Source organism: Conger conger, chromosome 2 (assembly GCF_963514075.1).
Source record: "Conger conger chromosome 2, fConCon1.1, whole genome shotgun sequence".
Classification (NCBI taxonomy): Eukaryota; Metazoa; Chordata; class Actinopteri; order Anguilliformes; family Congridae; genus Conger; species Conger conger.
In genome coordinates, this window is record NC_083761.1 from 62,255,452 (window position 1) to 62,399,630 (window position 144,179).

The following is a 144,179-nucleotide window of genomic DNA, read 5'->3' on the forward strand; positions in this document are numbered from 1 at the left end:
ATGTGCAGAGATTATTCCCTAGCCACATATTTAAAGCACAATGATGCTGTGAACAAATACTCTGAGGAGCCTTGCAAGCAATGAGCAGCTTGTCTATAAGCTCTCAATTCCTTCATTTTTCAATTATTCAGCCTAATTGAGTCTTAAGAATGCAAAATGACCATTCCTGGCAGTATTCCTTCAGGAACAGGGATATCCCATCCTGTCTCCAGTTCAGTTTGGGAGATTCTGTGGGCTGGTTTCACAGACATGGATTAAGCTAGACCTAGACTAAATTCGATTTTGAATGAAAACTCTACAGACACATGTACTGTATTGTGCACTGTCAATATAAATACATATAGGTGAACAGTATGGTATAAATATGCAATTTGAAGTTTCATCTAAACCTGTAGCTTCTGTTGACCTAAATTCAACCAATATTTAATGTACAAATAAATGCAAATACTGTATTTGGGAATGCATTCCTTACCATTAATACTACAACCTGTATCAATCTGTACAGAAAATCTCTGTTATGATGTAAACTTTAACTGAATCAAAGTCATAGTCTATTGAGTCATGATGACTGATGAAGTACTAAATTGTGATCTCCCCATATTAGCACCCGTCACCCGTAATGCACAACACTTTTTGCCATTTAGTTTTATTGCACTTTTAACATGTTGCAAACAAATTCCACAGAAACAATGCTCAAAAGAAAAAGAAGCCTATTGCTGCAGAAATACAGCTTATTTTGTTCTCAAAGTATTTATAGTTATTTACATTGTACTATGAAAACTGAAGGAGAGATATTAAGTAGTCTCTTGGCCGCCATTTCCAGGAGAGGATGGACTACATCCCATGCCCTCGTTACCTCTTTGTCGTTTTTGATTCTAGGTAAAGAAAAACATTTTTAAATGTTCTGTTTTGATAGTGAACCCAAACATTCAAGTATTTCTATCATATAATTGCACAGGCACTGGGTTTACTCAAATATTCATTCTCTGATGTAATTATAATATTTACTCTAGCATTGCACTCTGCTGTCTGACAGTAAATACATTTACACCCTATCTTTCAGATCAATAAGAGATAAACATCTGGACATACCATAAAACAGAAACATTAATACAGGAAAACAAAAAACAAAAAACAAAAAAACTAAAGTAATTTCCCTCTGGAATCTAAATTGATTCAGACTTCAATAAATAATATAATTTCAGAAAGAAAAGCTATGATATGAAACACAAGCATGTTAATAAATGCGTACCTTGAAATGGTTTCTTTTGAAATGGATGAGAATATTATTATCCGAGAATGATGCAACATATCAGTGTATGTATGGATTGCTATGCCTTTGTAAACAATGGTTGGGAAACATACATACATGGAACCATTGCATGGGTCTGGCACCTGATATTGTACATGGAAATAAGAAGCCAAGCAAACAGTCATTGTTTAACACTGAACTTCCAGTGAATATTGTGTACCTCTATTATCAGACACAATCTGGAGGACAAAAGTCTGGAGGAAATTAAACTCTCACTTAGTTGAGTTTGTAACAGCACAGTCTAATTAATACTTAGAAGGAATGCTTGTAAACTGGACATCACAAAAGAGTGCCTTTCCTTTCCATCAAGTACCTTGACTAAATAGCGACTCTGTAGTAGAGCATTTAACATGATGGTATTTACAATCCAGGTGATGCTATCGCACAATTCAAACAGGCAGTCCGTGTATCCTCATAGGGCCATTGGAAATACTGTATTGCCTTCATTCAGGCCTTGTTATTCAGGATTTTCACAAAATATTGAGACAAACTTGCACACATCCACACGATTTCTCTAAACAGTGCTGATTTTCAGTCAATTTCTGCTGGTTTACTGTATACCTACTCACATAAGGAGAAACAAGGGAGGGTCAGGCACAATTCAACACATACTACAAATGGTGAGGGATGCGCACATCATAGATTTTCTTTGATTTCTAAAGTTGGCTTAATTTTGAAACACCTTACATTTGAATTTAAACATTTCATTTAAAATTGGTTTTAACCAGCCTCAGGTTGTGCTTCCCACGTTTGAAGCAATACCATAACAGTTTATAACAATTTATTAAGTTTATATGCCGAAATGTGACATATGGGTATGATTGGTTTAAAGCTCAGTTCAGAGCTGATAACATTGTAAAAGCATGTGACTATTGAGTCCACACAAGAGTCCATATTAGGGTTCTGCACAGACTTCACAGAAACATATGCATAAGCTGAGCCTTGCCCTTGGCTTTTGAGAATCAGTTTTCCCCATGAATAATCATATTGAACAGATAGAAATAAATGCTAAATTTATGCTATATGAGGACAATATAACAGTAAAGTAACTAATAGTCAATGGCAGCGAGCTATTATTCACTGAGTACTAACCAATAGTAGTTAACTGGACAAGAAACCTGACAGAAAATTGCATCACCTACATCATAAGCTATGGCCACAGAGATACATAACAACATTTGTGACCTGATTGATAGCCACTAGATTAAGTTTTTAATAAACTAGTGGTACAATGCTATACACGAGGGAGACATTTCTTCACAAGTGTCTGCTTTTAATGAAATGCACACCACAGGGGTAGTGCTGCTAGTAATGGCCGTCTTCACACAGCTGACATCCCCTCATATCCTTCCATCTCTCTCAGCAGGGAGTCCACATAATGATACTACACTGGCCATGCCTATTTCTGCATGGAAATGCACAACAGTGAATTGCCATCATCCTTCACACCCTTTTTATATCACATTGGGTTCAAATATCTCTTAAATTCTCTCTCTCACTGTGCTCAATGGGCAACGGTGGAAAAGCCTTCCACACTTACGTCCAACAGGGCGGAGGCTACAGCTGAGACAACATGTGCAGAACCCTAATAGAGCTTGTACATCTCTGTTTGTCATGACCAGATACGTTTTGACCATATCAAAACACCAAACGACCCATAACAGCATTTTACACCCTGTATTTTTTTGTGAACACTTTAAGTGCACTTGAAGAACTTAACTAACCATCTATAAAGCATGCACTGGCTAGCACTTTAGTGAATTTGAATAAAGCGCTGCTAAGTGGTTGGAAATGTTACTCAGGCTGGAAATATTTATATATATAGTCTGACACTGAATGAAAATAGTACACAATATTGCCTCACTGAAAGGCACCTAGGGTTGTTCCATGAGAACATAAAAGCTGAGGAAAAGGTTTTGGTTGAATTTACCAAAATATGAAAATGCCACATTAGGACCTTTGAGATGTTTAATACATCAAACTACTTTTGCTTTCAAATACTTTGATTTGAATTTATATTTCACCAGAATGTTTTATGATGGAAAAAAAATAAAATAAGCAGAGGCACGATTCCTATCTGTTATATAAACTACTGACAGATGAACTTCAAAGGTTACTTAAAAGCTTCATGAATAGTTAATGAACTTAAATCTGCGGTACAAACTTTTTTACGCATAACAAATCTCTTTTGTATGTCATTTTGGCTAAAAGCCTCTGCCCAATCAATAAATTATAAAACTGTGAATTGAAGGAGATAGTAAAGAATATGAAGACTGTAATGTTCTTCTTTCAGAATAAAGGGTAAAATATTTCTGGGAATTGCTTGGGCCACTGGTTAAAAATATATGAGTTACAGGATGTACATAGTTTTGTAACTAGCAGTTAAGAGAACATCAAAACACCTTCACTGATACAAAGGGAAAAATTTAAATTCATTTGAATATTGTTTTTAGGTGTGCTAGTTTTACATACATGTCTATAGTCATCTAATGTACCACAAATTTTAATAGTTTTTTGATTTCTTTTTCTATTCACTTCTTTTTGGGATGAGACAGGGGATGAGGCACATTTAATGACACTTGTGTAAACATAATACAACTAGTTTTGTTCATATTGGGTGTTTTTCAATAATTTCCGTCAAAACACATGAAAGAATAAAGTGTATATCTCATTTCAAAAGTGCCACTGATGAGTTGGAGTCAATCATTTCAGGGAAAGCTGCTTCTTAGTTTTTTGTATAAAACATGACCCTCTGGAATACGAAATGATGAATTTTTAAAATTATTTTTCATGCAGAAACCAGGAAGCAATGTCACAAAGAATGAAAAAAGTTCTGTGATTTCGAGTCAAACACAAATATGACCCATTTCTGCCATTATACACACTATGCCGATACGATTAATTTGTTTCTTTGTATTGCTTTGTCACATAAAATATTTACTTTGCTTCTCATTTATTTAAGATCTTGAGATTTAATGCTGCATGTTAACCTAACTATATAATTACTACTTCATATATGAGAGCAATAATAAACACTAACTCTTGTTGACATTTTGTGGTTATTTAAAAACAAAAATGTTGATTTTATTTGAAAATCTGGATAATACATATTGTGTAGTCGAAGATATGAGGGTATACTGTAGTTGACTAGGAATGTTCTATGTGGGTCATGGGCATGTTCAATAGTTTCAGGTTTTAAGCTCCCTGTCTCATTAAATAGCAAATATTGTTTGTTCTAAGTGGGTAATTTGAAACAAAGTTAGCAGTAGGACATATAGGTATAAAGAAACAACTGCCTTTCCAGTCTCTGCAGTATATACAGTATGAAGGCAGTGCCACCTCTCCCCTTTGCCTCTGTACTCTGAACACCTGGACAAAGATCTATCAGCCTAACCAGTTTTGTTATCAGTATAAAGAAATTGATAAAATTGGTGACTTCTCAAATAAAATAAATATGCAACGCAATAAATAACTTCAGGGCAACTGATGTTGACAGGCTAAATGATTTTGGAGTAAACCGGCACTCCAAAACCTGAAACAAACAAACAAAAAAAATTATAAAACAAGACAAAAATCAAACCAAATTGACAATAGAAAAGAAATTAGTTCCTCTTTCTCCTATGTACCATATAAGCAATAAAACCTTTTTTTATTTATTAAGACCATATCTATCACCTCATTTATGCATGCTTATATATCTGCACGTATGATCACAGCATATAAACACGCCTACACAGGTGATAGCGGGGTAAAGGAGTCTTGGAATTCACTGAATTCAAAAAGTAGCATAAATAAGAGCGTCTCTTGCAAGACTTGTTGAGCAGGCGGGAGGGTCCCTCTCCGGTTCGGGCCTACTACCTCCTGCTGGGGGCGGTGTGAGTGCTGTCCTCGGCCAGGTCGCCCTCCACCACATTGGCGTAGCCCTCCTTCTCGATGCAGTCGGACAGCACCTGCAGGACCAGACGCAGGCGGCGGTCCAGGGCCTCCAGGTGAGGCGGGATGAGGACGGGTGTGAGCCGGTCCTTCAGCAGCGACTCCGCCATCAGAGCGCTCAGCTTGTACTCCTCCTTGGCCAACAGCTGGAGTCTCAGGTGGGTGGACTTCTTCACTCTGTGGATGAGGAATGGTCAGCGCACAGTGGACTTTGAATGTGCATGTATGACGCCGCCCCCCGGTTTCAATTAATATTTTGTCTTCAGTACAGATTGTTGTTGAAAGTTTGTACTGTAACTTCCAAACCACCTGCGCTTAATATCTTCTAACTATATCTGATTCTTAAAATATCTAGCACCTAAAATGCACATAACTGCTGCATAGACCCTGTAAGACCAAGACCACCAGATATATCCTAATGACTTCATTTTCAGTTATAATTACATACAAACAACAGACAACAAGTGGAAAAAACACTTTTCAGAAAACCATTTATGAAACACTGAAATATTTGCCATCTGGATATACAGTGGTGTGAAAAAGTGTTTGCCCCCTTCCTGATTTCTTATTTTTTTGCATGTTTGTCACACTTAAATGTTTCAGATCATCAAAAAATTTTCAATATTAGTCAAAGACAACACAAGTAAACACAAAATGCAGTTTTTAAATGAAGGTTTTTGTTATTAAGGGAGAAAAAAAATCCGAACCTACATGGCCCTGTGTGGAAAAGTGATTGCCCCCCCTGTTAAAACACAACTTAACTGTGGTTTATCAAACCTGAGTTCAATTTCTCTAGCCACACCCAGGCCTGATTACTGCCACAACTGCTCTCAATCAAGAAATCACTTAAATAGGACCTGCCTGACAAAGTGAAGTAGACCAAATGATCCTCAAAAGCTAGACATCATGCCGAGATCTAAAGAAATGAACAAACAAATGAAAAAGAAAGTAATTGAGATCTATCAGTCTGGAAAAGGTTATAAAGCCATTTCTAAAGCTTTGGGACTCCAGCGAACCACAGTGAGAGCCATTATCCACAAATGGCGAAAACATGGAACAGTGGTGAACCTTCCCAGGAGTGGCCGGCCAACCAAAATTACCCCAAGAGCGCAGCAACGACTCATCCAAGAGGTCACAAAAGACCCCACAACAACATCCAAAGAACTGCAGGCCTCACTTGCCTCAGTTAAGGTCAGTGTTCATGACTCCACTATAAGAAAGAGACTGGGCAAAAATGGCCTGCATGGCATAGTTCCAAGACGAAAACCACTGCTGAGCAAAAAGAACATTAAGGCTCGTCTCAATTTTGCCAGAAAACATCTTGACTTTTGGGAAAATACTCTGTGGTCTGACGAACTTTTTGGAAGGTGTGTGTCCCATTACATCTGGCGTAAAAGTAACACCGCATTTCAGAAAAAGAACATCATACCAACAGTAAAATATGGTGGTGGTAGTGTGATGGTCTGGGGCTGTTTTGCTGCTTCAGGACCTGGAAGATAAATGGAACCATGAATTCTGCTGTCTACCAAAAAATTCTGAAGGAGAATGTCTGGCCATCTGTTCGTGACCTCAAGCTGAAACAAACTTGGGTTCTGCAGCAGGACAATGATCCAAAACACACCAGCAAGTCCACCTCTGAATGGCTGAAGAAAAACAAAATGAAGACTTTGGAGTGGCCTAGTCAAAGTCCTGACCTGAATCCTATGCTGTGACATGACCTTAAAAAGGCGGTTCATGCTCGAAAACCCTCCAATGTGGCTGAATTACAACAATTCTGCAAAGATGAGTGGGCCCAAATTCCTCCACAGCGCTGTAAGAGACTCATTGCAAGTTATCGCAAACGCTTGATTGCAGTTGTTGCTGCTAAGGGTGGCCCAACCAGTTATTAGGTTTAGGGGGCAATCACTTTTTCACACAGGGCCATGTAGGTTTGGATTTTTTTTAAATAATAAAAACCTTCATTTTCAAAACTGCATTTTGTGTTTACTTGTGTTGTCTTTGACTAATATTAAAATTTGTTTGATGATCTGAAACATTTAAGTGTGACAAACATGCAAAAAAATAAGAAATCAGGAAGGGGGCAAACATTTTTTCACACCACTGTATTAAATTGTGAAATATACTAAAGTAATCTTTTGTTTTTTTCTATAGATGTGAAAAAGATGTGATTATTTTCTAGAGAAAATGAGAATGAAGGACTGACTTACCGGCAACATTGGCTTAAAGGCACAAGAATTGAGAGCTCATCATGTGAATGCTTTCCAAACCTGAAATGGTTAAAGGGGAAATCATGTCATTGTACACATTGTACAATATTGACAACTGAATTATTCATTGTTTCTGCAGTTGAGGCTGAGGCATTAATTACATGGAAGTACCGATCTTCCCCAAGACCTCTACCATATGTTCCATACTTGGACCCATGTGCCACCACCTTGCTCCTTTCATATGAGCTAAACTCTGACAGGGACAGTGACAATGCAAATATATGAGGTGGGGCTGATACTGCCTCCACTGGTAGTAATGTGATACTGCATGATGTGTGGGATATTATGGGGAAAAAATGTATTTTGTTTGGTGCTCACCAAACAAAAAATTAAAAGAAATGTGCGGGAGCACTAAACACTGCATCCCCAGCAGACTATCGTCCCAGCAAGGAAATAACCAAATACCTCACACACAAAAAGTAGCTATCGTAACTAAGTTATCTCTAGTGAGCAGACCACGACAAGTGAAAAAGCAGGGACGTTCCTTTTTCACAAAAGGTCTTTTTGTGTCTTTAAAAGAAAAGTAGTGCCGGGTTCTCTTTCAAAGGTCTAATTTAAGGCGCTGGATATGTAAACACTTCCTCACCCTCTGCCATTATCCAGATGGATGATGAAGGTCTCATTTCCAAACTTCTCAAATGTCTCGTAATGATGACGATCCATATTTCCTGTAAGGGGGGAAAAAACTCAGATGTAGGTATAGGTTTTAAACCTAAGCTCAGGAAGTCACACTGAAATGATGAGGTATGTAACCATATATCTGAGATCGACCTGTGATTCTAGGGACATTACAGCAAAAGAAAAAACTATATTTCATAAAGTGTTGCTTCTCACTGCGGTCTAGTTGCCAGAGAAATCACTAGCTGCACATTCTATCACTTCCTGACCAATTAAAAGACCAACCGGAATGAGCATACAGGACAGTGTTATCTGAGTATCTCACCCATCAGGAAGTCGAAAATGGTCATATCCATGATGTCCAGCAGACGTGAGCCACTGTCATAGGGCGGAGTCTGCTTGACCTCTTCACAGTAATCGGGGTCAACTTCCCACCTGTCGACAGACACAGGAAACACAAAGGTCAGATTGGAAATAAAAGGAATGGATACTTCAATAGTAGCCAAAATCAAATCACAGAAGGCGAAATTAGGGTTACTTAAAAATTCCCCTTCAGCCTTTTTTCTGCAGCTACTCCAGTATGGATATGCTTGAGTTCTCAATGCCATTTATACTGTGTCGTCATAACAGCAGCCGTCCTGTGGCAGATGGAGGATGAGCCACTTGATAATGCAGCTCATAGACGGGTCGGCCCTGTGGCTCAGAGTGGCTCTGTCTGCACACGCTGTCATCGCCTCAAAGCCCCATAATTCCCTCTCCTGCCTGGTCGGGGAGGGGATTACAGCACACAGAGTTCTGAGGGCGGCAGCAGTATCTTCTCAGATCAGACCGGGCCCAGAGAAACAGGAGGCATAAGGGAGCCAGACATATTTGGGATGTGAATTTATTATTCTCAGAGGCACCTCATAAATCATAAATTATTTTCCGCTTCTCACTCCTGCCTTGGGTCTTGCAGCTCCTGGTCATCCTGGTCACGTATGTGGAAAAAGCTCAGGGAATTACTCTAACTCGAAAGCTTATGCCAGCAAATCAGGATTGGTTTATTTCTATTTTCTTCTGGTTCATAGTTTTTTACTGGTCTGAGATGAAACTGCCATTTATGTAATTTGGCCACAGACTTATGTATTTGCATTTTGGTTGCTTCAATAAATATGAATAGGAATAAAAATATAAATGAGATGAGAACAAATTGAAAGAGGAAAGAACAAGGAGAGGAGGTACCAGATGAAATGGATGAGTGGTTGGAGAAGCATAAAAAAAAGAATAAAGTAGAGCTCATTTTGGGGGTTATTTAAGACTTAGACAGTTATTGTCAATGGCAGCAATTGATGTCCGATTTTAGCTGCTGTGATCCAATCACATGACGCACATGAGCACACAAATTTCCAGCTATTTATTTTGTCAACTGTAGCACGGAGCTAAAAGCAGCTTCCTGCTGGTCTTCTAGGACATAAATGAATAAATGAGTCATAGAGTGGTTTTCCTTATCAAATAAAAACACACAAAGGCGAGGGAAGGACACAGGCCCTACATAAGCCATGCTATTTAACCACAAAGAGCAGCAATAGCAGAGAACATTTGTTTGATAGCCACTGAGCTCCAAGCTCCAACTGTGCACTGCTAGCTTTTCTGGGGCCCTTTCAACTTTTCATTTCTCTCTAATAACCACAGTTCAACTGACATTGGAACTGTGACAAGTTTAGTCCGGTGAAAAGAAAGCCAGGGTCTCTGCTCAGCATTTTCACAGTTCTTCAGCATGGATCCAGTACTCTCAGTGGACATAACTTTACCCAGACAAATGTTTTATTGCATCTTAAAATGATTCAGCCAGCTGTGCTACAGTATAGAGTCCTTACTCTGCTTTCTTGCGCTTGTGGTAAGAGCGTCGCCAAGGGTTCCTCCAGGTCTTGCGCTTGGCCAGGGCCAGGTCTGGGAGAAAGGCTGCCAGGGAGCCTTCGATCTGATCCGGCTTCCCACACAGAGCGTGCTCTGTGGAGCAATAGTAAGAGCACTCCCCATAGAAGCAGATATTGTTGGCTGTATGAGGGATAAGGTGAAATATGAGCTGCAAGGTTCCTCATAACATTCACAATCAGCTAACTTCACACACCCCAATCCTGTTCATCTTGCCCCAATAAAACAAAACCAAACTAATAAATGAACATGGCTTTCCACGACCGTGCTGCTTATATTTTAAGCCTTAGGTTTGCCTTTCCATCCTTACAGCTGCACACAGCCGTATATCTAAAGTAGGGGCCTTATATCTGCATGCCTTCAGCGAGCGCTGAAATGCACTAAAGGGAGTTATCCGTGTCGGCCTTGTCAAAACAGATCTGGTTCTTTCCATTACCACCGCTCCCACCGCTATTATAATTCATGCAGCTGACATCTGAGTAAAGACCCCTCCCAAAACCATTTGGCGATTTTTATTATTTGTGCCACGGAGGAGCGTTTAACACTAAGCCTGACATTTCAATTATTCAGCACGCACCACCAGCCCAGCGACTCCGCCAGAGCTTTAGCGCCTCCAACCCACAGCTATGATATAGGAAGCTAGCCCCCGAGTCGCTAAGGTTGGCACCTGGGGAGACGAAAAATGTTCTCCACAGCTTCTTGTCCCGAGTCACGTCCCGGATCTCCTTCGTCATGTTGACCAGCCTCCCAGCCACCGGAGGGACTCGCCGAAAATCCAGGATTCTGTGGAAACACAGGCTCACGTCGTTGGTATTTCAGAAGAAGCACTTACAGCACCGGGCCATGATAGATTGAGCATTGTGCCCACAGCAGTCTGCCAGGCCTTGACTCTATTCCAGCATTCTCAGAACAGTGCCAAAGATAAGGTCAGGGTTCTAGTGGTTTCCCTATGCTAAGTGTTAAAGTACAGAGATTGACTTCAAATCCCCAGATTAGTGTTGAGGAGCACCCTGACATGCAGGCTTCACATTTCCCACATCACTCATGTTTCCCAGCTGGCATGGCTGCCAGTTCTCACTGGTTCTGCTCCCAATTTCATCACCGCCAGAAAAGCGCTTGCACGTCTGTGCAAACAGAGTTTTCTTACTTTAAATAATACGGAAACCCCAAATCTCTAACAATTTCCTTCCCACATGCCTCCCGTGTGTGCTATTAGGAAAGAGAGTGGGAACTGGGCCAGGATACCAGGGCTTAAATGACTGGAGTGTCCCTTTATTTATAGAACTCTCTCATTAGGCATGTAATGATAAAATTGCATACTGCACTAGGGTTGGACAGGGACTGCAGTGACATTAAATCCAGGCCTATCCACCAATTACAAATGATAAAGGAACTGCTCGTGGGTTTTCCCCTCTTAGATGGCTCTTCTCTTGATGTTGGTTCATGAGAAGACATGTTATAAACTAAATGCGTTTTATTTTTAAGAGGGTAAGCTTAGTAAATGGCATTTTAATTTAATGAAGCCCATACAGTGACATCATTTTACAAAAAGAGGGTTGTGTTTATCCTCATTGAGTGTAACCAAATAAAAAAACAAACAAAAAAAGCATTCACCCTGTAGTTATACATAATAAGCCTGCTTTCCCTGACCTTTTTTGCCTCAACAGTTCTAGTCTTTCTGTTTTTCGTACACCCTGTGCCTGGATCATATGTATTTTAATATATATTGAAAATACATTTTCATTCCTCTTAAACTATTTTATAAACTAGATTATAAAGCATCCCTGTAGAATGGCAGTAGAATGAGGATGTAATGTAATCATTTAAAGTGACCACGAGAGGGAGCTCTGACCAAAGCAACAATGCTGTGCATGGCCAGCTTGTGTTTAAATCAAAAGCTGCAATGCTAGACTTTTATTTTACAATCTGTCATGAAAATAATTTCACACTTAAGTGCAGCAAGAAGTGGCAGACTAGAGACGGTGTTTTCACTGCACAGACACACAGTTCTGACATTGGGTGTCACACACTTGTCACTGACTCATGCTCTAAGTATGAAAAACCCTAATTATTCAGAACCCAAACAATTCTGAAAAAAGAAAGCGGAAATCAAGCTTATTAATAGGGAATTTTACCGCACTACTTTCAACAGTCCCGTGGACGCAGGGCACCTACGTTTGTCCCTGAAACCATATACTGTACTGCACACGTTCTGTCCTGCAGACCGGAGTGTATATATAATTCATGAATTTATGATATCGCACTGACCTCGCCCCTCTGAGCTTAAAACAGCTAGCAGGGGAGGAGCAGGCCTCTGCATCGCCACGGCGATTGCTGCCATAGCCGTCCGCTGTGCGTGCCGTCCGCCCCTTTCGTGCATGTGTCGCCATCCCACCCCTGTATTCCCACAGAATGCCTCCTTTAAAGATTAATCCTGGAAACTACCGAAAGAGATGCAGCCAAGGGCCGGGTCGAAAACTCCCGGGACAACAAATTGCTAAGTCATGTTGATGCCGATGACAAAGAGGCACTGTGCAGAGCCCGTTCCCAGTCAGTTATAACGAGGCTCTCCGGGGTGGTGTTTGGAGGTTAGGGGCAGCAGAGTGGAAAAGTGTAAAAAAGCACTGGCTCCGCTTCCCCATTCATCACTCTCTTTCTCCCCCCTGCTCCCACGTCTTCTCTTTGTTTAATTTGCCGGGAAACCGCCGTTCTAAAAGTGTTTCCCTTTTAATCCAATCACATAATTAATGGTGTGCTGAGTATTGTTAAAACGCCAGGATTACTGCGGCCTCGGCAGGACCTGGAGGCCTTTGCATACCCAGTGATGGGGATTTAATTTATAACAGAAATAAAACCTGTTCTTTTGGGTAACCCAGGCCGTTTTATATTTAGAAACACTGCGGGCCTCGCATGCTTTTGGTTTCCTCTCTCTTCCCACACACATGCCGGCTTCACCGCGGACTGGGTATTTCACAGCGCCAGATGTGCAGCTGAGCAGGAGGGATGTGTAGGCCTATGGAGATATGTAGTGTAGGCCTCTGTACAATGATACTGTGCCTATGGAGATATGTAGTGTAGGCCTCTGTACACTGATACTGTGCCTATGGATATGTGTTCTGTAGGCCTCTGTACACTGATACTGTGCCTATGGATATGTGTTCTGTAGGCCTCTGTACACTGATACTGTGCCTATGGAGATATGTAGTGTAGGCCTCTGTACACTGATACTGTGCCTATGGAGATATGTAGTGTAGGCCTCTGTACACTGATACTGTGCCTATGGAAATATGTAGTGTAGGCCTCTGTACACTGATACTGTGCCTATGGAGATATGTAGTGTAGGCCTCTGTACACTGATACTGTGCCTATGGAGATATGTAATGTAGGCCTCTGTACACTGAGACAGCTCCTGTGGAAATGTGTACTATAGGCCTCTGTACAATGATACTGTGCCTATGGAGATATGTAGTGTAGGCCTCTGTACACTGAGACAGCCCCTATGGAGACGTGTACTATAGGCCTCTGTACAATGATACTGTGCCTATGGAGATGAATTCTGTAGGCCTCTGTACACTGAGACAGCCCCTATGGAGATGTGTTCTGTAGGCCTCTGTACACTGATACTGTGCCTATGGAGCCATGTAGTGTAGGCCTCTGTACATCCAGACTGCCTCTAAGGAGATGTGCTCTGCTGCACGCATTTCAGTTGTCTGCTCCAAGTCCAGAGAGGGCCAGCTATGACACTCCATAGATTTCTGAGGTACTGAAAAAAGTGATGCAATCTTCACAGAATTACTGATAGGGACTGTGAGATAATGATAGTTGCGGACGTGTACAGACTGCACTAACAGGCCTCGGTTATGAAACCATCACTTTTTCAAGACAGTTTTATCTGTAGCAAAGAAGTCCACCGCACAAATCTCAACCATCTCGGTATCACACACTTTCCAGCCACTACCTTGTGGGGACGTTATAACTGTGGAATTGGGTGCTGTCAAGCATAAGGTTGTAATTTGTGAGAAATGGGTGCATAAAAGCTTGAATGTGTGGGAAAGCACAGTTTGAGTTGTACAACAGTTCAAGTTGTACTAGGTGTTTTTATGCTTATATAAGATTAGGGATCTTGTTGTCTCCTCAATTCAGATTTCAGTCCAGACTTATCTACTTCTCAAAGGCACCGAGGGAGATAATTAAGCACTTGATACAATTACATTTTATCAAAACCTAATAATGATCTTTTTAATTCAGCAAATTCCAGATTTTGGCAAAGGCTTGAGCTCTGGAGCTCTGGAAAGTGACGATAGCATGGGGTTGGAGCACAGAGAGTCTTCAGTCACCGCTGAGTGTGCAGCTGACAGCAGGGAGACATCGCTCACTCACAATGCTCCGCTGTCGCCGTGTCCTTGTGATTAGCATCTTTCATGACGCCTCTTTTAAAACAAACTATCGGTGCCACAGACGGAGACACACACAGCAGCCCGCCTAGCCTTTCGGCTGGCATTTAAAGGTTCGGGTGCGGTATTTACCTATCCAGATGAAAGGCTGCGATTTCTGCGTTGTGCCTCTCGAAATCGGAGAAGTAGAAGAAGTCCGGCGGTGTCTCCTGCTCCCTGGTTTGCCTGGAAGACACAATGAAGCCACCAGTTAACGTTAATCCCTCTGATGAATGTAGTGCCATAGCTTGTTGCTTCAGAAAGCATAACTGAGCTGTGAAAGTGTACAGCAGGTTGTGGAGGGAGACTGATGATGTGTTAGAACAGCATCCAGGCCCTGTTTCTGCAGGGCTTTGATCCTACACGGATGTCTGCAGCACACTGTCATTTTCACTTGCAGCTCCTGTGGGAACACAGTCTTTCTAAGGAGAAAATAATCTTTTTTGACTTTTAGACTTTTTAAAAGTCAAATACTTGTAAGTATGCTATTTTGCTGGGGTACTACAGGAACTGTGGATCGACCCATCAGAGTCGATCATGTTCGTTCTTTGATGATTGAATCATCCTGCAGCATCAATCCAAATGGGAACTCCATCACACCTCAACCCTCAGGCCAGCAACAGTAGGGCACATTTTCACATACCAATTTGAATTCACCTGCAATAAAGATGATGGATCATTTCCAAGACCCCTGCATCACCCTGTGGTGTCCTCTAAGTTAATTACAGAGTTTAAGCACGCACATGGTTTGCTAAAACACGGAAAGGGGGGGATGTACTACAGAAATATCTCAGCTGAAAGTAATTTTGTTAGGCCAGTACGATGCCCTCCTGATCAAATTAAACCAATGTTTAACTTGGTGGAGATCCTGGGTCGTAGGAGGTGTGTTTGAATGAGAGATGAGGTTGAACTCGAATACCAAATAACTAGTCATTTTGCCGGTTCATAACCATACAGCTCTGCAGCCAGCCCCAGTCCTGCTCAAAAGCAGACAGTCTGACTGACTGACTAAACGATCTCTCCTTCCCCACCGTATTCCATGCACTTTGGTGTGAAACTGGGTACAGCACTTTACCCAGGGCGATGCATTTGTGCTGTTTGAACTTTTAACTACACATTCTTGTATATGGTCCAGAGACCCTGAGTTTAGACCTTGCTGCCCCCCCTCTGAGATATATTGGTGTCAGAAGTGATACAGTGCCTGTGTGTGTCTCTCTGAGGAGACATGGTGTGCGCACACTCTGCTGCTAACATGGAGCGGTGTAGCACACACGTCTGCGCCCAGTGACGCCATGATGCAGGTTCTCTACTGCCGCGCTAAGAGTTCTGGACCTTTACGGAAAGTGGAATCGATCACCCCTGCTGTGTGGGAAACTTACATTCAATCCTTACCGGCTCCCTGATGGGAGAGCTATAATAAACTACAAATGAACCAAATGACACTGGAAAGTAAAGCCAATACCGGAGAAAAGCTAATGACCGACGGCATAAGTTATTCTCGTCAATTTGGCTGTTCCTCTGCTCGTACAACGTATTATAATATTATGGAAATATATGCAATACAAAATACCATTTGTGATGTTCAAATGAGTAGAAAATGATGTATTTCATGATTGATGCTTTCAGTGATATTTTTTTAGCTGGGATTTAGCTGTGGAAAAGTGTCAGGAGCCGGCTGTTTCTCACTACACTGGGTGCACAGCACTTTGTGGCTGATGGCAGACACCTCCGTCGGTCGTACAGAGGTGGTAGACTGCGCTGTCTGCTTGTTCCTGTGCAGACATCCCGAGGCACAGCTTTTCTGAATGAGCTACAGAGGAAGTATGCGTGAAATGGCTGGAGCACGCACTGCAGTCACATAGGCGTTTCCCGAGTGCCTTTCTGCCCATATGACAGATGACAAATCCATAATCCATAATTACTACACATTTCCATATAACCCATAATTTGGCTTCGGGTCTGGAGCTGTACATCAGTAGTGGCGCAGTGTGTCCCAGATGGCGCGAGGGGAGAACAGTATGCCGAAAATCTCCCAGCCATTTCCGAGTTGTGGCAGAAAGCTAATTAGCCCCAGATTTATCTTTGTGTTTTCTGTTTGCGAAAGCGCTCATTTCGCGCAGTCTGCATGATAAAAATGTCCCTTTATTTTATTCTGCGAAGGGAGGGCGGAGTTCTGCTTCTATTCTGATTCTATTTGCTGTTATCATTTTATCAGCTTATCACATGATCTAAGATGAGGTTAGAGGAAGGCGGCGGAGCTAGCCAGGGCTAAAATGGAAACAGATTCTAATCTTGGCAGTGTGAAGTGTTCAGCCCTGTCTTCAGCTGTTGTTCCTCCCACCCACGGCTGTGAAATGGACACATGCACCAATCATTAAAGACTCTGCATGGCATCCGGCAGCAAGCCACTTTACTCAGCCTCCTCCCGACCGCTCTCCCTCCCAGCCCCAAGGAGCACTCAGCCTCTCCTTCCTGCTAGCCCTGCTACAGGGGACTGCCATAGCTGCGATACATTAGCACATTCTCACACAACCTGACTTTACATTCACCACGATTGTTACCGTCCATGCAATTTCCTGCATTATAAGATTGTCTATGGGTTTATTATCGCAAGGAAGGGAATAAAAACGATATAGCTCCGGCTTTTCAGACAATACAATGAACTCACTGAACATCAGAAAATCATATAATACATCCATCAGCAGGACAGATCTGTGCTTGCACAGTCTCTGTGCTCTTCATTTCCAGCACAATACAATTCAATGCATGAAATATCAAGGACAAATGCTGTAACCTTTATAATGCAAATATTCAGGATTTTAAAGCAGTTGACAAATCTTAGTAGCAGGGACCCTGTAGTTTTGGGAGTCGATTCTTCAGTAGGTCTCCTGATCGACCACAGCACCCATTACCTTCTTAAACTGCTCTCTTATTTTCTTTATCATTTTTGGTGCCCAAGGCGGGGCTGCCTATATCCAAACCCCATCCTAATTTGCCATGTCCAATTATCTGTGAATGGAGCCGCGTACATGCGCGGACCCCACCGCCAAATCAGTACCTCGGTACATGAGAGCACTTGAGGTCTCTACTACATACTGTCATGCCGCAGACTACAGCTAAGCTCGCAGAGGGGAGTTGGAGGAAGACCTATAGGAGGCTTTGATTTGCAGTGCCTGGGCACCATAATGGACCAGTGGGGGCCAATAGGGAATGAAGAAATGAAACCCGTACATACCCTGGCTGACACAATCACCAATTCCCCTGTGGCTCTGTGGACCTGCCGACCACAGTCAGCACTGGCATGATCCGAGGCCGTTAGGTTAAACAGCTCATTTACAGCTACACTAATAGATGTGTAGACGTTGTTAATTCATGGCCAACGCAGTTTACACCTTGTTCTGTCAGGTTAGGTGACTGCTGCCTGACACACTGGCTGAAACAAAATGGCTGCACGAATACATTAAGGACTAGAAGATTTCATCTGTCTGTCGTGAAAATAGATCACGCGCTGTGAAGCTGAAAATGAAACGGGGGAGTACAACACCCCTAACATATGCAATCCATAGGAGACCTCCTCCCTTCAATATACAGTATAATAGGTGTTAGGTCCTCTGCTGACACAGAGCTCCAAGCACTCTCATTTGTTGTTCAGTCTGTCACTCTTCCTCCTTGCCATGTTTTCTGGTATTGCAAAATTGCTCCATCAAAGCCATTTACTTCGTCTTCTATCTGCTTAACTCGCGCGAGGACCGGAGGAATACACTGACCCATTTTGATTACTGCTGTTTTCGCTCCAGTCACCGTGACCCTGCCTGCAATTTCCTGTCTGGGAGGGAATAGCGGTGGGCTCTGCCTCTCTGGCAGGTCAGATGTGACAGTCCATTGTGCGGCAGGGCTCTGAGTACGCCGCGCTAATGCGCTTTTGTCAATGAATAAGGGCTGAGCAGCTAGAGCGGGTAATTACTGTGATATACATCTGATTCAAATGGCAATAAAGCCATCAGAAACATGGTATTACGGGCTGGCTGGCTGCAGGGCCAGGGAGAGTGTGATGATGACAGTCAGCACCCGGGGTACAGAAGCTAGTCCCCTGCCGCACTCTGGGGAGGGCCTGAAAGCTCAAACTGAGGCGATAACAACACTTTCTGGGGCGTGATTACTTGGCTTTTTATGGCGCAAATATATTCGGAATATCAAATTCAAAATCGCATCCTCGGGTTGTAAATGTCAAAGAACGAATGGGACTATCTCTGGGTTAGTCAGCCAAGGGGAACGAGAAAAAGTGAAACGGGCAAAAGCAAACGTAGCGACTGCATGCGGTGAGAATTAGCATTTGGCGGCTGACAGCGAGTGCAGTGCAGGGGGCTGCCCTGCCGCCGCTATTGGGCACTGGCTGAATGATCATTGCACTTGACACTCACTGGAGGCTGTTTCAATGGCATGTCTAGAAAGCAGCCATTTCAGCGTGACCACAGAGATAAGACTCGAGTCCCTCATGCAGGAAAACTGTGCTGACTTCGCTGTTTGCATGACCCTCCGTACAGGCTAAATGCATTGTTTACATTCGCCTGTCAGACAGCTTCTTGGCACTCGCCACAGATTTGAGGGCCACCAATAGCGAGCTGCTCGTATGCCTGGTCTCCGCTGATATGGGAGCTTTTACTGGGAGCACGTATGCCACAGGGGGATTACCAGGGCAGGTCTATCAATTTCGCCGCTGATCTCCCAGTCCTGAAGTAATGACAGAACAAAGGCTCGTTGAGAATGCGGGGTTTAGTGTGATTTGGTTCGTAGCGTACTTCCACAGACGCAGAGATAAGACAGTGTGTACAACAACACCATAATACAGGACCCCCTTCCCCCCCTCCCCCATAGTCAGATTAGTTTTAAGGACCAAGTCCACAGCTCAGAGATCATTTGTCACAGCCACAAAGCATGGCAGCCAAGCTTGTTTTTGTTCTCTGGGAGAGCTTAGCATAATGATTCTTCAGTCCCTTCAGCCACAATGAGGCGCTGTTGAGCCACAAGTAATTCTTCTCTCTGCACCGAGGTTCATTTCCCCATAAAAAAAGGAATCGCATTTTAATATCGGAAAAAAAAAACTGATCATTATTCTAAATTTGCTGGTGTGAAAAAAATGTTTACCCTTGCGACCAAGTGGGTAAAGTAACCACAGAGCAGAAGCAAAATGAGCATGCTGTCAGACTCTCAGCTTCATGCTCTCCTTAAAATAGAGCAGAACACCGCTATTTACAGCCTTTCATCACAGAAAGAGGCAGTCTCTGCACTTGCTTAGTGATTCTGACTCTGCTCATTGTTATTTTATCAGTTTATCAAATGATCTCTGTTCTATGCAATGCTCTACTATGAGGTCAAAAGTTGATACGGAATTGTATACTGTAGCTGCGGGTCTTTTCTCTCTCTCTCTCTCTCTCTCTCTCTCTCTCTCTCTCTCTCTCTCTCTCTCTCTCCTCTCTCTCCCTCCCTCTCCCTCTCTCTCTCTCTCTCTCTGTCTTCTTCTGGAACAGCTTTCCGCCCTTCCATTAAAGTCTCATGGCATTCAGTAAACAGGAAGGGCCCTTAGGGTAAAGCACGCTGGCTCACCTCGCGCACTCACGTGCCAGCCCAGATGATCATTATTTAGTGCTCTGTCTCAGAGGCATGGCGAGGGCTGTCTGCTGGCAAGGCTCGGGCAGGAGAAGAGGGATGACACCGGCCTTGAATCTTTCGCTGGAGCTTTTGTTTATGTGAGGAAGTGCAGACTGATGCTCAGCGATGCAGTAAAAATTCCATCCGAGGACTCTGTTTCCCAGCTTGCAGTTTTCAGGCATTTTTACAGCTCTCAGACACACATGCTGGCAGGTCCAGGTGTGAGGGAGTGCATCTGCACGGCGGTGAGAGAGCCCTAATGGTTGCAAGGTGACCCCCCCACCAACTCTCACATAACACACACATACGCACACACTATAACACACACACACAGACACACACACGCACAGAAATGCACACACACACACTAACACACAGACACAGAAACGCACACACACACGCAAACATACACACATGCACATGCACACACAGACACACACACAGACATAGATACATGCACACACACACAAGCATACGCACACATGCACGCACACACATGCACGCACAAACACACACATGCACACACATGCAAAAGACACACACATCCACACGTGCACACACACATACACATACACACACACAGACACACAGGCGCACACACACATGCTCACACACATGCAGACACGAAGACACACACAGACACGTTCACACACACACGCACACACCCGCATGCACACACATATGCACACACACACGCAGACACGTAAACACACACATGCACACACACAGGCACGCAGACACACAGACACACACACACACACACGCAGACACACAGGCACACTCCACCCTCTCTCCCCTAACATGGGGAGGAGCTCCCAGGCCAGCTGTTTCCCTTCAGTCCAGCTCCAGTATGAAAAATGAGTTGCTGCTGATATGGAGAGTACAGCAGCTGACTGCCAGGGGAGCTCTACCTATTGACTGTGTTCTCTCACAGCACATTCCTGCTTTGTTCCCTGTATGACACACACTTTCCAAAATGTCCTCACTTTAATAAAGTCTCGGGAATACGGTGCCATTTCCCAGGTAGAACGGCAGATACAGTTAACGTGCAGCATAAATGCTCACAGGAAGCCAGGAACAAACAGGGCCTGCGGCTCCGTTTTTCCCTGCCTAATTTGGTTAGATTTCACTGGCAAACAGACGTTAAAATATTTGATCTTTGATTTGTTTTGATATTAACAGAAATACAGAAATTGGAACAGAATAACACCACAGTGCATACAGCACATGAAAAGAACAATACTGAAGTGAATTCATTCTAGCCACACAATAAAGGCATTAAACCATCTACGTTCTATAATGCTCACAGAAAAACAGGAATGGCATTTGTGAGCGTGTACACCATTCTGTCATTCATACATTTCATCCTTTCACAGGGAATTGTACACTAAAAATATCATGAATGGTTTCATTTAGTAAGGTCTCTGTTGCATTATAACCCTGTGTGCAACATTTGAAGGTAAGTGTATTTTTAAAGCTGCAGTATTTTTAAAGCTCACTGCACATAATACTCAAAAACACTGGACATATTTAGCTATGCAGTGTGACTGCCACAGCAAGCCCCTTGAGATTCTCGTGTAAAATCAATGTTCTATTAAGAATCTATCTGCAAGATTAGAAGGTTAAACAAGTTACAGATAAAAATAAATTACTTCCCGGCATACAAAACTACATTTGTCATATGCAAAATGACTCACAAATTGAACCTGCCTGAATCTTATCACATTGTGAACATACCTGTAGCACTTGAGTTATGCCAATCATAGACTGAAAAAAATTACTTCCCTTTACATCTGATATGCGGTACATTCTCTACACCGTATACCACATGGACATCAATTATTCTGATAAAGCATACTCATATCAAAATAACTGCCATATTAGCAAATTCTCTGTAAAACGTGATGGTTATATGAACAACAGGTAAGAAAACCAGCCTTCAAACAAAAGAATGTAACTACTGTATAGTATTCACCCTACAGAATGTGGCCAATCCAGGAGGTGAGACATGCAAAAAAAACTAAAGGAAGATAATATTCTCAGGGGTTTGTTGGCCATGGTGGTCTCCTGAGAAGCTTTGTTTTCACATGACATTAAGAGCATTAATCAATGGAATCAATGGAACATGCAACCTCATTTCAATGTTCTAGTCTCTCCTGTCCATAAGCTGTATACAAATGTATGACATACTTCTCTAAAACACACTTGTGGCTCCAGCCACAAGTCAGAAATATGCTGATCCTCACTGTATACTTATAATTTGCCTCATTTCTAAAGTGTCATGTATAATACATCAACTACAACAAAGAGAACATACAGACTGCCACCCAAAACCCCAAAACAACGATGCCTTCATAGATTTAGGCTGCAGTTCAGACGAAACGGCAAGACTCCAAATGTTCAGATATGTCTTGTATTATAAATGTGACTACAGATGAAATACAAGATGTGTTGCCTTTACCCAGTATTCTCCAATTTGTAAGACACCTCCTTTCAAATGGTAGGTTTCACATACAGACTTTGGTTTTGAGACATGAAATATAAATCAATATACACAACATTTTCTGAGGGTGAGATTGAGCATACAAAACCATGATTTTTGAGAAAAAGGTTCCCACTAAACTCCAGAAGGATAAAACCAAACTTCTTCCACCTTGGTGATGGCTGTGACATTGCATTGTTTGTGATACAGACAAGGAAAAAGAGTCAGAAAATGGGTATACAGTTCTGTGAACATTTTATCTGGATTTGGACTTTGTGTTGTGCATCAGAGCTAAAATGTTGCTATTTTCCTGTCTATCTCAGAGCGTGCGGTGTGTGTACTGCTAGTATCGCTATCATTGACTATGGCAGATATCACAGGCGCACTAGAGGCATGGCTTTCAAGCTGTCATTGGAAAGTAGAGGAGAGACAGCACACCTGTGGTGACACGCAGTACAAATCTACGAGTCCCTTATGACCGAGACCCGCACCGAAGACTTTCAGACCGATAAGCCGACAGGCCAAGATATCTGATACGATACAGCTCCCCCCACACGCCCTGTAATGGCATGTTGTAAATATTCCAGCATGATAAACAGATAAAGCCCTCATAAAGAGGAATGCATCATTGATACATAATCCACATTCGCAGCCTCGTGTGACAGGCTTCTGGATCTGACGCCTAGCCAGGGTTCAGGCACCAACGCTGCAGGCGCAAGGGAACTGTACAGTCTCCGATGAGAGAAATGATAACGCGGATATCTCCCCCCCCACACTCTTGCCCACACTCATTCCTGGCCTGTATTCTTCCACGGTGTGCCAGCATTACAATCTTCAATTTTGTTGAAACAAATGTTTTGTAAAGTCCCATGCATACAGAAGGGATTAGTTATTTTACGAATGAGAGCTGGTAAAGAAAACATTGTGGCAAACATTAATATGCAAGTATCAAATGAGTGACCATGCAGTATCGGACTGGTGCTCAGAAAACACAGCACATTACATCAGCTTTACATCAGAATCAGACTCTGGTGTTCAGAATAAAATATATTTCCATAGAGCAGACACTCAAAGACATTTTGAATATTAGAATATTAGTATTAATATTACAAGGCTTCTCAAAAAGGAAGAGTCCTGCTAATCAGAGGAATGTCAGACATACCAGTAACTAATTATTGAATTAACCTGAACAAAAAAAGTTTCATGTTTTTCTTCATTCTGAGATTTTCTCAGTATTTATGTTTCCAAAATTCTATTCAATAAAACCACCAGGAAACTATTTGGCTTCAGCGCGTGTTATTAGACAGTTAAAAAAATCTATTATTGGACACAAAGCTAGAGAATATGATTCAATATTTCCAGCACTGGCTACTATGTATGCTCTTTTAGGGGAAATGAGTCAAATGGGTCTTGAGGCTAATTTCCATTGCTATCATAATATTAATTTATATGCCTTCTTCCAACAGAATGTATACATTTTTTGCTTTGTACACCTGCCTTAACCTCAATCATAAACATAGAGCTGGGAAAAAGCATAAGTGGAACACATTTCAGCACAACAGGCATACATTTACTAATGATTGTCATCCTGTCAAGGTGTGTGTTGGCTCCTTCATAGACAGTGTATCATTTGACCCAATGGACCATCCAAATCTGAACATGCTTCCCATTCCAATAAACTAGAGATGTTTGTGCATGTCTGTTATGTGTAGGTAATTAGGCATAAACTGCATGTCAAATGGACAAGCCTCTTACTGAAATATGTGGAATATGGATTACAGCCTATATAGCCAGAGTTCAAAAGCATTTTGCATCCAAGATTACAATTTACAGTGATACAGTGTACATGGTTTCACCTGGTCTGGCCTAACCATGTACACAGTGACATGCATATGATTCTACAGACTAATAAGACTAATTTTGATGAATGACAATGAAGACACAACTGTTCATAATGCCTGTACTTTATTGCTTTATAAAAGAACTGTAATCACTTGCTCATAATTGGAATTGACCGAATTACCCAGTAATTATATAGCAGAGTAAAGATAAGTGCTGTCATTGTCATTTTTAATTAGAATTGACCCAGGGTCTGATGAGGAAAATAGCGCATTGATTCCCGCCCAGACCTTTGCTGTCGCTGACATTGCCTATCGTTGGCTCTGCTGACTAATGGCGAGGCGCAGTCCTTGCCCGCCTTTGCTTCAGCTCAGGTTTTATTCAGTCAGCCTTCTCGTCTCCAGCCTCTGATAGGGTGGGGAGTGTGGGGGTTTGGGGATGGGCATGAGAGGGGTTTTTACATTTGGCAGAGACTGTCTGCATTGAGGGTGGCCTATCCTTTATCGCCACCCTTTCCGCCTCCGATACCTTTTTTGATGTTAAAATGTATAACCGTGGTTTAATTCCTGAATAGTTCTATCAGCAAATCTAATGTCTGGTGTAGATGGCGGGTAATTCAATGGGTGTAGCTTTCTGAGAAGAAAAAAAACAAAGCACTGATTAATCTCAGCTTGTGTGTGTATTTGATATTTTTTCCGCAGGATAGCATCTGTCTCCAATATAACCCTGATTACTTTCTTTTATATTACCCCAAACTCCAATTTAACATGATCTACCATGCTATAACATGATCCTCTGTTTTGTTAGATTTTTGCTGAATCGCTCTGCATCTCTGATACACAACCTTTTAAAAAATCTGCAGTGAATGCGCTTCACTGTACACAAAAGGCAGCTTCTCTCAGACGTCCCCAGCTCTTTGTGTTAAGATGTGCTTTCTATTATGCGCTCTTAATGGACTTGCCTTTCAATTTCAGTCGAAATCCCCGGGCTCTCTGCAGCCTACGAGGTACTCCTCTGTGTGTGCCTTTAATCATATGGAGTACATTTCTCCGAACTCCAACACAATAGCATGCTTTATGACATCCTGTTACTATTTTGGTCTTTGTAACTTCAGCTTTATAGTAAATATCTCCTGCCTGTAATGAAAACATGCATGTAAAAACGAAGCAGCCTTGTACTGCTTTTGCTGCTTAAAGCCACGGCATCAAAGTGGAGAGGCTTTCTCACAACACCATTTCATAAACATGAAGCTTTAGCCTCCCTTTGCACTGGGTCAACATTAAAGTTGTAAGAGAATAAAACATTTGAATCAGCTTACTGGATGACATTTATCTCCTTCAGCAGAGAGCGTGTGAACAAAGTGCTATCAAACCACGGTAGCTAGCATAAACAGCAGAACTGAAATGCTTTCGCCAGTAGAAAGTCTGAGTTCCACAGGAGGGATATTAGAATGACAATGAGAAATGTATTGATTTTGATGTATTGGTTTTTCCTAAAATTGTGTAAGAATACTATTAACCCTTATATAACTACTCCAGTGTTGTGTCCCAGAAGATTTAGATTTGAGTTGTGTGGTACAAGGTGGGTACCATGAAGGGGAATATCAAACTGTAAAGAAGGTCTGTACAATAGAGTAGTATTCTCTATCAAGCCTTCTATATCAATTACTAAACTGCACTGCACAAAAAATAATGACACAAAATTAGAATGAAAGAGGCGATGCCAACATCATAATGCTTGCATTATTCATACACTGTATAACAGATGTGATACTTTTTTCATATTAAATATATCATCCAATTAAACAGCACCTTTGAGCTAAATGTTACCTTACACCTCCAAGGTTTTGTCTACAAGGTACTATTGTGAAACTTGCAGGAGCAAACTTTGTTTCTGGGATTGAAATTGAATATCATCTGATGTACAGCACCCCCAGTACTTTACAAAGTGCTTCTGCTCCTCATTCTCATCCATCACTTAAAGTTCAATAAACACTTTAATTTCTGTTTTCTACAACAGCAGCATTACAAATAAAAAATGCTATCGTTATTATGCACATTCTAACAAACTGCACAGAATATAAAATAATCAAAATTAAGACTGACCCAGGGCATATAAAATAATCCAAATGAAGACTGACCTAGGGCATATAAAATAGTCCAAATGAAGACTGACCCAGGGAATATAAAATAATCCAAATGAAGACTGACCTCTTCCAAAAACAATGCCCTCCATGACCTGCAATTCCTAGTAAATAATTCTGAATGGTCCATTTCCATTTGATGCTGAGTGAATGTATTAAAATTCAATTTTTCAACCTGCCTCCCTCCCTGGTAATAAACCAGATACTGTCTGATTTGGGAAAACAAAGCAGGAGGACTTCTCAGCTAACATTGTGCTAAAGGAGATGAGTTTACATCTTGTGCACAGGCCTCTACATAATTTATACCCCTCTCCTACCCATAAAATGGATTTCTTAGAAGGCATTAACGGGAATGTCTGGCGTTTTATCTCTCCCGGTTGGTCACCAGCCAGTGTGTGTGGTGCTGCAATCTGCGGCGATCGAGAGGTGAGATTTTTCTATTGAAATGAACAACGGATTGGGGACTACAGATCTCCACTTCAGCACTAAGCAGTTATTATTTCATAAAATTGGAAAATAACAAAGGCTTGCCAGTTAAATATATTAACATAAATGTTTCACATTTAAGCGTACATAGTTTGAGGCAAGTGTCAAGTCTGTCTCTATTCGGAATTTAAATTATATTTAAATATTCTAATTTGAATGTTAGTCCAACTGACTGAATCTGGACTGAGAAGTTGCATGTGCAGAATTGTCTTGCATTCTTGAATTATTATTGTAAAGAACGAGCACTTTCCTGATACGGCCCATGATTTTATCCGCTGATAATTAAGGGACATTATAAGTTCTGGGGATATAAAATAAGGCAATTGTTGACAGAAATGTGGATTTCTCCACATAAGAAAGGGGAAGACTGGAGCAAGCCTCCCTGTGCCTCGCTGCTGAGACTAAATGATGTTGGATACATCTAAAAAGCAGCTGGAGACCATTCCTGGATCAATCAGCCAGGAAGCAGCCAAGCGTGCAAGATCTGCTAGGTGCGCCTTGTTCTTTTCTGAAGATGCAGGGGATTATTCTCTTTGGCATCCAGAAAGGTTTTCAATTCGTATCAAGGCCAGTGAGTATCCCTCACTTTGCTGCATCTCTCCTTGGTCTTAATGGAACAGCCTGAGCCTCTCATAAAAAAAGCATAATTTCTTTCGTTTGAGAAATGTTGTCCTGCAGAAAAAGTAGCCATGTACTGCAGGACTTCAGAGCCTGGCTATTACAGGAAGCCAGATAATGGTGACACAGTCAGAATGTCAAAATGCCAGGGGCAGTCCATTCCTTCATATTACAAAGCTTCTTCACACAGCTTAATGGATAGACCCAAAGCAATACTACGCAGAGGAACAGAGGCTAAATTAATCTTCGTATGAGAAGCCAAGCCAGTCAGAAGCCTTGCTGATCCCTGTGTGTGCCTTGAGGCTTGAGTACAAAGGAGATGGGGGAGAATGGCGGTTAAGTGGCATATTTGGCATCACAAAACAAAGAACGAAAGTAAAAATGCTGGCCTTTTGAAATAATGTAAAGCTCTCAGAGGGGCAAAGCTTATGGAACTATACAGCGCTGATCGTTACACTAAAGAGAGCGAGTCAAAACACTTTCAGCTTCCTACCTCTGATAGGGATTGGGGGCACTCTCCCTTGTCTTTCTACCATCTCAAATCAATGGGTATATATTAAGTGCTCATCCTAGCATGGCCTGCATATTGAGCGGCATGGACCACAGGCCCTGTGTGCATTGAGGAGAAAGCGAGAATGTGTCACAGAAGTGCAGGACTTGCAAAAGGTTCTCCTGTGAACCTATAATGCAGCCACCGTGGGGCCCTGGAAAGAAATGAGGATGGTACCAGAGGGCTGCTTTGTGCTTTCATCTTCCTGGCATCTGAAGTTAAAAAGGGAAATGTCAGAGGAAACACTCTCACACTAATGCTTTCTTTCTAAGACTGTTTTGATAAGCAGAACCAAGCTTCTGGGTGTGCCCTATCATTTCGTGAATACAGGATCAATGCTTTTCAGAATGGTTTAGTACTGCAGCATTGAGGCTGTCACACAGAAGTGCTGCCTTGGCCACCTTTTCTGCCAACAACGTAGTCACACTTAACACAAGTGGAATACGTTGTGAGCATATCTCATTGGTTTTGGATGTCATATTCCAGTGAGCTGTAGATTGGAGGAAGGTGGCAGCTTGGACTTGATATACCTTGTGGAAGCTAGGAGTAAAAGGAAAGATAAGGTCTGGTAACTGGGGAAGTTTTAAGGTTTTACATGACACTGCTCTATTTCTTAAACATGCAGATGAGGTAGTGACTGACTGTACTTCTGATTTTCTAGGTCATCTATTCACAGACAGGGAAACTTTGGGAATTCTGCATGACAACCAAATTAACATACAGTACAGTATAGCTCAGCTATAGTGAAGAATTGAGCTTAGCAGCTGAGGTAGTGAGTCACCACTGCAAAGGTGCAGCAGAGGAAAAATAATTTAGAGCCACCAATTAATTCAATGGTAGACAAAATGTATTTGAAAAGAAAAGCTCATTGATGCTGTCACTGGAACAGTTTTAATTCCAAACATTTTTCAGAACAAGAAAAACCTTGCTGAACTAACAATGAACAAAACACTCAATTCTTTGACTTCCCTGGATAAAGACTTTGCGTTATTTTGCCAAAATGCTTGCTCATGCAATACAAGTCAAAACATCTGTAAAATGTCAGAGGAGGCCTATCCGTTTGCAAAAATACACGAAGTCATACTCTTATTTTTCTGTGGGATTCCAAAGTGCTGATGTTTCCTTTGATCAACCTCCACATCTCTCTATACTACAGTTTGATTCATATCTTCCTGAGAAGCCCCTCGAGGTTTGGTAATGCTGAATGCAGGCAAGTATGGAGCCCCATCTGCCCTCAGCTGAAGCCTGAGCATGTGTTTCCAGCTTCTGCCTGTGCCTGCTGTCCAGCCAGCCCCCCTGACATGAGCAATCTCTCTGTGACCTTCTCCAAAACAAGAGGCTACTTAGCCATCCTGCATCTGTCCCTGGCTAAACAAAATCCCGTAAAATCTTAGAAACCACACAAAGTCTTTGTAGCTTTTATTTTTGGCTACAATTGTTGTACTGCATGAATAAAAATATCTATATGTATAATATATAAAGCCATTGTGATGTGTGTGCAATTACCATTTTCTTAATTAAATCAGCACAAGTCTCTTATGAATTCCATTAACCTGAGACAAAAAAATGTAAGTTAATTTAGCAGTGCTGTGTTTAAAGGGATTATCTATACTGTAAGTCTCCCTGTCACTTCTTATACTGTTGGTACTTTGGTTCAGGCAGATACTGTTCCTTGCAGAGTCACGTCTTAATATTACATCACACTGGTTTCCCAAAACACACATACATACGCATATGCATATATTTACTAAGGGTTGCAAGGTATCTAATTTCTCACACATTCTCATACTAAAAGCCAAAACAATAACATATTCGAAAGTGTATTATAGTGGCTAATCATGTTTTTTTAAGGCCTGAAGCTGTACTAGGTTTTTTACTTATCAAATGTGTTTTTTGTGGTTTCTAAACACACTTAGGAAAAACTGATGTGCAAACTGCTTCCAGTACCACTTGCAAAAAACTGTGACTTAACCCTGTTGAGTCTGTGTTCTGTGCATCAAACAGATTGCTGTATGGAATTTAAGATGTCAGTAGCCATTTACATAATACTTACATAATGTGACTTATCCTTAATGTGGATAAAGGCAGTGACTGGATGCGTGTTGTAACCACATGCAGCTCAGATGTATGGAGGTAAATCAGCTTATGTCTCCACAATTTGTGTAAGATGTACCACACTTTAAGGGCCACAACTTTATTGAGGAGAATGTTAAGTTGCATAAGGAAATGTAAAACTGAACTTCCCCTATATCCTATAGGCCCTCAGAGGATAGATGGACAGACTTCCCTCTAAGAGGATACTCACCTCCCCGTATACCCCAAGCTCAGCTAGTCACAAAACAGACAATGCAGAGCATAAAGTCAGCAGCAGTGCATAATTCCAACAGAGACTTGTCTGTTTGAATATATATGAGCCCAGAGAAAATGGGGGAGAAAATACTCTGGGATCAAATTTCTTGTACCCTAACTGAAAAACACCTGACCTATTCATAGAATACCCACCACAGTCCTGGTTGAATGAAGGCTGGGGACTGGAAGTGGTCTATTATAATTGGAAAACAATGATTTTTCCTGTTTTCTTCTGCTGAAGTTACAATATGGACATGAGAATAATCAAAGCGGCAATTACCGCCCTTGGGTGGTCTTTTAGTCAACTTACAAAAGGAGGCCGCCTCTTTGATGTCATGATATCTCTCTCATTTGTGTCATTAAAAACTTGGTGAAAATGGGAAACATGCCCATCATTTAGTCTAGTCATCTGTATGTTAAATTACTACTTTCAGGGCCTTTTTTTGATAATAAGACTGGACTAGAATGAGATTAAATAGAAACATCCAGTGAGCAGCAGTTCTGCAGGCAAAATGTGTTGTCAATGAGCGAGGTTAGATGAGAAGGGCCAGACTGGTCAAAGCTGGCAGGAAGGTGATAGTAAGGCAAATAAGTCTTTTATAGATGATCTTTTAAAACTTTGATACATTTTGTCTATAATAAAATATATTATATAATCCCTACAAAATGCAATATGTAAAGGCTGAGCTTTCAGCTCAGATAAAGCAACAGTCACTGTGGTACATCAATGAATGCATACTCAAAACTACCACATTCTAAAGTTATTACACATAATGTCAGCACTTTGTGCTCAATGAACACTGGAAATGAAATATAATTAATTATAGTCGGAATTAAATATAATTTATTCACCCATTAAATGCAGCTTGATGAAGGATTGCATGCATAAATAATAGAGCAAAAAAAATAAAGACACAGAATGAATACTGTGAATTTCCAAAAGTTACTGCGAAAGTACTGTTTGGACTGTTTATGCACTTCCCCAGTTAGCTACATATAGTACATATCACTCCAATTCCTAATTTAACAGTCTGTTCATTTTTACCACTGCTTTGATAGTACTACCCCACAGCAGTTACACCAGCATCTTCAGAGTAAGGAGTTCTCTGTCTGAATCTCTGTCTGAAAATAAATCTTTCATGAGGGCAGCTCATGAATCTTAAGCACTTATTTGGTCAGCTGTACATATGTAATTAAAGATGCTCACCAAATTCTTTCATGTCTGGATTGTCTGAACCAAAATTTATAGCAGAAACAATTAGAATGATTGCGCGACTTCAGCCTTACTTATGGTTGTACGGGAAGCAAGATTGAACTTGCAAGTGTGAAGCGGCGGTGGCCATTTCCTTCTTGCTTAATTGCAAAAGCAGTACACCATAATCCCTGGCATGAAATCCACTGGGTTAATGCGCAGTTAATTTGCTCACAAACCTCAAAATGCATTAAGCGTGCTTCACAGTTATGCGAAAGGTTATATTTCTACACAGCTGATTAAATGTGTCTGTTTTAATGTGTGTTCTTTAAACTCCTAAAGCACAATGCGCACTATACACTTGATTTAAATGTAACAATTTAAAAAAGCCATTAGAGTAGTTGATTTTCCCGCTTGATTTCCCTCCTGATTTTGTGAAATAGACGGTACCCCAGCCTTCTCTGATCCAAAGAGGTAGAATCCTAGAGCCTCAGGACAGCATTATGTTCTAGAGGGAGTTGTATTTAAAGGCTCCCCAGAAGACATGGCAGCTGATATGCAGGTAGTGTGCAGTGCTGTACCCATACTCTAAAAATACAGCAAGAGGGAAACTTGAGGACGAGGCATGCGACAGGCCTTGCAGCGATACAAAAAGAGACGTCTGCCCAACTCCCAGCACAGTCCTCTGTAACCATGAGAGATCAGGAACCGCCTACCAGAGAATTCAAACAAGTCGCACACTGTTACACGCGCCATGACAGATAAAAATGGCAATTAGCCTTCACAAATCGACTTAATTTGAGACTTAATGTATTTGCATGGAGATTTTAATAACATTAGGGCTGACTACATGGATGTCAGAATTTAAAGGACGGGATTCCATGACAGGTGGAACGAACTGGGAGCGTAATGACTGCTCCAGTCATCACAAAGCCTGTAGGGAAATCTTCATGTATGTAAGCTATTCTATATTAAAACCTACCAAGGATAGTTTGTTAACTCTCACATAATCTGTGTGGACATGCTGTGTATAAATAGCTGTGTATCTCTCAAGTTATAGAGTTGGTCTATGTGCAAGTTAACAGTAGATCTCAATACTGAAATAATGGAACGGCCTACAGAAAACTGAGGGCTTCACAACCTTATTAATTTCTAGGTACTGTGATAAGGAGGGACAGGGCAGAAGAAGCTTATATTTAGCTGTTTAACTGTACATCCACACGGAGACAGTGAAGACACAAAAGAATGAATCCTGTGTGCCGTTCATCATAATAATCATGATTTATTATTTACTCAAATGCAATCATGGATGCATAACTGCCAGTTAAATATAAAGATATAATACGATACACATTACAAAGTGATGAGCAGGGTGTCAATGAAGTAACCAGTCGGCCACAGAGAATCAAGAAAAATATAATAAAGCAACAGGAAAGGTTCCGGATACACAGTGGAAACTAGCCCTACAACTGACCTTGTTAAACATTTATAAGAACTGTCTGAGACACTTTACTGGGGAAAAAAGTTTGTATGAAAACAGAGGATAAACTACACCCTTGGCAGTTACAAGGCTAGAAGTGTTCAAATTTTCCAATTTTGTGTAGAAACTCATTAAGCTGAAAAGCCGTAAAAACAACGGCCATGAAAAAAAAAAAAAATCTTTGAAATGTGCTCTTTTCTCTGGTGAATGAATTTATGACACACTGGCTCACATGTTGCTGGAAGAAAACCGTTGCTTTCTTTCCCTTGCAGAAGTAAGAATAGAACAGCAGGCATGGCGGAGGGAGTGGTGTGACAGAGGGATGATTAGAAACACAGATGGCAACTCCTCTCGGAAAAAAGAACATTCTGCAGACGTGACCACTTTGCTTATGACACTATAAAGAGACAGCGTTATAGATGCTGCCAATCAGTGAGAACCCCTTTGTGTGGCAGACTGAGAACCACGCTAAACAAGTCATAGTGCTACCCAACCAACACAGACAAACAAAAACACAAAACCCATAGAAGAACAGTGATGGGCCTTGAAAGACCAAGCATTATTTCTCATTGTTCTGGAAAAAAAAAACGTTGGTTATATCATAACTGTGTGGTTTTGTATACGAGAGGCACTTTTGCTAGATGCTGATGCAGTCAGTGTAATGGGAAGCTTGCTTTTTTTACTTCTGCAACAAAACGCTAATGAGAACAAAAGTGCATTGTGAGTAAACCCCCTGATCTGTTGTGCTATGCTGCACTCTGCACTGCAAACTGAGAAACTCAGCTGCTGACAAATTGTGTTGCAGTTATTGTGATATTGGCATTTGAAATTCACTTTAAAAAATGTTTTGTTGTGGACATCACATATCAGTAATTATACAGTATGTGAATAATTATAACTTGTTTCTAACTTTGCGACCATGATCTTTGACACTGTGACCTGGGAGTTAACAGGGAGTTGGGAGATAAATAAAAATTGTCAAGTTGCATCAAAGCTATGCATAATTGTTTAGTCTTTCTGAAATCTATCAACCTTTGTGACCTTCACCTTTGGCTTCCTAACCTGAATATCAATTTGGAATATGGAGGAATATGGAGGATGTTTCAAAATTAAGTAAAATCCATGTTGTTTTGGCAAAGTTAGAGGCTGTAAATTAAAATTCCTTGGTGGCCTTGATCTTGTGACCTTAAGAGCACTTTAGAAAAAACAACACAGAAACAAGCAGTGCCAGAAGGACTTCCAAAATTGTAATATCCATTTAATGACTTTGAGACGGTAAAATTTTGCTTGCATGTCCATCAGATTAATCTGTCCTGTTTGGACCTATGCTACTGAAATGTGTTTAATCCTCTGTCAGTCCTAAATTATGTGCTTATGCATGAGGTTGGCAAATGTAAGAGGTAGGAAACAACTGAAACTTTTGAGTGCAAAACCCAGATATGAATGGATAACCAGAATCACAAATTCTTTCTTACACTGTCAGTTATTCTTAAAAATAGACACATAAAAATAGAATAAAACTACAACAAAAAACAGGAAAGCACTGGCTACCATGAAAACAGAATACAATTATTTTGTAAGTGGATGCACAGGGAGCATCATTAAAGAAACACGCATGGACACTCCATTAAAGCCACAAAAAACTGTGAAATTTGTCTTGACCCCCTTAATAGAATGGCCAACACCAACATGCCTGCCACAAGCCCACTTCCAGATCTCCAGCAAAGACCCGAGAACATGTAAACCACAGCACCCTGTCGACATTTATTAACTAAATAAGCCTACTGACCTGACAGGGGATGTGAGTTCCCTGGGCCCAGTATCTCAATGGCTGCACACTACTCACCTCCATAAAACAGAGGCTATATACAAGGCATGCCTAAGATCACTATATGCATTCTAGCCAGGCAGAGCCTAGTTATACCATGCAAAGACAGTGAGAGCAAATGATTAAAAAGCATGTCCTATCAAACTTTGCTTTTCATTGAAATAATGATAAATTATTGTCAGTACCTCACAGTCATGTATTATATTTACTCAAATAACACATCTTGCTGGTTCCAAGAGACGTTTGTGTAAATAGACTGCAGCTACAGTAACACATGTACAGGTACACAAAGCAGGGGGAGGCTTACTTTCACCCCAATGTCCATTGAGTGTCATATTTCACTTCCCACGAATGGACAGTGATTGAGCAATATCAAGAGCCCCAGACAGCTTGTTTTGACTTACTGTATCTCAGAGTGGAAACATTTAAAAATATAATCCATAGGAAAAAGTTAGAAGCTTTCTCAGTTTTGAGAAGTGAAGCACCATGCTGGCAGTGATGAGTAAACAAATAGATGTTTACTGCAAGCTATTTGCCAACCGTGGTACCATAGAGCCAGTAAACTGTTTATCTTCTTTTCATCCGCCACACATAGCCATGGAGTTGGGCAGGGGTAGTAATCCTTCATTTATTTCAACAAAATGTTCATTCCTCTTCTAGTCTTTGAAATGAACCTAAGCCGTTGTTTCAATCCTGTCTTTTTGTCACGCTTAATTCTCACATTAAACTCAGTATAGCAATAATAGCATAAGAGAAGCACCAGAGAGAGGTCACTGCTGACTCACAAACACACACAAACACACTGCACATCATACACACACACACACACACACACACACACACACACACACAACTAAAAGCCTGCAGACAAGCTGCCCCAAAGTTTAATGCAATCTCACTACTGATACTAGATTACTCATGTCTCTTAAACCACAACTGTATCATGCAAAATAGGCAAAGTGCCATTATGTTATGCAAACGTTTCTTTATATACATACTTTCTTCCATGTTTCCATTATGTTTCAAGGTCTCAGGGCAGACCATTGCTTCACTTTCTGACTGTGACCTCATATCATTGACTGGATGTACAGTACTGCAGCAGTAAGCAATTACTTTGTTTCGACCAAGTGAACCTCAGCTCAAATCCTCTGCTGACCACTCATATAAGAATAGCACATTATAACAACTTACACTATGATCATCACAACGCTTAATGTTACCGTTTGATACAGTACTAAGTACTTCCACTATATTGTCCTAAGAGAGGAAATTAAAGAGAAGCTTCCACTATATTGTCCATAAACTGAAAACGAATGAGCAAATACAGTGCTTGTATGTCAAAAATTCTGTTTTTGCCTGACATATTATGTCAACTGTGAGTGGTGTGTGAGAAACACCTTTTGAAACCAAGCATGCGTGTTTGCACTTGAATTGGAGTCCCTTGATGTTATTTGTTTTGACTACACAACATGTTTCAGACAGCAAAAGAAAAAAGGGAGAAAAGAGGTTGTTCTCGATGAGCCATCCACATCCATGTCAGATCAGCTTAGGAGTGGAATTTAAAAAAGGCCCTGCTTTAGTCTCAGAGAGCAGGGCTGTGTTCATTTAAAGCTTAGCTGGGGAACAGATGTCCTCATAGCCTTGTATTGCACAAGAGCCGTTTTCATCGTTGATAGCAGTTGAGACTAGGTGATGCATATTTTGTTGTTCCCCAATTACTCATCACGCATTTTGACATTTAAAATTTGTTTTGTCCATGGGAGAGAAGTGAGACACACCATCTCAGAGAAGAAAAGAAAAACATAGGTCAGATCATTATAGTTAAATGTGACAATTAAGAATTGTTAAAACTACATATAGTCTTTTTACCTTTTGCTTCATTATTGGCTAATCATTCCCTGGAACTATGAGTCATAAAATAGATATTTTTGTGATATGTAAGTTCTGTAGCATCCAAGATGAACAGCCCATACATCTACACAAATGACACAATTGTGCAATTTCAGGGAAGAGGGATGACATACAAATGAATACAAATGAAAGTTAAAACTGGAGACATGATTTAAATTATATTGTAATTCCACACATACACTTGCCCAGTCTTAATACCCTGATTCTGCTTGATAAAGATTCAGTGAAAAATACGATACTATCTGATAACTCCCCCTTCTCCCCACATTAAGCAGCGTGCCACTAGAGAATCTCATGCATTGGGATCTTGGCCGAGTTTAGAACGGCCATGTCTGGTGTCCAAGGAGAGACGTTTGAGCTTGGGCAGTAAAATGCAGCCTGACAAATCAATGGCTGATATGCACAGACAGGCTATCGTGAGCAGCCCAGTTTCCTGGCAGCAAGTGAGCACGTTGGCCTTCACAGAGGGATGGCTTCAGAAATGTGATGTGACACGAAGAGACGGTGGAGTAAGACTTGTGCAGCAATCACACGGCAGGCTAGTGTAACGCTGACTGTCAAGAGAGGTGGCTTCGTACAGTATTTCTGAATGTTATGGGAAGAAGGAAATTACCCGTTGTAATTCTTTGGACTTCTTAAAACACTGGTGCTCATCAGGCCATGCAGAGCTGTCTGTATGCCTCTGAAATGCTTGTCTGCATGTAATTCATACTTGAAAAGAGGTGCCAGAAGGCCCAACAGCTACAGAACAAACACTAAGTGATGGCATGCATGGATGTTGATTTTAGAAAGGCCACCTCTGAATGCTTTCAAACTTACTAGAATCAAGGACATGTCTACTCTATTCTCAGGAGATTTTCAAAATGATGCAAGTGATTTTTGAATTTTGTTTCCAGCCATGCAGCAGCTAAGTGCAAAGCCATTCTGAGGTACAGTGTATATCTTGCTGCGCAATCTAATAACTCTAATGACTAATGTGAGTAACATTTTCTGTCTCCTCAGTAATTAACATATTTCTCAACAACCCCTCCCATTCGACTAGGAGTCCCAGACAGTTGAGACATTTAATGAGGAAAAGGGCTGGATTTATGTCTGGTAAGGGTGTTTACAGTATACTGTAACTCTTAATTGGGCTGTACTGTAAATCTTACTTATTACATGTTTACAACAATTGTGAGCACACAGATACGAACTTACGCCAAAATATATATTTTTTAATCTGACTAAAACTGAAAAATGTGAGTTTGTTTTCAGATTTTTCCTGCGAATGCATGTCACAATGCTCTGACATGTTCTTGGATGCCTTATTGTGAAATATGGAAGGATAGTCATAGCTAAAAATCTACAATTGTGAATTGGCTGGATGCGTATACGATCAGTTGAGTAAAGAAATATTTGGAAAATAACTTAACTCTTCAAGAGTGTGCAAAGGGGACAGGCAGCTTAAATGGGATGTGTTGTCCATTTTAAGAGTTTAACATCATACTGTAGATCTGCATACTGTAGTGTATTTCACTAATCAAGCACTTCATTATGTTTTAGATAAACTGCATTTATGCTAGACTTGAAAACTCAAATGTCACCTGCTGGCTAAGAAACAATGATCTGTTTATTTGTCATAATTTTGTCATTATTTGTAATTAACAGGTTTATCAGAGTAGTTGTTTAGGTTATTCTATGCCATTTACATTTCTTCAAAGAATCTGTGCCTTAATCTTTGAACATATAATGCCCCTACCATTTCCGTTTAAGCCCCAATTATCTTCGGACCCTATTGAGAACTATCATTGTGACTGAAGAAAATATCAAGGGTTCTAAACATGGCCTCTGTCACTCCCACAAATCTTTTAAAGCCCATACCCCCTTACAAATGAAGACCAGCTTCAAAAACCAGTGTCGCTGCTGATGAGGACTTCTGCCCCAACTTCTGGGTCCAAAATCACACACAAACAAGAAAATGAATGCAGCTATTCAAATTTCCACCAAAAGGGGACAGCTAAAACCTGGACTGAACCAGAATATGCAGCCTTACTTGCATCTCACTAACAGGAAGGCACTACTCAAACATGGAGGGTCGGTCCCTCTCTGTAATTAGTCTTAGTGACACGGGCCTTGGAGCCACTACACATTACTGTGCAGCAGAGAACAGTAAGTGTTTTCACCTGTATGGCAGCTTTGCTTTACTGAGATGTACACCTTCACTACAGTTAAGTTACTCTGGAGCTGAGATTGAAGTGGTCACATTTCCCATCCCAGGAGCCCAAAGTTAATGCACAAGCAGCACAGTGTAACAACCATAAGAGCATGTGAGTACATCATTTTTTCTTGCATATATAAAATTGATTGAAGCCCCTCCCATTTCATATTCATATAGGCTAAAATGTTTTAATTAAATAATATATTAGCTTTGACTCAAAGTTCTCTAAGCCAAGTAAAATGAACATACATATGGGAAGAATTCATGGACATTAGTCCTGCATTAAGCAGAGATAATGTTCACACTTGTGAATATCAAATAATAAAAACTAAAAGTAGAGAACTGGGGGAGTGTAAATGCAGTTAATTTGACATGTTCTGCTGAGATTAGTTTTTTCTCGAAAGCGCAAGCACATCTTGTCCCTGTTCCTCAATAGGATTGTTCTTGGACAAAAGCAGATCCTTTTCAGCTAATTTAATGCACCCTCAAAGTGCCCATTCCTTTGTCATGCCTATTTGTAACTGAAATACTGTTCTCTTCCAATGCCGCCTTGTGGGTTTGCTTTTGCTTTGATTAAGCCTCTTGTGTTTTTGTCATTGTGCTCGACAATACCCATTTTTATAATGGATATGGTAAGACACCGTGGTTTGTTTATTTGAATAACTTCATCTTTTGGGTGTTTTTCCATAAACTACCATTAAGAGTGTCCTTTGGCCAATACTTACATCATAGGGACAAACAATTGGCAAATTCATGAAACAACAGAATCCCTGCACAGGCCCGGCCTTGCTTCCCTTTTCATTGTTGTCAGTAGTGGTTGTAATGGCGGCTTTCTCCTTGTTAATATACAGTCTGCTGGCCAGCACTAGCAGGTCTGTAGCTACGGAGATATGCCAAAGGTCTATTTGTGTACTTTTGTGAAATGTTTGCACAGTGTGTTGTTTGGGAGAGAGCAGAGCAAATATGGGGGAAATGAATGGCAGGCTCCTCTGTATTCAGGAATCTGAACACTGCATTATTGAATTATATTATGCATGAAACAAGAGCTTATTGAATAATCAAGGCAGACTTTGTGTTATTAATCAGCACAATTACCACAACATGATGCTATTTAAATAATTATCGGATAACATTTCTGTCTCTGAGGATGTATGACTGGAAAGCACTTGCCTAAATATAGATGCCTACCACAGTGCAGTCCCTGGTCTCAACATATACTGTATATCAATATTCATCAATTCACATTCCCACACCAACTTAAACACTTTGTGTCTTTTCCAGTAATTCACCAATATTCCACCTTTTCTGCAGGTCAATATACTCATAAAAGATGCATATAACTACTAAATACAATATATTATTCCATAAGTTATAGTACTATATATATATATATATAGTAATGATTAATATAGTATGAGAGAGAGAGAGAGAGAGATTAAACACCAACATACAGTAACCATAGACCTGCCACAATATCAAAGGCCCATGTTTGAATGTTAATGTCAAATCGTAATGTCAGATCAGTAGCCTGGCGAAGAGCCAACTTTTAATAAAGTACAGTAAAAATCATCAAACAAGGATAAATGCAGATTTCTAATCACAGATTCCCACTGTGCCTGATTCACAAACAGAGCACTAATTCCCTTCTTATTCTACAATACTGAGACAGGCAACAATCTGAGACTGACTCACTGCTTTTCACAAAAGTTCATTTTGAAATATTTCCATTGATGTATCTTTTCTTTAATTTTCTGTAATGGCAATTTTAATATTGAAGAATAATGCTCTATTTCATGCTGTAACCGGTGAAATATAATATTTGGGCATGAACAATCCTTTTCAAAATAGTTTGTTGAATGAATTCATTTTTGCATATTCATATTTTAACATGCTCATTTTCATATTTATTTTATTTCATTGGTCGGTTACCCCTGTGATCCCATGGAGGTAATTAACTCACATACATAAAATAAAATATATTTGTATACATTATATGTTTATATCTTATTGATGTGGTTGTGTATATGCATGTGTGTGAGATAAGAATGAAACGAGGAAAGAAATATTATACTAAAGAAAAGTGCACGGAAAATAGACACAGCAAGGAAATGAATCACACAAGCTGACACACATCATGCAACCATGTTTCACAATGTTCTGGCTGCGTTCCAGGAAGCATGGCTAAAAAACTTTGCTCATTTGTTGTTAAAATCACATGGTCTTTACTGTTATTATGGCCGATTTTGAGTCTGTCCAAAATGTTGTGTATTTAACAGACATGTAGCAGATATGTAATACAACAGATAGCCATTAGGCCAAAAGCGGGGTTGACGATTCTTAAAATAGCCACTGTGGCATAAAATATGCCTTATAATGCTGATACTGTGCATAACTGACAAGCACTCATTGTCAATGGTAGCATTCCATCTATCTGCAGTGAGCTGTTAAAAATGATATCATACTGAAATCATACTGGGATCTGGTCCAAGGTAAACCAGCAACAGCATAATAAAATATATTTTGCTTACCCTTTTGGCTCAGAGTAGGGATCACGTCATAGAGGTTGTGTTGAGCTTTTAGATGACATTTACAAAGGATACACAATGAACAAGTAGGTGCAATGAGTGTAGGTGGTGAGTACGGGGTCTCCATTTAAAGGCATCAAATAATATCAAGCTGTTGTTTCACATTGAAATGCATACATTTCTACATATGGGCAGAACTACTTTTGGTAAGCACCTGGAGTATGGTAGACACAGATACAGAGTATCAGGCCGTGTCATATATAGCCCAGTCCACTACAACCAGTGTAGCAGACACTCAGCTTAGAATACAGCATGGTCAGCAACCTCCACTGGAAGCTAAGTCATACCTGGTAAATGTCTCCAAGGGAGGCTAATTCCTGTACTTCTGCTCAGGGCTGAAGAAGAAGCTTTAGCAGCCATTTAAATTAACGGTGTCATGTTTCTATGTTTACTGTACTCGCAACTTGGCCCCACAATCAGATGTCTTACTCCCTGCAAATCCCTACTTCTGCCCTGAAGTCAGAAACCAAGGCTCTCTGCCAATGGAACTGTTGCTTAATTCTGCATGGTGAAATAATCTAATACTTAAGCGAACAATCTCGCTGCCTTGCCAAGTCTCTCTCTCTCTCTAACACAGAAAGTCCATCCATACCCACTGTGTACTATGCCTCTTTGTTATCCCTCTATCATGCGCTCAGAAAGGCTTTTCATGTTGGAGGGAGAGCGCACAATCCAAACGTTGTTCGTTCCTTGATCTCACAGAAGAAAGCTGTACGATCAATATTACACAAATTCTATAATTCAATCGACCAGCAGGGATTCTATTGAAACAGCCAGTGCCCAGGATTACAGATATTTTACAGTTTTGTTCAGATATACGTTTCATAACCTTGTCTGTATGAAGTATAACATACAAGCTGGTGGAGAAGAAATTGAATTTGCTTCATTGGGACATCCTTCTATTGCGCTATTTAAAAAAAATGTATCATATAAAAAGCTCAATCATATTTACATTAATGTAACATTACTTCAGCAGACCTATGGGCCCGGGTGTAGCATAAGGCTTAGAGGACTGGGCTTAAAAGTCAACTTAACCTAAACATCAGTAATATATGCAGCTGTACATGGATTATATTTAAAAAGAACGGCAACTCTGTGAGCCATTCTGGATAAGAGTGTCCATCTAAAATATAAAAGCAAATACAACTGTACCTTTGTAACAGCACATCCCTTTATAGGTCTGATTAATATGGCATGGTTAACTTTTTCCCTCCTGTTTCCCATTTGGAAAAAAGCCATAAACTTTGTACAGTATAGTATGAGTTAAGACCATAAAAATATCTGACCCGTGTTCTCATGCACTATAATTCATATGCTAAGATTCCATGAAATAGACAGTGTTTTGACAGCACTTGATGTTGATAATCAAAAAGTAATGTGGAGCAAAATTTGTATCACAATCACTCTGTGGTAACATAGGAGTACAACATTACAAGCTTGTTTGGGTGCCAGTTTAAATCCTGAAATGATTCAATTTATTCCTCAAATTACTAATGTGAATATACTGTCCAGTATTTTAGGCAGCCATTTAATAACTGAGGGAAACTAAGCATTTACCTAGCTATATAGTTTATGTGCATGAACTTTGCAATGAATAGTGTATCATGTCAATTTCTGCAACTAATTTTTGCTATTTTACTGAAACCAGAAAATGCCAGCTCAGGGTTTTTGCAAAGATTATGCACTAAAGAAACTGTGAAGGCAGCTTTGCCACATAATACCAAGGACCACCTTTTCCCATTCCTTCAGGATAAAGATATGGAGGCACAATATACCAGAACAAATATGATTCAGTAACACATGCATTTTGAATCAAAGCAATGACTGTATGCTCTACAAAATCACTCTTAATCTGCAATGTTAGCGCTCTGACAAAATCTCACACTCTTCTTATGTTGACACAAAAGCATTCTCAAGCTGCACTGTACTCTGTGGTCTGTCATTATTTCTCCTGAATTGTGCTTTCCTCGTGATATGAATTTCCCTTGGCTAACAATCATATCAGGTTCTTACTCACTGTGGTCATTAAAGATACCACGGCACTCTTGCAAGAGTAGGGGGGTACCCTTGTGGCAACATTCCCAGAGTGACTCTCTCAATCTCATTATCATCCCCCAACCTAATTGCCAAAATCAATCACTTCCTCTCCTACTCTGATGTGTGATTAGCATTCTGGCACACAGATAGATGCTGCATATTGGCTGTGGCTAAGGTGAGTCATCCCTCTTCATAGTAAAATGCCTCGAGATTAAAAAATACCCTATGTGCATGCGGCTGGAAATGTATATTATTAATATCATTGCCGTTTATACTGTATGTGCAGAATTATGTAGAGCTCTTCGCACCATTAACATTTTGCACTTTCTCCCTACTGTATAAACAGTGAATACCTATGAACAACTCCCGTGTCATTCTCAAAGATTAGCATTTTTTAAATAGATGGCCTGAATGCCGTATCTAACATGGACTTGCGATTCAATCATATCTATCGTGTGTTCTTGTTATTAATTTATAAGGCTGGCCATCTAGGGAAGGGGGATAGAGCGTGAAATCCACAGACGCCCAGTCAAGAATTATTTGAACTATGCTGCATTTTCTATGTTTATATTGCCATAATTCATAATGAATTATGCAGTTAAGGCTTTGGCCTCGATGTAATTCTTTAGTAACAAATGTGGCACATAAAAACATATCTTTCATTTGTTGCTTTGCTTTTAGCGGTGTTTGTGCTCTGTGGAAAAATGTAGCAGCTGTCAACAAAATTCCCATCGCATCTGAAAGTGTGGAATCTAAGATACTTAGCATGCAGCGGACTGGCACAGCCTGAAGACAATAGAAGAAGTGGAAAACTACGAAGCTACAGAATGATACATTATAAAATGAGAGCCTGTTCTATTAACCCCTTATGGGTGGATGAGACCTGCACATTACATCTCCCCTAACAGACAGATGCGAAGCCAGTGTTGAATTTGACCAGATGACCGTTTTTTCAAGACACATGACTTTCTATGGGTTTCCTATAGGGCGCCTTAGTCAATAATGGGTTAAAGGGATTCAACAGCATATTGCGGGAGTGATGGTAGACATGGGGACATAACTAGAGACCAGTGTCCTGAGAATTGTCCAGTGTCCAGAGTTAGATTATGTTAAATGCAATACTGAAAATCTAGAAGTGTCAAAATATCTATCTGAACTGTTATTATTGTGGTTATTATTACTATTATTATTCGTGTTGTTGTTTTTGTTGCAGTCGCTAATGCTACAGTTTCACCAGCTGATTTGGCAGTGTGTAAATGAAACTTAACTCTGTTCAACAGAGTGGGCCTGAAACAAGCTCTTACGTTCCTTAATAAGCAGTGTGACTTACTTCATGGGTTTAAACAGCGCCTGTCCATAGTTCTGGAACGTCATTATGAGCTTGAGTTGAGTCCCACCAGACTTCATGGCTGTTATGAAAGAGGAAACACAAAAGAGGTGATATTCAAGTGCTGTGACCTGGCAGCTATGCCTCCAATCCTCTGATGAGCACACATCCTAAAGTAAACAGCATACGCTCCATGTAGGGTAATACTGGGCCAGTTGCAACATGGGACGTTAAAACCGCCATTCTGAGTCTGTTGCAATTGAGATTCGCCTCTCGTTTGCACATGCCCATTCTGCATCCAAGTCTTCTCCTGTACTGATGAACCTATTCAGACAGCCCTTTTTGTGAACCTGAAGGCTTATTGTGTGCTTACTTTTGGGGCATTTAGGCCTGGCTTTTTCCCTTTATGTTTCTGCTGTAAAGTGTTTTAATGAAGTGTCTCTGTAAACACTGAATTGAATGATTTTTGCGTCAAATAATACAAAAAATTACTTTACATAAAATTAAAAAATGTCAGTGATTCTTAAAGTATTGAATCTCAAAAATGGTTTAGTGAATGTATGGGCTACAGTGAAATGTGTGACATGTTTTTTATGGGTACGTAAAGAGATTAAACTGTTTTCAAATGACACATTATTTATTTATGAATTACAATCATGAATCATATGAATAAGTTCAGGGGACCATTGGTTCCAAGCATTGACAGAACAAACATTAATTGCATGGCTTTGTTGTTGTGTGTGCTATTCCAGTTCACGGTGATACATGGTTGGTATAACAATGCATTCTACAGTGACATTAAGAGGTGACGTAAACCACTGTATCACTGTTAATCTGAATTATTGATTTATTATTATTGCATCTCAGCATTGTAAGACTATGATGATTTGTACAGCAAAGTTCAGAAGAATTTGAAGGTACAGCAGACAAAAACCTTTTTTGTTTCATTATTTTGTTATGAATCCCTAATTTCAGATATATGTAATGACTAATCATTTTGTTATTAGTCCCTAATTTCAAATATACCTTCATATATGAATATTGAATGTGATCTAATCCTTCTGACCAATGGCTTTAATATGTCCACCTGCTATGCTAATGCAGTTGAAAGCAGAGGTCATATGGCCACATACTCTGAGTGCCTGATTATGTCAGACTGCGGTTGTTTGATTAAAAAGAGGCGTAGGGGTGAAGGACAGAAGTACGGTCAGCAAGGACTCACTGTTCTCTTTTCTTGGTAAAATCTGATAACATAATGCCAGTAATAGGGCAGCAAAATCATGCTTCCCTAATACCTCAATTTTTACCTTTTCAGAACCTGCAAAGACTCCACAAAATATGCTAATGATACATTTCTGTCTACAACAAAGGACAATAATATGAATTAAAGTATGCCATTATAAAATTGGAGAATACATTTAGCTGACATTAGCATAATATTCAAACTCTGTGTTTTGTTCCATCCATTCTCAGACAATGCCTGAAAATGGACACACAAACTGTAAAACTATCTATAGATTTGTCCTCCAATATGTCTGTAGTGAGTTTTTGGTTAGTAAGCCGATTGCAATATCTATTTTATTAACATTAACAACATTTTGGACATCAGTTAACAGCATAGGAGAGACAGGTAACCATGTCTGTTTTTATGTTGTAAAAATTTTATAATATACAGGTATAGCTAGAGCACAGTGCTTTGGGTCCTACTCTCTCTATTGATGTTGGTTTTCTGACCCAGCACCTAAGAAGGGATCTACATATACTGTACATGTAACTATTTTTGGTTTTATAAACATGCATTAAAATAAATATGATTTGACAATATGGGCTTACTTCATATGTCTTTGTGCCACTTAAATTGTTGACTGAGCAGGTAAGACTAAATATCGGTATAGTCTGGATGCTCAAACAAGCCATTCACTTAAGTGCACTTAAATATTTACATAGTCATTTTCTCTGCATGCTTCAGGCACTCGCAAACCTGAAAGGATTCCAGATGCTCTGTAAGCATTTGTTCTGTATGACCAAGTTTTACCAAGTGCTTTGTAATAATGAGAAGTATTTTAAAGATAACATTTTTGGAGGTGCTTTGTAGAGCTCTGCCACTGATTGTTTTTCAACCAAGGGATAGTAAAAAATCCAATTAAGTGTTTTGCTTTTTATGATGGAACAGGTTTTGAAAAATAAAGAAATTGCTTTAATAATATTTTTCCTTAGTTGCTCTGCTACTGCTACAAAGATCTTCCGACAAGACCCAGGCCGTATTTTTTATATTTATTTTTATATTTCATATTTTTTTCTATGACTGGCCGAGTGTGCAAGAAGATGAATATCATTGTAATGACAATGGCTGATGAAGACATATTTTATTAACACTAAGACAAACAACACTGAATTAGTCAATCATGCTGCTCTGCAACTGTTTTCCTCTCAAAAATAAAAATGGCTTTAAAATCAGAAAATATATTTTAATTCTGTAGGAATATTCATGAGGTTTAGTAACAAAAATATGGCTCCCTGGAGGGGAAATATCATGATGTAAAATGAAATGATAATGGTTTTTGCAGAATTGTTGATATACTTCTCATTACCTGCCTTGATGGAACAAGGCCAATTATCCTACTGTACTTGGATTTTTTTTGCCATTTTTCTCTATTTCTCTAAAAGGTTAAAAACCCCATTTCATCTGACCTTTGTGAATGTGTTATCTTGACTACGATTTCATATTGACTAATCAGCTGATACTGGCCTCTGCGCTTGCACATCTGCATGTCTTCCTATGCATTAGCATGAAAGTATGTCTTCCCTGCTGCTTGCATCCTGTTGGGTGTACCATGGACCTAGGTCTGAGGATTAAACAAGCAGTCATGCCACTGTGGCATGATTCATCGATTTACTTAACTGTTTATTTTTCCAGTTCAACAGTATAACATAAGGAAGTCCTCATTCCTCCTAAACAGTGCCAGACTGATTATATAAATACATATTTCCACATATCCCCTTAAACTAATCATTTAGCGTAGTGGTAAAGGCACATGAATGGGACCCGCAAGGTTGGTGGTTCGATCCCCACAATAAGATCTGCACAGCTGTTGGGCCCTTGAGCAAGTCCCTTAACCCTACATTGCTCCAGGGGAGGATTGTCTCCTGCTTAGTCTAATTAACTGTTAGTCGCTTTGGATGAAAGTGTCAGCGAAATGACATGTAAGTTAATGTAGAAAAAAGCATTTGTTTTTCAATGCAAGAATACACATTTATACAATATCACAATCCTCAAGGTCATTCTTTACTTTTATCACTTCCATACATTCCTTACAGTCATTAAGTCAATAGCTAAACTTGTTCAGCTTTCTAAGAGAGTCCTGCAATCAAATGTGATTATTGTATTTTTTTTTGTAATAACTGTTAACTTGTGGTTTCTGTCAGTACATAATAGTACAGGTTATCTTTTGCCATAATATTTTCAGGCCACAGACTTACCCACACTGGTGATTCTTTGAGAGACAAGGTCCTTCAACAGTGCATCCATGACAGGGTTGTGCCTGGAGTATAATTCGTAACGATTAACTCCAATGTGGAATCGAAGCCAATTTGGGTAGGAGTCTGCAGAAGACTCTCCAGTAGGTGGATACTCCTCTTCAGTCCCTTCATTGTGCCTGAAAGGTCGTGAAAGGGAAATCAAATGCCACTGGACAGAAGACAAGAACCTTTTATTGCAAGCAACTACAAAGTATCAGGCCTATGAGATTGCAGCATGTGCTTAGAATGCACAAGGAGATATTGTGCTTCAGATGCATGGTACACTTCTCTAAGGGAGCTAATAAAACATTCTGAAACACCATTTTACAGTGGATTTGACCATACTCCTTCTGGGCATGACAGTAATAACACGATGGCCATGGCTAACTGTAGACTCTACATTGTACAATGTAATTATCTGACATACTGCTTAATTCCTATTTGGCAGCCTTCAAATAGGATACAGTAAGTTTTGTTCAGTTATAGCCTACTCTTGAGCAAGATGCCCAATTTTACATATTTCAGTGGGTAAACATTTTTTGGTTAGAAAATGTATAAAGTTGCACTGGATATAAGTTATCTTCTAAATAAAATGGAACCAGTTTGTTCTAATACATATTCGTTTTTCTTGTTGCCAGATATTGGATAGTCGAGTTTTGCAGAGAAATGGTTTTAAAATAATTGGCTGTCACAGAAACTACATTTAAAACAGGAATTGTATTGACTGCATGCAACTGTCTTATTCACAGCTACAGCTTGGCTGAAACTGGTAAGAGATATCTGGCATATCTGCCACGTTTTTATTGTGTAATAACGGAGAGAGGAGGGTAAAGGGGATTCAATATCAGGTAATGACTTTTTATTTCCTGCTTTTACCGACGGTACAAAACGTGTTTGTGCAGCAAATGAGACTGAAAGTTGACTAGAATATTTCACATTTACTTTACAATCGCAAATAGCTACTTTGCACTTTACTTCAATATAAATAAATCACTATGTTTTAGGCTAAATATGTATTGAACTCAATAATTTCACGATTTGTGAATTCGAAATTTTTACTTAAAAGCTTACCATTCTTGATTCTCAGCAGCTTTTGGGTTGAATCTGATGTCAGTGTTGACGTTGAATAGTGTGTCTTCGTCGGTAAGTGGTGGCAGGGTTGTTTTATATAAAGGGTGTTCAAACAGAGCTGATAGTCTGGTAAAAGCCTTCACAGGTAGATTCTTAATGACATTCGTGTCCTGAATGAAGTGCTTCTTCGTCTCTCCATTCTGCGCATAGTGTTCCATCTTTTTTAAAGCCTCAGTTTTGTCACTGGACCCAGTGATCTTTTCCAGGGAATGCGAAGTAAGATTGGAAGTGGGCTCGTTGCTAAAATCTTGCAAGATTCTCAAAGTATGCTTATTAGGCCATCCCGAATCTGCTCCAGATCTGGCTCGTTGCTTTCCCCAGCTCTGAGGCTCCTCGCTCGGTCTATGAGAGCAGGAACAGGCGCTGTTGCCAGTGTTCGGTCCTGCTGCTCGCCTCTCCAGCTTTGGTAACAAGTCTATCATAATGTGCATGGTGCACGCAATAAGAAACACCATGAGAATTAAAACTCGGAATTTACGAAAGAGTATCATCTTCGTAGTCCCCAGTTTGATAATATGCAAATGTTTGTTTGAAATAATTAAGATATAAAGGAAAAAACTCACTACATCACCGACGACATTTATTAGACTGGTTGCAAATTTAGAAAAATACACGTTGAACACTTTGCCGTCATCATTTGTTGATTTGATTAAGGATCTCAGTGTTCAGCCAGATAATCCTGGCTAGCTACATTAGAAATCCAGGCAAAAACAAATTGTTATTTTCATTAGCATAGTCTATTTTTAACATGCAGCCAGGTGAGGTGACCACTGCACCGACACAAATATAGGCTACAAAAAGCAAGCAGCTTTAACCCAACTCGTAAATCAGCTGTTGGTATTTCGTTGAATATAGCTGTTGGTAGTCTATATTCAGTGTGGAGCTGAATGACTCAGAATGTGGCGATCACAGGTAGCCCACTGGAAAAAGCGTGTTAAACGCAATAGAAAATCATCCATAGTAAGTGTAAGCAAGGTCTCGATAGCGGCGTTCCATCTTCAGAACCTGTATTCTGCGGTGCTGGATAGCCTGGCTCACATCATCTGAGTATGGAGAAGGCATTTGTCCAACCCGTCCTTCAAAGGGAGCGAAAAGCGGCGAACGTTATTTTATTCCTTGACAATTCAAAAACTGTAATCAAGCCACTGTTTGCGATGGGAACATTTAAATAGTCCTCTTGAAGTAAAGAAACCCACAGCAGAATGCTGAAAAATTAAACATCAAAGGAAAAAACTGAGCGAGTTGCATAAAAGAACATCCATCCTTTTCAGTCAGCAAACCAAGATGCGTGGCTACCAACGTGTTTTTAGTAGCGCACCTAGGTGCTGGACTAACTAGACACGTTATTTTCCAATCTGTATTAAAGTAAAAAAACAAAAAAACAAAGCGGATAAAAACTAGATATTCTGGCAGGTGCAGATTTCTGGCTTCACGGCGAAGCTCTTCCTCTCATTCCGGGCGAGCTGAGCTTGTGCTCTCGCTGTTTAAGGCTGGGTGGGTGTGTTAAATATTATGATCAAGCCCTTCTAAATCCAGCCTTGCCGAGCGTCATAGGAACGAGATTGGCTGAGTCCACACACGGGCAGCGATAGTAACACGAAAAGGCAGCAACAATCTTCAGACTGTAAGCTTCATTTTCTTCTGCCGAAATATTTCCGCTGCAGCTCCTATAAGTACAAGAAGAGGGCGTCGGATTCCAAATATACCAGGAAATGTGTGGAAATTTCTGAAAACAACTGCGAGCCATTTACAATACGCGCGTGTCTTTTATTATTTTCGAAAGATTAACATATTCATGATCTTGACGTTTTATGCTGAGCAGATGAGTGAGTGCAACTGTCTTTTATCTGATTGCAGCAGAGTTGCGGCTGGGCCGTAGGCACAATAGCTTTCCTGATCCATCTTCACAATTCTGAAATATTTGCTAGTCTCCACCTTTAATCCAGAAAGTGGTCCTTTTTGCCCCCCTCATTCTTCTCTTCTATTCTCTCACAAATTCCCAATTTCATATTTTTGTCAAGATGTGAAAGCAAGTAGCCTATTTCCATTAGTATACATGTGGTGTGTGAGTCTACAATGTAGAGTAGGCTATACAATCACGTATCAACCGGCCACCGAAATATTCATGTTTCTATTTCTTAATCGATAGACGATGAACGTTCAGATCCCTCAAAATCCAGGTAATGCCATTTGAACAAAAAATCCTGAGAAATTACCTGATTTTTTTGCATACAATGCCTATTATGTTCCCAAGTTCTCTAGACTTTTAATGCATACTCATATTTATTTTAGCGAGCTTCTAGCTAATTTATCATTGGACTGCATACCTGGACCAAGTTTTAAACACAAATAAAGGAAGGGCTGCATAGCATTTATCATACTGCTGATATAGGGCTTGTAATTCACACACACACACACACACACACACACACACACACACACACACACACACACACACACACACACACACACACACACACACACAATAAGCATACTGTAAGTGCATTCATGTTAAGGAGAGCCTTTGGTGGTAATTCTAGAAGGGGCTGTAGCACTGGTTGCAGCTTTATGGGCCCATATTTGCAATGTCATTTGTTTTACTGTGCTAAAATGTTGAATATACAATAAAACACGAGTGTGCACTCTTACACTCAAATACAACAGTAAGGTGAGTGGAATAATGTTTATTTTATTTATGTTGTAGGCCTTTTTATGATTTCTAAACAAATAATCTGGCAACAGGATCAATAATTTGAATGCTATGGAGTTATATGTGTCCTGGCAAGCTGCCGCTAACACCAGCAAGATATTATTTCCTGGAAGTGAGTGTTTGCATATTCTCAAGATAACGGCTCTGTGGAGGCTCTGCTGACTTCTAATGTGCAAGAGAGGAGTTATCTCAAAACATATTTTTTTAAATCCATGAACTGCATGAATTGTCTATATTATTTTAGATAAAAAATCTGATGCACAGATGAGGTGAATATTGTTCTATGTATACCTACTTGGAGAGCTGACAGACTTTTCAAATCATATAGCAATACCAACTATTTACTTAGTCTGCTAATGACAGTGATTATGTCAGTCAATTATGGGATTTTCTTCTCTATGAAATGATAGGCTAGTAGCCACAGTAAATTTCACAGTGAGGAATTATCTAAGTGTATCAACGGGAGAACAAGAAATTCTACTTTCCATTCATTTCTTCTAATATTGTCTCTAAAGAGAGTTTGTTTGGGTTTTTGACTTTGATTTTGAGATGCAGCTATACAGCAACCTTTGCAAAAGTAACAGTTTTGCTTTACAGTAATATAGGTGAACAGTGCTCTGGGTTTGATGGGGAGGGAATAATATTTGGAAAGAAGCTTGAAGAGGTAAAATGGTTATATGTGAACATGATGTTCCGAACAGTTTATTTTGGTAAGCCTTTGTTTGGCCTATGTCTGACTGTTTTTTATTTTATATTTTACGTTGGCCCAACTATTGTCATCATGTTGACAAAGTGCCAATAATAGACTCCAAAGGCAATTCAAAACTTAGAATAAAGACTAAACAATGAAAGCTCCCTTATACTTGCACTAAGGAAGTGATTGAACACACCTGACTGATCAGAAACACATGTGAAGCCATTTATCCCAAATATTATGGTGCCCTGAAATGGAGGGACTATGTATAAAAAAAGGCTGCAATTCCTACATGGTATGGTTCACCCAATATGGATGTAACCAAATTAAAGCTGACAGTCTACAGTTTAACCTCATATTTTTAGTTTAATTCCAAATTCAAAGTGTTAGAATACAGTGTCACAACCACAAAAAATGTGTGAAGATTTGTGTTGATACATTGTTAGGCAGCGAGAAATCATTGGTGAGCTGAGCAATAGCAAACAGCCTGGTAGACCACGGAAGACTCCACGAGTGGATGACCAAAGAATACGTTCAGTTGTTCAGAAAAAGCCCTTTTCAAACTGATAAAGATATAGGCGAGCTCTCCAGGATGTAGGCATAGATGTGTCAAAGACTACCATAAAGAGAAGACTACACCAGCATAACCACAGTTGGTTCACCACAAGATGCAAACCTCTGATTAGCCTCAAAAACAAAATGGCCAGGTTATTCCCAAGGACAGACAACATGACTACTAACCTCTACCAAAGTGATGGAAGGAGAAAAGCGTGAAGAAAGAAGGAACTGCTCATGATTCAAAGCCCCCCCCCCCCCCCCCCCCCCCCCCCCGAACAATTCTGAAGTGTTCAGATACATCAGAACAAATCTCTCAAAACTCATTGGATTGAACTTCACAAGACAATGTCCCCAAACATGCTGCTAAAGCAACTAAGTAGATTTCCAAGGCCCCTAAAATGGCAGGACTAAGAGTTGTATGGATGTAAATACTCTCAAATTAAAGTCTGCAATTAAAATCGAATTAGTCCGCACTTTAACCTGGTATTAATTCATTTATTTTACATCCAATGTGCTGGAATACAGAGCCAAAACAAGAAAAATTGTATCACTGTCCAAATACTTTTGCATTTAATTGTATTGCACCAGGCATGCTTCCACGGAGCCAGTGGCAAATTTTTTATTGGAGCCACCAACAAATGAGTGGTGGTTCCAATAAATAGTGGGCTAAAGTAAAATGTCATTCAAAATACCAGTGTAAGTTCATGCTTTTGACTTTCAAATTGCATTCACTTGTATTTGGATCAAATGTTTAAAAATACAAATGAAAATTTTTTCTACATCATTCTATGGAAGGCACTGCTATTGTACCTTTGGGCATTGTTACAGGATCTTCAGCAAAATGTCAACATAAATAGGAATAACATGTTCACAATATAAGACTCCAGTGTACAGTTCTGCAGAGCTAATATCCTAGTCTAAGGTAAGGTCTGTTCCTTAACAAGTTTCTAAGCCCCATCACAATAAAAATACAGCATATTTTGTATGAAAATGCTGTCAGTTACTTTACTTTTAATTTCTGCATCTGCAGTACACTTCTCTCACGGCCATAGTCTTATGGTCACGGGTCAATCATTCTGGGGAACTGGAAGAATAATATTTTTTCCACATATTAAGCCTATATTTGAATTTTCAGTGGAATTATTTGGGCTGGTTCAGGCAAGCGGTCAATATGTTAAGGTCATGCAATTGTCTCCATATCACCTAGTCTAGACACTTGTCTATATTGGGTAGCTAGTGGGAGGCTGGCTGCCTCACAAAAAGAAGGCTAACAATAACAAAACACACAACCATTCTGTCAAAATTTACTGTGCTGGCCCACTGCTTCCCAGAGATGGGTTCAGGCAATTTGCACATAGCTGGCAGCTTGCATCTCTATAAATGAGATCTAAGCCAATAAAGTGAAATGACTGTGGAAAACATTTCATGAGATTAACATTTAGTACTGAATTCTGCAATTCCAAATGCTTGTGGTACCGTGTCTCTCTTATTTAGATCAAAAAGAGTACGATAGAGTTCAGTCTCAAAATAATATGTCTGTATAAACAACGTTCCAAGGGTTTAAAATTACAGTTTATCAAGATGGCAAAAGAAACATTCTCTACACCCTTGCCCAGGGGCACTGTCTATCTAATTCTGATAGTGCTACAGTATGTCTCAGACAACAACAACGGTCATAAAAGTGACGAAAGTATGCCTTTAGAAACAGATTCTGAAAGAATATGTTCCTTCTATAGTCATTCTTGGAACTATAAAACACATTTCCTCAAAATATCCTTTCTTTAAAAAAATAAAAAAGCTGTGTAGCAGGCATCCAAACCAATATCCCAATGTTTTTATACAAACTTTCTTTGAAGAGGCTTATGGAGTGAGATGACATGTTTGAACAGTCCCTGAAAGAATGCAAAGCCAGAGTAAAAAGAAAAACAGTCAAAGCCCTGGTCAGACAATTAGAAAGGACTTTGAGGCTGACAGAGCTGTGTTCACATTGGAGTTGAAACCCAGACTACACTGAAAACACAAGGATAAACAGGAGGGACAAATGTCCATAAAGACCTTTTACTAATGTAAAAGCCTCACTGAATTCAGGTTTTTTTCAGGATCAATTTGTTGAATTAAAAGCCTTGCTCTATGGCACAAGGAAATAAGCCTTTCACTGAATGCATTTGGCTCATCTCCCTCAGTTATATGCAGATTAGCAGAGGGAGTCTTGGTTTGAGCATTTTAAAGGTTTCAGGTAGCTGCAGATTCAATGAGTCTGTATAGCCATAGGAAGACTATGAGCAGCTGTGGTCCAGATACAATATCACAGCACACAGTGCTCAGTGTTCCCATCTTCAGCACTCCCTATAGATCTAGGGTGTCTCTGTCTCACATAGTTGTGTCACTAAATGGAGGAGTCTTTGTTGAAATGTACATTTCAATCCATTCATGATCTTAGTGAGCAATGCAGCCACTTGATATTTCCTTACCTGCTGTGTTTGATCAAATATTGGTTGTTTATACAGAACTCTGAAAACAAATTTGGAGTTAATATTTTCTAAAGAGGGATGCAAGAAATGATATCATTCCCAAATGTGCTTGGGGAATAAAGGAAAAAAGACCAATTACCATCATCCAACCAAATCAATAAATCATTCAATAATGTCACTGTGTTCTTCCCTCCACATTCAATAGGCCACTGAATATTGTTTCAGGTGTAAAATGAGTAGGAATTAACTTTAGTGATCACCATCTTACCTTGAAATGACAATGATTCAGTTCCCCTGGAGGAGCCTGTAAATTCCACAGTAACTTTATTTTTTATATATATTTTTACTATATTTGCATTTATTTTTGGTTCAAAGTTCACATGAAATTATCAAATAACTTAAAACGTGAAAAGGGAATGGTTCTGATACACTTAAAATCTTTGTTTAATCTCTATGGCTGAGAGGCTGGATTCCTTTCCCTGAATATATTTTACTACTCCTTTTAATCTGTTTCAGGATAAAATCAGAGCGGATGTTTGTAGCAGCTCCAAAGGAGGCAGCTGTAGGATTCTGTCTGGCTTCCCTACATTTTTAACTTCATGAAACATTAAAACAAAACATTTTATCCAATCTCACAAGGTCAGTAGATTTTTCAAAAATATATATCAAGATTACTGCGAGATTTACCGCAGTGTCATTCATATCTCCACAGCGTCACTCATATCCTTTCCACAATATGGCACCTCAGCTCAATTCTTTATGACAAAATCAGGGACTGAAGAATATGAGTGGGTGGTAATAACAATTACAGTAATGCACAAGGCTGGGCAGCTCATTCAAAGGAGCTGAAAAAAAGAGATTGAAGGTGAGGGGAATGATGGTGATGAATTGCAAGTGTGTCAATAAACTGACCCAACGGCCTAGAGAAGCCTGCCAGTGTCTGTGTAGCAGGAAGTGACACCACTTTTACAAGTAACCACAGAACTTCACACCAGAAATAGGCTGCAGTAATCCCAAATATGCATCCATTATGCTTTGTATTACATGATATAAATGCCAGGATAATACTTTGTGGGAAGAAAGAGTATGTTGATCCTTTTTTAGATCAGTGTGGCACCTACGGTATGTATAGGGTTAATTCTTTGCTGATTGATAAGTCTGAGTTTTGTACCTTGTTCACTTCTTAATGATCTCTATGGCCGTGAGCATGCTTGTTTCCCTATGTCTTATCTATTTCTCTGTGTGGGACAGTGACTGGGTTAATTCCACTGCTAGCTGCTGGTACATCCTAGAAACTGATGGGCTGTAACCAAGAGACAACACACCGTGTGACTGGTTGACAATCGTAGGGCTGGCAACAGGCATTTTTGGTTATTGAGGTCAGTATCAGACGCGTCCTGCAGTATACTGTGCATTGACTGGCGAATCCGCTTGAGGAAAAGGTGCCTAATTAAAAGGTGCGGTTTCTTGTGGGGGAGGGGGGCTTTGGGGAATACCACTGGTGTTTGATGACAGCGATACAGGCTTCAGTCCTTTTATAGAGACAATAGTATGTTTGTGGGAGACCTTGGCTATCTCTCATCCACCACAGCTCACTGTTGCTGCATTCTCTAGCCCGTGGTGCTGTGCAGGGACTTGGTCCTTTCAGATTATGATGTATTTTATGATGTATTTCCGTTGAGCTTAGCGGTTAATGAATAGAAAGCTCCCTTCAGGATTCTGGGCAGTTGATTTTGGCATTGCATTGTATAGCCCAATATCGCTGTAAGAACAAATAGTCTGAAAGAACAAATAGTCTGTTTCCTTGTAATAAATAGACTGTAGATGGACAAAGCTACCAAATCCCACAGAATAACCAGATTTTTAACTAATCGTACCATTTGAAATAGATGAAAAGAGGAATGCTAGTGTTCATGTGTAGAGTGATTGTACAGTAGGTTTTGTAGTCTCTGCAGTTTCCCCACTGTATCCAGCAGGCTTTCATATGGCTACATTATCACAGCGTGGATTGAATCAGTAGGCCTAAATTACGTAGGCCTCATAAAGTTGGTCTTTCTATTTTCGTCCACCCTTCAGAAAATAAACTATAATAAATATATACCTTAATTTGGACACGGAAACCCGCGGTTCTTGTCAAAGCCCGGTGCTAGCACTGTGTGTTTATTTTGAAAGGGGGAGTGCGTTCTGAATCAGATACGCAGAACTCCTCCGAGCATACATGATTCATTACCTGCTAATGGCAAAACATAAAGAACATCATATCAACAGCCACTGGCCTGTCAAATGAGGGAAGCTGGAGTGATACATCAGCCAAGACGCACAGTTGACACTAACATACTCTGACATTCTGCATTCGCACACGCTCTTTCCAGAGATGCAGGCTGATCATGTGATGAAATAATAACACACTCTTGTTCCATTCTCATAGTAATAATGCATTTTTAAATGTGTCTAAAATACACTGAACATACTAAGTCACAGGGGAGAAGCTTGCCTGATACCCCCCATCGCTAAGCCCTACACTAAAATGCAAATAACACTGCATAATAACAGAGACGCTGCCACTTGATCACAACACGTTTTATATTGAGATCATTTTGCAAGAAAATCTAGATGCTCCATCTCATAATAATAAATATATTGGTTGCTTTATGCTACCAGCAGTAACTACATCCCTTTTTTGTTGCTGCAGTGCAGTGACAATACAATACAATGTTCTTCAAGTAACTTGTGTTTTCAAACAGGAAAAATATTTTTGAACAAATTGCAGCATAACTCTGAACACATTGTATCAATTTTCGGCTGGTATGAAGCTGCTCTGGCTTGTTGCTTAGAAGCATAATTTAAACAGCGTTTCAGTGTGTGCGTCTGAATTCAGAAATAACTTGTAGCTTAAGTATGTGCTTTGGTACAGTAATAGCCTCAGAGGGTTAAATAGACTGTCATGCTTAGAACAGCAAAAATAAAATGCGAGTCCGTTTTAAAGATGCAATTCACTTTTTACTTTTATTGCATTTTCAATGCAAACAACACAATATGTTGCTTCGGCATTCATGTAACAACTTTAAACAATTACTGCTTCCATGGCTGCATCCCCATGGTACCCTCACTAATTACAGTATGCTTCTGCTGACACAGATGGGTAAAATTACAGATATCAATCCTACTAGCACATTGATCATATCATTGTTTAAGTGGCTAAATCTAACATGCTAACATCTGCTGACATATTAACATGCACTGATCATCATGCCCAATCAGCACCTGTCACCCATTCTAAAACATCAAGAGGAACTCACACCATAAAATATTGAGAGGAAATCACGCAAACTAAAGAAATGAAAGACGTCACCAGAGGAATCATAACTGAAATAATGTGAACATACTCAAGCTAACCAGATCATCATGTTTTCACAGGTCCTGAAACTGCAGTCCCAGGGCAGGGCATTACAGACCAAACTCTGGACTCAACTTGACTGACGGTCCTTTGTTCATTTGTTTTGTTTGGCAGCAAGCCACCTAAACAATTAAACCTGCCTTGGTGTTATCTTCTCCTGACAAGTCGAGCAGCGATATGGGATTGGATATGGAGGGCTTCGGACCTTCAGATACATTGGCACAGATAGCAGAGGATTTGTTCTCTTCAAATGGCTGGCTGCAGTGCTGGCTGTAATGTAGATAAGCAAGTCCAGATTTATGTACAGTGCTGGATGTCTTTGCCATGTATCAGGGACGACAGTCAGCTCAGATGGCAACCCTTTCCATCCTGTAGACAGACTTGTCAGAGACGGATAGGGTCAGGGATACTGTATAGCTAAAGCCCATGGGCAGACACGAGCAGAGGTGAGGTCAGGGCATGAGCTGTGTCATGGCTCGGTTTGATGTGGTAGAGGGAATGGGCGGTTTATTGCTGAATTATCATGAGACAAATTAAAAAATAAATTGGTCCAAGTATGCCATTATATGTGCAGGATTAGAAAAGAAGTCTTTTCCGCAGGGAAGGGAGGAGATTACCAAGCTTTTAAAATGTGTTGTTTTAGTATGACTTCCACATAAAGGTCAGAGACAACTCCTCACCCTTTCCTTTCTCCCATTAAGCAGTAATGTTGTGGAAAATATTGTAGACATCATACAAACATCATACAGTATAGAGGTGAAAAGGGTATTAGCAATAATATCGCCCTCTTTTTGCCAAAATGGTTTTTCACCAAAGTAGTGTCATGTGAATTAGAACATCTGAAATACTACTTAAGAGTCCATCTAATATTCTAGAGAGGTACAGAAAACAGGTGATGACCTCTACATAGACTGGTCAGCCTTTAGAAGAACAACAAAATATTTCATTTTTTGCAGCTTTTTTTAATTGGTTTTTCAATACAGGAGACAAAAAGAAACATACAACCCCTCACCCCTAACCACCCACCCCCATATGGCGGACAAAATATTTCTTAATGGTTTTTATTACGGAGCAGTTATCTGTTTGCTGTTAACTCCAACTGAAACCCTAGATAAATTGTCCAAAGCAATTCCCAGGCCTCTGTTGGTAACTTTGTATTTTCTTGGATCGTCGCCTGGAACACCTGAACAAATGGCCAGGGCCAAATTACTCTAGGAGGACTGCAGTGATATCAAAATATATATATTGATATACTCAGCATAGTTAGCTTTTCCTTGTGATTCTGCTTAATTGGCACTGTTTTACAATTAATGTCTATGTTAACAACAAACATCATTTCTCACATCTCCATGTTTATGTATGCAATCATGCATTTTGACATGGTTTGTAAATTAAATGTATGTTTCCTGTATCCAACTCATACAGTATGTTCAGAATTCTTTGTATCCTCAGCATTAGAATGTTCAGTTACTGTAAGAACATTCGAATCACATATTTAAAACATATTTAAACACATATAAAAAATCAGGTATTGTACATATTGTATGAGAACAGAGCAAAGCTTAAACAGCCTGTGAACATCATTTGAGTCCTCCATTTTAACTTAACCCTTGTCTTGTCTTAAGGGTCAAATATGACCCGCCACAATGTTTAACAACAGATAGATTTGAATAGAAATTAAATTAAGCTGCTTTATTTTAGGGGTTAATTGAAGGCGGGTAATTTTTTACCCTCAGGACAAGGGGAGTATGCAGAACGTTAAGACTACGCAAGGGTTAAATTGTCACCAGAGTAAATGGCTACATAAAAAAATGGAATATTTGACGCTGGTGTAAGGAAAGCAGGGGAGGTTGAATCAGGCTGGCCGGACAGGGGCAGGAAGTGAGATATTCGGGCTGGTGATGACCGCAGCTGTGATGGAGCACACGGGGGAGGCGGTAATAAGCTACTGCTGTGAAACACCACGGCCCCCCTCCGCTCGCAGAGGCCACTTCCTGTCCCTGCTTCCTTATTTGTTTATATATAGGTAGGTTTGGGAGGCTACGCCTACACACACATTCTATATGTTTATTTAGGCATGATTTAAAAAGTGTGGTGGGGAAGGAGGTGCGTGTGACACGAGGAGAAAGACGGCTCTGTGTCTCATTCGATGCATCCTGAGAGCTCCGCTGTGTGTTTGGCCCGTGCTCTTTCTCCTAATCCTATAATTAGACAGGAGCGGATGGATTTAAGGGGTGTGAAGTTAGCCGGAGAAGCACAACTTCATATGTGTGTTTTTGTGTGTGTATGCGTCAGTGTGTGTTTATTACAGAGATATAGAGAGAGAGTGTGTGCAGTATGTGTGTGTGAGAGAGGGAACATTTGTGGGAGTAAGTGTGTGTAAGAGGGAAGGAGAGAGTATCTGTGTGCATCTGTGTGTGTATTTGCCTATTAATTTGTAGGATCGTCATCCAGCTTGTTGGAAACGTATTGAAACAGGTTGAAGTCAATGATCAGTTTAAAGGAAAGGTTTTGGTTTCCTCGGTTTTCAGCTCGCTGCCACCAGCTGAGATAAAACTGCTTGTCACCCCCAGGGAGTTGCAATGTTGCAATATAGCCATTAGCTCCTCCATGACCACAACCGCCCTGTTGTTACTGTTATTAGCATTGCAAAATGAATATTGGCAAAATGCTCTCTGACCACGTCCTGTTAACAATTAGTAGTAGCGAGGCTCTTTAGTCATTGCCTGAGCAGGGCTTTGTCTAAATACCTAAAAACCTCAGAGGGACAGACCATGAGATGGGATGCTATGAGAAAAACTTAATTATTTTGAATTTGGCATTGCTTCAGCTCACCTTATTTTGGCATTACTTCAGAGCTGTAATGCTTGCCTGAAACTGAGCACTACTGATTGCATGGCAATTCTCATTACTGCAGGAAGGGTCATTAAACAATCTCTGCAAAGCGGAGTCACTTCTACCAAGCCACATTCAATAGCATATCAATGGCTTTTGTTCTAAACATTGTGTTGTGCATCTTTGTTTTATTTTTTCGCCTTTTGACTTGTCCGTGATGTCTTTGCAAATTCCAGGAAAAATCTGTCTAATAATGTACAAGACAGGTTGGCTTTTTTCAATAGGGATTGAACTGGATGGAATTTTAATCTCTGTTACATGTTATACCTTTTATTTAGACTTTATCTTAAAGATTGATTTCGCACAATATAATATGCAGTAATGCTACACTCCAAGCTCCACTTTATTCCCAACATGTTGTTTCATTTCAATTATTTATATTTTATCAAGAAAATAATTGATTGTCTATCTGCGCCTGTGCAACCGCAATCACGCTATCACACTACCTAACCCACCACAACCCCCCGCAAATATTAAAACATTTTAATATGACCCTTTTTAAATGTATGCTACCCCAAGTCTGGGCAGAGATCCTTCTACCAAAAATGATAGAACACTGTATAGGATGTACTGTATAGGTCTGATTTGCTTTTCAAAAAAGATAGTTGCTAACATTCAAAGTTCAAAGATTCAAGGACTTATGCAACAGTGCTTTGAGATAAGAAAGGTCTTGTAATTTACACTAAACACCTATCATCTGCTTTCTCAGACAGAGATAGAGAGAGAGAGAGAGAGAGAGAGAGAGAGGTAGAATACTACAGTACTTTAAGCTCTCCCTGATTTATTTCATATGAAATACTTAGCAAAGGTTGCATTAAAATAGAGTTGTAACAGTCCAAGGCTGACATACTCTCAATGTTGTGTGAGAGTAGACAAGATTTAGCCAGGTCTGCTGATCAAGCAGTTGCCTTTGGTGAAGACAAATTAAACCATGAAGAACAGTTATGTCAGTTCAGATTGGAATCAGCTGTAGACCCTTGTGTTGAAGGTCACAGACATGCAATCGCCACGTTGAACATATTTTCCCCTGCCCAGTACAGTACAGCTGTAAGCAGACATGACCCGATTCAAAACCAGGGTAATTTCAATTCCACTGTTCATAGTCTCACCAAATTTCCACGCTCCACATAAGAATCAGGAGGACATTTAGGTGATGCCAGGTTTCCCATTCATATCACAATTCACCATCACACCACTGCATCCCAATCTATGCGTTGACTGTGAAGATTTTAGACTTTGTTTCAACTCTCAACTCTCACTCGGCAGAGCGAGGAACCAAAGCCTTTATCAGCAGGCTGTAAGAGATCTCTGCTGCCCCTTCGGGCTAGCCCAAATGCACTGCTGAATATAAAAGAGGGCTCAGACTCTATACTGTATGTGCTCAGACCAGGCTAATATCAGATGTCTTTGGTGAATTGGAAGCTAATGGGTTACTACAGTATCAAACTGACCCGTTTTTCTTTATTCTTCTTTGCAACAAAGATGTCATAAAACACACCCCAAATTCCACAGGGTGTAGCCAATGTTTTGAGTCACATGTAAAGAACCCTTGAAATTAATACCAAGCCTTGTCCAATAACCTTAATACATTGTGCATTACAAAATGCACTGGCTGTATTCTGTATGAACTGTTCCACATATTTCATGTTTCATACTTCAGGCAAACTGAAGGCTGCCTAGGTATCCATTATAATGTTATATTATATGTTATGTTATAACATATAATATAACATATTGGGCCAACAAACACTTTTTTTTAGAAGGGAGAGTGTAGTCCTGTGGAGCAGTTCAACACAGACATTGTCCCCTTTCACTGTGTCAGCCAGCACTTGGCCCTATTATTCTTTCTGTCCTGGCATATTTTGTCCCCTCAGACCCTTCTCTGTCTGTGTATGTACATGCCAGGTAGGGTTGTGTTTTTCCTGGTGTGCTTTCTTAACCTGTAGCTCTGTCCTCCAACACCAAGAGGTCAGTACAGGACAGTATTATAACACTCGGTTCAAATGACGTAACGATGGTGTTCACTGTTTAGTGAAGACCTTGTGCTCATTCCAGTCTCGAATTTTCACTCCTTTCATCATGTCTTTCTTCGCTCCTGATCTCTACCTAGCAGAGGATGCAAGGAAAGGTTGCGAGAAACAGATATAATGATGGATCAATTGAGGCAATATGTATCAGACAAATGGAACATCCTTTCTCAGTCAAGCATCAGTTTGAAGCCATGTCAGTTACAAACATGGAGATATGGAGAGGTGGATCCGATAACAGACTTCCACAAAGAATAAAGTTTCCTCCTGGTGCATCCTTGCTTCTTGCTCCTTAAAGGAGTATTTAACAGACTGGAATATCCTTAAAGATGGCGGACCTTGATTGATTTCTGGATCAGATGAGGATGAGGGAGACAAGGATGGATAAAATAAACAACTGGAATTAGGAACACCTAGGCAACACCAGACCTTTTCATGTCTTTAAAATTAAACACCGTGAATTTAGAGATTACTACTGCACTTACAAGCAATCAAACTTGTCCTACTTTGTTACCACTGATATTTTTCCTTTATTACTGAACTAGAGCATACAGTGACATCGAGAGAAAATGTGAAAGACAGAAATATGATCCATATCCATAATTGCCTAATATACAGTATATGTCCTAGTCATATAATCGGATTACATATGTCACATTATAATGTAGAAAATACGCCTGTGACACTGAAATGTGCTTTAAAACATGTACTGTACCTTACTCCTGCAGCCTATGAGTGATGCACAGTGCACTTTCCACGCTGCTCTAATGTTCTTAGCCATATGAAGATATGCTCCTCAAGCTTTTGATGCTCATTCCCATGATCAGACTGGTAGTTATTACATATTTGGCTAATATATATATATATATATATATACATATATATATATACAGTGGTGTGAAAAAGTGTTTGCCTTGTCCTGATTTCTTATTTTTTTGCATGTTAGTCACACTTAAATGTTTCAGATCATCAAACAAATTTAAATATTAGTCAAAGACAACACAGGTAAACACAAAATGCAGTTTTTAAATGAAGGTTTTTATTATTAAGGGAGAAAAAAAATCCAAACCTACATGGCCCTGTATGAAAAAGTGATTGCCCCCCCTGTTAAAACATAACTTAACTGTGGTTTATCAAACCTGAGTTCAATTTCTCTAGCCACACCCAGGCCTGATTACTGCCATACCTGTTCCCAATCCAGAAATCACTTAAATAGGACCTGCCTGACAAAGTGAAGTAGACCTAATGATCCTCAAAAGCTAGACATCATGCCGAGATCTAAAGAAATTCATGAACAAATGAGAAAGAAAGTAATTGAGATCTATCAATCTGGAAAAGGTTATAAAGCCATTTCTAAAGCTTTGGGAGTCCAGCGAACCACAGTGAGAGCCATTATCCACAAATGGCGAAAACATGGAACAGTGGTGAACCTTCCCAGGAGTGGCTGACCGACCAAAATTACCCCAAGAGCGCAGCGACGACTCATCCAAGAGGTCACAAAAGACCCCACAACAACATCCAAAGAACTGCAGGCCTCACTTGCCTCAGTTAAGGTCAGTGTTCATGACTCCACTATAAGAAAGAGACTGGGCAAAAATGGCCTGCATGGCATAGTTCCAAGACGAAAACCACTGCTGAGCAAAAAGAGCATTAAGGCTCGTCTCAATTTTGCCAGAAAACATCTTGATGATCCCCAAGACTTTTGGGAAAATACTCTGTGGTCTGACGAGACAAAAGTTGAACTTTTTGGAAGGTGTGTGTCCCATTACATCTGGCGTAAAAGTAACACCGCATTTCAGAAAAAGAACATCATACCAACAGTAAAATATGGTGGTGGTAGTGTGATGGTCTGGGGCTGTTTTGCTGCTTCAGGACCTGGAAGACTTGCTGTGATAAATGGAACCATGAATTCTGCTGTCTACCAAAAAATCCTGAAGGAGAATGTCCGGCCATCTGTTTCGTGACCTCAAGCTGAAACAAACTTGGGTTCTGCAGCAGGACAATGATCCAAAACACACCAGCAAGTCCACCTCTGAATGGCTGAAGAAAAACAAAATGAAGACTTTGGAGTGGCCTAGTCAAAGTCCTGACCTGAATCCTATTGAGATGCTGTGGCATGACCTTAAAAAGGCGGTTCATGCTCGAAAACCCTCCAATGTGGCTGAATTACAACAAGTGGGCCAAAATTCTTCCACAGCGCTGTAAGAGACTCATTGCAAGTTATCGCAAACGCTTGATTGCAGTTGTTGCTGCTAAGGGTGGCCCAACCAGTTATTAGGTTTAGGGGGCAATCACTTTTTCACACAGGGCCATGTAGGTTTGGATTTGTTTTCTCCCTTAATAATAAAAACCTTCATTTAAAAACAGCATTTTGTGTTTACTTGTGTTGTCTTTGACTAATATTAAAATTTGTTTGATGATCTGAAACATTTAAGTGTGACAAACATGCAAAAAAATCAGAAATCAGGAAGGGGGCAAACACTTTTTCACACCACTGTATATATAATATATAATATTCATTTTACATCTATGTTGTACCATAAAGAGGACTGGCTTCTTATGTGTATGATCAAGTAATCACTAAAAAACATAGACGTATTACATATAACCATAGACGTACATGAGACTCATTCCCATTGGGATAATTACTCATTGATGTTATTTTCATACACAAATTATGGTGGTACAAGAGCAGCCGAGTCATGTAAGCCTCCTCATAATAATTTAATCTCTGGTGTCAATAAATCATACCTACACATTTTATAAACATGACATTTTTTCAATTAAACGCTTATGTATTTACTGTAGTAGTGGAATTGATTTTGAATAATTTTTTACATCTTCTTCAAGGGAAAGTTATATTTTAATACACATACATACAGAACAACTGAAGTATTTGATGTATTCCATAAAATATGGTCATAGGCAGCGTTCCATAAAAGATTCAAATCTCCTCCCCTTCCCCAATCAAGGGGTAGTTTTGCCCATGAAATTCTGGGAGAGCATGAGGATTGCACTGTGTCTTGTTTAGTGGTTAAGGTACATGACTGGGACCCGCAAGGTCGGTGGTTCAATCCCAGGTGTAGCCTCAATAAGACCTGCACAGCCATTGGGCCCTTGTGCAAGGCCCTTAACCCTGCATTGCACCAGGGGAGGATTGTCTCCTGCTTAGTCTAATCAACTGTACGTCACTCTGGATAAGAGTGTCTGCCAAATGCCAATAATGTAATGTGATGCAGTGTAAAAAAATCCCATTTGCAATGAGTCTCAACACCATTCCAGTGGGCGTGGTAATGCAGCTAAGCCAACCCGAGGGCACAAGACCCAATTTTAATGACAACCTGCTTAAATTGTTTAACACATTTCAGAAACATTGGTCAGAGTTTTAAGCCAAATGTTGACCCAAATATGCCAACTGCCAACTATGAGTGCACAGCCAGTAAGTGGGTTTTTGTTTTCCACAGGCTTGGAGCCTAGACCAAAGCCAACCTATACAGTAATAGGCTAGAATTTAGTGGGTGGGGATAAATTTAGTGTGTACATAGGATCTGTTATCTTATTTATACAAAGAGACAGTATATTGAACGAAGGGGGCAAACACAAGTGTGTGTTTCACCCAGGGCTAATCTTAACTTGTGGGCAAAATGTGTGATTATTGCATTCTGTGCAAAACAAGCTCCATGTTTGGAATTTAAAAAAACATGCTATTTGAATATGTACTGTATATTAAAAACCTGGTGTTTCTTTCAGACGAATTTGCAGATTTTAAGGATTACTTTTAATTGCTAAAAGGCGACTCATAGCAAGGATTTGGTGCATAAACTATAATAGTTCAATACAGTATGCCCACACGCTGTAATGCACAGGCCTTTATTTTTAATGAATTTAATGAATGTACTTTGGTCATATTTGTCTAAAAAGGTGAAATCTGTGTATTTTATAGAGCTAAGAAGTCAAGGAGGCAATTAGAAGTTAGAAACAGCATCATTTGAGAAGTGCAATCAAAAGGTCTGGGTACTTTCAACATTAATTAGTTCAATCTGGAGATGAGATGGAAAAGGTTATGTGATATGCTTGGCTTGCCTCAAAATCTGCTTTGTTTGTTAGAACTTTACCTTGGGGAGTTCAGCATTTCAAAGCTCTCTGCGTTGGTTTAGAATACTCACTGGTGTTTTACAGCTGTTTGCTGTAGCTTCTGAGCCACAGCTGTCTGTATCATCCAGTCTCTCCATCAATATGAAATTAGCATGAACAGAAAATCTCTTCATTGCTTATTTATAACTGGTAACCTCTTGTTCATCCAGGTGTTTCTAGTTTGGTGATATTTTCCCTTTGGCTTCCAAAAGGTTGGGATACTCTTCTTGTGTTTCAGTGATCTCCAGCAGAGAGCATATTGTTCATTAGTGTTATCAGGCAGTTCAGGCCATGTTTGACGTATTCATCCTTTCTGATGGATGAATGCAACTTTTGTTGCTTGAAACTATTTTGAACACAGCGATGATGTTTTTTCCTGACCTTTGTGTGATGGTTTCAACATAAACTAATTTCCTTGAGGCCAAATAAAACAGCCCTGGCTTTTCTTCTTTCTGAACAAAAGCTGTATTGAACACAGACTGCAGCCAGTTGTTCGACCCACACCTTTCCGAACCACAGCTCGTTCTCTCCTTATCAGGTATCATGGGAAATTCCGTGAGCCTTTCACCTTTGCTGAGCTCTTGTTCAGAACAAACCTAACAGACTCATTTCTCCTTTCTCAGCATCTTGTAACCCAAGGTTTTTAATTACTTTTAATTAGGAAAGACAGAAAAGGTTGTGTCCTTTAAAGCCTTTCTATTAATGTGCTTCTGTACAGCTCAGGTTGAGCATTCAATTTGTATTTGTATAATATAATGTGAATGAAAAAAAATTCCAGAATTAAGTCAATTGCAATAAGATACATTTTTGGAGCTTAAAATGCCTGATGGCTGAAATATATTGTGACAAAAATCCGTATGGTTACAGGCTTCTAAATTGAGTCTGAGAAGCTATAGGCAAGAATGGAACATAGTGTAGTGCTGAAGTATAAGAAGGTTGATGTTGATCAAAATATTCCCCCATGTTGATCCACATAGGTGTATATTTCATATTATTTCTATTACTGGATGTAATAACTGAACCTGTTACTTTTTTGAAGGCTTATTTGAAATTGTATAAACAAAATTATTCTGATAATTCTATATGTTCAGTTTGACGATGACCATATACTTGCCACAAAGCGTTTTACGTACACAGAGACTTAAGATCATTTAGTACAAAGGCCTATAGGGCACATTTAAAAGAGTTAAATACAAAATTGAGAAAAGCACTACAAAGAACAACTAGTAATCTATAACAGGAATGGGTATTTGCCTCAAGGGTTCGTGGGAGTCAGGCGAAAAGCTGAGGAAGAGAAGAAGCAGAGCATACAGGCCAGTACTGTAGGGAATAATTATGGTTTGGCGGTAAGTAGATGCCACAAAGTGATGGGATATGTGTTCACTCGAAGGAGCAGAGGGTTATGGTGGTGTAGGAGTGGCAGGGAAGGCAATGCAGCTGGTTGGCAGACCTGTCCAGAGGCATTAGCATTAACCTATAGGATCTGGTTTAATTCATGCAGCTTCAACTGATGCAGTAACGTGTATAGTACTAGTGTGGTGAAATTGCAGGGCTTTAAATGGACAGGTGTACAGTGTGCTAATGTAGTGAGACATTAGTGTCTATGTATCCATGTGAGTGGCTGTCCTTAGCATTATGTTAAGCCTTATATGTTTTATGCAGCAAACAGCTTGCTTTTCCACACAGCTCCCTTTTTATGTCCCTCTGTAAGCAGTCTCTTACTTTGAAATACACTTGAGTGGGTATTCACATGCGTCACTCTGTACCTCTCATATCCGTATCTGAGGCTCTACTGTAAATACACCCTGAAGCGATGGGTGGGGAGTCATGTGTGCTTTGTGCTGAATGGGTGGTGACACTACATACGTATTAAATGCACCCAATTCAGTCCAGATGGATGAATTCAAACACTTTCCTTGTGTGTTTCATCCTCATTCCCCCTATATGGTCAAGACTGACACCTGCACTGCTGCCTGCTGGCCATTACATTACATTGCATTACATGTTATTTGGCTGACACTATCCACAGTGATTTACAGTTAGTTACAATTAGACTAAGCAGGGGACAATCCCCCTGGAGCAATGTGGGCTTAAGGGCCTTGCTCAGGGCCCAACAGCTGTGCAGTGGCTACACTGGGGCTTGGGACTTTAACCACCAACCTTCCGGGTCCACCAATATCCAAAAGGCCTTGAAATCTGCCTGTCACCATTGCAATGATTCTACACATGGCAGTGTAGAATATGTATATTGTGTGTGATGTATGGCAATGTGCCTGCTTGTTAGATCTCTGTAGGTGGTGTAGGATTACGTTCGAGACAGATGGATGCACTTCAAGTACTGCCCATAGAACCATAGGTTCATACATATCTTGGTGTTTCCTTTCCAAGTGTCAGTAGAACCACTGGTAAGAGGCTCAAAGTGGTGCAACCATTTTGGATTCAACCCCTAACTTTAAGTAGGCTAGTAACCTATTGGCTCTTGATGAACCAGTACATAAATTGGACTGTTTATGAAATGCTCTAGCAGGAATGATAAACAGAACCTTTCATTGATTACATTATTGTGATTTACTATTCAAATAACAGGAATCAGGAACAGGAATTTTTGAACCCTCAATACAAACCAGTGGTTAAAAGCAAAAATGATCTAGTGTGATGTACTGCAAAACCTTTGAAAGGGCTCAGATGTAAAAGGGTATGGGTGGAACATATTACTTTGAGAAATTGAGATATGGACAGGTCTCTCTATTTTGACAATCAACCTTTAAAGGTCACATTTTAAACATATGCCTTAAAGCATTTCTATAATATAGTGTTTTGGGTTCTTTTCCTAAATGTAATGCAGAATCTTTCAAAAAGTTGCATTTCAGTATGCATATCATGTCCCAAAGTAAATATCACTATATAATAGTCAACTTTATTAGTATTTAATATTTACTTGTTCTTTTTGCGCTCTAGATAGCTTTGTATCAATACTGTATCCTGTAATACACCATGGAGCAGCAGGTCTGCTGAAGCAGCCAGTTCTGCTGATCAACTATAATGGGCTCTGAAGTGATATCACAAGCATGTCATGTCCTTCCCAAAGAGACATATTTTATAGAGCTACACAGCCATTTCCTTTCACACTCAAGCATTATTTTGAGAATGCTTTCAAGAGGAGTACGGCCGAGCTGGGGTGTATTAAGCAGTTTGAGATGTTTTTCTGCGTTCAGGTGAGAGGATTTATTTGGAGAAGAGTCATGAGTGGAGTTGATGACTGACAGGGAAACAGTCATCAACAGTGTAACAGAGTACAGTACAGTGTAAGCAATACAGCTATTCTGCTTTTAATGCTCTGCTCAGAGCTGCTTTTGACATTCAAATGATTTAGAGAATATCATGAAATGATTTAGAGAATATCAGGAAATGATTTAGAGAATACCATGAGTATCATCATCTTTTTCCCTCACTCATTTCAAACCACATACAGAGAAGATAAGCCTTAAATGTATTGCTATAGATACTACATGGCCTAAAAGGCTAAATCATGTTAAGAGCAGGAACACAGGAATAAGTATAATCTTGAAGGATATGTATGGGTGCAAATCTTTTTAACTCACTGGCATACCTAGACAAAACCCATAGAAAAATGAAACTGCTCAATTGAAGGGAATGCTAAAGGGGATAACACTTACAACTAGGATTTAGTGTTCATAGTGTACTTCTTCTTCTTCTTCTTCTTCTTCTTCTTCTTCTTTCATTCATGGTTGCACTTTTGTTTTTACCTAACCAAATTTAAGCATGCTTTCCAATAAGCATATTTGGCAATATTATTACAGTCTTAAGCCACTGACACATCAGTATAACAAGATTGACCTGCATTTATTGAATAATTCTCTTCACTTTTTTATGCTATTGAAGTAAAATCTAAATAACTGCTGCAGCATGGTGCTCTTATTTTAATTATGCTAAAAAAATTATTTGAATTTTGAAGAACTACTTAATCAAACATGATAATTAAATAGATTATAACAACATTAATACTATACTACTATTAAACTCATTCTATTCATATAATAACCATAATTATAAAACCCATCATTACAAGCCAATCATGTCTTTTCCATCCCTATTTATAATTATGACATACAAACAAGGTCATCATTCTTACAGTATGCAAATGACTGATACCTATAATATATGAATTGGCATGCTTGAATCAATACGATTCAATCAATTCAGGTAATTATGAATGAAAAATGTTTTCTACCTTCCCTATCTTCTCTACACAGAGGATAGATGGATAGATGGACATGGATTAATAGAATTATATATATGCTAAGGGACACAGAACAAGTGTCACCTAGTTTGAATTGTTTTACATGGTTTTATTGGAGATGCAAAAGATGCATACAATTGAATGGCCTGTTTCACCTTCAATTTTTACCTAAGCATGCCATATAAAATGATCACACTTTAAACAAAATTTTGCTTATAAAGGCTTTATGAAGCACATGCAAAGCCTTCATAAATGCAACATAATAGCTTAATAAACAATACATAAACATAATAAAGGGAGACAGACCTTCATATGTAACACAGTATAGAAAATATGACATAGCCAAGAATGTAAACTGGCTAAAGGCTAAATGTTATAAGGGTGACATACTGTGGCATAAGACATGATGAGCTTGATGTTGTGAAACTATCTAAATCAGCCCAAGGGAAATGGGTCCCCTTGTCTCATTCCATTATGATGATAAAGATCGCTCATCTTAAAAATGTGCCATATAAGTCTGATATCTAAGATAAATTAGTGATTCTAATGCTTTTTAAATACTACTCACAATATAACATGGACCTTCAGCCAGTCTTTGAGGTGCTGAGGTGATGTTTCTGACTTTGCCTGGTCCGTTTTCACAAATTTCCACATTTAAATTTTCCAGAAACAGGACTCATTTGAGTGCATTACTTTCACCTATGTAGGTATCAGTGAATCTCTCACACAGTTGTTAGAATTAAGTGACTGAATGTGTTAGTAAGTGAGAAAGAAAGGGTTATGGAGAAGCCATTATCTCCTTCAAGAACATGGAAAGGATGCTGTATTTATTGAGTTCCAATTACATTGGGGAGAGCATAAGTATATGTAGCTGGCAGTAACCTGAAATGGTAGAAATAGTTGGAAATTGACCTGAGCTGAAATATATCAGTAACTGAACAGAACTAATATCATATCTACCATGCCAAAGGTTGCAGTCTGATTTAACAACATATAAAGCTCATCATCACCAACTTGAAATTTAATGGACCTGAACACAATTTACTGGATGGAAACGCAGACAACCAATACGACATTGATAATGTCTGACAAAATAAAACACATCAAAATACAATGGACCTGAACACAATTTACTGGATGGAAACGCAGACAACCAATACGACATTGATAATGTCTGACAAAATAAAACACATCAAAATACATTGGCATCCTCCAACACAATAAGGACACACTTATCTCTAGACTCACAACTTCTTTCTGTCTTATGTTTTTTCTTTCTTATTTTCATCAAGCTTAACAATCTCCTACAGACCTGCACTCTGTCATCTCTCTAATGGACAAACAAACACTCACTGAGCACTCTATTTGGAACATCCGAGTATGAAACAGCCAATTGTGTGGCAACAATGCAATGCATAAAATTATCCAGATATTGGTCAGAAGCTTCAGTTAATGTTCACATCAGCCATCAGAATGGGGAATGATTTAGATTTTGACCGTGGCATGATTGTTGGTGCCAGGCGGGCCGGTTTGAGTATTTCTGTAACTGCTGACCTAATAAAGTGCTCAGTGAGTGGAAGTAGAAGTCACAGGGCTCATCATCAGTTCTGACAGTGACTCTGAAATAGAAGTGTCATTCTGCCACCGTATTCTGCAGTCTTCTCTCCAAAGCTGTAGAAGAAGACAGGATTTAGAGATTTTTGTTTGCATGTCTAAATGTACAGCAGAGGTGTTTATTTCTTTTTTATTTTAGACTTTTTAATTAACTTGCAAGAGCAGAAAATCATTCTATCTAAAGACAAGTCTTACTAGAGAGACTAAGATAGAGTGTTTAGAGAGTGAGAGCGAAGCTTCTTAACACAGTGTACTGTGGGTGACACCCATTGCAGGACCAATGGCATGGCTTGGCTGGGGCTGGGTTCTGTGGTCTGAGATGGATGTCAGGGTCACAGTAGCCTTACTGCCGTGTGTTGACTCGCTCTGTGGGTGGAGGTTCTGTCCAGGAATGCGGACAGGTGGGCGTGAGTGGAAGGCTCTGGTCATTGTGGATTTCCCCGCTTTGCTTTGAGACAAACTGGAATGCAAAAAACCTCAGTACTTTTCTTGGACCATGGCCTCATGTGGGAGGAAAGCTAGCCTGTCTGTAATCTGTTCCAGGATTCAGTATTTTTTATTTATTTTTCCTATGAGAGAGAGAGAGAGAGAGAGAGAGAGAGAGAGAGAGAATTTCACCCTCAATGATTATTTCTCATTTTGCTGTGTTGCAAAATCGAATTAAAATATTCACTCAGTGATCGCTTTATTAGGTAGAATATGTATTCAGCCAATCATGTGGCAACAACTCAATGCATAAAAGCATGCAGACATGTTCAAGAGGTTCAGCTGTTTTTTAGACCAAATGTCAGAACGGGGATGAAATGTGGTCTAAGAGACTTTGAGTGTGGAATGATTGTTGGTGCCAGACTGGGTGATTTGAATCTCAGAAACTGTCGATCTCCTGAAATTTTTGCGTCTCTAGAGTTTGCAGAGAATGGTGCAAAAAACTAAAAACATGAAGCACACCTTGTTAATGAGAGAGGTCAGGGGAGAAGGGCCAAACAGCTGACAGGAAGGTGAGAATAAGATCACCAGGAGATAGCAGAGTGACGAACAAACAAAGAAGGGCCGCACATTATACATTAACAAGGTCCGTCTGTGTGGATGATTATATATCAGGCTGTGCTAATAGTGCAGCCAGATGAGAAGGGAAATTGTCATTGTGAAATTTCTCCCATTTCTCCCATTTCCCATTGGCTGATATGGGAGAAATTGTGAAACAGAGGTCAACAATCTCTTTAGAACTCATTAGGAGAGTTGATACATGGAAGCCACTTTTGAGATGGGCCAACATTAAGTCACACCTGGAGTTTAGCAGAAATCATGTGACAGACCCTGAGACCTACTGAAAAAAGATTTTGCAGCCTGCAGAGATTAAAGTTGAGCTCTTTGGTCTGAAAACAAAGTGCTATGTTTGTTGTCAAGCAATCGTTGCCTATCACCCAGATAACACCATCCCTGCCATAAAAATGGACAATTCTGGAAGATAAGTCAGGACAAACACACAAAAACTACTCATGAATGATTTAAAAACTGTCCGTATTCTAGAATGGCACAGTCAAAAGCCCAGATGCAAATGACATTAAATCTGTGGTATGACCTGGAACTTGCTGTCCACTGATGCTTTCCATAAAACTTGGCAGACTAGGAGTAAATGTGCATGGAGGAATGTAGAGAAAATTCCCAAATCTAAATGTGCTCCTACAGACATATCTGAGAAGAATTACAGTGGAACTGCTGCTAGAAGCAATCTACCAAGCATTGACTATGTATGTACTTCTCTAAATTAGAAACATATTTCTTCCATTTTAAAAACATCACAATATATACAGTATAAATTGTTTTTGAATCATAAATGTGTCGAATACGAGTAAACGTCAACGCATTTATTTCAACCATAGTTTAATTGTGTAGACAGCAATATGTCTGGGACGAACATGACAGTAGCATTGTTGATATTTTCCTTCACGTGTTCAGGTTTTTGAGAACACAACCTGCAGAGTGAACAACCTTAAACAAGACATATTTATGACATTTTAATGTAGAATTATTTTCGATCATTTGAATCGGAAGGGTTACCCGAGGGAGATAGTCCAGCATGCTCAGAGAGCACTAGAACATAGGGATGTGGTTGGCCAGGTGCAAAAGGGGAGGGCAGGGATAGGATCAGGTGATGCATGGAATTAATTGGCTAAAGCTATGGTGTCAGAGAGGAGGAAGATAGTAATCAGTAACATAAGGCAGCAGGTACAGACAGGTATATAAAAGCTACTTTGCAAGCAATACAGTGACAATAGATGAGCTGGGAGACTGTAGAAAGGAGGAAAGTCAGCTTTCGTGATATGTGGGCTATGGAAGCGAGCAAGAATTACATTTATTATTGAAGCTACCTATGACTCAGCTGAACCTGAGGCAATGGGTAGGTGAAGATGATAGTTGTAAATTCTGCAGTGGAATTTTTATATTGAAGCATATTTTGTCAGGCTGTAAGGTTAGCTTGAGGCAGGGTCGCTACAGTACACTACATAATCAAGTTCTTAAATGTTTGGCTGGAGTTTTTGAAAGCAAACACATCAAGGTCAATTTCCTTCCTGTTTATAGTGGAAATAGCAAGGTGAATTCCGCGCAGGAGTGGCAGAATTGTGATGTTCATGCATGGGTAAAAATAATATTGCTAGATTGTGTAGGGCAAGGGACTGGAAATGAATCATTGGTCAAGTGAACCTGACCAGGCAATTCCAAGTTCTGCAATTATTGTTTCAACCTCGTTGAGATATGCTATGGTTTTGTATTCAGAGAGTTTACTTTATTGAGTTAATGGTCTCCTTAGAGGACAATATTAAAGAAGTGTTTGGGAAGTTCTCCAATTAGGTTGCTGAGGTGAGGAAGTGCGGGTGGCAAGCGTAGATGTGACCTTTAGAAATAGGTGCTCGAGGGTTTGTGGCTAACATATCTTTCAATGTTGTCTTTATACAACCGGTCTATAGCTCTTTATGTTTCTCCACCAGGACAATCAGCATTTTTGAACAGAATAAACAATGAACAATAATGCCAAACAACTGTTAACTCCTAAATAAGTTTTAATACATATTTTAATGTTCGCAAAGACATGATGTAACAAAGTAGCTGTAGCACACACAGTCATATATTGACAAAAACAAATCAGGTCATGTGTAGGCTACACAGCATTTTAGGGCAAGTTACTTTAATCTCTTTAAATTGCCTGGAATTTAATTCCATTGGCCTTCTCGAGGTATTTTATGGGCGAATGTTAATCATAAGTTCTGTGAACTTGATTTTTGTTTAAGATTTATTGCTATTTATAGGAGCCATTGGACTCATACAGGTCACATCCAACTGCACATCAGTGGCCACGCTAGATGAGCTGTGGAGTCAACAGTTCAACAGTTCAAGAACGACTTCCCAGAGTGTCAAGACGACCAGCTGGAGATGTCGAGGGACAACATCCAGTTTCTGGAAATGGTCTCGGAGTCTGCGAAACTGACGGAGGGAGACTACAGCATCGGCCTACCACTGAGGAACACAGTTTTCAAGATGCCGAACAACAGAAGAGTAGCTGAACAGCGAGCTCTCAACTTAAGGAAGAAGTTCATGAAGAATCCTCAGTTCCAGGCTGATTACTCTGCTGCATTCGTGGATGACTGGATCGCAAAGGGCTACGCAGTAAAGGTTCCCAGTGAGGAGCTTAGCCGCAGCGATGGAAAGGTGTGGTACCTGCCACACCATGGCGTGTACCATGCCAAGAAGATGAAGATCTGAGTGGTGTTTGATTGTGGAGCGTCGTTCCAAGGTACCACATTGAACAACCAGCTGCTACAGGGGCCGGATCCAACCAGTACTCTGCTCGGTGTCATTACTAGGTTCAGACAAGAGGAGGTGGCTGTCATGGCAGACGTGGAGGCCATGTTCCACCAGGTCAGGGTGCCAGTTGAGGATGCAGACCTTCTCCCGTTTCTCTGGTGGCCTTTCGGTGACATCAGCCGAGATTTGGTGGAGTTCAGGATGACGGTGCACATATTCGGTGCCACCTCATCTCCGCCAGCTTCGCCCTACAGAGGTGTGCACAAGACAACAGAGAACAGTACAGCGCCGCTGAAGTCGACACAGTGCTACACAACTTCTACGTCGATGACTGCCTCAAGTCAGTTAGCTCAGAAGAGGAGGCTGTGTCCCTGTGCAACGACTTGAGGGCTATCCTTGATTCAGGAGGATTCCGGCTAACTAAGTGGGTGAGCAACAGCCGAGCCGTGCTATCCGTGATCCCTGCAGAGGAGAGGGCCGAGGAACTTAGGGAACTGGATCTGGACCTGGACATGCTCCCAGTCGAGTGAGCTTTGGGAGTCTGGTGGTGTACTGAGAGTGACAACTTCAAGTTCAAGATCGTCCTACAAGAAAGACCACCCACAAGAAGAGGCATCCTCTCTGTAGTTGGCTCAATCTACGATCCGCTGGGTATCCTAGGGCCGGTGGTCTTGACAGCGAAGAGGATCCTCCAAGAGCTCTGCAGACTCAAACTTGGATGGGATGATGACATTCCCGAGCAGCTCGCTCTACAATGGTCCAGCTGGATGGAGGACCTTCGTCTGTTGGAGGATTTTGGACTGTCTCGGTGTTTCAAGCCTAAGGGCTTCGGCAAGGCAACAAGCAACCAGCTGCATCACTTCGCAGATGCTAGCCAAGAAGGCTACGGAACTGTGAGCTACCTGCTACAGAAGAGCGACGACAACAAGCTTCATGTTGCCTTCGTCATGGCAAAGGCCAGAGTGGCGCCGTTCAAGCCCCTCACCATCCCGTGCATGGAACTAGCAGCGGCCACCATGGCAGCGCGCATGGACAGGACCCTGAGATCAGAACTGGAGCTCCGCCTAGAGGAATCAATGTCAATGTTCTGGTCAGACAGCACCACTGTGCTCAAATACATCGGGAACAGAACCAGCAGGTTTCGCACCTTTGTAGCTAATCGAGTGGAGACCATCCTGAAGCTGTCAGAAGTACGACAGTGGCGGTACGTGAATACTGCAAAGAATCCTGCTGACTACGCGTCAAGAGGACGCGCTATAAGACTTGGATACAGGGGCCGGACTTCCTCACCAAGCCCGAGGAGGAATGGCCACAGAACCCAGACCACCCTGGGGACCTAACCATGGAGGACCCAGAGGTAAGGAACGCCGTGGTCAGCGCTACTGCAGCTGAAGAGCAGTTGGACACAGTTCAGCAGTTCCCGGAACACTTCTCTTCTTGGAACCGCCTCAAGAAGGCAGTCGGCTGGATGCTGAAACTGAGAAGCACTCTGCTGATTCTGTGTCGCAAGAGGAAAGAGATGAATGCTTCGCTCACACAGTCTGAGGTTCAGACACAGATGAAGATCTTCAAGGCAAGCCTTGCGAAGACCAGCCTCACTGTGGAGAACATAAAGGAAGCAGAGCTTGAGATTATTCGTTTCAGTCAGCGGCAGAAATACTCTGAAGAGATCTCTGCGCTTCAGAAAGGTGATGACATCAAGATGAGCAGTCATATCTACAAGCTCAAACCCGTACTACAGGATGGAATCCTCAGAGTTGGAGGAAGACTCGGCAGATCGGCGATGCCTGAAGAGGCTAAGCACCCTGCCATCCTATCTAAGGATCTCCATGTGACAGAGCTTATTCTGAGAGATATTCACCAGAACGTGGGTCACAGCGGTCGTAACCATGTGCTGTCCAAGCTGCGACTCAAGTATTGGATCCCTGGTGCTCACGCAGTCATAAGAAGAGTCCTCTCCAAGTGTGTAACATGACGACGCTCATATAGTGCTGCTGGACAACAACAGATGGCGGACTTACCCCAGGACAGGGTCCTTCCAGATGAACCCCCTTTCACCAACACTGGGGTAGACTACTTCGGTCCGTTCGAAGTCAAACGTGGTGAAGAGGTGGGGCATTATCTTCACCTGTCTGGCTATCCGTGCTGTCCATTTAGAGGTTGCGTCGTCGTTGGACACGAACTCTTTCATTGACGCTTTTCGTCGCTTCCTAGCGAGGAGAGGCCAGGTGAAAGTCCTCCGTTCGGACAACGGGACCAACTTTGTTGGAGCGGAGCGTGAGCTAAGGAGAGCCATGGAACAATGGAATAGCTCCAAGATCGAGAACACTCTGCGTCAGAGGGGGATCCAGTGGATCTTCAATCCCTCAACCGGTTCTCATCATGGCGGAGTCTGGGAGCGGATGATCAGGTCGGTCAGGAAGATTCTCAGCACCACCTTAAAGCTCCAGACTCTGGATGAAGAAGGCCTACACACTGTCTTGTGTGAGGCAGAAGCCATCATCAACAGTCGACCGATAACCAAGGCTTCCAGTGACCCTACGGACCTGGAAGCGCTTACCCCCAACCATCTATTGCTCCTCCAGTCAAAGCCATCCCTGCCTCCAGGCCTCTTTGTGAAGGAAGATCTCTACTCTCGCAGGAGATGGAAACAAGTCCAGTATATGGCAGACATATTCTGGAAACGATGGACAAGAGAATATCTACCTCAGCTACAAGAGAGGCAGAAGTGGACGCGTGTGTCACGCAACTTCGCTGAGGGGGACGTCGTCCTGATCGTCGATGACTGCGCCCCGCAACTCCTGGGTCCTGGGCAAGGTCATCGAGGCGGTCCCTGACAAGCACGGGCTCGTGCGCCGGGTCCGCGTCAAGACGAAGACAACCACGTTAGGTAGACCCATCACCAAGGTCTGTCTTCTCCAAGAAGCTGCATGAGGCGGTGGTAAAGACTGTCCTCCTACGGTGTGCTATGTGCTTGTAACCTCTGGCGCCAGGTACTGGTTATCCAGCAGCAGAGAAACTTGTCAGTTACTATAGTGTTTTAGTTGTTGGCTCCTAGTTTTTTGGTTGTTAGTAATTGTCTCTTGGTTAGAAGTACAATTAGGGGCCAGTATATAGGAGCCAAGGTATTCTTAGATGTGTTTTGAATTAAGATTAGGTTTACACCTTATTTCTATAGGCTAGTTGCTTACAGCCTTAGCCTACTTTGGACATTATAATTCATCATGGCTGTATTAGGATTATTGTTTTATATTTTCCTAATTACTCTATAATGTTTACGTTGATAACTCTGGATAGAATCTGCATTAGATATGTTGTTTTGACATAGATAAGCATATGAGAACGTTTTATTTAGCTCAGAGCTCATGACAGAATATTAGGGCTACTGTCACTTTAAGAAGAACGCACCTTTCTGTAATCATGTTCGGGAGCGGCTAGGTTTGTCAGTGTAGAGTCGGCGGTGACTTGGGAGACTGAAGCTAAACAGTTTTCTTACCGTAGCTATTAGTAACGTGGCATAAAGAGCCAGCCTAAGTTATATTTTTGGAAATTCCTATTTTGAATACTCCTGTATGAAGATTTCGCTGTGGAACGTGAATAAATATTCGCTTGTCATCTTGTTACACCGGAGTCCTGTGGAGGTTTTTCCTTGCTAACAAGAACGTAACGTTACTGTGCACGAGTAGTTAACTTTAGCCTTGGACCGTCGGCCCTCACACTATTTATCAACATACGTGGATACAAAAAAAAAAAAGCTGTGTCTATGCGTGTTTGATAATTCCGGAGGAAGTTGTTAGTTAGGTTCCGATCACACATGAATTTACATCCAGATCTAAAAAATATCTGCCACACAACCCAAAGCATAATACATCCATTAATGGTTGCAAGGTGTTCTTTTCTTAAAATGCTTCCCAAGTATTTCTCCACATGTATTCTTGGCTGTTTTGGCCCAAAAGTTAAGTATTTCATCAGTCTACAACTAGTATTGTGTTGCATATATCATATGTTGACTTTTGTGATGAGATTGCAGGAATAGTGTCCTTCTGACAATGCTTCAATGCAAATCATTTTTGTGTAACCTTTGTGCACAGTGGAATGGTGCATCACTTCTCTGGTGTCAGCTAAGCCACCAGGTCCTTTGAAGTGATATGTGAGTGTTGCTTGCTTAACAGACCAGTCTATGAGCAGTCCTATCAGAGATTTATCTCTGACTTCCAGATCTTGCCTTGACGTCAACAGATCCCCGTAACTTCCATTTCTTAATGATGTTTCTGACCATGGGAATTCTAAGCTGGCTTCTTTTAGCCTTCCCCCATATGTATGAGTCAATTATCTTTATTTTCCAGCGCTCAGTCAGATGCTTAGAATATGCCATGCCTGTTGAGAGTAAACACCAGGTTAGAAGGGTCAAAGCATTTATTCAAAGTATTTGTTAAGCTCTGGAATTGTCTTCATCTGGCTTAACTTAAGGCCAAACAAGTCAATACATCTTTGAGACCTTAAAAAAGGATTCATGTGTCATAATCTTTTGCATGTGCAACAATTGCTGTTTTTTTATAGATTATACAGCCAAATCCGATGAAGGATATTGTGCTGAGAGCTTAAATACTGTCTCTGCTGTGCAGTCATGGTACAAAGAGAGGTAGATCTTCAGTCATTACCTCACATCCATTTCCACTGGAGTTAAAGAGCCATTTACTTTTACACCCCCCTCAAAACCATTTTTTATTTTTAGTTATCATGGTTGCAGGCAGTGCTTAATGTCAGTTTCAAGTGTGGTATGCCACAATATCTCATAAAATCTCTGCCTCTGCATTAAGAGGGGTAAAGCAGGAATACAATACCCAATAAAACTATTTGCAGCTCAGATGCAATATAAGCATAATATTTAAATAAAATTTGATAATGACAGGCAATGTACAGGCAGTGAGAACTTTATTAGGTATTTATTAGACTTATTAAGTCTTCTGCTGATGTAGCCTATCCACTTAGAAGTTTGACACGTGCTCTTCTGCATACCACTGTTGTAATGTGTGGTTATTAGCGTTACTGTTACCTTCCTGTCAGCTTTGACCAGTCTGGCCATTCTCCTCTGACGTCTCTCAGTGACAAGGCATTTCAGCCCACAGAAGGTCTAGTCTCTTTCGCATGCTCAAAAAGTCACAGAATTTGGCAGGCATATTTGATATGGCTGGAAAATCCTGTTTCATGTACATCCACCACATATTTTCCACATATGCATAATCTCTTCCTGAACAAATAATATCTTACAGTAAGACCCATAACCTGCACCATATTGGATTCTCCATTTTTATTTATTTAGAAAAATATACTTGTTGGTATTTCTCCTACAATGTTTGCCCCATTCTTACCAGATTTGACACGTGATCCATAGAGTGTGTGTTAAGTCACAGGAAAAACTGCAAGATGACATTTGTAAACATGAACAGATGTATCATACATACAGTATGAGCTATATAATAAACAATTCTCCCATCAGGACAGTACTGTGTAAGGCAGTGGTTCATATTACAGTCCTGATTATAAACCTGCCAATGCTTTATTGATTAAATAAATAATTCATTGCATCACAATCCAACATTGGGAAGGCAATTAGTCTCAATAATCACCATTGCAACATAAAGACTTGCAACATGGACTAAATGTAAGCTAGAGCTACAATGCATTCATATTGTAGCACGCTTTACTTGTATTTCAGATTACATGCACTCTTGCCGGCATGAGCAGGACAGGTAGGGTAAAACTGGCGGGCAAAAAATGTATGTTCATATAAAGGGGCTCATCAACTAAATCATATCATATCCAGGCCTACACTTGACATTTTTTGATAGAGACACGTCTTGTTTAGAAATGAGGGGTTGCATGAGGGGCTATATATTAGATAACCTTGACCATTCAAGCGGGAGCTGGGAATATGTTCATTTTCTGTATCTGGGAAGGGATGGGGCGGCACACATGGTAGCACTGCCGCCTCACAGCAAAGAGGTGCTGAGTTCGAATCCGTCTGCCTCTCTGTGTGGAGTTTGCATGTTCTCCCCGTGTCATGTGGGTTTCCTTCGGGTACTCCGGTTTCCTCCCACAGTCCAAAGACATGCAGGTTAGGCTGATCGGAGAGTCTAAATTGCCCATAGGTATGAGTGTATGAGTGTATGAGTGTATGAGTGTGTGAGTGAATGGTGTGTGTGCCCTGTGATGGACTGGTGACCTGTCCAGGGTTTTTATTCCTGCCTTTCGCCCAAGGTATACTGGGATAGGATAAGCGGGTTAGGATAATGAATGAATGGGAAGGGATGAAGTTTGCAGTTTTACCTACTTTACCTAGTTCAGGTATCAAACAGTTAGTAAACACAAATCCATCTGAATGAGTTTGTTCTTCCACAACAGATAAAATCCTCTGACTGAAAGCATGTGAAATATTTGTAGTGAAGTTGGGATGAGGTGCAGTTGGAATGATGACTACATTAAAGTGACTACATGTCCTGAATGTAAAAGGATTTAAGGGTCCCCAAAAGCATGCTGTAAAGTCTGACAGAGAGCCTGAAAAGAGCATACCATTAGAGAAATGGCAAATGCTGATCAAGCAAAACTGTCAAAATATTTTTTGTCAATGTGAAACTTTCTATATTTCTTATGGAAAAAGCTAATTATTCTGGTAATTTACACTGTGAAATTATCCTGTAAAAAGCTCATTATAAATTACTTGAATGTAAACTGTAGCATTGAAGTATACTTCAATTGTAAATATTGCTTCTTGGTCTGGCGGCACGGATGGTGCGGTGGGTAGCACTGCCGCCTCACAGCAAGGAGGTCCTGGGCTCGAATCCCCGTCGGCCGGGGCCTCTCTGTGCGGAGTTTGCATGTTCTCCCCGTGTTTGCGTGGGTTTCCTCCGGGTACTCCGGTTTCCTCCCACAGTCCAAAGACATGCACGTTAGGCTGATTGGAGAGTCTAAATTGCCCATAGGTATGAGTGTGTGAGTGAATGGTGTGTGTGCCCTGCGATGGACTGGCAACCTGTCCAGGGTGTATTCCTGCCTTTCGCCCAATGTATGCTGGGATAGGCTCCAGCCCCCCTGCGACCCTATTCAGGATAAGTGGGTTAAGATAATGGATGGATGGATGGATGGCTTCTTGGTCTGAGGCATATGAGTCTACATACAGTGGGATTAAGATTTGGAAAATACTGAAAGTGTTAATTTTTCATATAGAGTTTATATTCCTCACATGAATATTTTGTTTTATTTCAATGTGTTGATAGGCAGGCTTCGACGAACATGAATTGTAAGCCCTAAGGACATTATATACAACTCATTTTAGAAGACAAAATAGAATTTCTTATGGGACATTATGCCTTAAGCTAAATTTGATATAGATTTGCAGAAAGATGGTTTCTTTTTTGATGTTTGCCAAAATAAATATGAGCGAAATTGATTCAGTCTGCATATGCATTTTTCATAAATGCCATGTTGGGCTTCCTGGAGAACAGGCAGAATAACTCAATGAATCTGTTTAGCAAATGATACACTTACCTTCCAGCAATATTTTCATGAAAAGAATGTAGACTGAACTTGGTGCTGATACACCTCCTCAATCTGAAGTAGCTCCTGATTGATAATAAGTCAGTAAGACCTGGAGCCTGTATGAGTGCTGGAATCTAATTAAAATGGCTGAAAAGGAAGAAGGAAGTCTTAGATCACACATACAGAGTGCATTGTTTAAATAATATTGAAAGTAACTTTGTGGTTCCTTCATGGTTAACTTTACGTCATACATTTGCTAAATTAAACAACTGGGTCAACTTTAAAGGGCACATGAGTATGAGTATATACATTGCTCTAGATTTAACTAAGCTAATGCTTTCATTTTATGCCATATGAAGTTTAGCAATAAAACAGTATATGAATTGTGTACACGCAATACATAATAATTTTTGCATGTATTTTCCATGTTTCTGTGATATTTTGGGCATTTATTATATTCAGGCAATGGTACCACTATGTACTGTAAAGTATGAGTGTATAATCTTTTAGACACCTTTACTATGGCCCTCATTATTGCTTAGAAAGGAAAGGGCATTTCTGAAGACTTTTAAAAGTCTTGGTGATCAATGAGATATTGACAAATAAAGATATTATTTTGGCCTACAGATGGAGCCAAATAAAACAACTGTATGTCATGACAAAGTTCTGTTTTTGGAGACTCAACTAGATTTATGGAAAGAATTAGGTTACATATCTTGGACAAGTATTTGACCCTCATATTATAATATTCTTGCCTTTCACAACACAACCATTGCAATATGGTTGCAGTAGACAATGCTATAAACGCATTGTGTGTGGAAGGCTTTACCAGCTAAGATGATAAAGAAAGCATGTGGCTATGTATAAAACCTCTACTGTTCATGGATTCACATTTCTTTTTATAATCATATACCCAATATTAAATGTAATTCTCTAATTTAGCTATGTAAGCTTTGTAGCTATGTTATAAGTTTTGCATTACATTGCTTGTATTACATTGCTTCCCATATTGATGCAATGGTGGGCATTTAAAACTCTTGAAGTAAATGTCCGCTAAAATAATGAATGCCATGTAATTGCAAAATAAAAGCATTTAGTGATTACAAATATTCTCTACTAATGCATACAGAGACAAGAATTCTCACTCTCTTGGGTTGGATTGAAGTTATTACCTGTCACTAGCATTGCATGACCTCCAGACCTCTGTATAGGGGACTTAAACTGAAAATAGGTAAATTAAATGTGTGAGACAAGACTGATTTACTTTGAATATTTTCGAAATTACATAATATCAAGCTGATAATATCATGAACATGTGGGGCCTAAACTCAATCCCATGAGAAATATCACCATATAATAATTCAGTTGTAAGATTTTTATTGATTTTGAAAAGGATTTTCAGTATCCCCATTTACTGTGATTATGCCTGCCGGGTAAGGATTTATGAGCTTTCTAACAAAATTGTCCATCTCTCCCTACCTGCTTTCAGGCCAGTGGGCCCTTTGCCCAGAGATGAAAAGAGGGGCTGCAAAATGCACTGCTGTCCCAGAGGAGGGACTTCTGCCTCTGAGCTGAGGTGACCATCATATATAAAATTTGAGGTTGCATTCTTTTTGATGCTGACTTCTTCTAAGTCTGACATACGGTATATGAATAAAAAAATAATACATTAAAAAAACAGATCGATGGGATAGAACAAACCTGGCCGTAGAATTTTTTTCTGAAAACAATACTATCCAGTTTCATGCAAAAGCATAGCAAAGTAATAAAAAAACAATAGCTGCATGTCACAAAGCAATGTTTCCTCAAATGGAAAACAACTGGCTGCTTTAGTTTGCTCTTTTATCTGATATTTTCAAAGGCCATTGATATAAAGTCTATGCCAGCAATTCAGCAGGACATTGGAAAAATTATTTTCTGGCATACAGTATTGCTTTTTCATATTTCATGAAATATATAAACACACACGCATGCACGCACACACACACACACACACACACACACGCACACGCACACACATATACCCAAATGTTTCTTTTTTGTAGCTTTTCTAGTAAACCACAAAACACACACGAATATCTCTGTTAAAATGATTGTAAAACTGTCCAATTAAAAAAATATTATCATCCTTGTTTCTCTTTGGTTGGAGTCTGTGTTTGTGAAATAGTGGAGAGAGAACAGAATACAGTTAAACCGAGGGTAGCACAGAACTACACGCAGTAGCCTTTTCATTAATTACACAAGGGACCTGGAATTAATGCTCTGCTTTCACCTGCAGGCTGCCATTTCCTGTGCGAGTCTGCCTTCTCCCAGCTCACAGGGTCAGCCCCAGCACTTTGCTCTTCAGTTTAAGCATGCAGCGACAATCACCTGCTCAAATGTCACTACTCGTTTCCTTTAACAAGGTGTGGCAGTGAAACACATTAAATGCAGATTAACCCATTTGATTTCCAACTGTCACTTCAACCACCAAATGGAGAAGTCAAACGGCTAATGAATAAAATATTGGAAATCCACAAAAGAATTGCATAAATGCAAGACAGTCTATTTGTTAGCATTATAGTCATAGGAATACAGTGTAAATGATGACTGATCAAGCAGACTTTTAGTGCAAGGGTAAACATTATTACAATAATATTTTCATGAAAATGGCTGCAAGTAATTAGGTTTGCATGCATATTAAAACAAGAGATTGAATTAACACCCATGTAAATATGTGCCATTTGGGGCTGAAATAGAGTAAGATAAAGAAACAGAGCAACTGTTAAAGCCCCCATTTATCCTGTTCTGTGGGATTCAGCTAAGCTACACTGCATTGTTGAGCAACATCTATAAGACTGTTTTTTTATTTCCTTTTTATTGACTCTCTGACCTTTGACTTATATGTATTGTGGCTCCTTTGCTGTTCACTAAAATAAGCTTTGACTTAACTCATTTCAGGCTAAGATTTTCATTTGAAAAAAGCCAATACAATTAGTGTTTAATTATTTAATCATGTTATTGATTTTCTACCTGTGGTAAGAGATGGCTGACATCCAATATGTGATTGTGATTGATTACCTGCAAGACCTATAGCAGGGATAAACTACAAAAGGGATTTAAAAGACACAGCCATTTTCTTTAGGAATGCACATGCAATGCATACTTTTAATTTATGAAATTCTTTAAGAAATTCTATTCTATTCATCATTAGACAATTGTATACTTTAGTAAGCAAAATACAGTAGTTTATGTGTCATTTTGTTTCCATGTGTCCTTTTGGAGTCTCCATATGTCCTTTTTGGAAAATGTAGACATGCTTAGAAAAAACAATGCAGAATGCTAATTCTGTCTTGATATTTTCATCAAATTTAAAATAGGATTTGTCCAGTGTTTCGGCTGTAGCTGGATTGTCTTTCTAAGGGCACCAGTCACCACCACAATAATCTGTATCCACTCAAAAACACAAAATCTTTTCCGTTAGAAAAAAAATCTTCCACTTCCACCATGTTTCACACCAGGATTATGCCTGTAGTCAAAAGGGTTCAAGAATAGTAGGCATTTTATTTTGGGTATGTTATTTTCAAGCTTGTGTTAAGAAAAAGGGTGATACTTAATCTGAGGTGATTACTTGGTGAAAAACATAATCAGAAAAGATAATTGCTAAACCTTTTGGATTAGGGGAAAATGTATTCTTTGTTTGGGAGTGCATGATGAGTAAGCAAATTATCTTTCAAATGTTTTTAGTTGTGGAACCTAGGCTAAATTATATATTTTCTCTGAAATTTAACGTCTTGTCAATCATCATGCTGGGGCTTGTGCCGCTGATACTAAGCAAAGATTTTTTTTTTTTAAGCAGTGGAGACAACCAAGTGGAGGCAACCAAGTGGATTTCCATCTACTATGATAGGAGATTAGTGTTCACCCTTTGGGAATATTTCTAAGCCAAATCTTCATAATTCCCAGATGTCATAAGGAAACTTAAGAAAAGACTCTGGGAACAATGAGATTGAAATGAACAGCCCACCTGACAGTCAGGACCCTGAAGCCTCATTGGTCAGTAAGCCTGTACATCCCTGGGTGGCTCATTGTTTTGAAGCTTATCCTGACTTCCACAGAGGCATAATGCAACATCGTGTACAATACACCCAGCAGACAATACCATTCTGCTGTGGGCCACTTAACCTCAATTCATCTCTATTAATGCTGAGTGCTCACCACTGAACCTCGTGCTAGCACACATTATACTCCTGAATAATAATTCTCTCACTGTTGTTTGGCTTTCAGATTACAAAAGTGCTTGCATTACTTGTGGTTGTGAAAAAAGCCAACATACTTGAATTACATTTCGGCTTTGATGTATAAGAATACAGGTGAAGACCCTGGAGAGTATGTCAACAGGGCTGTACCTGTTTCATGTGAGGAGGAGAGTGGAGTCATAGAACAGAAAGAATCATGAACAAAAGATCAACTACTTTACTAAATAGTCACTGCATATTTTATCAAATAATCATTGCATACCACTGGAAAACAATATTTTTCATTGACGTCTCAGAAAGCTATGCAAATTCTGGCTTATGTATTAATATATATTATATACAGTGGGCTCCAGAATTATTGGCACTCTTAGTAAAAATGGTGAAAAAACTATATACTTTTATTTCAATACATTCAATACAATACAATACAATACAATACATTCAATTTAATTTAGTTAATCTATGTCTGAAGGAGCTTTATGTGATTTGTTCTATCACTTCCTAGTATAACAATTATGAGAACAAGCATGCAAAATTCCTTTGTCAACAAACAGTATGGGAAGACACAGATGGTAATTAACCATCACAAGTCAGGTAATGGGTGCGAAAAAAATGCAGAAACAGTTAAACATACTATTGGCACTGTAAGGCATAAAACTGGAATGGTTGCAAACTTGGCAGGAAGAGGATGCAAGTGCATATTATCTCCATGGATGGTAAGGAAGAGGGTGAGGGAGGCAAGAATCATAGTTTGTGAATTACAGAGATTGGTTGTGTCTTGGGGACAACAAGTAAAAAAAAAATAATAATAATGGCGCCTCCATACAAACAACATACATAAAAATCCACACAGAAGTCGTTAAGTGAAAACAACAATCATTCTTTGCAATTTATATTTGGAGGTTGACTGCGGCTGGCAACCAAGAGACAACACCAGACGTTGGTCTTCCCGAGTGATGCACGGCCAAGCCTGTACTGTTGCCATCTTCTGTTCCTGTTTGTTTTGTGGGCCTTTTACCGCATGTTCAATTTTATTTAGGTTGGGCGATTGACTTGAACATCAAGAACATTCCATTTTTTTTGCCCTGGAAAACTCCTTGGCTACTTTGGTAGTATGTTTGGGGCTGCAAGGTGAAGAGCTGTCCAATGGGTTTGGAGGCATTTGGATGGATCTGAGCAGATAATATGCTGCTGCCGTCAGCAGTCACATCATCAATTAGGATGAGCCAGTGCCAGTGGCAGCCAAGCATGCCCAAGCAGTTCCTTTCTTTCTCCATGCCTAGTGGCGACAGGCTTGTTCTGCATTACAGCATTGATTTCTGTATCCACAGGAGCCTAATTTCATACAGATTATAAAGGTGAATGTTGCAAAACTATTTTCTCGAAATAGCCAAAAGGACACAGCTGAATCAATTTCAACATTTTTTTTTTCCAAATTATAGCCTAGTAGTTTTATTTTGTTATGTAGGCTAAGGTAAAATGTGCATATTAGGCTACAGGCATGCTGAGAAGTACTAAATTATGAGAAACAAGAGAAAATACAAAACAGAGAACATAGTGTGCTGGAGTACAGAGCCAAAAGAACTGAAATTGTACCAGTGTCCAAATATTAACGGACCTCGCTAAAATTCTAAAAATAATTTTTGAAATCTTTACTCAGTGAAATTCTTTACTCACATGTAGCTTTGTAACTTGGAATTTACAAGGGTCATTGTAACCAACATGTACAATATTTACAAGCAACAGCAATACATTTAAAGAATGCATAGCAGGTCCAACTTGTTAACGCCCCACCCCCAAAGACCATCAAAGCAGTATAAACATTTTGTCATTATGTGTTTTAACACTTATAATTTCATGAGGTAAGTAAATACTGTATGAGCAAGGCAGAGTCCCATGGGGCCTTCCTGCTTTTCATCCATCAGAGAGGTAATTGTAGGAGTTATGACTCTGTTCCCAAAGATCCTTGACTGCTCCGAGGTACTGATAAGGTAGATCCTCTGCCAGTCTCACTGCAGAGCTCCATGCAGTAATTGAATACATCAATAAGATTTTCACATCTCTCCCCTTCCCTCACTGTCTCTCTCTCTCTCTCTCTCTCTCTCTCTCTCTCTCTCTCTCTCTCTCTCTCTCTCTCTCTCCCTCATTGGCTGTCTGGGCATTATACATAATCATATTTTCATTGAGGGAAAATGGGACTTGGATGAAATAATATCTGTAATATTCGCTGCGAGAGTCAGGGAAAGGGGAGGGATAGTTACATCTGCTCTGAAACAAGGCTTTTATTTCACCCTCTTTTCTCATCTCTCCCTTTATCTGCCAGTGATCTGGTGGCGATAAGGAGGTAAATGGGTCCATAACTCATTTACCCCAGCTGCCAAGGTATTATGAGAGACGGATCTAGTCTCTCTCTGTAATAAATGGATAATCGCAGTTTAGATGAAGACTGAGCAAAGTGAGCCCTCTTGACTGGGACTGCGGTGCATGACTGGATATTCGCGGGATCGTTGATGCCGTTATCTGCGGCCCCTTGACACCATCATTGCATTTCCATGTCATTTACAGTATGTGAATAATGCTGTACAATGCTGCCTCAATGACAACACTGATGAAATGTGAACATACGGAATATTCCGGCCTTTTTGAAGAGTTTGATACTGATTTATTTCCAGTCGTGAGCAGTTACGATGACAGGACCATAAGTCATGTCTATACATTTTGTTGATAAATGTTCCTGACATATTGCAGTCACTTAACATGAAGCCAGATCACTCTCTCTACACACGTAGTATTAACTCCTCCTGTTTACCTGGGTTTCGAATTAAAGCAGAGACTAATGTCCAAAGGCTTAGTCTCTGCAATATTAGAATGACAGCAAATCATCATTTTGTCAAATCTGCAGCAGTGTCAAACTCCAGGAAATCAGGTATTGAAGTATTCTTTGATAGGTGATATAGCTGCTCTGACACTGACATACTCTTTCTGATATGTTATATATCCAATTTAATATATGATTTCTGATAGATGGATATTGAATACAAAATATAGTTTTTTATTTCAGACAGGCCCTGTCCAGTGTGAACTGTTCAACCACCCATGGTACATTAGCTGGAAAACAAGTCTTGAGGGTTTCAGTCACCATTGGTGTCTTTGTCTCAGTGTGCAAGATCTCCTCTCATGTATTAGGGACATGCAGTCTGCCCACATCAGCTGTGTATGAAGCATACTCCTCTAATCCAATGATTGCTCTAATTCAATTGGCTGGCAGTGTGCTGAGTGACCAGTGCCAGCAAATACCTACCGCAGAGGAAAAAGCATGCTTCTCTGTAGTCTCCAGAACTGACAGATGCTGAAGTAATGAGATGAACCTATTTGAATTACAAAATCCCTAGTACTTGCTGTGGAATATTTTTTAGACAGTTCCTCTTCCTGAAAAAAGTAAGCCACTCCACTTCATGTATTTCAAGAGTATTACTGCCTGTAGTAACAATTCAAACCATTACAATAGAATACCACTGAAGTGTACATACCAGGTTCGTTGCAACACTGTATGTTTTTCTGTTATTTGCAGAATGTCGATAACACCAGTTGACAAGATAATTTATGTATTTATCTCTAACCAAGAAACCTGTACTTCTATTGACCTATCAGTAGTTCAATTAACTTATTTCCTTTTTTTAAAAGTCCTGCTTCCAGTCAAGGCACCACAACTTTCAAATACAGGCACAGGTCCGCAAAACACTAACCAATATTATTTTCTCAGAATCTTTGCCAAATTGATGCATGAACCAAATGTTGTTGGCAGCACGTTCACTTCTGGTAACAATGGTAAACAAAACTATGAAATTCCAGGATCCACATATCTAGCCCATTATAATCAGTACAACTGCTTCCAAAAATGATTCTTTATATACCACAAATGTTAAATCATTGATGTAGAGGGTTGACAATTGTTGATAGTGTGGAACTGTTATTTTTATGTCTAAAAGTGCAGAGTATTATTTCTTAAAGGAAAGGATATTCCTTAGTGAATACTCAGAGCCAGAAGAGGGAGTGTTGTAATGATTGAATTCCAATGCCATTCCCTTTGGGGGAACTTTAAAAAACGTGTTAAAGACAGGTTCAAAGGATCCCACCTGAAGCTCTCAGAAACATGGATTTGCCTTGAGGCTGAACTTTTCGAAATAATCCTTTAAACTAATGTTTCTAAAAGGAGAAAAAACATCAGATTTTATATGTTCAGTGAATATGTAATAGTGCTGTATTTATCTCAATATTGTGACATCATAGATTGAGTCTAGTTGTTCAGTTAAATTGAGTATACATTTTCATGCTTAGAAGATTTCATGTTTTGGTCACATATTTCTAGAATACCTAATGATTTCAGGAATTAATTTGTTTCATTGGTTTCATTTGATTATATAGAAAATCACCAGGTTCAACTCTGCTTGTATTAGTTACACATATAACCAAACACTTTAATCTATGACAGTGTAAAGATACAATCCAGAGAGCAAATTCACTTGACATATTTCTGGTCTGCTCCTGCCACTGAGATTTGGACTGATATTACTGTACCTCCACAGACATAGGGCAAGACACGTTCTGTAAAAACACGTGATACAGTATTTAATAGTATGTAGTATGCAGTATTTGCACCAGTCATTAAAATGTTGTAACAGGTATCCATTGAATCTATGAGATGGTATGTATTTTATATACACCATATTCCCAAAATATTGAAGGCCAAACCTGGAAATTACTACATTATTTTATATGTTTATTCATACAATGTTGCATGAATTGCACAGGATATTTCTTTATTCCAGAGATCATCAACTCTGACCCTCAAATCCAGATCCAGTCCTGGTTTTCTTTGCTCCCGAGTAATTAACTGAACAATTTTGGCAACTGATTGGCCTAGGTCAGGGGTCGGCAACCCTGGTCCTGGAGAACTGCAGGGTGTGCTGGTTTTTGTTTTTGCCTTAATACCAGCAACTGATTCATACCCAAGAAACCAGGTGAGGCCAGTTAACTGAGTAATCGACTGCTTTAATTGGTCAATTAAGTGCTGAGTAACAACAAAAGCTAGCACACCCCGTGGCTCTCCAGGACCAGGGTTGCTGACCTAGGTAAAGGGAGGATGGAAAACCAGCCATTCTCAGCCCTCAATGACTCTGATATGATGATCCCTGCCCTATTCAATAACTCATTTGAATATTCTTTCTTTGATTACATTTTATTAATTGTAATTAAATAAAGGCAACTAGATTCTTTACAAAGGGCCAGTTAATTTTCTCTGTAAAAAAAGCTCCTGCTTCCAGTCAAGGCACCATAGCTTTCAGTCCTAGCTTTGCCTGAGCTTTAAGATTTAATTGATTGAATCTGAAGCCACTTAAGTCTGGTTTGATTGAATTGTATATGGTCTTAAACTGGTTAAGTGCATTTGACTGAATCTGATGATTGTACATGGGATGTGAAAGTTGCTAAGTAGGTTAAAGGTTTAGGTTTCTCTAAAGATGGTCCACTGTGTAGAGGAGAGCAGGATATGTTGTCTCATGTGTAAGTTGTCACATTGTTAATTTCTCCAAAGCAAGAGGGATTACCCGAAAAATGTAATAGTCGTTTTATGTGACTTCATGTTCCGAGGTCAACTACCGGTTTACATGTGGTCATACTAATCTGAGGGGTGGACAATTTATGTATTTTTCACCTTCAAAAGTAAAAACAGAATAAAACATTCTAAGGCATAACCGCAGTCCTATGGTAAGATGACCTTGCAATATATAACCCTAATTAGCATGTCAGTTTGGGGCTAATCGTTTCAATGACTTTGGGGCAAGTTTTCCCCACTATAAATTGCAATATAGCACTTGCTCAAAAATCATTGTGATGTTGTATAATCAGCAGCTATGTCTCTTGTAATATAACTAATGTTATTGCAAATTGATTATTTATATACACTGTATGACCACTACCAGTGCATATGTAAGCTTGTGCTGCCTGTTCCTATAATCTGTATGTAGAAAGGAGCAGAGATTATGAGAAAACATGAACAGTGCCCCCGCATTATATCACCAAGGGCTGCAGAAAATCCATGCTGCAAACCTCTTGTTCCACCTCATCCCAAAGGTGCTCTATTGGGAGGTAAAGTGGATGTCCCACTGAATTGCATTTATGGTATACTGCTAAATACTATGCTGACACATTTAATCATACATGGCAGCAGCGACAACTTCATACATGCAAACAAAGCATTAAATCGTTTTGCAACCATAAAATTATAAGGCTCTGTATCATCAGCAAATGATCGACGTGCAGCTTTTTATTACTTTTTTTAAATATCATAGTTACAAGCGCACGGTCGGATGAATACAGACACCACCGTCGGGCATTAGGATTTTCCAATTGTCGAAATGTCGTCACTATGAAAGGGAAAGCATTATGGGAGGTTAAGATTTTTCTCAAAAAACTGGATTTTTTACAAATTGAAATCCCATTGTATTCAACATTTAGCTATGTATTTAAACGACAAAGAACATACTTTGAACTCAGACTTCAATGCTAAGTAGGTTGCTAATATTTAGCTATTTAATATATATAGCTTTCACTTTATTTCATCTATTTAATAGGGAGCAGTATACCGGAAGTAGCATTCCCAAAACAACCCCTTTACCTCCCTATTGGATTGACATCTGGGGAGTATGTATGCCATTAGAGTAAACTGACATCACTGTCATGTTCATGGAACCAGCCTGAGATAATGCATGCTTTATAAGGCACATTATTCTGCTGGAAGTATCCAGAAAAGGGATGCACATGGTCATAACAATGTTTAAAGGGACCTAATGTGTGCCAAGAAAACTGTACCATTGACACAATATTTGAAACTGGCGTATTATTTGAAATAGTTCAAGAAATGATTGTACAGTTTCAACTGTGCGAGATATTGTACAACTTAAACTGTGTGTGAGAGATTATACAGCTTTAACTGTACGTGAGATATGAAATGTAGCATTTTAGCCTCATTTATTTGTAGCAAAAATAGCCTTTTTTTCAAAACACCAAAAATGGATATGTAGTGTTTTGCAATGAAACTCATATATTTTCCTGCCAACATTTAAATTTACAGTATTCTGTTCTACCCACGTTTGCTTTCCAAGAAATGAGCCTATTCTGCTTTACTGGCAGACTAAACAGTCCCTTAGAGCAAAAGCGTCTCTCACCAAATCACTAGCCTGCTGCCAAATTCACAGGCCTCTTAAAACTCTATAGGTAACAGGAACAATTATTTGTTAAACACTTGGCTAGAGAACCATATAAACAAGCCATTTTCCAAAAACAAAAAACTTGGGAGACTGCATCTTTTCATCCTTTAAAATGAAACCACTTTCCTACATGCAATATCTTATTGACAAGTTTTGGTATTATATGATGAAACAATGGCGGCACGGATGGTGCAGTGGGTAGCACTGCCGCCTCACAGCAAGGAGGTCCTGGGTTTGAATCCCCATTGGCTGGGGCCTCTCTGTGTGGAGTTTGCATGTTCTCCCCGTGTTTGCGTGGGTTTCCTCCGGGTACTCCGGTTTCCTCCCACAGTCCAAAGACATGCAGATTAGGCTGATTGGAGAGTCTAAATTGCCCATAGGTATGAGTGTGTGAGTGAATAGTGTGTGTGCCCTGCGATGGACTGGCAACCTGTCCAGGCAACCTGTTTTTATTCCTGCCTTTCGCCCAATGTATGCTGGGATAGGCTCCAGCCCTCCTGCGACCCTGTTCAGGATAAGTGGGTTAGGATAATGAATGAATGAATGATGAAACAATGCATATTTATTTTCAGACAGTATTTAGTGTGTGTGTCTCTGATTTGGCATTTCCCCAAATTGATTTATATTTGCTAGAGGCATAAAGCTTGTAGAGTGGGGGCAATATAGCAGAGCAGAAATGATTAATTTTTGGCGGCAGGTAAGGACAGTGATATAATGGGGTATAACAGTTCCTTTGCTAGTACCATGTCTTTAATATTAAATGTAATATAATTAAACACAGATTTACTTATTGCAGTATTATCACTGGTATAAATGAAGTAAAATAATAATCAATTTTAATGTGTGATTTGCTACTTCATAAACAGTATTAGCCCTGTTTTGTTTTATGGCTATACTGACTAATAAAATGAACTAACATTTCTAAAACTGGCTCTGAATACAATATCTACTAATAAATTATATTTATGTGAATAAAATCCAAGTGAAATCCTTCCATTTCATTTTATTCTCCTTCCAGAGAATAAAATTAATTTAAGTGCCATGGACTTTTATGTTATACACAAAAAAGAACCTGACTTACTGGAAATTCACTGTGGAAAGATGTGAACAATTAATGAAGAAAAGGACATGAATAGAAATGGATGTGTCTGAATAGCCTGTCCTCACGTCATATATCTCCGTTCCCTTTGTCAAGTAGATTAGTGCTGTAAAAATTGCCGTTCAAATAAGTCTGATTGAATATCCTGTAAAGATGAGTGTGGCTCCTACCTGATACACTCAGCTAAAGCAGTAGCCCTTGGTACAGTGATGTGCCAAGAGTCCTGGCAGTGGCGGGGCCCCATGCAGCTGAATTGGCCGTAGTGCTGCTCTGGGAGAGAGGGCTTTCATATCTTCATCCATCTCATCGTGCAGTGACACACAAACTCCAGCCGTGACTCCATGTCCCCTTTCTCAGAAATGTGGCTCTCAGCCACTCTTCCAATGGGGCAAATCTATGTAGTGCTGTCGAGATTGTTGATCTCTTCTCTGGACAGATTCCCTCATTTCAACCATTGAGCCCTGCAATCCTGTGAAGTGTTATGGCTGCCCTCTTGGTCACTTCTCTGACAGTAACTGCCCTTCTCATCCAGTTGCTTATTTGGAAGGAAGGCCTAATCGTTTGTGGTGTGTGTTTGTGCCATATTTTTTCGATTCTGTTGCAATGGACTTTTTTTTCATGTTGTTGCAATAGACTTGACAGAATTTTGCCAATAATTTTGAAAGAATCTTGGCAATAGTTTTATATCCCTCTCTAGCTTTTTAGTTCTAAAGGAAGTTCCCTGGTCTACATGACAGCATGACTGTTCTGATCTGCTGTCAGTGTGATATTTATTCTGTGGTCATGCAATGTAACGTATGTGGATTTCAAATCAACATACTGCAGGTGGATTTATTTAGTATCTCTTAACGAAATGGGATATAATGTATCTGGCAAGTAGTTTAATTAATTTAATTTTGACATTTAATCAAGAGAACTATCGATGCTCCGCTCGTACCTGGATGTTCCCGAAGCCTTTTGGGATAAGGATCTATGGACAGAGGAGTCAAAAGTTTGGTGTGGGTCCCGTTATGTTAAAGTAAAAACAGCCTTTCACAGAAAGAACATCACATCACCAGTCAAACATGATGCCTTGCTGCCTTGGGACCTGGAAGCCTTCTTGAAGGAACCATTAAAGGATACTCTGGAATTTTTCTCTATATGATAGATTTGCGGATTTAATGTTGAGAAACATTCATAACATTAATCAATTTTGTTCGCGCCTTGGCCATCCAGAAAACCTCAAAATCATTTTATCATGTCAGTGATGCCCACAGAAAACTACAGGTTTTGTAACGGTCGTTTTTGGACTGGGCATGTTGCGAGAATTCTCTTCCACTTCTTTACTTTGTGTCAGCTGACAGGACAGTGAAAACAAACTAATGTTATATTAGGCCATTAAAATGACATCTTCTGGTCAGGATTGTATTATGTCAAATTATATTAGTTTTTAAACACTCTGTCAAAAAATACTGTTCTATGGGATATTTTGTTAGTTAGTTAGAGTTTCATTATCTAGGCTAAAGAAGATGGCAAACAAAGTTATTAAACCAGTGCCTGTGTTCCCATTGACTGTTAGAGATTCATTAGTGGGATGCACAGAGACCAAGTGTGAAAATAAAGATACACATTGACACTGCTGGGAAGCATAGTGCCTCTGTCAGATACAGTGCACCGACATTTACATAAACAAAATCCCTCTGTACTTGCTTTGCTGTTGCACAGCACGGCACATTTGGTTGCATGCATTTCTTTATACATACTTGCTACAAAATTGAAATTTGATTATTATTTATTATTTTATTTACATAGAAAAAGAAATAAGGGCAAATAATATGCACAGTTTAATTAACATGTCAGAAGCGCAGAAGCAGCTTCATTGGCCAACTCAAAAGGAGGAAATTAAGCTATGATGGAGACATTAATGTCCCTATCTCACCATCACAACACAAAAACCAGAACTGATAAAATTAATTGCCTTCCGTCAAATTCATGTAAATGAAGCTGTTCTTTCGCCTCCAAGGGTGGGGGAAGGAGTGAATTTCTTATGTTAGCATTCTGCAATTCATATATACACTTGCCAATATATGCACGTTTTCAAGCCATTAGACCAGCACACATGTTTTCATTTAATGTTTGCTTTCATAACCATTTTGGTATTTCACTTCTTTTTTTTATATATATATGAGAGCAGCTCCTTCTCTATTTCTTGACTAGTACTACAATAGTAAACGCAGTTACAGGACACAAACACAGTTGAAAAGAAGGAGGTGCAGCTATATGGATATGGGAAAAATATCTAGAAGTTATATTGTATAACATTGTTGACACGCATTCTCTTGATTCTCCACCAGGCCAATTGCATGAAGATGTACTACTTTAGAAATTCATCCATGTGACTAACTGATTAGAAGATGAATAAGGCTGACAAGATTTACATCTGGCACCTTATTGAAGAAACAGAAGATTTAAGAATGGACATGCCATCCAGATAGCAAGTGACACTGATCCTGTGAAATACTCCCCACAGCACATTTTTCAAGAAGGCAATAACGTATTCAAGAAAATTGAAAATTTTCAATGGTCACAGAGCTTTAAGGTTTCACATATACAGATTCTAAATACTGCAACTGGGTGATGACACCAATACTGTATTCTGAGAATAACAATCTGTGCATAATAAGGGTTTACATTTCAGTGCATTAGAATGTATCTTTTTCCTTTACATTGTACCCCTTCGTTGTGTTGCTCTCGAAATGAAATGCACATATTTGATTGTTGCTAACTAATCTAAGCCTAACTGTGCTTCTGCGAGGTGTGATAGATTTCGCCTGCTCCTCTTGGAGCATTTCACACAGAAATCACAATTACAAGCCATAGTGAGAAACGCTCAGAAGAACCCACACATCACTGCAAAAAAAGCTGCAAAAAAGAATAGCAAACACAGGACTAGCTGTTCACAGGACATCAATTCAACAAACTTTAAACGACAAAGACCTACATGGCAGAGTTGTCAAAAAGAAGCCTCATCTACGATCTCAACACAAAATTAAGTATGCAAAAGAAAACGTTGAAAATCCTGAATGCTTTTGGAACAATGTGCTTTGGACTGACAAAACCAAAATATAACTTATTGGCCACCACCAACAAAGGTATCTTTTGGAGAAAAAATGGTGAAGCCTTTGTTGAGAAGAACACCTTTGCAACTGCTAAGCATGGAGGTGGATCCAACCTATCATTTGTATATGCTTCCAAACTGGTTAATATTGAGGAATGCACTTTGACATTAATTCTTAATCAGAATGACATACATTGTAGTCACCAGGAAATTGTATTATTCCATCCTTTTAAATGAATGCATATACTGTATCACTACCACAGCATTATAATCTGTGGTTCTATGTGGTTAGGATAATGTGCCCCCAATCATAAAACTCGCTCTTACTGTGTCAAACTCTCCCATGTGTCACATCCATATACTCTATAGAATGTGAACATTTTTTGGGGGGTTTTTTCCCATTGAGTCATCAACAGTGAGAGAGTTTCTGTAATTGATTCCATTTGTGAAACACAGGCTAATATTCCCTTAGTGCCAACCCTGACCTTTGAGTGTGAAACACTTAGCTGTGCTAATTCCAATGCCATTAGCAAGGCATTCTTATTTGAAGCTGTCTTCAAGGCAATTTTGGTTTATCTGGTTTGGTTGCTTAATGAGGCACACTTTGAAATGACATATGTTTTGTTAATCTTTTTCCAGTCTTAAGTAATGCCCTTTTTGCATGAAAAATTTACATACATTCTGCCACATGGTTACTATCTCTTCTAACATGATTATTGCTGGATATTTCAAATATTTTATTCAGTTGTTACTGTATATAAGTATTATTACTTACATACAGTATGTAATAATGTCCGTATGTCCTCTTTATACTTGTACTTGTGTTTGATCTGCACTTCGTTCTACGTCATTCTGTATAAGAGCGTCTGCTAAATGCCTTGTAATGTAATGTAATGTTATTATTATTTGGGGTCCAAGCTGTGAATCTGCTGAAGCTCTGTTGTTTTTGTATAGGATTATTATTTTTATTTTTTCCCCTGCCCTTTCACCTCAAATAACCATGCCAAATTTGCTCTTTTCTACTGACACACAAAGACAGAAAACAAAAAATACACATCAAAAACCAAATTTACCTGAAAAAGGTGCATTAGACTTTGTACTAATATGCAGTACTATATGCTTATTGAGTGGGCGCCATCTTGCATGGACACCATTTTGTATCATATATACATCTATTTCTGAGCCTTAATCGATTGACTGACTCATATGAAACTTATTGGCACAGAATAACCCAATCACAATTGTTTTCATTGTGGCACTATAATAGTCAGTTACATTACATTACATTACGTGGCATTTAGCAGACGCTCTTATCCAGAGCGACGTACAACAAAGTGCAAATCAATCACAAGAACAAGTGCAAAAGTAGACCTGAGAGGACAGTACAGTTCCGAGTCCTAGTGTAAACATACATAAATTCAGAACCCTTGAAGAGTACAATCAACTTTCAAACTAGCATACCACTGTTGGCAGCTAGAATCAACAACAGCCAATAAAAACAACAATACCTATACAAGTAACGATATCTATACATAAGTGCCATTACGGTCTAAGGCTAATCACAGTGATTGTGAGTTGGGGAATTGCGATTATTAAATGATCACCTAAGGATAACGTCTGCTCTGTTTGATCTGGAGAGCTGAAAACATCTTCAGTTCCTTCTCAGAAAGAACAAGTTTCCCCCAAGAAACCATTAGTCCACCATATTGTTTTTTCCATCTAATTGTTTGAAAAGAATGCTTCACCTCTGACAAATAAATGCCAATTGGCATAATTTGGTATTTTTCCTCTTACATTTCTTGTGGTTCTGTTAAAATAGCTTTCTGTTTGTTAGGATTGCAGTTGGGCACCATGGCTTTGCAATTCAATCATTATGTACCGGAAAGGAAACAGCTTTCTGGCATCTGGAAGTGATTTAATTCACTGAATACAATACTGCAAAATTGGTCTCTATAACATTCTCTAACTTAAGTTTGAAGTGATAGGGGTGGATTTCATGATTTTGGAGTTTGCTTCAAAATGTACCTTTTGGGCCCTTTAAACATCACTGGGTTTTTGTGTTGAACAGCAAGCTGCCTTGATGTCTCTTGGAACTGGCTTGTAATTATGACAGACTTTAGCTTAACCTTCTTTAAAACTGTTATTTCTTTTTTTTCCCTTTTTTTTTAAGTTGACCACTCAAGCCAATAGAGCAATGGCTATAATTAAATCAGATCATGCTGCTGAATTCATGTGAACTTAACATATCTTTCATTTAACTATCTAGCTAGCTATCACATAGATGAAGACTGTCACGGTGAAGCCGTGCCCTATGGTGTAAGATGCACACTCGTATACACACACAATGCATGGCCACTTCCATTAATGATTAGATCAAGCTGACCAAGAGTTAATGTTTTAGTATTTTTCCATCGTGGGTCAGTGTTAGAAAGACTAGTTAGACACACTAGTTTTGTACTGAATGTACTGTACTGAATGTCTTTTTATTTATTGTTAAGTGTTTGGTAAAGACAACCAATTATTTGTTACCTGTTCTCTGCTCTCACGCTCCTCTGTTTAGACCCGGAACTGCCGAACCTGTACTGGAGGGTACCAGGTGTTTATGAAGGGGGGGTTCCCGGGGAAGGCACCAAGTATGGTAGAGTTGGAGGGGTGTTGAGTGGTATTTCGGTGAACAATGTTATTTAAATTGTCATTGTTGATCACAACATTGTTTAGAGGTATTATAATGTTTTATAATGTAATCTGGAGTTGTGTGTGGGGGGGGGGTTTGTCTGGTTCAGTTGCTGCCGAAATCAAAGGGACCAGCCAGTGTGGAGAGCTGCAAGGGCCCAGGAGAAAAAGGAACATTGCCTAGTGCTGGGCTGAGTTTTTCTTTGTTTGCCTGTTTTGTTTTTAGTTATTTTTTCCTATTTAGTTTTCCTTTAGTCATTTTGTTTTATTTTGGCTGGGCCTGCACTGTACCTATTGCTGCACGGAATTGGTGTCCACTCTGTAAATAAAAGCACCTGGACTGCATATCTGGATTTGTCTCGGTTTTTGTGAACAACCACCCGGCCAACCTCACAAAGACAATATGCATTGGGTTCTTTGGTTTGAAAAAGACCATGTAATTGACCAGCTAAAGAATTTATTAGTCATTGTCATGCACTGTATTAGTTATTTTAATGCACTGATTATTCCTCATTGGCAATGAGAAAGTTTGCTTTACAACTTCAGTGTAAATACTATCTCTTTCAAAAAAGAAAGATATAGTTACTTTTCAGAACAATATGGATATTATTGTTTCATCATGAATTTAAAACTAGCCTAATATTATGTAAAAAACATGAATGACTTACAGTTGATTAGACAAAGCCGGGGACAATCCCCCCTGGAGCAATGCAGGGTTAAGGGCCTTGCTCAAAGGCAGCTGTGTGGATGTTATTGTAGCTACACTGGGCTTGAACCACCAACCTTCCAGATCCTAGTCATGTATCTTAGCCACTACAGGCTGCCCACAATTCATCCACTAAAGAGGACACTGTCAAATTGATCAGTTTACTTACAATATTGTGAATACAGCATTATAACTTCAATACTGCTTCAGCCTTGTTCAGCGTCCTCAAATGTATCTTGTAGCATTCTAAGGTTGAAAGAGTTAACCAAGCAAATACAGACAACTATTCTGGGTATTCTAACTGTTATTATAAGGCCCATTATAATAACAACAGGTGAAACATAGCTAGGACCATCTCTGCTAAAGGTGGCCCATGTTGCCATATTCTTATATTATTGATAAAATCCAGATCCTGTAATATTCTGATAATGAAGACAAATTCTTATAAATAGGGCTTGAATCGAATAGTGCAAGCTGCAATGACTTAGTCCAATGCAAGTTAAATGTTGATGGAAAGGCCTTAATGATCAATTGATTTTTAATTCAGGGTGCATCAATATTGCATTCTTATTAAGCTTATGTTCCACTGAAAATGCATCTTTGGTCTTCCAGATCATTTCAAAGGTACATACTTCAATTATAAGGAGGAATGGACTTACAAAGATACATTCTGACAAAATATGTAAATTAGCTCATTTGCATTCTTTAATAAAGATGGCAGAAATGACAAATGACAACATTTGTAGAAGTCTATAATCCAAACCAAGTAAAAATATCATTATAATGCTTTCAGATTCTAAATATGACATGTTTGAAGATTGTTTTGAGCCATTTGTTTATCACCACTATCCAATAGTAATTTTTCTAGAAATTTTGGATTTTCCATGAAATCCACTCTCCTGGATATGGAATAAAGGTTTGCATGGTGACTATGCACAGAAAAAAATGGTTAAGTCGTCCAAAATCAGGTTTTGAAAAAATCGACTCCCAAGATAGAAATGGATAATTATACTAATTTCACCATACACATGGCAATCATTTAAAAGGTGGTATTATCCTGAAAGTTGAATACTTCAGGGATTCTGCAGTAAACAGAAAAAGGTAAATTTGACTGAAAATGGTTTATTTTTTTCAGTGGACCAGAACCTTAATCAATGCAGGTTTTGTATAATGGTGTTTCATTATCAAATGCTAAAATACTTTTACTTTGAGACTGATCACAGATTGAATTCTCCGGGGAGGATGATGCCCCATGTAATATTGTAATGCAAATAAAATAAAGTAAAAAATAAATAAATAAATAAAATAAATAAACTGGTGATCTCCTGGAATTTTCACACACAACTGTCTCTAGAGTTTGCAGAGAATGGAAAGCAGCAGTTCTGCGGGCAAAAATGAGAGAGGTCAGAGGAGAAGGGCCAGACTGGGAGAAGCTGACAGGAAGGTGACGGTAATGTACCACACATTACAAAAGGGCAGAACAACATCTCTGAACACACAACATGTCAAACTTAAGTTTAACCTTAAGTGGATAGGTTACAGCAGCAGAAGACCACTAAGTCAAAAAAATGAGTGTAATAAATACTCAATAAAGTGCTCACAATGAGTGTGTGTGTGTGTGTGTGTGTGTGTGTGTGTGTGTATGTATGTATATATATATATACAATTGTTTTTTTTGTTTTTTTTACAACGTATAGTAAGGGATTTTGCAAGTGTTTTGCTTAAGCAGCCTTGACTGACCTCTAAAATGGCCGACTAATCTATAATCTAACCCTCAACAGCTCTATATATATTCCTGTTTAATTTTTGATAGTTCATTTTCTTTATTATAAGAACGTGATTTAGATTCTTTTTAAATGTAAATTCCAAATGAAGTGATTTTGAGGAGCTAAGGAAAGGAGCAGACTCAGCAACTGTGCGCACATCTCCAGAGAAAGTGGGTCAGTCATTCAGGAGAAAAATGAGTCGAGGGCTGACTGTGAGAAAATGGCCAAAATGGAGACCCTTCAAGTACTAGAAAAATGAACAACACCTCAAATTGGTTTTCAGTTCATCATGAGATGAGTCCCCAGGGTTTTTTTTTTTTCTAGAATCTTTTCTTTTTATCTGGTACAGACAGCAGTTAACAATGATTGACCATTTGATTCTCCACAAATTTGTTTACCAGCTAATAAACTATTTGACTCCTCATCCCTTTAAAATTAAAATCGATGATAAATGTGTTGGTGCAATGGGTTCCATTTGCCTTTCATTTTTTAGTTTTGGTTAAAAAGTACTGCCACACCTAATAATTATTGTCTGTAAAAATTGAAATTGGCAATCCAATTTTACTTTAATTAATCTCAGTCTAAAGCAACTACACTTACCGAGCACTTCATTAGGTATTTATTAGACTTATTTTTTACACTTATACTGCCGTAGCCTATCCACATGAGTTATGATGCATTGTGTGTTCAGAGATGCTCTTCTGCATACCACTGTTGTAATGTGTTGTCATTTGCGTTACTGTCACCATCCTGTCAGTTTTGACCAGTCTGGCCATTCTCCTCTGACATCTCTCATTAACAAGGTGTTTCTGTCTGCAGAATATAAGTTTCACCACATGCAATTCCAATAGAGGGAAAAAGGGTGAAACTGATGAAGATATATATATTTGAAGATGCTTGTCTCTTCTCCCCAAGAGCTCACATTGTTAGAGTATACTTCCCTTTTGCTGCACATTCACTGCACTCTTTCATCAGTATTTTTGCTTCAATATTTCTGGAAAGCTCTACTCACTGTGTTCACATTGTTTCCACTCAACAAACACTCTGTTGCTAAGAGACAGCTTATGATCCTGCTGCTACAGCTTTAGGAACTGCAGGAACCAATAGTGTTTGTGTTACTTCAAGATCATGTGATCAAGATCGTGTGTTTGCATTTCATACACAAGGGAAAGTGTTGTCACTGCACCATTGAGAAGAATAAAGACCATTTGGGCCTGGAAATCACAGGTGTTTTTTCAAGTTTTTCACAATGAAAATATATTTCTATATTTATTATGGGCTCTGGCTGTCATGGCTATTAGGTTGTTAAGTGAAACACCTGTGCTTGAAATTTACATTGAAAAAAACTATCCTGGAGGAAGAATGAAAAAACAATTATTGAAGTGTACACTGGACTTTTAAGGATAAAAAATCAGGAGCTTTCTCTTATCAAAGGTATACATTCTGGGCATGTCATGGAATTTTCACCCATTTGATTTGTAAGGGATACATGCATCTCCTGAAACAGGGACCCTGGAGAGAGCATAACAGTTAAGGGAAAGACGTGACGGTAGTGCACTAGGTAATCACATCCAGATTATAAAAGTCTTACTAATGCAGGACCCATCTCCCACTTTTTTGGGTTCGCTTATTTCTCCCACCGATTCATATGCAACAACAGTTGCTCAGCCCGTAGACTCAATCGGTGACATCCGGTCTTTGTTCTTTTCTCGAGGGGGGAGGTTCTGAGCCGGTGCTTCCGTCCAGCTGTGTGGTGGCTACAGCCAGGCTGGACATTGCTGGGGTAGAGGAGGCCCTGCGGTCGCTAGTTCTCACCTGCGCTCACGCCTCCCGTCTGGCTTGTCACCCTAGAACCACACACTTCTATCCCAAAGATTCTGGTGGGCCACTATGAGAAAGGATACTGCCAAGTTTGTCACTGCGTGCAACACGTGTGCATGAGCCAAGATGGGTAATCAGTGCCAACCCCTAAGCTGTAGCTCATCGCCCTTGGTCCCACATCGCCTTGGACTTGTCACAGGACTACCTGCTTCAGAGGGGAACGATGTGGTCCAGACGATTGTGGAACATTTTTCCAAGGCTGTATATTTCTTGGCATTGCCCAAACTCCCCTCCGCCAAGGAAACAGTGGAGCTTTTGGTTTCTACGTGTCTTTTGCCTCCCTAATGTTCCATAACATTATATTATGTTTTATGTTATAATAAACATTTTCCTGTAGAATGTCATTTTTTCCCTTCAAATAGTATTGAGGCCTTTGAACATCAGGGGAAATTATGGAAACCTGTTGTAGAATGGAATATTCACTGCATGGATTTTCTATTCATTAAAAAGATTAATAGAAAAAAGTGATCAATTAAATTGTTGGGGCAATATGCAGATGCCATTGCCTTTAGGCTTGAGTGATTAATTATATGCAGAGCAATTTGTATTTTTTTAAGATTTAGTTCCACATTGCCTCTTGAGGCATTCCTAGTGATGCTTCAAATTGTTCAGCTGCTTCCTTATTAACCAATTAATTATATTGGGCCATAAGGATCAGAAACCTTGGGCAAGAACCTAAGCTGATAACAATAATAATATATTACACTAGATGGAGATCAAAGTTTGAAAGTAGGGGAAATCATAAATACTTTGATGAATCACAAAAAACATGTTTTAAGTGAAATGTCCGCATTTGCTGAAAGCCTCAAAAGACAAGAAATTTAATTGATCAGCTCTAACGCTAGCATCAGCCTGCTCTCCATCCAGGTGTATCAGCACATTTCTCTGACAACAGCTATAGTCATGTATAATGTCCACTGTATGTCAAGCATGTGCTCACCCCTGAGCAGATTGTGCCCTGTAAAGTGTAGTGGCAATTTTGCATATCTTTGAGTTATGGGTCAGGCTTCAGTACCAGGAACCCAATAGCAAGACCACAGATGTGAAAGTTAAAGTCTTTATTAACTTCACTGCAGATCAGACAGGCGGGGGTCAAGAACCAGCAAACAGGCAGATCAGGCAGTTTGTAATCGATAGTCCAAACAAAGGTCTGGTAGCCAGGTAAAAAGAAACACAGGTTCTCCAAAGAGTGATGGAAGTCACAGGCAAAGAGTCGAAAAACAATAAGGCAGTCCAAACAGGCAGATTAACAGAATTGAAAACCAAAATCACAACCCAGTGAATAAAAGGTAGTCCAACACAACGGGTCAAATAAGAACAGAAGGATGATCAACGAAACAGGAGTCAAAAACAAAACGGGTTGAACAACAGGACGTCAGACGGGAAAAAACCCGCTGGAGAGTATGGCAATAGCACATGACAATCTGGCATCGAATACACAAATCAGACAGGTTTAAATACACAGATAACGAGGGGGAAATAACAATCAGGTGTGTGCAAAAATTGGGAAATGAGACACAGGTGAATGAGAGGGAATGAATGAACTGACAGATAGACTATGGTGAGCACAGACAGTAACAAGATACGGAAACGTTAAGGACAAAATACAGATAACAGAAAACACAGATCCAGTTATGTGCATTACTGTTAGAAGTATGAAGACAATTCTTTGTTGCCAAAGTAATAAAATAGTCAGAGATCAAACATTCAGTAGCTTTTAACAAAATACATTTGTGAAATGTCACCTTAATTGGAGACTGCTCAACACATAATGAGAAGTTAAGGTAACAAATAGCCTGTTTGGAAGATCTCTGATATAAATACATTTTGTAATTGTTTATTTTATCAATAGAAGACTTATTGTGCTGCTATTATCTATTATCAATGTATTTTGTCAACTAATAGAGGATACTAACACTTTGTAAGTTCTATATAAGTAGTACCTGTTACTGCTATTAGTTTGAGAAGCTTCTGAAGTGTCACTGATGATGACTCATGAATTGATAATTTCCCACAGAAGTCAAATGTATACATTCATCTACCTATTATGTATTCCCAATGATAACTGTTGAGATACACAGAAGAAAATATAGATAAGGCCGATATAAAGAACAAAGGAGAAATCCAACACAACGTCTGGCTGGAAAATAGGTCTCTGTTAAATGTCTGCTAGTATATTCCAGTCCTTAGTTGGCCTAGTTCCGGATTTGAGAAAGGGTTCTTAGGGTACTTCTCTTGTTCCTGGGCAAATATTCCTATGTTGGAGAAGCTGGATGTGATGGAAAATAGGGTGTTGATGCTTGTCTGCCAACATTCAATATGGCTGTGAGATCTGAGTAGTTGTTTGTGTCGCCAAGTATGCTGCCCTTGAGTTAGGCTGTAGTGCTGCTGGTCAGTGTGTGTTTGTGGGCTGCTGGTGATGGACAGTAAGAGTATGTTGTGTCTTCTCCCCACTTTTGGCAGAACAGTTCAGTCCTTCTCCATTCTGCCTCTTTCTGTTGCTGCACCTTTTCTACCACCAGCTTTAGTTGCTCTGTATTTACGCACAGTTATGCAAACGATGACCCATGTGTGCACACATTTTTGAGACTGTGGGAAATGGTGATTTTGATGGCAAATCAGTGAAATAAAGCTGATATGTCAAAAAAATTACATGTTCCACATCAAATTAGAATTCCATCTAATAATAATAATGTGTGTCAGAAAAACAGAACTATCAGAAGTGTCTTTTGTTACTTTAGTTCGTTAGTCCATCCTTTCAAACAAAAGTGTACATTTTGCTATGGGATTATATGATGTGAATTATGTGTGTGCATGTAAAGTGTAGAGGCAGTACGGATGGTGCAGTGGTGCACGGACGGATTCCTGACTTTCGCCCAATGCTGGGATTGGCTCCAGGCCCCCTGCGACCCTGCTCAGGATAAGTGGGTTAGGAGAATGAATGAATGAATGAAGTGTATTGCTATTTGTGTGCTGACATTGATCTAGATCCATAGCCAGACCAACCCAATGCAACTTGCTTCTGCTATGGCACCGTCATTAAACTCCACAGAACTCTTAGGGGCCGTGTCCACAGAAAGCGTTTTTTGAGCTGCCATTCATTTCTATGCTAAAGACACGCTAGGCGCGCTCCTCTTCCCAGCGCCGCGCCTAGCGTTTTAGCGCTCTCGGCGGCTAGCGTTTCATGGCGGAGTGCTCTGGGCGCTTTGAGTTGAAAATAGTTCAACTTTTGGGGAGGAGCGCCGCTCATCAATGTCACTTTTTTTCGACCGACCAATCATAATTGAGGAAGAGGTGGGACCAACAAAGATCAACAGACATGGCGGAGGAGAGGCTGGTTCTTGCGGTGTCCGACAACCCGGTCATATATGATCTTACCATAAAGGGCTATCACGACCAAAACATAAAGAACAAAGCCTGGAGAGATCTCTGCTTTTTGTAGTTATACTAGCTAGCTAACATTAGCTAACCGTCAGAGATTAGCCAACTGTCAGTTCGTATGGCCTTGTTGGCTTGCTGTTTACCTTGTAGTTATATAAAAAATATATAAAAAGCAGAGACATCTCTCCAGGCTTTGTTCTTTATGTTTTTGTCGTGATAGCCCTTTATGGTAACTAGCTAGCTAAGTCAGCTAACTAACTAACTGTCAGTTAGCATTATCTTAGCACCCACACACTTCTAGCCCTTCTCCTGACAGCGGGATCTTCATTGAGATCTGCCGCTAGAGCAATTGCGAGGATTTTGTTTCTGGTATTCATGTTTACCGTTATGTCGTTATTTCGGTTAGGTTATTTGTATTAATGACGGAGATGACACGACGACCGTAACCTAGCAACAAAAGAGCTCAGAGCGCTTTTTAGAATTTTTTGATTTTGCGCTCTGCCATGAAAAAAACGCTTTCTGTGGACACCGGCCCTTAGGACGTTCTTATAGAGCCTCTATGGAACCCTGTTAGGTCCTTCACTCTGTGCTTTCAGTCCACCTCTGAGAGCTGACATCCAGATAGTGTTCCAGTGAATGTTCCAGTGGTGTTCTAGTGGTGTTCCAGTGAATGTTCCAGTGAATGTTCCAGTGGTGTTCCAGTGAATGTTTCAGTGGTGTTCTAACGGTGTTCCAGTGAATGTTCCAGTGGTGTCCCAGTGAATGTTCCAGTGGTGTTCCAGTGAATGTTCCAGTGAATGTTCCAGTGGTGTTCCAGTGAATGTTCCAGTGGTGTTCCAGTGAATGTTCCAGTGGTGTTCCAGTGAATGTTCCTGTGGTGTTCCAGTGAATGTTCCAGTGGTGTCCCAGTGAATGTTCCAGTGGTGTTCCAGTGAATGTTCCTGTGGTGTTCCAGTGAATGTTCCAGTGGTGTTCCACTGAATGCTCCAGTGGTGTCCCAGTGAATGTTTCAGTGGTGTCCCAGTGAATAGATTGGTGCCATATTTTATGGCAAGACAATCTGCCCATGCCTCAGGTTGTTAGTGTAAGTCTTCTTCAGGTGATCTTCCATTTATTTTATTTTATTTTTTTGTTTGTTTTTTCTTGGGTTCTCTGCTCTCTGCAAGGTGGAATGTTTTTTCATCTTCACATTCTTTATTCTCACAGGATCTTGGCCATCTTTTCCCCTGTTGTGGGGTGTGGCCGACTGGACTCAAGTGTCCTGCTACTGAACAATGCAAGTTCCCTGCAGTCCCTCCTTCAAGCACATTCTCCCCATCTGAGTACAGAATTGAATATTTTTAATGTCTATTATATGGGAGTCTGCAGTCACTGTAAGTATTTATGAGTAAATATGTGCTGTACAAGTATGGAGCCTGCCCACCAAGGCATAACCTGGTAAATGGCATGCGTGCCATTCCGAGTCTATACAAATATATGACTCTTTCATTAAATGGAAAGTTTGATATATTGCTTCCTTTTTGAAAGGGAGATAAAACAACTCAATCAAACCTCATGACACGAAGCTGTTGTCTAGTTGCGACTGCAGCATGATGGATTTACAGAAAAAAGGACCGCTCTATTGTTTTTCTCGCCTTGGGTGAAATTTCACTCGCAATTACAGAGCTGTGGTGTTGCATATTGTTTTGCCCGGACATGATCAATGCTGTCAGAATGCACTGTTTTTTCCTGTTCTTTTTCATTTCAGTCTCTGCTGCTTTACCGATAAGCACACCCTGCTACGCCGTATAAATACAAGAGGGACCATCACTGAAAGGCTACACCATAACCACATAAATGGGTGATTACCTGTTACAATACTTTCACTGCCTGGCATTAAGGCGAACTATCGTTCTCTCTATAATGAAATCTAAGCTGCTTTTTTTTTTTTGATTTAAATCATCATTAATGTACACCCCCTAAAATGATAGCCCATCATACCTTCTCAAACATCCAAGGTGATTTCGAAGGTGTTACCAAGTCAGGAGAGGACTTTCAGTAAATCCTTTTTCAAGGGAGTATTATCTTTTCTTGCTGTTGTTGTCAATGTTATTGCTGTGAAGTAGCACAGTCTGCATGCAAAGTGATCTGTGCTGTGTACAGTACTGTATGTCACATCTGCACTTCAAAAGCATCACCTCCTCTTCTATATGGCCTCTCCATATGCTGCTGCAGATGCCCACAAAGGGGTCCAGAATGTTTTAAGCTGTCTTTTAGGACTCTCTGGCACACCAACCAACACACAGCTGTTATTGTTACTACAAGGTTTATGAATTTATTTCAGTAAGCGTTCTTTTAACTGTTGGTTTTAATATTGTACCATCTCAAAACGGACAAACCTGTTCAGGTCCCTCTGAAATCTACTGCAGCTTTTCCGCTACATTCAAACAGTAGTGGTGGCCTGTCGCCACACGATTCTCACCGCCTCTGCAATCAAGTGGGTAAAATTTCTCATCAATAATCTGTGTGTCATCGCTAACACGTGCAGCACTGCTCTAACAAGCGCGCTGTAGCTCACTCCCCAACACACAGCCTGTCCAAAGCTGGGCCCAAGAAACAACACTTAAGCTCAAATGGTGTGCTGCTGCCAAGCCTACTAAATTGCAATTTGGTTCGGCAAAGAGCGACAGAGTCTCATCCTGAGCTCATTTCTTTCATACAGTGGCCTCATTTGTTTTTCATGTGCATGCTCATATTTTGTGGACATGCTAGTAAAGTCATCTCCTAGGCAACTGTATAGTAAATATAATTGTTTTGGGAGCGCTGGAGACATACAAACACCAAGTAAATGAGCGCTTCAATTATCCAAAACCTTTCTCTTTAATTGCCAAATAAAAGCACAATATTTTTAGATTAAACTTATGGGGGGTTATTGTTGTGTTTTTCTTACACAAGATACACAACGAATCTTTCAAAATGTAGGCTATTATGAAAATATTTTTGATGTTTTAGAATCTTTCAAAAAGATTCAAATTGATTAATCCACAATTATTATGTCGTCTACATGGACTTCTGTTTATTTTGTATGGCAAAGGAATATTATGTATTGCATCTGCAAAACCTTTTTGTTTGCATAGGTTTGCATAGGTTTGGTAGACTAGCCTACATGATGATGTTTATAAAATTGAAATCTGATCAATAAGCCATCTCAAATGTTCCTGATAGTAAATGAACGTAATTGCAGTACTAGGAATAAATGTATAAAGGGAACACTTATAATTAAGCCGCATAGCCTAATGTACCTGCTAAGGACTGTCTATGGGGGGAAAACGTGGTGGTAATGACACCAACCATTCATTCCCTGAAAATGAAATCCCCAGACAAACCTAATCATGTCAAACACAAATCGCCACCAAGGGCTTGACCACTGGCTTCTGGTAGTGGTCTGAAGCACACATAATCCACTAACAACACAGATACTGTATATTACATATGCACTCAGTGAGCACTTTATTAGGTATTTATTAAACTCATTTTTTACAATAAAAGAAAAAAAAGCTTATCCACTCAGAGGTTTGACGCCTTCAGAGATGCTCTACTGCATGCCATCACCTGCGCTACTGTCACCTTCCTGTTAGCTTTGACCAGTCTGGTCCTTCTCCTCTGACCTCTCTCATTAACAACGCAGACTCTAGACTCCTGTCTGTGAAAATTCCAGGAGATCAGAAGTTTCTGAGATGCTGAAACCACCATGTTTGGCACCAACAATCATTCCATGATCAAAGTCACTTAGATCACATTTATTCCCCATTCTCATATTTGGTCTGAAAAACAGCTGAACCGCTTGACCACATCTGCTTGCTTTTATGTATTTAGTTGCAGCCGCATTATTGGCTGATTAAATATTTGCATTAACAAACTGGTTACCTAATAAAGTGGTCACATACATGAGTGTACATGTATACATGCAGCGTGGGTGTAGCACTTGTGTCCATGTTGAAGTGTGTTTATGGAGACAGTAGCTTTTACTAGTTAATTACTAGTTACTAGTTATCACAGTGTTGGGTTTTGTTTGTCTTCGGTGTTGCATGTCATCTGCATTCCTGACTTCCATGTTTCCTCAGGGCAAAACCAAGGGCAAGCCCTGAGCTGCCCTGAGCTGCCTTTTAAAATGCCTGAACCCTCAGGTTGTCTGTTTCCTGTGGGACCCTGTGTCATCAGTTGAACATTTAGAATTGGGACCTATGGATCCTCATGCTAACCGTGGGTGTGGCACGTTCCTACATCTTCTGTGGTAATACAAGTAGCCTATTGAGATGGAGACTCTTCAATGAAGAAAGTATGTCTGCAACTAACAAAGTGAGAGCGGGTCCATTTACACTTCTGCGCTGACAGGCATGGGTCAACCCATATAGATTCTGCCGCACATACTCCCCCTTAGCTACATCAGGATCCGGATAAACCAAATTAATTGGACAGTGCAACTGATTACAAACAGTAATACATTCACTCTCTGTTTCAGTAAAGAATCTCTTTATCAGTAAAGAGATACAGTGGTGGTGCAGCCTCTGCAATTTAAAACCTGCGGGTTCTAAAAGCCCATTCGTACACTTTTGGATATTTTGCACTGAGGATCTGTTTGGTGTGTTTTGCCATTACCTGAGCCATTTTTGTGAATAACAACTACCTGAAAGCAAAAGATGCATCACGGTGTCTAGGAGCAGGCATTTAATGTAAAATGACTCATAAATGATCGCAAAATGATTGCAGCTATATTTTTTATGTGTGGAATAGGCTTTTACCATTTGAACAAATGTGAATATTCTGAAAAGTACATAGTATACAGAGTAACAAATAAAATGGCTAAATAAATTGATATATTATTGGTTAAATAAATAAACATACAAACATAATTCAATCTTAATGGAAAGCCATTGTGAAAGCCATATGCAACGCTGTGAATCAGATTTTTCCATAGGTGAATAACTTATTGTATGAAATATTGTCAAATCCTTCAGGATAGATTTTCTTCAGGTACATACACTTCCTTTCTTCTTAAAAACTTTCACGAGATAGAGCTTTTGTGCAGCTCACAGCTGTAATATAATTGCAATCTAATCTAAAAGAGGTGACGGTGTAGGTGGGAGGTTGAGGTTCCTATGAAATATATGCGCTAATTAAAGCCTGCCAGAATTCATTTTGTCCCCTGTCATAGGGTTGAGTGCTGGCCGAGGCAAGGGATTAAATAGGAAATCACAGTAAATTAAGAAGACTTAATGGATGCTGCTTTTAATTTTGTTGAGCGGTGTTCTATGAGCTGTATTTTAATCAATTTAGCCATTTTTGGCAATACTGCCTTAATGAGGCTCTCTCCTCTGCAGCGGCAATGCAGGGCCTATTCATATAGTTCCTGATCCATTAGGTTGTCCTCATTTTGCTAAGTACCCCACCGTTTCTGTGAGAGACTTTCTTTGCCTCTGCGAAATGGGGAAATGGCCAGGAACGCAATAATCTACCTGCACGTATTGAATCTCTTCCAATCTCCCCCGCTGTTTAATACTCTATAGAAGGCTTTGTGCCAGGTTTCTGCACTGTGTCAGACTCTGACACTCAATCGCGCACAAAGGTATAAAGGTTTGTACAGTGTCAAGACCCCATTTCTTCCCCGAAATCCATAGCGGGGGAATCACATTTCTAATGCAGCTGCTGTGTCGTATAAGGTGCAGGAATGGACGCTGAAAATGAAATATTTCAAAGTAGCCATTATTGCAGCTTTATTAACTCTGCAAGGAGCCAGCCGATACAAGTGTGCTGCCATCCAAAAGCAGCCTTATTTCATTTAGATTTCTTTTTCTTTTTCCTTTCAGAAGTTAGCAGAGTAAACAAATATCACAAAGGCAAGGTGTTTGAGCAAATAAACAATGAAGCAATAAAAGTATCTTCAAATTGAATGGAAATAAAATGTCCCACAGGGTGTAAATGAAGCGCTGATGCAGTCGGTCATGTTAGTTGGTGCATTGAAAGTAAAAAAAGAAACCTGAGGACATTGCTTTTAATAAATTTTATTTTATTTATTTATTAATAAGTCCCTAGAGGCTATAACCAAGATGAAACTCATTAGAGGATGCATAATACAGATTGAGGGTTCCTAGATTAGTATACTCAAAAGTCTCATTAAACACTCCCATCTGTGTTCATCTAGATGGAATTGTTAGACATGGATTGAATGTTCCCAAAACTGCCAAATAGCATTACGTAAACCTTAGGCTTTCCGTATACAGCATAATCATGTTTGGTGTTGTTGGAAAGCCATGACATAATGAGGACTATAATAAATATCCATCCATAAAATATCTACAAAATAAGGAAATAAATGACGCTGTTGGGTCTGTGCCATTACAATATACGGTATGTATTTACAATTTATCTCCTGCGATAATATCTTAACCAGCATTGCTATTACTGTAATAATAATGAGTAATTATTATTATTATTATTATTATTATTATTATTATAAATGTGCAGAAAGATAGCCAGCTAGTTGGGGATGAATGCTTCTGTTAAAATAAGCTTAACTAAGTTAAGCTTAGGTTGTATATACTACTGTATAAGGAAGTACATTCTGTTCTTTTTATGTTATATTTTGATTCTGACCCTTGTTAAGAGCTGTTATAACATTTAAACATTTGTTTAAGTGTTTGCATTCTCATTCAAGTAGGCAACATTGTAGAAAACCTTATAGAAACATGGTAGAAAAATTAAGTCAATAAGAAATCCCACTGTATCCTCTTAATTTGTTCCTGTAGTGTGCTGCTTAGTTCAATGTCTTGGTGCTTCTCACGTACATACAAGGATACAGAGAAACAAGTTTTTGCCCAAAAATGAATTAATAAACAATATATACAAAAATAAACAAATAAGAGCATCTGTGACTTCACAACAAAAACACAATGTTGCTTATCATGAGCAGAATTGGCAACAATGATATATACTTTCAACTATTTTTGAGATTCTTTCTCCAAGCCATTCAGATTTCTCTCTGGAGAGTAGCTGTAAGTGTGACAGTAGGATAATGAAGTCACTGCTGAGACCTGATGCCTCGTAACCCTATAAAAAATAACCTTATTTATTTGCTTGTTTTAATTAAAGGATAAACAGGCACAAAGTAAAATTGTCTTGCCCATTTCTAGTCTTTAGACTGTTTAGATGCTGGGTTGGGCTGGGCTTGAATGGTGGTGTAGAATTATCTGGGAGAGACCTCTGTCATCTGGCTATGTCAGTCAGCACCCCAGGCTCCCCATAACCTCTGATATCACTGCTCCAGTGAATAGTGCTGTAATGAATGCCCTCTCCCATCACTGTGTAACATGCTTGCATTTAATAATTACAGTAATTGCTCCTGCGCAGTACAGGGTGTTGCAACTACGGGCCTTTAACCATAATGTTGCAGACGCTAACATCAGTTTGAGCACTGTGTTTATTCCCATGAGCGGAGCTTAGCCATTTCCATAGCTCAACCAGCCAAGTTCTCCCCCCTACTTGATTTTTCACACTGGGTGACACCACAGTGTTGGCCTCTTCATCTGCTATGAAACCCAAAGGTACTGGACAAGAAACTGTCCCTTTTTCATTAGGAAGCCAAAAGGACTGTTCTGTTATTTCTTGAAAGGATCGTCAGGCCCTAAACCCTATACAATGCCCTGTATTGTTATTTTAATGCATTACATTTTTCTCACAATTTGGAATGCCTGGTCAAATTTATCAAAGCTCATTGGCAAAACTATTTGAAAAGGCAGGAACAAAATTGAACAGGATAGGAATGTATGGCAGTGTATCGCACTAGCCGGTTTACTTACAGTACTTACTATTGAAGGAAAGGGGTGTGAATGGTTAAATGGTATGCACAACACCCAATATCCCTTTTGCTTCCAAGTAGCTACATGATTTGCTGCAGGAAATGGTCTCACTTTGCCGAAGGAAAGCTGTAGTAAATTTCAAGTTTGTGTTAAGAAAAGGCAGTGTTACTAAGGGGTTAAAACTTATCCACAACTAATAAAGATTTCCCATGAATGTAATTGACAGTTGATATGTTACTCACCCTTACATGTATGGTAACTGTGGAAACTTCCAAAAAGTGTTCAAGCTAGTTTTTATCAATGTATATGTCAACAAACACATTCTCTAATTCAAGCTCAGCCAAGTGGAACAGCAAATAAGCTTAGACTGAAAAGGCATATTAACATGATTTATACATTGATTTAAGAGACTAATGAATGTTTTCATAGTTTGCCATATGTTTCATGTAATGCCATTGTCATTAAGATGCTACTCAAATCTTACCGTTTGTGTTTACATGTTTACTATTGCTACACTATCATCGCATAGGCTATACACTCGGTGATCATTTTATTAGGTAGACCTGTACACCACTCTCCAGTTAGTTAATGTAAATATCTAATCAGCTAATCTTTTGGCAGCAACTCAATTCATAAAAGCATGCAGACATGGTCAAGAGGTTCATTTGTTGTTCAGACAAAATATCAGAATGGGGAAGAAATGTGATCTAACTGACTGTGACCGTGGAATGATTGGTGCAAGATGGGGTGGTGAACTGCTGATTTCCTGGGATTTTCATGTACAGCGGTCTACAACGGGAGTTTAATGATTGGAAAAATAAAAAAAACATTGTGTGAGCAGCAATTCCCATGATTTTTGTTCAGTAGTTGGACCAATCTGCTAAATAATTTTCAACTTGACAAATTCATTTCAATTGTCGACTTAAAAGATATCATTATTGACTTGATTGAACTATGCTTTGCTCTACTTTTAAAATAAAATAAATAATAAAGTATTCCTGATTAAAATGTTTATGTATTGCAAATATGACTATATTCACAAGAAATGATGACCTCATTACACAGTATCTATTAACAGGGCTTACAGTAAAAGAGCATCACCCGCTGCAGTCATAAAGTCCTTGTGTCTAGCTTTCCAGAGTTGGTGCTCCAGAGAGATATAAAAAGCCATGGGCACTTAAGCACCATACAAACCTGAAGGTCAGGCAGCCTGTGTTTGTGTCCTGGGGAGTGTGTGATCTATTTAAAAGCTGTTCATCTGAATCTCTTGAGCAATAATGGCTGCTCACATCCTGGGTTCTGAACACTGTTGGCAGGCTGAGGAAGGCTCTGGGCCCTGGGTCTTTATGGGTAAAAAAATAATCATCAATCTTACCATTGACCTGGTCAGGTATTTTCACACAGTTAAGAGCCAGAACTTTTTAAGGCTTACAAGGCATGATAAAATTTGAGATAAACACACAATTAATACCACAGAGAAAAAAGAACTGAAAGCAACGGTGAACTTTTGAAATTTTAAGGAGAGAAAGAATATAACTTTTTTTTTCCCAGAAAGTGAATTCACAAGTGCAAAATGGCAGCCATGCATGATCCAGGTGGGTGCTACACATTGGTGGTGGTTGAGGCGAGTTTCCCCCTCAGCACTGTAAAATGTATGGAAAAGTATTATATAAATTCAATGATTTCTGATGATCAATCTATTTTTTCGACTGCTTGCATTACAAATCCAGTTAGGAAAAATGACTATTTCATTGTAAATGTTCACAGTATATTTGAATACTTTATTTCAATACTAAACACATTGTAATAATGTAATAATCATAGTTGTCTTCATTGCTAACATGCGTGGTAAAACCTGAAATGTATCCAACTTTAAACAATGCAAGTTTTCCCTCATCCGTGAAACACTTCTTTCAATCACCACGATATTAGGAGAAACCCTAATTGAATTGAGAGAGCCATAATCAGCTTAATGAAAGCTAAACACTCCCTCAAATACAGACTTAAGCCTGTTTATTTTAATTAGTCAAAATCTCCTCCAACTTGCTTTGATATTAATAGTTAGATATCCAGTTTGCTGGTTAATATGGCAGCCTCTTATTTCAGTATTTGTTACAATTGTCAGGGCATGGGAGGATGCAGATTAGATGATGGCAGAAAAAGTAATTTGTTTGCTGAAAAACTGAAACAAGGTCATTATGGCTTACTTTAAATAATCGTCTTACTTTAAATGATTGGTTTTACTGTGTTCAAAGCAACTTGAGGACAATTTATCACCGGGATGAAAGATTTTATAAATAATACAGATCATTTTGGAGAGAGAAGTTTCTGTTTGAGTTTGTACTCTACATACTGACAGCTGACCCACTGTGAAGCTCCCAAATTGATCTTATAGGTTTTAATTTAGTTTAGTGAAAGGTCACAGGTGAGGATGAAGTCACAAAAGGCATTGATTGCTTTCAAAACAATCAATCTGACTGAGAGAATCATTGAAACACATGCGTTGTGAAAGTCATCCCTAGCAAATTAGTCATCCCCAAAATTGGTAACAAGATTTTGATAGGCCGCCCTTAGGTTTGTGTGTGTGCCAGAGAGAAAGAGAAAGAGAGTGTCATGACCCAGTCTTGGTCAAACCGTAACAGGATAAAGGATAGGTAATTGGAGTGTGGAATGGGGAGTGGGAACGAAAACTGCAGACTGAAAAGTAACTACGGTCCTACCTGCACAACAAAACTAAATAAACATTGGCAAGACTTCAAAGGTTTAGGGGCATGAGGGGGTATATAGCCTACACCCAACAGAGATTAGATCTCCAGCAATAATCTCCTGCAGAAATAATAAAGGAAAAGTTAAAAATAACAAAACAAAATAACAAATAGTGTTCCGATGGAAAGATGCGATCCAGCTGGAAACACTCTAAATAACCGGTGTCACTATCTGGTGAGCTGTGAGGCAAAATGAAAGTCAAAGTCTGTGTGGGCGAACAGGGTCGAGCACGAGTGATAAACTGGGGCAAACAAAACAAAAAGGGCTCAGGTAAGTTTTGGAGCATCATAACTACAGTATAATACTGTCAAGTCACACAGTATATAAAATGAGCGCAGCTTGATAAAAGCTAGTGGCTTTAAAATGAGTGAAGTGTCATCAAAAACCTACGGAGAAACTACATTAGACATTGGGAATTGTGTTCATTAATGTCTGTGTTTATGCAAAATTGGTACATTTCATGACTTATGTCATCTTTCGTTACATGTGATGTTGATCTACAATTTGTACTGAGCTTAATATTTCATTGGTATGATGGTAGCTGACAGTAAGATGATTACTGTTTCACACCATGTCACATAAAGTACAATATGAGTCCATTATTACCTTCTAATGAGGAAAGAACATTAAAATTTGTTTTGTTTTTCTTGTATTTCCCCATGGTGGTTCCCAAGATATAAATTATTAATGACTACAAAACACAGAAACATGCTAATTAGTACTGTTGGTGCAGTACCAAACAAATACTGAAACAAAGATGGAAACAGAGCCAGCACACTATGCAGGTCATTGGGGTATAATGTGAAACACTAATTTCACTCGAAAATTTGACACTCATGACTTTGCAGTGTACTTTTTTTATGGACTATTGAAGTTAAACCACCGTGTAATCTGTGGTTGAGATAACCATAGAAGAGTAATGTCTTCTCAACTCCTGCCTGAGATAGGTGGGGCAAACAATTCTTTTACATTACATTATTGGCATTTGGCAGACGCTCTTATCCAGAGCGACGTACAACAAAGTGCATACCCATAACCAGGGATAAGTTCGCTGAAAGACCCTAGAGGTAATTCTTGACTGCAGTTGCTCATAAAGTTGATTTTATATTATCAACCTTCAAAAACTCAGCCTTAGATTCAGAACCCCAGTATGACCTGACCTTATGTGCTACATGAGAAGGACTGTTTCTCACATTTGCTCTTTGAAAAAGCCAGAGCCTGTGAAAATTGATGTGTGGAATTATTCATTGTATTACAACAAAGATTATATTTGCAAATGCAAAACTTGCTGTTGACCTTAGCCTTGCTATAGTGATCAGTATTTCAGGTGCATATAAGAATGGATGTGTATGTCTATCTGAGAAATGTGCTGAATACATATACATTACAGTGACGCTACAGAACCGAAAATGTGAATATTGAAGCAAAATGTATTTCAAGCAATATAATATTCATGTAGATTGTTTGCAGTCACGTTTTACAATCTGATTGATAGAGATTTTGTAGGAAGGGGCAGTCATGGTGGGAGGCTTGTTTGCTGCTGTTTTGAAGATAAGTCCCATATGTTCCCTCTTCTGAAATGAAGCCATCATTTCCCATGTTACTGTAATTCTTAGAAAAGCCAGTTCAGAGCCTTAAAAGATGCACCAAACCTACACCGTTGTGACTCTCTCACCCTTTTCATAGTCACATTATAAAGGGAAAGTTGCATAATCTCTCCAGATAATGCTTGAGTTTTGAAGTACAATTCCACATTATTTTGGGACTGATAGGAACCTAATTAGGAACATAATGGATCAGTGGCACATCAGACAAGGCTAATTAAGCTAGCTTTCTCACAAGAATAATTGGGGTTTTAGTTCAGGCCCTTGAAACATGGACCCTGATTGCAAGCAACAATCGGAGGAGACAAAGATTCCCACCATGCTTGCTTACTTCTACAACAAAGCTTTGACAACTTCTCACAGTTGCTTATAATATAAAAATGTGAAATGGCTCTTACTGGCAGTGTGTGAACAGTGCTGGTGTCTAAATATTCTTGGATGGAATGCATACATAGTGTGGATAAATGATTCTCTGTAACAGGAAGGACATGATAAGGAACAGTTCAGGAATCAATAATTTGATATGATTTAAAGTAGTAGCAATCATTTAATATGATACTACAGCGACGGTTGATTAAGATATGCATTCAAAGCTTTTCTGCCAGGAAAGCTTTTTATAAAAGACTGCACTTTGCAAAAGAATATGTAAGGCACTAAAATAAAGACATGGACATTTTAAATATAGCCAACCTTACATCTGTTGTATTAAAAGACATAATTCACACAAAGTAAAATAAAAAATACATATGAACTGGGCCCTTAAAAATAGAAGAACATTGTGGCAGAGACAATGGCTGCCTGATATCTCAGCTGCACAGGTGACAGCACGTCATAATTAACAATAATGACTACAGCTTCTAGAGGTGCCACAACGCACTTATCGGCTGCTGCCTCTAAGGAGCAGTGGGAGTTGCTTGGGGATTGCTTTTCTCAATATTCAACCGCGTTGTCTGCTCCACTACTCATACAAAGGAATCATTTATTTCCTGGAAATATATATTATATGATTACTGAAATGACTCACAGATGTGACTATAAACACGTGCATTACTGTAATTGTATAATCGTGAAAATGTAGAATCTTGTCTGTGTGGTTTTTCTTCTGTAAAATAAAAAATATCTGTCTTTGTAAGTTGTAAGGTGGTATATTTCAAGCCGTGCCAATACAAACTTCAGAAGCAATAACAATGGTTGTAGAAAGGAACATATTAGAAAGAATGTGTTAAAAATAATCCCAGTCTGACTATTCCTTTGAGCATGGCCAGGTCAATCAATAGGAAGTGGATAGAAGAATCATGCTATACATACACCGTCTAGAACAGAGCTTTCAGCTTCATGCTGGGGCTGTATGATAGTGCAAGAAGTTTACACCCATTATTCTGTGTGTGTTCACGTGCATGCATGTGTGTGCATGCGTACATACATGCGGGCATGAGTGAGCATTTGTATTTGCATTTTGGCATATTAAGGAAATTTGTTTCCTTGATTTGACTGTGAGCTCTGCTATTGCTTAAGCATTGTTCTTGCTGCCACTGTAAGAGTTATGGAGGTCTTCTGACTGGGAGATTTGTCCTGCTCTTTTATTCAGAGAGATGGGAATACCTTTCTTAATGGGTAAATGATTCATAGTCCTTTTTGGGCAATCTTTGGCCAAGTTGTTTTGACAGGAGAGCCACGGATTCAAGTCCAGTTATAATGCAAAAACTATGTGCTTCCAATTTACCCCTTCAGCAACCAAGTGTACCTTAGTAAGTTTGTCAAGTGCATCTCTGCAGTTCTAGCCTTTGAAATCTTATTACAATCATAAATCAAATGTCATGACAGCAGTGGTAGACTTGTTGTCTCAGTTCAGTTAGCCATTCCAAAGACACCTAATCCTGAAGAGAACAAAATAAATAAATAAACAATGCTGTTTTTTGTGTCAAGAAAAGCTGGACCTTGACCAGCAACTGAACAGAAATCTGAACTATAATTTCGCTACACAGCTCTCCAAACATTCAATAAACATGAACTGTTATGTGTGATGAAGGGGGAGGATGAGGAGAGCCCCTTCAGACAGCCATAGCCTGGCCTACCAGACTGCCGCAGTCAGGGTCACCTTGCAGCCGGCCCTGTAAGTATGAACTGATTTGAGAAAGCAGACAGTCATAGATCATAAGTGCCAGACTCTGGGTACAATAACTTGATATATCAAGTCAGATAGGTCAGAAGGCAAACCTCTGCTATGAAAGGCAAGTTCCAGATTTTGAAAGTAGATAATAAAACTCTTAATTGGCTTATAGAGAATCTACTGTAACAGCCATTCCTATTCAATGAAATAGTTTCACTGCTTCATCTACTGATGGGCCTGATATAGACGGATCAATATCAATTTTCTGCAGTCAGTGCCCAATGATAGTGACCAGGCAAGAAATGCAATTCACATAAGCACAGATACCTGTAACTGAAAATACTGTACTTCATTATTCTGTATGAATAGGAACACATTTGTCTAATAAACATTTATGTAATATATTTATTTCATTGTTTTATGATTTTGTGTTCTTATTTATACTTTGTATTTTTGCATAATTTTGTTAAGCAGATCCCATTATCCAGAATAATTTATACAACCTTCTTTTTTACAATCGATTGATAGAGCTGGTGGTAGGAGCAAGAGGTTATTACAAACCCAATCTAATATCCACAAAGAACTGCAATCACAGGCCAAAGCATGACACCACCTCGCTAGCTGCTCTCAATCAAAACTCTGGCTCCCTGGCTGGCTTCTACTGTGTAGGTTTTCTCACAACCCATGTCTTTGTGCACGGTGTTTTTCGAAAGCAGTCTCCATGATGATCACTAGCATCGCATAGTTTTTTTCTTCATTGTGACTCCTTCTAGGTGAGTCTGGCCAAAGGGAAAGTCTCTTCCTGGAAGAACTGGACATATCTGATATCCCAATCGACACTAATAAACTGCGCTGGGAGAGATCTGCTAAGTTAGTTATGTATGCGATAATAAATCATGAAGTGAAGAGAGGAAGGAGATTACAAATACAAGTTGGCCATCTTCCCCGTAATGATTCCGCAATCCCGCAATGATGATGAGGACCATGAGGAAAATTACTAAACGAACGATGACAGAGGAACTGCCTAAAAACAGAAAGAATGACAACATGTTAGAAAGATACAAGACAAAGCTCAACCATTCTTATCTATTTAAATATGTGGCATGGGATTCATGGGACCCACAGGATTCCCATGGTAGCAGGAAGACAAATATTTTGTCTCCCACAAGACTGGACAGTAGAGTCAACTACAGTGTGTTCAGCTGGAGTTAAAACCTCAGGACCACAGAACTGAATTAAAACTGGAGCAGCTATCCAAATCTGTGAAGTGAGGATTAGCTTTTGCAGCAAGACACCAGGCCTGTAATTAGGCCCTACATGAGCTGTGTGGTCTCACCTGGTGCAGGGAAGCCGCTCATTACAGGAAAGTCTGTTCTGCTCTCACTCACAGGGTTCTTGAGTACACAGGTGTAGACTGAGTCAGAGCTCTCTGTCTTCGGCTGGGGCCCTGGCTGGGGCTCTATGCCAGGCCCTTCCCACCTGTACTGAATGGTAGGTCTGTCCCCAAAGCACTGCAGGGTTACTGAGGTCCTGTTCACATGGAAGGTCACTGTAGGTTTATCTACAGCATCTACATGGAACACAAAGGCCTCTGACCACTCAGCTTACTTTGAATTCATTGTAACCCATAAGGGTTTTAATGCACAAAACTTAATAGATATTAATAGATTTTTTCATTTTGTTTACAGCCTGCATACCCCGCAAAATGGTTGAAAGTGCATTTCATTTTTTTGGGATCATACGGGTTCATCTCTTTGATGAAAGTTCAAAATGACCTGGGTCCTTCTGCAGAAGCAAACTCACCAAACACTTGTGAATGGTATGAGAATGGTATGTCAGTTCTCCTTTGACCTGCACCTCACCCACATGCTCCGCACTGTCAGACTCTCTGAAATGTGTAAGGACCAGGGATCATGTTGTAAAATCCAGGATTGTCCTTCCTTTAAACTGTATGTATATAAACTGTAAACCCGTATTCTCTCACCTCCTTCTTGTAAAGTTCAACCACCTTATGATTGTTCCACTTCCACAAAATGTCCTCCAAGAAAGGAAAGAAAATTAAGTATATTCTTTCGGATTTTCACTTAGGACTTCTATTTTCTGGCCCCATAGGGAACGGGCAATCAGGGTTTTCCATATTCAAGTGACTGACTTACCTTATTAAACATGTAAATGTTCATCTTCTCATAATGGTATGTGCATGTTACAGTATACATACAAGGTATGATATAATAAGATAATAATGTGATTGACCTAAATTAAATGATATTGTACCATCTTGTTGTCACAGTGGCAGTTTGGTGAACAGCATTTGTACCAAGTCATTATGGATTACAACATTTCAGGTGATTTCTTTGCACCCACTCGATGAAATGTTGGATGGTTGCATTTGGATATACTGTACAGTATAATATATTAACGCATACAATTACACTGGCAACATTTATGGGGTGAAGTTTGATCATATAAATGATAATCAATGTACAATTTGTGAACAGACAACATGTATTTTGGTCTGCTCACATGTTACCCTGGACTGGCTTTGCATGTTTTTCCCAGGGCCTCTGTCAACCATTGGCCAGGTGATTGGTTGGGAGATGGGAGTTGATATGTGCACTTAATGGAAAGTAGATGATATGTCAATACGCAGATCTCATGTAAGTTATGTGATTATAAACCAGCAGGCATGCTTCCTTGATTAAGAACAACATTGGGAATATCTGATGGTGATGCTGGTGAAAATACTGAACTATAAATATATCAACTAAATCACACCATGAGTCATGGAAAAATGTATAAATAATAGCTCCACCTTATGAATTTAGGTTGATATCCATTTTATTTGTCATTAACTATATTAAAATATATTTCAAATTGTATTGTTCATCTAATGTGTATATTTAATCTCATTTGAAATAATATTCTCTGAAGAACATTGTCCATTACAATTATTACATAATTTACCTGTTCAAACACAGAAACAAAGGTCTACCAAAAACTTAAACATGATTCAGAAGGCCTCGAAATCTGACCCACAGCAAGCTAGTCCTCCCCTGCTGAGCCGCAGGATAAGGGCAGAGCTGAGACTGTACCACCCACCCCTGTCAGCTCTTTGTAATTCATCTCTGTTTGGGGACAGTGCTCAAATCCCTTTGGGAGAAATGTCATCATTGTCTTCGATCAAGGTGACCACAAAGATAAATTGCCGCTTGCAGCAATATTAGATAACGTTTTCATTTAAATCCGTAGTTGCAAATATTGTAGAATAAAAATGTAATAATTGATTTCAACAAAATAAAAAAAATGCTAAATAAAAATTAGTATGTACAAGTTTTTCTTTGCTGATTCAAATTCTAGATGCCATAAGTAGAATGTGCTATATCTAACTTTTTTTAAAATTACAAAATATTTAAAAATAAGACATCCACAGAGCTTGGGGGGGAGGGGGGGAGCTTATAGCAGTTGTTGGGTTTCTTTCTACATTGATTTCCCACAGGAATTTTAAGCATCATCATAATTCATGTTTAGTAAGTACTGCTGGGTGTTGGATCAGCAGAACATCGGTCTTTAGATGTGTCCGTGATAAATACACGCCAATTTGGTATCTCCCATTGGGTCCGAACATTCACATTTCAGCTGTCGGTGTTCTTATATACTAGCTATTCATAATTAAATTAATTGAACTATATAGATAAAAAATCATTATGCTTTTTTGCAGTCTCATGTTACCTAGCAATTTGATCAAATCAGAACCAGCACTGCCTGACCTATCAGCTGTAACATTCAATATAAAATGCACGTAATATTTATTGGTACAACAACAGCATTGTGGGGGTTTTTTTCGATGTAAAGTTAGCTACCCTAGGTATCTGTGAAGTTAGATGTAAATGTTTGATGTAAAGTTAGCTAGCCTTGGTATTTGCCTGCTGCCTAACCTACTAAGCTGACGTTACCCAGTATAACCGAGAAAGCTATAGCTACCTGGACATGGAATCCAAACTAGCAAACTATTGAAGATAATGATTAGCTGACATTATATGAAATGCTTTCTCAACTAAATCTTAATAAGCAAGCAAGCTAATTAGCTATGGTTTGCAACAGCAAACTCAATGGCTCTCAAATATTTCCACTTTTACTTGTCAACCAAGCTAAGAGTTGCCTGTGGGCTACTGAAAAAAGTGCCAGATATCATTAGGAGAAGCATTGTATAGTACTTGTGGTGTTCAACTTAAAATACCACTTTGTAATTTTAACTGAGAAGCTGATATTTTTTACTGCAATATCCACTGTTATATCAATTGCTTTCTTTCTCCTAGCCATCTTGTTACTGTACAGATTTCTGTATTTTCCTACATACTGCATAAACTACCTCGTACATGTGCATGTTAACAATATCAGATTATAACATTCATATTCCTTAACTCAGTTATGTTCATGAGTATGATTTGGTACCTTCTGTGTGATTGGAAGAAAAAATTTCAAATGCATTTCTCAAAAGCTACTGCATTATGCAAACCTTGTGCATTATGGGAATAATAGTGTTTCCACTAAAATATGGTACATTCATTTTGGCTCATGGGATTTTCATTATTGCTGAACACCCAGCACACTGAAAAAAAACATTATTGTAGCTTTCATTTATCCAGCTGTTTCTGATATTGATATTTTCAGGCCTCATTTCATTTGGCTGAAACACATGCATGGGGAATATGCCATTTATGCAATGATGAAAGCATATTGATTCCTTTCTTTGTTTTTATGAGATTAAGGAAGAGATATTGATTACTTTGGAATCAAGGTTTAGAGAGGAAGAAAAATGGCACCAATATTTTTAAATTTAACCATATATGAATCAAGCTTTTCAGAAATAAGTGTTGTCTTCACAATTATGGCAAGTGGTTGAGGAGGTGCAATGACAGGAGGAAGCAACAAGGTGCACCAAGGCCTATCGTCTGAGACTTAGTTAAGAGACATTGTAGTTAATACATTAAATGGTGAACTAAATTCATTAGGTTGTTTATTTGCAAGTCACCCCATATGGTACACACCTTTACTTATATGACATTATAATTCCATAAGTAACCTCCCTATGGGAATGGATGTAAATTCATGGAACAAGACTTAGTATTTGACCATAGATTAAAACCCATAACTGCAGTATCAGCATCCCGATTCTGTACTGCAAGGACAACACTAAAGAGTATTAAGAGCTGAATGGAGGATTCCTTTTTGCAAAATGAGGTCACGTGAGGATTTGGAAAGATGAACAACTATCACCAACATCAGTCAACACAAATGTAAACATGGAGCCTTTATGCTTATAGTTGAAATATTATGTATATAGTGCATGCATGAGTGTTTTTGATTTGAGAGTTGAGCAAGTGAGTTTTTTGCAATTATTCTCTGCAGGTTGTCTTCCTCGTTTTCTATTAACAATATAGAGAACTGAATGACATTGTGGAGCTTCAGGTGATACAAGCAAGTTGAACCAGACATGGTTCATTTAGCTCCCATTAAATAATAATAAAAGTTCTTTCTATGGGAACTTGTCCCGGGGGACATATTTTGAGTTGTCGCAATATGTTCATGATTTTAAGAAACCCTTTCTAGTGTCATTGCCAGGATGTTCATGGCTGCTCCTCCCATACTTTCTCCCAGCGATCCATGTGTCTCACATGCATGAATCATCTACTATCATCTGCTTTTCTATTGGTTATTTGTATGGACAAACATTAAAAAGACTATCTATTGCCTCTGACATGTCTGTTTGGTGGAAGGTCATTTGGCAGAACCATGTATCACATGGAAGGAAACCCATTGCTACAAATAGCCAATCTAGTCTGTTAATGTAAAAATTGCTTTAATGGGGCGGCCTGTAGCATAGTGGTTAAGGTACATGACTGGGACCCACAAGGTCGGTGGTTCAATCCCTGGTGTAGTTACAATAAGATCTGCTCAGCCATTGGGCCCTTAGTGGGCCATTGGGCCCACTAAGTCACTCTGGATAAGAGCATCTGCCAAATGCTGTTAATGTAATGTAATGCCAACCAGAGTTGGTCCCCGCTGCACTGCGGCTGTCCACCTCCTATGTAATTAGGAAGGGTTAAATGCAGAGGATGTTTTGTTGCCTTAGAAGGAATACATTTTAAGAATTAAAAAATAAATAAGTAAGGCATGATCAAAATAAGACAGATGCTACTTTGAATGAGGAGGAGAAGTTTACCTCTGTACAAAACAAAAGGTACTCATGTGTGCAAATATTTTCAGATTGGAATTTCATGCATGTTTTATATTGTCCTTTATAAAGTTACACATGAATTTACAAAGTTTATGCTCATGAATTTTATAAGATGAGTGACCCTACTTTTTGTTTAGTGAACAGATAGGAAGGCTTCCATGGGGATATCATCTTCTTTGCAAAAAGGCTAGGGCTGGCCCTGAGGATAATATCATTATTTAAAGTATCCTTTGAGACCCCTGATGTTGAAACAGATGAAGCTAAAACTTTGCCTTTAAAGTGCTTAATGTCCTTAACCTGCTTTGGATTGATTTGCATTTTTAATAACTGTTCCAATTTAAGGTTGGATGACCTATAAGTAGTAGAATCCGTTTATATTTAATTGCATTAATTGGTGACTTTACCTTAAGCTCACAAGCCTCCATTCGTCCAGTAAGCTAAATTCCTTTCTATTGTAGTAGAAAACTGAATTAATAGCCAGCAATTGTTTTAATTGAAACAAATATACTGTTGACAGTTTGACAACAAATTAATACAGGTAGCTACCAAAGTAAATAAACACTTCACGCATACAGCGTATTGAAAGAAGGTGTTGGTTCCATTCCATATAGTCCATTGGTTCACTTTCCATCATGCTCGTGGCTCTGTATATTCTTTACAGAAAAGGATACTGTGATTGCCATGTCTTTTATTTTTTGGCAGTTACCTCTACCTACTGTACATTGTAAGCGTTGAAGACATTCTCACTAACCCATGATTTATCCAGTGCTGTTTTCGGGTCTTTGTTCATACCTGTTTTTTTTATAGTCTTTGAAGGAATATTTCCTCCAAATCTTTGATATGCTTTGCATATGCAAAAAAATACGACTGTTTCTTTCTGATATCATCAACTGCGAAGACCAAGTTGTTAAAAATTTAGCTGAATCCAAACTGGCTTTCATTTTTGGACTCTGGATGAGCATCCATCAGAGACAATGTCTAAATTAAACTATTTCTTTTTTTCCCTCTGCCTCCGCTTTCAGATTGATACACCTATTACACATAAAGATTTCACGCCTGAAAGATCCCAAATGGGTCCAGTCCCATGACAAACAAATCAATTTTTATAGACCCGAAACTTGCTGAGCTCGAAAATTGTTTGAATATCTTTGAAGCACCACAGAGAGGTATACTAATCCATCTGTTCCCGTGTTTTATGACATGGTGCGTGGTATTGATATGTCAAACATGTACCACTGAGAACTCATTGTTGAGGGGAAGCAATTACCTCTCAATTTGAAATGTTCAATGCAGTTTAAAAAAAAAGAAAAGGAAATAGCTATTTGTGCTTCAATGTAAACCATTTTGGAGTTTCAAAAATATTTTTTGATATTTCAGAATCAGTGCTTGTTTGTTAAGAAAGCCTTTGTGTGTATATAAATGCATATGAACAAAGGCAAAGCATAACTGCCCAGAGTTCAGTTTTCATGTTTCATGAAAAAATGTTACCAAAAACAAAATCATTTTAGAGACAAATTGAATCATTCATCGTATGAATATATTGTGATTATTATTGGCGAGTCGAGAGTCTTTTCATATGATTTTTTGAGAAGGATAGAGAACACATTTGAAGGGATTTTTTGACCATTCCTCTGCAGAACTCTTCAGAATCATTCATATCCTTGGGTTTATGCTCACAGCATGCACCCCCCTCAGTAAATCAGTTTGATTTAATGAGTCTACTCAGATAGAAACATTTCAGACCTTGGCGAGGCTAAACCACCAAGGGGACCCAATGGAGGGCTGACATAAGTCAAGATGCATTTGATATGCTTTCAGTATTCTAAAAGTACTCTTTAAAGTATTACCTAACCAAAAACCTATCTAAATTAACACTCTTATCATGTTTGCGGTCAATTTGACCCCATTCAGTGTTTGACATCTCTTAAACACCAGTTAACCCTTTTTTATATTGATAATGTATAATTTTTCTCATTTTCTAATTTGGTGGGATTAAATAGTTAAAATGCAAGAAACATAATGCTATGTGAAGTCTTGGACCAACTTGGCATACAAATGTGTTATTTTGACCCTCTGTAACTGTATAAAATATAAGGAAATATACAACCATCTACATTGATTTCTAACAGAATTATATAAACAGTCAAAATAAATGGTAGATAATGGTGACTGCTCAGCCTGTTACCGGGCAAAACCAAACAATAGAATTTCATTAAATGTGCTACTTAAATTGCGATAAGAATGATTATACATCAAGATGCGTGACAATTTATATTTCCCCTGCTAAAAAGGGGCAAGGGGATTTTCCTCCAAACCAGAGTTAAGTGTGCCTCTGTATGTGGCAAGTCACCCCGAGATGCAAAGCAGCTGCCCCCTACTGTTGGAACCTTGCAAGTATTTTTTCCTGGTCGGCGGCTTTCTTGTCGCAGAAGCAAAACACCGAATGAAACACAAAACCACTAAATACTCTTATGAATTTAGAAATAATATTGCAGTAAAGACGATTTACACACCAAAAATTAACAACATGCAACCACCAGTGGGTGTCTGACCTAAGGCAAGGCCTTTAATTCTGTCTAACATACAGTCTTTCACCCAAATGTGATATTGTTTGATTTGTGGTTGACATGATTTTTGAACAGCTTTTCCGTCAGCATTTTCTTCATAATTTAGGCTACATCATCATACTCTGCCCTCAGTATTTAGATTCTATAGTCCCTGCTAGGGTTGGATCCACTTGACAAAAGAAACATGGCACATGCCATCCTTTACTAAGATAACTGAACTGCTCTTTCTCTTCACTGCGGTGAGGAAAGCAGATTCTCATGTTGTGGACAGCTTGATGTGTTTATGTTGTGGCAGTGGTACTGCATCACCCTGCTGAATAGGACTGTCGGTGGCCTTCCTTCATGGGTCAACAACCTGTTTGCTATTTTCTTTTTTGATAGTGTCAGTAAGCTAGACAGTGTCCCCTGTCTCAATTATATACTGTTTTATGGCTGACAAGGTTGGCAGTTTCGTTCAGATTTGACTGTTAAACAACAGTTCTGCTGGACTATGGCCGACGATGAAATGTGAGATGCTCCTTTATACGTCTAGAAATGTGTTGTTTTGTCTGCCTTCAGTTCATTTATTAAGTTTCAGTATGAGAAGCATGAACAGCTTTGCATGTTTGAGTGTTCTGTTCTTTCTACCTCACCGTTAACTTGAGGCAACGCTGTGTGGTGTCATGCTATAATGATGGATGCCATTTTCCTCCAGAAACCCCTGAAACTCAGTTGAAGTAAACTGAGTTTTATTATCTGAAACAATAGTCTCTGGCAGTCCATCACAGCAAATATTTCTGTCAAGCACCCGATGACAGTGCCAGCAGTGATAAAGGCTGGGATGTTCACATCCTTTCATCTGGAATAGTATTCTGTTTTCACCCGATGATGTTCTCTTCAAGTGAATGGTGCTCACATGACTATGGCAAGGATTTGCTATGGTTTAGCCAGTAACCAGTCTCATGGAATATACTTACCTCTGAACACATTTTTTGCAGAACCACTATTACTTAATCACAGATACACTTTGCTGCAGTTTTAAAACAAAATGTCCACCGAGGGTGGTAAAGAACCACAGACATTAAGGAATATAACATTCCAACCATTTTTCAAATCCTCTGGACCTACTGATTTTTGCCTTTAGGTTGACTAGTGACATATGGTGGCTGTGCGAACAGAACATGAGATTAATTAAGAAAATTTGGAAAAATAGAAATTAATAGCGTCTTTCTCTCTTCCCTCCTTCTCAACTTGTTTTGATTGAATATAGTTTGGTGTATTTATGGCGAGTTTGCCGTGTTATTGTATAAATGTGGTTTGGAAACAGGAAAAGTTGACATAATCAGTACTAAATCAGCAGAGTGTTTAAACCCACCGCAAACTGTTCTCCCATCAGTCTCCTGTCAGGAAATAGGCTGTTAAAGCATTTGACATTTGATTTTTGAACATGCAGCAGAATGTACCTGTGAGAACATAATTGCGGTTCGGCAAAGAAGTGCTCTGAAATTCTGAAGTCTTAGTTCATAAGCTTTAGCTCAACATCTGTTTGTCTATACCTCTCCTAATCTTTTTGAGGCCTTTTTTCAGCTTTATTGGACAGTATATAGTATAGAGAGACAGGAAGAAAGGAGGCGAGAGAGAGGGAAAGACATGCGGCTCGCAATGAGCATGCGGTCAGTGCTCTACAGGCTGCGCCACCGAGACACCCACCTCGCCCAATCTTTTAGTGTTAGCTTGCTAAAAGTAATAGTAAGATCTACCAAAATAATCATACTTTCTAGGCTCTTTTGATGATTTTCTGTGCCTGTTACTCAAAGTAAGTCATGGCTGCTTATACACCTACATTTTTTTTTCAGTTAGTCTTCTCTCCTACAGTAATGAAAAACATTGAATTATTGTATAGGTCCTGGCTAGTGTGTATTCACATATCTATTGATTCTCCCATGAGGTGTTAATGGTTAACACTGACTGATGAATGTTGAACTAAGGCTGATGCACACAGACTGAGGTGTCATGTCGGGGGATGCCAGATGTTGGTATGTCTCTGATGCGGACAGTACAGCATCAGCCTCTTATTAGTCCATACAATGTGAGTCCCAAATGTGGGTAGGGACTGCACACCCAGAATGACCCTCAGTGGTAGCATGGATTGGCCTTTGATTGTGTTTTTGAAGAAGATGAAAGCTTCCATTTAAAAAACAAAATGTCACTCCTTGTTCCATTGCCTATTGAAGGGCGTGTGTGACCTAGTAGCAGCAATTACAAATTCAAGAGAAACACCTTACACTATTAAATAAAAACAAACTATATTAAATCAAAACAAGTTGAGAAGGAGGGGCGGGCAGGTTTGGGGAAAGGCAATATTAATTTCTATTTTTCCAAATTTTCTTAATTAATCTTATGTTCTGTTGTTAATTTGCACAGCCACCATATGTCGTAAGTCAACCTAAAGGCATATTTATTTATTTATTTATTCACACTGCTTACCTGGTAACCCCAAAGCCATGCTTCAACCGTGTATCTCTACACATCTCCTAATCAATGTGCCCAATGGATGGATAGATGATTGAGTCAATTATAGCTCTGAATTTACCTGTATCTGAAACAACTAATCTTCATTCATTCATTATCCAAACCCGCTTATCCTGAACAGGGTTGCAGGGGGGCCTGGAGTCTATCCCAGCATACATTGGGCGAAAGGCAGGAATACACCCTGGACAGGTCGCCAGTCCATCGTAGGGCACACACACCATTCACTCACACACTCATACCTATGGGCAATTTAGACTCTCCAATCAGCCTAACCTGCATGTCTTTGGACTATGGGAGGAAACCAGAGTACCCGGAGGAAACCTATGCAAGCACGGGGAGAACATGCAAACAGAGAGGCCCCAGCCGACGGGGATTCGAACCCAGGACCTCCTTGCTGTGAGGCGGCAGTGCTACCCACTGCACCATCGATGCCGCCACAACTGATCTTGTTTTTCTTTTATCTATTTTTATCTTTACTCACTATAAACCACATGCAAGTGTAAATAACTTGAATTTGGAGAGCCTGGAAGGTGTATTTCATTAATTAACAAAAACTAATGTTGCTGCATCCATTATTAGAGGTAGCACAGTTTACGTGCATCCCGTAGATATTTTTTTGCTGGACACACAGGGATGAAATTGGTGTCTATCTAATTGTCTAAAAACAAATATCTCTTTAAGCCAATAAAGGGAATTTGCTCAGTTTGTTATAGAGAGAAGAACAAGGTTGAATTAGTGCAGGTAAGATGCTGAACAGGAGGATGGGACAATGAGGAGCTGCTCCCGGGAAAATGATCACAGTGCAAAACCTGTGGCGCAGACAAAAAAAAGGTCTTCGGCAGAAAGTATGTCCTTCAATTTTTAAATGACCAAAGACATTGCGAGTTCGAGATATTTACACATATATTTCCCCAGACCCTTCTACAGCAATTTTCCCCTCTTGATTTATATTTCTTATATTAGAACTAGTAGTGTCTGAACTTTCTGAAACTCATCTTCTATAAGCAGCAGCCATAGTGTGCAGGCAGCTTCCCACACCTCCTTCATAAAAACATGTCTCAGGCTTTCTTTTCATGGCTGTGTAGTCCAGGCTACAGCTCATCAGAGACAAATTGTCTTTTGAACCACATATACTGTGAAGTAGAATCACTAAAATTTTCCATCCCCATATGTTCACGGTTCCCACATTGGAAAACAGACGGCGGAAAACTGGTTGAACTTATTGTATGAGTGTCATTGTAATGCCCTCCACAGACTGTAATCCAGACAATTTCATCACTTTGTTTCCCTCCTCCTTTTCCCCCATCTGTACCGACATAACTCCCCCAGTGTTCATACCATAGTACACTAGCTCTTTGTCACATTAGGATGAACTTCAAAATGTAACTTGATTCTCAGAACTTACAAGGTCCTTCACAGTCCACCACTGCCATAAATGTATTACATTTTATACCATTATACTCGCACACTCACATGTTCCTGATACTGGCTTGCTCATTGTCCCAGAATGTCAGAAAGTCTGCTTTCTATCAGTAATTGCACACAGTTCAAAGATGACCCTCTTCATCAGTGTTTTTAAACCGAATGTTATGACCCATTCCTCTTCCCTTGCTTGTGCTAATCAAGCACATCCTTGATCTGTGTTCTGTTTGTTACCTGCGCACATGTAACAAACAGAAATGGTCACTGATTGTACATACTGTACTTCACCATTTTAGATATGTGTTCAAGCAATACACATGTGCACTGTAAAACATAATTCAGTGACCCTGTAAATGTGATAATGATATAATAATGTACACTGCTTGATGTACTAATGTACTAATATTATTTAAGATTTAAAATTTGACCCACATATCACATTGCTTACATATTGTTAAACATCTTCTTGGAATTCAGTTAAATTATTAAGGATAGACCAGGCATATTATCTGATTTAAGAACTTAAAATGATTAGTCATTCCAAATGAAGATTATAGCAACATCCACTTCCCCAGAGTTCTATGCTGCGCAGAAAGATTCAGATGGATATTGCTAAATAAATGTTGCTACTGTTGCTGCAAATATTTGTGTTACAGCAGTAAAGTGTGTTTAGCAGTAGCTGAGCCTTTTAATATTTTGAATATTTTCACTGAATGTGGGGATATTTGTGTATCTTCGGGAGCCATGTAAGAGCATATCCAGCACTATAGTCAGGGCTATAGTGAGATATTCCAGCTGTGGAGGCAAAAATATCCACGGAAATCCATCAGAAATGGTCTCTGGAATATCCACACCTGCCTCCTGAAGAGTGTTTCGGATCTGTTGGATAAGTGTTTGAGCATTTTTCTTCATTATGGCCTAGAATCAAGGCTAGATACTTTAAGCTTGCATATACCTGATCTAAGGAAGCAATTGAACACACCTGACTAATCAAAAACATATGTTCTGAAATGAGGGCATAACATTGCAGTGCTGTTTTAAGCAGAAGGGAAGCTTCAGTTAAAAGGCTCCACACATTTTATGAAGAAGTGCAATTTTGTTAGGTAGCTAAAACATTTCATATACTTTGTCAATATACAGTAAATGGTACAGTAGATGGTCATGTAGTTCTGAAGAAAAAAAGTTATTTATATTATGGTGAGACCAGAGCCATAGCATCAGTCTGGGAGGGACAGCAAAAAGCAGAAATATGGGTGCAATCTGAGAAAACTGAACATGTCAACTGGGCTTTACTGGCTCAGCAATGGTGCTGGGGTTTGATGGGTTTCAATTACTGATCTGAACATGCCGTATACATTGATATGTGCTGGGAAATTACAACAAATCACAGCCAAAGGAATTGCTCGTCAGATATTCTTGCTTCTCTGACAAATTCTGTTTATCTGTGCTATTTCATTGAGCAGCACCTTTTTGCTACCTACACAGATTTTTGCATGCATTCCATTTTTGTCCTAATCTTGTTTTGAAGCTGAACAGTGGCTCCCTATACTGTATGTGGCCCTTTCCCTCCCAGCAAAATGAAGTGAAAGAAATGGACACATCCACAGCAGACAGTACCAGAAGGCACCTTTACAAGTGTTTTGGATTGCAGTACATTAAAATATCATCCCTGGCGATGTCTTGTGTTTATGTACTTTCTAAGAGCCTCTAGCTCTTTGCTATCAGTAAAAAACCCTTAATTTGGGAAGCACTGGAGCAACAGCTTTCTGATAGCTGCATTACATGACATTACTGCAATTTGCCAGGCTCTGTTATCCAGACAACAAGAAGCCAAGTGCGTGAATCATGAATCAGAGTTAAGAGCAACAGTAACCCCAGAGGTGGGAGGTAAATACTCAGACCACAATGTGAAATGTGAAAACCTAGGATTGACTGGGTAAGCCTATTAGGAAAAATACAAGAGGATTACACTATGGACAACAAATCAAAATCAACACAAAAACAAAACAAACAATGCCACAACGAAATAGCACTGCAATTCATCACAGTTTCAGCAGCGGAATTGTTGGCAGTGTCAGAGAAGGTCAGGGGGCAGGTGGGGGGGATCCCCTCAGTGAGTCTTCAGTCTTAGGAGGAACAACCAGTGAGGTAGGACACAAACCAATCCAGGGCCATTTCACAGATCCCTATACTTTCAGATCATCAGTGACGGAGGCTGCAGACAAGTCAAAGTGATGAGGACAGAGGAGGGGGATGCTGCTCTAGATTGACACGTCTCACTGATGGAAATGAGTGTTGAGTGACCAGGTCTGAACCCTGAATGATGTGGGTCCAGCGAGTTACTATCTGAGGCGAGGGTTGGTTAGAGATAACCTGTTCAAGAGTTTAAAGACTATATCGGGAGTAGGGAGACAGGCAGTGGAGCAGGTGCAATTGCACCTGAACCCCTGGTTTAGGGGGCCCATGTCTCTACATGTCTTAGTATCAGTACGTCCGTTATATATGTATATATTCTTTAACCACTCACCAGAAACAATACACTTACATATGACTTACCACTTACAGTGGTTTGTGTTTATATGCCTGGGGGGTGGCCTGTAGCGTAGTGGTTAAGGTAAATGACTGGGACACGCAAGGTCTGTGGCTTCAATCCTGGTGTAGCCACTATAAGATCCGCAGAGCCGTTGGGCCCTTGAGTAAGGCCCTCAACGCTGCATTGCTCCAAGAGAAGATTAGTCAGTTGATTAGACTGCTTAGTCTAATCAACTGAATGTCGCTCTTGATAAGAGCATCTGCGAAATGTGAATAACGTAAAGTAATATGTCCTTAAATAATCAAACTTGCCTCGGTCATGGTTATTGCAATTACATGGCTATTTCCTTGTACAATATGAGATCATGCTAAATGTATACCATGTGTCAATTTTACATAAAAAGGCTATAATGTATACAAAATTCAATTAAATAACTTGTGGCAGGCTAATTCATTTGCATTATTTTCTGATATGCCAAGAGTGCTGCTGGGAAATATGTTTGCTGTTTTTCCAATGTGAACGGTCTTGATCATGCGTTGATATTAGCTAGTGCGTAAAATATTTAGCTGCATAGTGTGAAAATGTCCTTGAAGCACACAAGTGGGTCGCAGAAAATAAAGGCTAAAAACGACCAGGAGGAAAAGGTAGCAAAACTACCTAAACTGGACGGCTTTTTGGGAAAATAATCACTGAACTGCTACCCTGTTCCCAGTAGCAGTTTCCCATCGCAATCATTGCACCCTACGGCGGCGAAACCTTGCAGGTAGGATAGCAAGCTATATATAACGTTACTCTACTCAGGAGAAAATTCGGCTACATTTGGCTAGCAACTTGGACGTAGCCATGCTATATCCAGGTAAACCCTGAGCTGTGTTGGGGTTAACCTAGTCCGTCTATATGTCAAAACGTCTCAACCTATATTTCAACCCCCTAGAGTACTGTTTTGCTCAACCCAGTAACGTTAATGTGGGAACTTAATTCTTACATTAGTCATAAGTCCGTAAATGTACTTCACTCGCATTGCATTAAAATTAGCGAAGGAAACTGCTCATTCTCCCGGCAGTTACTCTGAATTTGATTTGATTTGAACTTAGCTTTCCACCAATGTTAAGTCAGGGGGGTGTTTTAAAAAAACCTTATGATATAGAAAGTATAAATTGTATCCCTTAAAAGAGGAACGACCAAATAGGTTCGTTACCTCCATAATAAGAATAAGTACCTGCAATAAATGTAAATATACTGTTCATTTTTAAAATAATAATACCAAGTTGGAAGATAAAACAAAAGCTAAGAAAATACATGATTTTCATATATTAATTAATATTTTATTGTAAAAAAACATTCAGTGAATTAGGCATAAGAACACATTGAACAATACATTCAGTGAATTTATTGTGTTGTGCTTTTCCTCTGATACTGACGCGAGTAGCATTGGCCTAAGCTTTAGTTATGTAAACATCTCAACTATCGTTTGTTGATTTGATACTATGACCATCCACGTTGGTCCATGGTTCTGACTTGATTGATACAAATGTTCTAAAGTATTGTAAGTGATGTAGCCTTTCCCAATAACCAAAGTTACTCATGAGCTAAATACAATTCAAAGTATAAAATATCTGTCTAATGGTGCTGTGTGTGTGCGTGTGGCGTGCTTCGGTTATATGCGTTTGCATGCGCGTGCTGCATCTTGGTTGGCATTTTTTTGTCAGAGGAAGGGCCCATAAAAAATCTTGGACCGGGGCCCATCCTAAATAGCTGCCACCACTGGAGACAGGTCTGTATTTAATGACAGCAGAGGGATCAAGACTACTGTAGGCTTCAATAGGGGGGTGATGTGAGCCAACTTGGAAGAGGAAATTAGACCATGAATGATTGTAGGTGCTGGACAGGGTGGTTTGAGTATCTCAGAAAATGCTGGTCTCCTGGTATTTTCACGTGACATTTGGTCAGAAAAACAGCTGAACCTCTTGACCATGTCTGCATGCCTTTATGCATTTAGTTGCTGCCACATGATTGGCTGATTAAATATTTGCATCAAGCTGGTATACAGGTCTACCTAATAAAGTGCTTACTGAGTGTACGTGCAGTATACATTTTAAAAAGAAATAAGAAAAGGGAAGCTGTCACAGCCTTAAATATCACTTCTTTGCCCAGTATCTTCAATGATATGTCAAAGTATCAAAATTGAACTAGAATTCAAGTTGATGAACAAGTGCAGTATTAAGATATTATTATTATTATTATTATTATTATTATTATTATTATTATTATCATTATTATTATTATTATATGTCCTTGAAGGGCTTAAAATGCAGGTCAAGGCCTGTGTAAAAAATAGAGTGGAGTACAAAGTCTGAATCTTCCTTATCTTTGGAAAATAAATCTATAATTTTGAATAAAAAGTTCATTCATAAGTAATTAGTCCTTGAAAAGGAATTGAAGATGAGAATGATTTAGAAACTACAGAATCAAAAAAGTCTTCAACAGAACAGACCTTTTATTACATACTGTGCTCCATTGCATATGATGTGATATGATAATGTCTGTTCACAAAAGGTACAAAGAGAGAAGCTAATAAAT

The 144,179-nt window shown here is 39.5% G+C and overlaps 1 protein-coding gene across 1 annotated transcript; it reads right to left on the bottom strand.

Annotated features, from left to right (window-relative positions):
• Positions 1-630: 630 nt before the first annotated feature.
• On the bottom strand, positions 631-51,254 carry fam20cb (FAM20C golgi associated secretory pathway kinase b). Its single transcript, XM_061232739.1, has 10 exons — positions 49,741-51,254; positions 48,631-48,806; positions 45,154-45,232; positions 14,571-14,663; positions 10,712-10,827; positions 9,987-10,167; positions 8,456-8,565; positions 8,099-8,180; positions 7,453-7,512; positions 631-5,422 (listed from the first exon to the last, which is right to left on the bottom strand). Exons 1-10 carry the CDS (start codon positions 50,289-50,291, stop codon positions 5,167-5,169), a joined length of 1,704 nt encoding a protein of 567 aa, XP_061088723.1. The 5' UTR covers positions 50,292-51,254; the 3' UTR covers positions 631-5,166.
• Between the last annotated feature and the right edge of the window lie 92,925 nt (positions 51,255-144,179).

What these genes read in the sequence shown, in the direction of transcription:
- fam20cb (XM_061232739.1), bottom strand. Translation starts at nt 50,291, where the DNA reads ATGATACTCTTTCGTAAATTCCGAGTTTTAATTCTCATGGTGTTTCTT. An exon ending in TCAAAGAATCACCAGTGTGG is followed by an intron (nt 45,233 to 48,630) that starts GTAAGTCTGTGG and finishes CTTTCATAACAG; the next exon opens with CCATGAAGTCTGGTGGGACT. An exon ending in GCAGCCTTTCATCTGGATAG is followed by an intron (nt 10,828 to 14,570) that starts GTAAATACCGCA and finishes GTGTTTCCACAG; the next exon opens with AATCCTGGATTTTCGGCGAG.